Source organism: Sciurus vulgaris (genome assembly GCF_902686455.1).
Source record: "Sciurus vulgaris genome assembly, chromosome: 17".
In the NCBI taxonomy this organism is placed as follows: Eukaryota; Metazoa; Chordata; class Mammalia; order Rodentia; family Sciuridae; genus Sciurus; species Sciurus vulgaris.
The window spans coordinates 1,044,359-1,167,418 of record NC_136478.1 but is presented as its reverse complement, the minus strand read 5'-3'; the positions used below and the strand labels follow the sequence as shown (position 1 = coordinate 1,167,418).

The window sequence follows — 123,060 nt, the reverse complement described above, 5'->3', positions numbered from 1 at the left end:
CCACACACAGGCAGCCTGGGGAGAGTGGCCTTTCCTCCTGGGCCAACACTCTGTGAGTGTGCCCCATACCTCCCAAAAGCTCATTTTGGTGGGACAGAGGCTGTCTGGAATTCCGGATTCCCCCGTGGTTGTGGGATGTGTGTAGAAGGGGCAAATCCTGTGTTCTGCAATGCCAGCAGCCTGGCCTGGACCCGCTTTTCCTCCTCCTTCCTTTACTGTGTGTGGAAGGAAGAGTAGGGTGCAGTCCGTCTACTGTAGGCCCCTGTCACCCCGATGTTTCAGGACTTTGGGGGCCTGGTGGGGCAGTGTCTGGGTGGGTGGGCACCTGCACAGTTAAGGCATGCCCTGTGTGCCTCCTGGCCATGTTTTTGTACCCCCCACCCACAGATCCTGGACTAGAGATGGAGCATGCATGCTGGGCGAGTGCTCTACCGCAGAGCGACATCCCCAGCCCTTTTAAAATCTTTATTTTGAGACGAAGTTGCCCAGGCTGGCCTGGAACTTGCTGTCCTCCTGCTTCAGCTTTGGCGATACTTTTACCCACCGGCTGGGAAAGGCGGAGTGAACCTGCGGAAGGCTGCGGGTGTGGGGAAGGGCGAGTGACCGAGTGCCCAGGTTCCTGCGGCTGTGGGCAGGAGCAGCTGCCACAGTGCCACCCCTGCGTTGCCAGAGAGGAAGCCAAGGCTCTTCACGGTCAGGGCGTAGTGGATCTGGGACCCAGCCCGACCTGCAGCCTTTGGGAGTGACTGCGCGTTCCTCTGCGGCTTGATTAGGAAGCACGGTGGCACAGGTGGCACCCTGAGGGGAGGTGCGCTTGTCTGGCAGCAGAGCCGGGTGCCTTGCTGCTGATGTGGTGGCAGAGGACACGCGCCTGCCTGCCACTCATCCACCTGCTCCTTGGCCTAGTGAGGTTTCTATTTGTAGCCTTTCTTACTTCTCCCCGCCCCCCGCCAGACCCAGATGATGCCTGCAGAGGGCTGAGCCAGCCCGCGACCCACACCCTTCCTCACCCACCCACCCGCTGGGTGCATGGCCACAGGCCAAGCCCTTGGCCTGGCAAGTTTCTCTCCTGACCCCAGCCTGAAGCTCACATTGTAAAGGCTGCTTTGGCATGCCTGTGGGGAGCTGCCAGCCTCGCCTGGGAGTGCCCCAGAGAGACAGAGGGCCGACTCCACCTTTGGGGTGGGATCAGTGGTTCCCTAGGGCAGCCACAGCACATTACCCCAAAGGAAGTCTGAGGTCCCGTGATTGTCAGTAGTGCCTCCTCATGGCTATGCAGGCTCATTCTTCAGCTGTGACTCATGGCTGTGTCCAGGCTGGCCCCGCAGAGCTCATGGAGGAAGACCTCAGTGCTGGCCCTGTCCCCACATGTGCGGCTCCAGGCAGGGATGTGACTGTCTTCATCTGCTCAGCCCTTCTGTCCTAAGGGGTTAAACCTGCATGCCCGCATGGGAAACCCCTTCCTCAACCTGAGAAGGCCCTGCAGGTGCCTGAGGTACTGGCTTTCTTCCCTGGAAGTCTGGGTCCTTGGGATGCTGGCCTGCTGTGGGCTGACCACTACCCTCCACCACCCTCCCTCAGACGCTCAGAGCGTGGTTTTCAAGTGGAGTGCACAGCCTGGAGCTACAGGTCAGGGGGCAGTCAGGGAGCAGTCCTGTCCTGGTGGGAAGCTGTGGTCCCTGCATCTGTGTGCAGCCGCTGGCGAGTGTTGGCGTGTGCCCCAGCCCGCTGCATGCTCATCTTCTTGCTGGCAGGTCTCGTGGCCCACACACTGTTAGCGGCAGCCCTGGTGATGGGAACAGCCTTGTTAGGTGCAGTTTGCCCGTGGCCAGGTCCGTGGTGGGGGCCACTAATGCTTGTTGAGCTGGACGGACAGGAATCGGGGCCCCCAGACAACCTGGCCTTTCTGGAGCGCCTGCCTGTGCCCTGGGGTCCTGTGTGGAGGTACACGGGGAGGTGCAAGGCCCCAGCCTGAGCTGGGCAGCTGGGGGCTCTGCTGTCCTGAGACTGGGGCAATGTGTCCATGAGTGGGGAGTGCTCGAGGGTGGGCAGGTGTGGTAGGACACGATCATGCTCTGACTTGGGGCAGCCCCACCAGCGTCCAGAGTCCTGGGCTGAACTCCTGGTGTCCTGCGTGTGCTTGGTCACGCTCAGTGAAAGGGACTCACTACTGTTCACAGGTGCCCACACCACTGGGGCCTGTAGAGGGCAGTGTTCCTGTGATGTGGGGGCACAAGCCATCCTGGGGTCTGAGGAGGGCTGGGGAGGGCAGAGGGGCTGCCACTGAACGGGGGACGCTCTGTGTGCCTGTGTAGGCCCACGTGTGTGCAGGGGTGTGTCCGGGTGTGCTTGCGTGGAGTTTCAGGAGCAGGATCAGATGTGGTGTGGAGGCAGTGAGCCCGGCTTTAGAGGGAGAGCTCCGTGAGGTCCTGGCGGGGACGGGGCCCCCAGCTTCGACGCCCACCTGGCTTCTGTCCTGCAGCCGTGGAGTTGAGCCTGTTCCCTGCAGGTTGTTGGGGAGGTGGCCGTGTTTCCAGGCCGTCTTTGTCACGGGGAGGGATGTCTCCAGGGCACTCCAGGTGTCCTTGGCTCACTCGCTCAGTGTCTGGTGCTTCTCTAGTCCAGCCACAAGGGGGACAAAGGCCAGCAAGTCCAGCCTGCCCTGCGGAGGGTGGAGGGAGACCTGTATCAGGGGCTCACAGCTCACTGCAGCTGGGCTCAGGTGCTGAGACCCTCGGGCCTGAACAGGCCAGGACCCAGGGCAGGCCAGCCCTCCTCCACTGGCCTGCACAGCAAGCCCTCTGCCACATCCAGCAGGCAGCCTCTGTTCCTGGGCCAGTCAGGGCTCCTGGCCAGGGGAGTGGCCAGACCTGCAGGTCTCAGAGACACTCTGCCAGGTGGCACCCCCATGCCCTCCAGCAAGGGTAGGCCTCAAGGCAGCCAGGGCACTGTACTCGCAAGGATGGAAGCCAGCACGGCTCTAAAGAACCTCCTGCCCGACATGCCCGAGAGAGGAGGCGTCCTGGCTTGTCCACATCTTGGCCTGTCCACACTGAAGAGAGGACGGTCATGGGTTGAACTACCCAGAATGCTGAAGTCCTCCCCCATTCCCATGCACAAGACCTTATTCAGAGGCAGGGTCTTTGCAGATGTGCCCAGGTCAGGATGAAGCTGTCAGGGCGGGCTCCAGTCCAATGACGCATTCTCATAAAAGGGGGACATGAACACTGATAGACCCCCTGGAGGGAGGACCATGAGGGCCCAGGCCTCACAAGCCAGAGGCCTGAGCTGCCAGCAGCTTTTAAGGCCTGGGCTGTCCTCCCACAGGCCCTGCCCACTTTTGTGGTAGACCTCTGACCTCCAGAACTTTGAGAGACTAGATTTCCGGTGTTTCCTGCCTCAACTCATGGCACCTTGCTCCAGCGCCCCAGGAAGCTCATAGAGCATCCTGGATGGACAGAGCTGCAGGCCGGGGCTTGCCCCTGACTGGGAGGCCCAGTAGGAACGTAGCAGCAGATCTGCCCGAAGCTTGTGGGAAGCACCATCCCGATTCCTGGTGGTCCCCTCCTAATACATGTGTGCACCTGCCTCCCCTCCCCAGGTGTTCCTGGGGCTTAGTATGTAGACTCTGCGCAAGAGGCACAGGTCTGCAAACAGCCTCACCAGCCTCGGCTCTTTTTCCTGCTTCTCAGATGGAGAACAAGTCCAAACCCAGGGTCTCAGGACCCAGTCCCATTGCCCTTGCCTGAGGCTCTGCCTGGGAGGCCACCCTAGGTCTTTCTGCACAAACTAGTCCACTTCCCAGCCTGCACTTACAGATGTTCCTCGGGCTGTTTTCTGTTTCTGTTTTGCTGAACTAAGGATTGAACCCAGGAGTGCTCTGCCACTGAGCTATGTTCGAGCCCATTCCATTTATTTTTTTGAGGCTGGCCTTGAATTCCTGTTTCTCCTGCCTCAGTCTCCTGAATAACCGGAGTTACAGGCATGTGCCACTGTGCCCAACTAATTTTATTTTTTTATTTTGAGATATGGTCTCACTAAATTGTTCAGGCTGGCCTTGCCTTGAACTAGTGGTCCTCCTGCCTTGGCCTTCCAGTCACTGAAATTACAGGGATGTACCATTGTGCCCAGCTTTGGGCTTGTTTATTGAGGTGTCCTTGGACTTTATCAGTCCTTGACACCTTGCTGTGAGTGAATTTAAGCCTCTTTCCCCAAAAATGTGTTTAGTGAGCAGACAGAGGGAGAGCCTAGTTTCTGAGGGAGTGTCATGGAAGGAAGGGCGTCGATGGCAACTCAGCCCATGGCAGGTTTTGTGTCCAAGGGAGGCAGCCTGGGCCTGAGTGTGGCATGTCAGCTCCCTTCTGCTCTCAGGTCTGGGGGCCAAGGGTCCTGGGAATGCCAGGCCTCCTGGGTGCCAGGCCCCACCAGCTTGCCTCTCCTCAGCGGGGGTTCCACTGGCTCCCCAGGCCTCCTCACTCATGAAACAGAAGCAGCAACTTCTAGTTCTCTGGGGCCTCCTGAGCCCCATGCGAGGTCTTCCTGCATTAGAGGACGGTGGGCACCACCCAGACGTGGCTGAGGGGTCATGGGGCACAGGGCTGCTGCACAGGTGAGTGGGCATGAGGCGCAGCTGGGAGGCCCGTGCACACTTGTGGTTCTAGAACACAGACTGGGTCTTGCAAACCTGTTGTGTCCACCTGCTGCTGCTGAGGGCACAGAGCTCAGGTGACCTGGAGGCAGGACTCTGGGGCAGCTTCTCAGGAGTCCTGAGTCTGGTAAATGGAGCCGGGTCTGAGTCCAGGGGCCCTCTGTCCTCTGAGCATCTGCTCTGGGCTGGCTGCCCGACCCCTTCTTAACAGAGAGGCTCCAGATACTGGGTGGCCTGGGGGCACTTTCTAGGAAGTGGGGTGCAAGCTCCCACACCGTTGCATAATCTGAAACTACCAGCGTGTCACTGCTGGCCTGGCTTCTGATGCCCTGGACCCCGCAGGGAGCAGGGCTCCTGCTGGCTCAGCTGGCTTCCTCCTGAGCTGTGTATGCTTAATGGCTCAGGGTAGAGGGAGACGCCCGCCTAAAGGTTGGGCCCACTTCAAGCCCCCCACAGCCCTGTAACCCAAGTCGAAGGGCCACCTGACAAGCATCTGGCTGATTTGCCTGATGCCTGGGGAGACCGTGCTGTCCCCGATGGCTCCCTCTGACAACCAGGGTGAGGGATTGAGTCAGCAAACTGTGTGGTGATACCCGTGGGGGTACAACGTCCACTGGATGCTGTCCTGCGGCCCGTTGAGGGGTCTGGAGGGGTGACTGGCCCCAGATGCTCCAGAAACAAGACGTGGGGAAGGGCAGGGTCCTGCGGGCCTCCTGGGTGTAACACCTGATCCCAGGGCCTCACAGCGACCATCTGGGGGCCTGGACAGGGAGGGGCAGGTTGGACTCCAATGTCTGGGGAAGATGGGCGAGTTGGGAGCCAGGAGCTGCACGACCCAGCTGCTCCTCCTCCTCGTGGACCTGGCCTTCAGGGGTGTCTGCTCTGCCTGTGGCAGGCTTGTGGTCATTGTTCAACCAGGGGGCCCATCTAGCTGGGCCCGTGAGAAGGGCTCCCCTCCAGCCCTGCCCGTCTGCGAGCATCCTGGCCCCACCTGGGGTACTTTTGCCTTATGCCCCTCCCCAGGCCTCTGCCTTCCTGGTGCTCGGGTCCCCTACTGGGCCACATTTGGTCTCCTCCCAGGCCCTGCAGCACAGGCCACGGGGAGCCAGCAGGGCCCTCCCTTCCTTCCCTGGGCAGTGCAGACCTCGATGACTTGGCAGGTGCTGAGGCCTCTGCGAGTGAGACAGAGAAACTTGGGTAGCGTCTCCCTGAGGGTGGGCAGAGGGGTGTCGCTGAGGTCAGTCCCTGCTGAGACAGGGTTCGCCTCTGGGCTTCCTGGGCACAGGGGTCATGCCCCACGATGACTCCCTCTGTTAGTCAGTGGCGTGCAGGCCTGGGCCTGCAAGAGCAGCACCCTTGGCTCCCACTGGACAGCAGGTGGCTGCCCCAAGTGGTAGGCTGGGCACTGTCCGGGGTGAGCACAACCAGCCCTGCTCTGAGGGCTTTTAGCCTGAGTCCAGGGTGCCATATCTCTGGCCTCATCCTGGAAGGCAGTGGGGAGGACAGCCTGGTTGAACTTCTGCCCACAATTCAGAGAAGGCCTCCCAGGCACAGAAGCCACTCAGCAGATGGCAGAAGAGCTGGAACTCTGGTGTCCTCACAAAAGCACCTGGAGGCCACTTTGCTCTTAAAGGTGTACACATTAGCCCAGTGACCATGCCCCTCAAGTCATAGCCTGTGGGTTTCGGGCTTGCTGGATCCATGTCATGCTCTAAAGCTCTGCAGAACACCCTCCCTGAGACCAAACTGTCCAGAAGAGAGTTCTGCCTCGCCGCCACCTGGGAAGAGGCAGTGAGGCAGGAAATCGCAACCCACCCATGACGACAGCCCCCAAGAGACGTGATTCTGGTTGACTTTTAGAGGCCCTGGGTGACCTGCCTGTGGCACCTCAGAGGGCTCTGAGCAGCTGGCCCAAGGCCTGAGATCCAGGCACCCAACCCCAGACCAGTGAGAAACAGGAGTCTGGGTGGACGCTTCAGAGGGAGGAGTCCTGGCCAGTGTCTCATCTCAGTGGCTCTGTGACTTCCCCAGAGGCCAGGAAAGCTGGGGAAAAGGGCACCTGGGGGGCACAGCCATGGTGAAGCAGCAGCTGCAGACTAAGACTCAGAGGAAGGCGGCTGCTCCCAGCATCCTCCATTGGACACCCAGGAAGAGAACCAACACGGGGCCTCTGCAGTGCTTGGAAAAGTTTAATTTTTTTCTTGGAAAAGACAGCACTAGTTTATGCCATGGACACAACGGGAGTGCCACTGCCCAGCAGGCCACTGCCTGGCCCCCACGCTCTGCCACTGTTGGGGGCAGTCCCTGCCTGGGCAGGAAGGTAACCCTGGGCTGAGGCCAGGAGCAGGCAGAGGAAGACCCTGCACCGCACGGGCTGCCCTGCATCTGCAGGCGTAGCACGGCAAGCAGTCACAGAGCCGTGCTTTCTCCTGGTTGTCGCCGGAGAAACCACAGCCAGAGCCCGTGCTAGTGGCCGTCTGGGGATGCCACCTCTGCTCCCTCACAGAGAACTCCAGCTGCTTCTGGGCCCAGGGCACCCACTGCTCCTGCCCTCCACGCACGGACCCCTCACACGGTTTGTTTTTTTTAGCTTTTTTTTTTTAAAAATATAATTTTGTAAATGTTCCATAAAAATACTATTCTTCCTAGTCAAACACAGATATTGCAATATGAAGAGTAACTGCTTCGTCTTTGTTCTATAAAACGTGAAAAGATTATCACACAGGATAAGATAGAAAAAACGCCAGGTTTCTAAGTATCACAAAAGCCAGTACCAAGTGCGCGTGTGGAAGCGAGCCAGATGCCAGACGGGCGACCGGGCTCCGCCTCCCCAGCTCCTGCGGCTCACAGCTCAGGGCACCCCATGCTTCCCAGCAAGGAGGACATCGTGGCTTGGAAGAGACAGCCGACCACTCTAAATCCCAACTGGCAGCACCCGCCCCTCAAAGCACCGAATGCCCGGCGTGGCTGGCCAGGACCCAGGCAGCCCGTTGACAGCAAGGGCTCAGCCAGTCACGTCCAGTCCTAGAGGCTCTTGGATGGGCCCTCCCTGTGCAGGAGATCCCACCTGGCCCAGCAAGGTGCACTCCTGGGCAGGTGTCGGGGCAGGAGGGCAACAGCCCTGTCCCTTGAGGCAGGAGGGCGTCCTGGACTCCAGGCTAGGGGCAGGTGGCTGAGCTGCACCTTCAGTTCTCAGAGAGAGACAGAGCCAGGGCGGCCTGGAAGGCGGCTTCTTCATCGATGCTGTAGTCCTAGAAACAGCAAATGGAAATGGGCCAGATGAGCCCTGCGGAGCTAGGCCACCTCCTCCATCTGCTGCCCCATACAGACTCGCTCCATGGCTTCAGGTCTCCCTGTCTCCCTGCACACAGTCCATACCACATGACACCTGTCTGCCTTCCCTGGCTCTGGACTCAAGCTGGTCCTGAGGGTAGCCTGGTCACTGCACAGCCCAGCAGTCTGCAGACACTGTGTACCCTGACCGTGCTCCAGGGGTGGGTGCATGGGCTGGAGAGCTGTTCTTCCCTCTGGACTGCAAGAACTGGGGTTTTTGAGATGACAGGCAAGCCGGAAGGCTCCAAGACTTCCAGTGGCAGGGCCGGAGCAGGCAAGAAGTCTTGGCAGCTGGAGGCTAGCGAGACAGGGCGGTGAAGGAATAAACAGGGCTGGAGAGGAGGGGCTGCCCTAAGGAAAGAGCCTGGTGGAGGGTCCGCAGGCCTGAGGTGGGGCTCCCTTCCAGACCTACTTCAGAGGGAGACAGAACAGAGTCCTCTACCTCCTTTCTGGAAGCATCTGGGGAAGCCTAGAGATGGGCGTCTAGGGACTGGGGCGCACTGTGGCTGATCTGTGCCTGGCGCCCTCTAGTGGCCCCTGCGCCTGCCCTGCTCCTGTAGGGGCCCCTCAGCTTTTGTTCTGGCCTCCCTGGACACTTGGGTTCTAAGGCTGGCTGGGTCCAGCAGGAAGCTGGAGGGCTGTGGGCAGGGCACCTACCACGAAGGTGTCATAGGAAAACTTGTGCCGGTGCAGCAGGTGCTGGAGGAAGTTGGCGCTCTTGTAGCTGGGGTCACCCCAGGGCATTGCGGAGCAGATGGGGCACACCTGGAACAGAGGGGTCAGTGTGTAGCCAGGGTTTCCCAGCGCCCACCTGGCTGCCGAAGGTGCAGGTGACCTCCACTGCCCCAGGCACACCGTGGAGACTTGTGGGAGTTGACTGTGGCATTCACTGTACCCCAAGACTGACATGCCACCAACCCCCGGGGTCCTGGGCAGCTGGGCACCACAGGTTTGTTGGGAGTGGGCTCCCCAGTCAGTGCCCGCCCCACAGCCTCCTAGGGGTGCTCACCACACGGTGGGGGTCGCTGCGGTGGCTCTCCACGCAGTGCTTCACCAACTCCTGCTGGTCCAGGTTGCGGGTGCCGCAGTAGGGGCAGGCGAAGGTGGACCTGTTTGGGATGTTGCTGGTGGAGCAGGAGGAAGTGAACAGTGGTGGGGTCAGGGGGCAAAGGGCACCGCCACACTGCTTCCCTCCCCTCTGTGGCCTCCAGACAGGAGCCAGCTACCTCATGGCTGCAGGAGCGTTGTGATTGGCAGGCAGGCAGGAAGGAGGCAGCTGGAGCCCTGAAGACCACTGGCCCACACCTGCCCACACCTCTGCAGCCTTGAGTCTGACTGCTCAGGAGAGAACCGCCCAGAGAACCACCTCCCTCTCCTCGCCAGGCCCAATGGGGGCTTGCGGGCTGTGGCCAACAGGGGACACTGTGCTGCCCACCCTGGGAGGCGCTGTCTCTCATCCCATACCCCTGCCTGGCCTGGGCCTCCATCTTGGCTCCCACACCTAAGTTGTCCCCATCTATGAATGGCATGGCTTCCCCCTGAGCATCCCCCACCTGCTCAGAGACAGAAAGGAGGGGAGTCAGGGGCTCCCTCCTCCCCTAGCAGAGGCCGCCCACCTGGGGATGGGCTGGGACGTGGGTACCACGGGGATGAACTTGGGGCAGTTGGCCATCTGCTCCTGGACCTTCAGGCAGGAAGAAATGTGCACTCTCATCTTCGCCAGGGTGACCTAGGAGCAAAGCAGGGAGATGAGGCTGTCCCAGAGAATCTGCAGGCGTGGCCACGCCTTCTCTGCTCCTGAAACACTGGGCCCAGCAGCTGCGTTCCAGCGAGGGAAAGGAGCACTCAGGGGAGAACACACCTGCTGAGGACCCAGCTGAAAACACTGTCAGGACACCTTTCCTGGTGCGGGCACTGCAACAGGATGCACCGCCCAGCCCCAATGCCAGTCGCCACAGCACTGCTGTGTGAGGCAGAAACCTGGCCGGAGGCTGGCAGGGAAGGGCAGCCCATGCTCACACCCAGGGAGGGGGTTAAGTGGTAACCAGAAGGGGTGAGCGTGGTGAGCCTTCTCTTGGGGGTGGATGCCACAAGGTGCTGGCACTTGCTCCATGCCAAGAGGCCAGGGAAAGTATCTCCCAGAGTGGAGGGGGTGGTGAGGCAGGTGAGCGCAGCTGCCTGGTGAGTGCAGGGCACCGTCCCCAGCACACAGTCCAATCCAGTGTCCAGAGTAACCGCCCAGGAAGAGCAGGTGCCCACAAAGGTCCTCCTGGGATCACCATCAGACTTCCTTGTGACCACTGGCTGGGCTGGTGGGCACAGTGACCTGCCCATCCAGGCAGGGAGACACGTGCTTGGGAAGACCAGCTCAGATGGCTGCGATACTAGGGCAAGGCGCAGGGCCACTTCAAATGTGGGACCAGGAGGACTGCAGCAGGAAGTGGTAGGGTAGAGCCCAGAGGCACCACGCACCAAGGAGGCCTCGCAGCCAGCTCAGCCTGACCAGCCAGACTCAGGGCAGCCTGGGTGCCTGTGCCTTCATCTTGCGACATGCTTCCTACCGTGAGAAGGGAGAACTCTAACCTGAGACAGCAACATCTGAAACGCAAGTCAAAATGTGTTCCTCGTGCCTCCTTCCCCTGGGAGCTGTGGGAACAGGATGTGTTCCGGCCCTCCCGCACTGAGGCCAGCAGAGTGGGTGCTGGGGAGCGCGGGCAGGTGGAGAAGGGGCCACCAAGCCCTGGCACGGATTCTGGGGCCTCATGTGCTCTGACCAGGCGGCAGCGCCCACTTGCCTGGCTCTGAACAGCACTGGCAGTGGTGAGGTGCTGAGCACTTGAGCACCCTTCCTGCCTCAGCCCCGCCTCCACGCCCCAGAGCTGCCCCATGCTCCTCGTCACTGCCTCAGGGCCCAGCTCACACCTGCTCTGCACTAACCGCAACACACACAGGTCCAGGGCAGAGGCTCAGTGGCCCAGGGCTGGCCCGCTGTGGCTCTCCCCAGCTCCCCTGGGAGAAAAAGAGGGAAGGAGGGAGGGACTGGGTACCTGGACAGAGCCACAGACTCTGCAGGCCTGAAGCTGCCCCCTCCCACGCCCCGGGAGGCGGAGCAGTGTACCTTTTTGTTGCAGCCCCGGCAGGGTGCCTTGTAGGATGAGAGCTGCTTCTCCACATGTGCAGCCTTGTCCACTTTCTTGGGGTCAAAGGGCAGGCGGCAGAGCGGGCACAGGGGGGATGGCACCTGCAGGCACGGCTGGAGGCACTCCCCACAGAACCTGCAGGGGACATAGGCCTGAGGGCTAGTGGCCAGCATGGGCCTCACAGAGGCCACTTCTCATGAGCTAAAATGCAGGACCACCTGCTGCTGATGTTTCTGGAGATGGCCATGCCTATGCCCAAGCCCACTAGATGGATGGGCACTGTCTGGCTAAAAGGTGAACCAGGTCCCTCCCAGCAGTGGCCCGCTGTGTTCCAGATGCTGCGCTTGCAGGGGTGGGAAGCTCTGCCCCACAGTACTCCTTGTCCTGGGACGACAGAACCTCAGAGGGCGTGGGGCAGCCTAGGAGCCAGAGAATAAGATCACTAACAATCGTGGGAAGGGAAACAGCAGGCCCTGGGCCCCAGACTCGGTGGACAGTACAGGGCTAAAGCTGGTTTGTCAATTGGGGACAGCTTCCCAGGCAGGAGGGGCTCAGTGACAGAAGAGGGTGTACTTGGGCTGGCTCAGGTTCTGGACACACACTCAGGGCAGAGGGAAGCCATGGCCCCTGAGCTCTAGCCAACATCACCTGGACAGACTGTCCAGAGCCCGTTTGCTGGCAGCAGGGGCCTGGTCTTGCCTGCCCACACCCCCATCCTGCCTCCTGCCAGTTGGGAGAGAGCTGCACAGGATGACCTCAGCACAACTTCACCAGAGGTACTGAGGGGATGGCCAGGCTCAGCAAAGCACCTGGGACACAAGGACACAGTGGAACTCCAGCCCCGAAGACAAAGCTCACTTGGAGACGGCAGAGCTGGCTCAGGCCCAACAGAAAGAGGGGGACTGCAGGAAATCTCAGGAAGTTCTCTGTATGCAGGCTGGCCATGGAGTGGGGACAAGAAGCCAGGCTGGACAGAGGGGACATGAGAATGGTCCTGAATTTAGAGATGACTCAGCTGAGGTTAGGGCCAGAGTTCCTCACATGATCTCGTCCCCTCTCAAGAGAAGGTCCTTCTTGTGGTGAGAAGGCCCAGAGCCTGAGGAGTCTTCGTCCCCCTTCTTGACCTCTGGGGGAGTTGCCACCTGGCTAGCCAGGTTAACCTGCACCTGAGAGGCAAGACTCATCCTAAGAGTCCTACCAGAGGCCTACCAGAATGCAAGTTTCCTACGAGCCTTTTCTGCAGAGTAGAGGGCCCCAGTCATTTCCTCCGAGTGGGTGGGGGATTCACCAGCACCATACACCACCCCAGTGCCGTCCCTGGCCCCGGGGTTTGATGAGCCTGAGGAAGGTGCTGGTGAGGCCAGTTACGCACGTTCATGGTCGCGGACAGAGGTAGCATCCAGCGGTCTACAGGGTGTGGACGGGACACACATGGAGGAAACATGAGAGAGCAAAGCACTGACACATATGCCTGCATGAGCCTCGCCTGTGGAAGGGAGGAGACCAGCCAGACACCACAGCCACGTGCTGTGAAGGGTGCTGCCCTATTAAGTGCCAGCAGATGCACCCAGAGACAGAGGCAGACCTGTGGTGGCCAGGAGCTGGGGGGCCAAGGGGCACTGTGTTCCCGTATGGGGGTGGAACGTTCTACACTATGGGGAGGGTCGTTCGACTATGTGGACTCACTAGACGCCACTGGAGGCCCTGACTTCTATCTCAATGGAGCCTTACTACCCACAACAGCAGGGCCACACGAAAAGACTGGGGCTGAGTCCTGACCACTCCCTTCAGAAGGAAAGGTACCCATGCAGGGCTGGGACCAGAGTCTCTGGAGAAAGACGTAGAAGGAAGCATGCTCTATACTTTAATGCAGGACGCAAGAAAGCTTAGGAGGAACCTGGTTCACCTGCAAGGTGACTCCTGAGTCACAGCCCCGGAGGAGCAGAAGACAGAACAGAACACAGGGTAGGGCACAGTCCTTGGCCTGATGTTCGGTGACCACCGCCCTGGCACACTGTGGGTCAGTTGCTGCAAGCAGCAGCTTCCCCCACAGAAAGTCCACCTGCATCAGCCCAGAGCCTTCTATAGCTCAGCGAAGCAGCTGAGGGCAGTGGGAGTGGGGCTGACTTCCCGGGCACTGGGACGGCCGAGGATGCTCTGCAGGCCAAATGGCACCAACCAAGATCACTGCCCTGGGCTCCCGCACATACCAAGGAGCTAGGACAGGTCAGTTCCAGAGATCCATGAGGCTAGCAGGCCTGCCTCCTCAGGCAAGCCCTACAGCTGACTAAGGAAGGTTGCCTTGCAAAGGCTTCCTGGGTAGTCTGTGGCTGTGCATGTCCTGGCCACTTGCTTCTGGATCTGGATGTGGGTCACCCTGTGCTGTCCCTCAGGCAGCAGACAATAGCTCCTTTGGGGCTCCAAGGCAATTTCTGTGAGCTGCTCCATTGAGGTTCCTCCTGCCCAAAGCTCATGTTTGAAGGCTCACCCTACCATCACGTCCTTTGTCTGGGTGTTGCAGCTGTAGTACCTGACCCCAGCCAGGACTCCTCTCACCACAAGGAAACCAGACTTCAGAAGGGAAATGGCTCTGGAGCTCATGGCAAGGAAAGAATCAGACCATCAGTGAACTTTGAAAAGGTGAGTGGGCATGCCCTTAAACCTTCTGTGCTCGTCTGCAAGTGACAGACACGGCGTCAGAGGCAGACGACAGCCAGGAAAATGAAGTCAGCAAAGTGGGAGAAAATCTTTTCAAGGCAGAGGCTGCACAAAGGGCTCTTAAGGACCATTAATGAGAAGAGCTGACAAGAAAGATGCTTCTCAGGTCCATGGAATCTCCATCCCATCATGCAGATCTCATTTTAAGAAAAGACCAATTTGGGAAAAGAAAAAGGGAAAATACTGATTTGTGCAGACTGGGAGATCAAAAGGCTGTGGCCTATGTCATGGTGAAGGTGCTAGTACCAGGGAGACAATGCTCCAAGCCCATAAAGGGTTTACAAAATGCAGACAAGCCTCACAGCTCTCTCAACAACGAACTGGAAGATGCAGAAGACAACACACCCACTAACGTGTGCTCACAAGTAACAAGTTCCTATCAGTCTGTCCTGCCAAAATGTCACAGCTAAGCAACTGAGTAGGAGCAGGGCATCGCTCTTTGGTATAAGCGGGTGTCTGTGCGCCTGACACCAGGGGGCAGGAAAGTGAGGCAGCTTTGGATCCTGACACCATCCTGGTCCTTGGATGACGAGCAGGCACACACGCCCACCCAGCATTTCCAGTTCCCTCATAGCTCTGGATCCTGACCTGGTCCTTGGATGACCAGTATGCACACGCGCCTGCCCAGTGATTCCAGACCCCTCTCATAGCTCTGGATCCTGACACTGTCCTCGCCCTTGGATGATGAGCAGGCACACGCACTTGCCTGGGGGTTCCAGTCCCCTCTGCATCAGGGGCCTCCAAAGACAGCTGCCGTTGTTTGCAAAATGTTCTAGGGTTTCCTGCCAGGCTGAGCGCATCTTGCCCACCCCCGCTCCCTGAAGCCTGCACCCACTTCCTCAGCAGCATGGTCACTGCTGGGAAGCCCTCCAGCCCTCTCTCCTTATCCGCAGAATCTCACTCCAGAGCTGTATCATGCAGCACTCAGGGGAGGTCGGGAGCAGACATTCATGTTGGCTCTCTCCCAACCAGGCTGGAGCTCCAGAGGACTTGGGCTTGAGCACAGCTCTGGGCCAGCGGAGAGCCACATGCTCAAGTTTCTGTTTTGAAACGCCCCGGCTCAGCTGACACCCCTGCAGGGTGCCTGGGGTCTGGTTCCCTCCGCGACAGCCTACATTCGGCGTGACCCAAGTCCTTCAAAACAAAACAGCACCAGGCTCCAAAAGAGCGCCTCCCCTCGCTGGAAGGAACTCCTTTCCTGTCGTCAGACCGGGCGGACAGCGGGTGGAGAAACAGTTGACAGCACACGCCACAAGTCATTTATTTACGTTGCCCGCCCGATGGCACACCTCGGAGCCCCGCGCGGCGGCGCACCCGGGGCCCGGACCCTCGCGGGAGGTTCCCGCGCCCCGGCAGCGGTGGCGCGGCCCGGTCGCCCGCAGGCCGCCGCCGCGCCCGGCCGTCCCCCTCCCGCGGCTCCCGGCGCGCGCTCACGTGTGGCCGCAGCCGCCGATGGCCACGGGCCGGTGGTAGACCTCCAGGCAGATGGGGCAGGTGAACTGCGCCTCCAGGCCGCTGTCGCCGCCCGCGGGCCCGGCCGGCGGCTGCCGCTGCTGCGCCGAGGCCACCAGGCTGCGGAACATCGCCATACCGGGCCAGGCCGCCGCCGCCGCCCCCCGTCCTGGCCGGCCCGGCCCGCGTCACCGTCGCGCCGGCGCCGCGCTGACGCCACGGCCGCGTCAGCGCCGCGGGCGTCACGGAGCGCGCCCGTCTCGGCCGCGGGAGACGTCATCGGGGCGCGCTCGCCACAGGCCCCGGAGACGTCATCGGGGCGCGACTATCCTCGGCCACCAGCGTTCGGGAGGCCAGCCATGTGCCAGGCGGGCGAGGACTACGCGGAGCCGGCTCCTCGGGAGCCCCCGCCGGCGCCCAGGCCGGGGTGAGAACCGCGGGCGGCTCGGACGAGCCCTCGCGTTCCCTGCGGGAGGAACGGGAGGCCCCCGGGCCGGGGCTGGCCTCGGTGGCAGCCGTGGCCGGGACCAGACGCAGGCGCCGGAGTGCGCCCCCGGGCCCGGCCCCGCCCGGGCGGCGAGCGTGCCACCGTGCCACCGTGCCCTTGTTCTCCTCTCTCTCTGGTTTTCCAAAGCCGGGCGCAGAAGTGCGTGAAGTGCAAGGAAGGCCTGCCGGTGGTCGTGATCCGAGCGGGCGACGCCTTCTGCAGGTGAGCCCGGGAGCGCGCGGCCTTCAGGGCTTCACGTCTTAGGTGCTGGGGACTGAACCCAGGCAAGCACGCTACCAGCTGAGCTATGTTCCCCAACCCCGTTTCTTCCTTAAAAGGCGCTCTTAACCTTGTACCTGCTTCTCGAGTTGCTCCTGGAGGCCCTTTGTTGAAGTGGAGGTGTCACTGCCAGGGGGACTGGGCGGTGTCTGACCGAGCTTATGGGGAGAGTTGAAAGTGGGGCGGCCTCCAGATAGGGGTGAGGCGTAGCAGGGAGGGGCTTTGGGGCAGCTGGGGTGCACCAGGGGCAGGTAGTCTAGGTGGCAGTCGTTTATCCCAGGAAATGCCTGTTGTGATGTGGTCAGAGGGCTGGAAGGAGAGCTACAGCCTTCCCCAGATCGTTCATGTTTTAGCCCTTTAATTCCTGTGGTGTTGTGTTCTACTATGTATGTTTATTGGGGGAGAAAAACCTCACATTTTTAAGTTGGTCTCAAGAAATCTTGGACTTTGCTTTTTTAAAAATACATGACAATAGGGCTGAAGTTGTGGCTCAGTGAGAGCGCTTGCCTAGCATGGGTGAGGCACTGGGTTCGAGTCTCAGCACCACATATAAATAAAATCAAAAGGTTCATTGACAACTAAAAAAAATTTTAAAAATACGTGACAATTAATATGAATGTTATACTAGATATACTATTTTGAAATATAAATATGTAAGCAGAGTAGTAGATATAATTTTATTTTTTATTAATTTATTTTCACTTTTATTGTTTTTTTCTGGGGCCTTTTAAATTTAATACCAGGGCTTGAACCCAGGGGCTTTTTTTTTTTTAATTTTTAGTTGTAGATGAACACAATACCTTTATTTTATATATTCATTTTATGTGGTACTGAAGATCGAACCCAGTGCCTCACACTTGAGAGGCAAGCACTCTACCACTGAGCCACCATCCCATCCCTGAACCCAGAGACTTTTAACCACTGAGCCACATCCTCAGACTTTATTTATTTATTTGTTTGTTTCAGACAGGGTCTTGCTAAGTTGCTTAGGGCTTCCCCAAATTGCTGAGACTGGCTTTGAACTTGGGATCCTCCTGCCTCAGCTTCCTGAATCACTGGGATTACAGGTGTGTGCCACCACACCTGGCTACTGGGAACTTGCTTTTTCAACGTTCCAAAAAGACAGTGGGGGAGGAAGATATTAAGGAAATTGTTTTACAAAAACTTCCTCTTTCCTGACTGTCCTTTGGGAGTCCTCCTATACATGTGGTCTGTTGGGGAGGCCAACTCACCAGGTACAGGTTTTGAGAACCTAGGTTTTGAGTGAGGCACTCTTGATGATTCAGATCAGGCGTGTGTAGGAAGCTCTGGCCTTTCTTTGCCAGGAGAGAGTGGTTTTGTGAGTGTGAAGCCCGTGTTCACAGGAACCCACCACGCTGGAGTCCCAGCTCTCAGAACAGGGAATGGCAGGGTTCTCCCCACCCACAGCCAGCACCCTTGCCTCCTCATGGTCAGACTGTCTGCACTGAGCTGCACCCTGGGAAATCACTGTCCAGGCATTGTCACTTGCTAGATCCTGGAGTCCTTGAAACATGGAGCTGCTAGAGTTAGGGGTGTTGGCCCCTGTATGTAGCGCTCATTCAGTGTTGGCAGGTGTTGTCCTGGACGCAGGGTATGACTGACAGGAAGGAAGCAGACCTGGGGCAGAGGCAGCCTCTCATGGAAGCCTTGCTCCCCTTCGACTCAGGCTTTGCTCTACCCTGGCTACATGCCAGGGCTGCTGGGATTTTGTTGTGTTTTGTTTGTTTTTTGGGTTTTTTTGGTGTGCTGCTGAGGATCAAACCCAGGGTCTTGTGCATGATAGGCAAACTGAGCTACAAACCCTGAAGAACTTTTAAAATGGAAACTGCTCGGCCTGGACCTAGGAATCTGACTCAAGTCAGGGCTGGGGACTCGTGGCCCAGTGATCCAAGAGCCAGATGGAATGTTTATTGAAGGCAGAGCCTCCTCAGCCCTGCTGGAAGTTCTGACTCTTAAGTTCTGGGGACCCCGGGCCTCTGTATTTGCTTATGCTTCAGGGCCATTCATGCTGTGAAGGCCTGGCGTGCTGGACTTGGGTGGGTGGGTCGGGAGACCCCAATGTTGCACACTCTCCGAAGTCTATACAGCGCTCCCTTCGCCCCGGCCTTGCCCCAGAGATTGTGCTGTTGCCTGAGGGGCCTCAAAACCAGGTCATCAGTGTGTTTCCCTCTCGAGTTGCTCCTGGGGACCTGTCGTTGAAGTGGAGGCGCCACTGCTGGGGGCTGGAAGGTCTCTGAGGGAGCTTATGGGGAGAGTGGAGGACAGGACTCAGGCCACGCCCATCTCTTCTCCAGCTGGGCCCTTTCTGAGCACCTGCGGGCATTGGACGTGGCCCCATGCCCTGTGTTGCTCACACCTGGTGGGTCTGGGTAGAACTCCAAGAACCTCAGTGCCCCCTGGGGAAGCCCCTCCACCCAGCCCCTTTGCCAGGTGCTGGCAGAGCCTCCACGTGTAGATGCTGCCCCTGAAAGAATGAGTAACCCAGTGGGACCTCAGGCTGCCACGGCCCTGAGTCTATGTATCACAGGGACTGCTTCAAGGCCCTCTACGTGCACAAGTTCAGAGCCATGCTTGGGAAGAATCGGCTCATCTTTCCTGGTGAAAAGGTAGATCTGCACCCCGTTCTCAGGCCCTGGTCCTCTTCTGCAGGCAGCCTGTCCCCACCAGCCCACTTGCTGTCCCTGGTTTTGAGGGTGACCTTGGTGCCTGGGGCTGTCCGCAGGTGGAGGCACACTTGAGTTGAAGGCATGTGCCCTTGCTAATATTTCTTCTCCCCCAGGTGCTCCTGGCATGGTCTGGGGGTCCTTCGTCCAGCTCCATGGTGTGGCAGGTACTTGAGGTGTGTCTGCACTGCCCTCCAAACCCAGGCTACTGGGCCCAGCTGGGGTGGGGAGCCTTCCTCCTCAGCCAGCATCAAAGAGCAGCTGGTTGGCACTAGAGAGCATCCCAGTCCCCAACTGGGGTGCTCAGGGTTCTCTGAAGTGTGTACAGCAGGTACACAAACCAGAGGATGTGTGCAGTTTGCCCAGCTGTGCCTTCTTCAGCTCTGTCCACTTACCCAGCCTTCCCAGAAGCACTTACTAGGACACGGTGTCATAACTCAGCTGAGTGTGACTTGCGGGGACACCACGGGGGGTGTTGACAGGTGTGTGGGCAAAGAGGGCCACACATGCAGAAGGGACAGAGGGAGTGGGCAGGACTCAAGTTGCCAACCTGGGACTGCAGGGGTACCTGGGGCCTCCACAGAGGGGAGGGCATACACTTCCTCCATGATTCCTGAGGCACATAGCTGGCGAGGAGACAGTAGCCACTGGGCAGGGTGGGGGTGTCAGCCTAGGTGAGGGTGCTGGCCCCAGGATAGACCCCCTGCATGGTCCCTTGAACCTGCCTGCGGGGTGCTGAGATAAGCCCCTTCCTGAGGCCGTTTTCTAGCACCTGGCACTGCTCCCCCCGTGCTTGGCAGTGCCCCCCTCTGGTGCCTTGTTGATCCTGTTCTTACTATAAGAATGCTTTCTGAGTGGTCCAAGGTGCCCAGGCAGTGGCACAGTGGCCCCTGTGGAGCTGGCTGTTTGTCTCAGCAGTTCCTGGGACATCAGGGAGACTGTTGAGAGCAGGTGCTGAGGTTTCTGCAGACAGAAGTATTTTTCATTGGGAAAGAGAACCCGTGGTTCCCTCTTCAGCAAGGGTAGAGCCTCACCCACAGGATGTGCCTGGTCCAGGTCCAAGTGGCTTTGTTTACTGAGAGGGGGGCTGCTTCTTCCTTTGAGGTGGGCTTTAAATCCAGAGTAGTATTCTTTGCCAGAAAATGCCCATTCTGGCCAGGGTCTGAGTTCCCGATCCTGACTTCTCCCTCCAGGGCCTGAGTCAGGATTCTGCCAAAAGACTACGCTTCGTGCCAGGGGTTGTCTATGTTGATGGTATGTGGGCCGCCCCTCTTCCCAGGCCCTGGCCAGTTGAGCAGGCCTGTTGGCCCTCCCTTGGGTGGGGTTTGGTGTCGTCCCCACACTCAGGCCCTGAGTGGGACCTTTCCCTGATGGAGACCTATGTGTTTGACAGCACCCTTGTCCTGGGGTCTCACACTCTGTTGGAGAGTTGGTGGGAGTGTGGGGACAGGAGCACCTGCCTGACCCTATCATGGGTCCAGTGGCTGAGAAGGGCAAGTTTGATGCTGGTGCCAAGGGGCGGGAGGTGCCGGACTGGCACAGCACCAACCACAGGGGAGCTGCTGCCTGAAGATGGCCCCGGGGAGCAGTGGCAGCTGCCATCCCCACAGAGACCACTGCCCGCAGAGCGCGGCCCTGCCTGCTCAGCCCGTGCTTTTCCTCTGCAAGCCCTGACCTCTTCTTGCCTGGGTTTTGCAGAGGGAGCGGCCTGTGGCCGGAGCCCAGAGGACAGAGCAAAGACCCTAGCTGAAGTGAAGGCAGTCCTACAGAATGTTGGCTTCCCCTGGCACGCGGTGGCCTTGGAGGAGGTGAAGCGCCCTTGAGGTGACAGTTGGGGTGCCAACAGGCCCATGTGCCTGCTTGCTGGGGCAGCCCTGGGCCTTGGTTCCCCCGCTGGTGTTGGAGGGCATGTGGGTGCCTTGCCTCACCGCCCTCCCATGTGTTCTGGAAGGTGTTTGGCCTGCCACCGTCCGTGCTGCAGTGCTCTGCCCAGGAGCCGGCGGGGACTGAGGGGGCCTACAAGTCTGCTGTGGACAGCTTCCTCCAGCAGCAGCATGTTCTAGGCAGGGAGCAGCCACACCAGTCCCAGACCCAGGCCTCCCTGGGGCCCTGCAGCCTGGCTGGGTCCCCCACAGCCACGCAGACCGCAGCCCTCTGCAGATTGTTCGACTCTGTGAGGACGCTGACAGCCAAGGAGGAGCTTCTTCAGACCCTGCGGTGAGCCACCCCCAGGGGCCCTGCCCTTTGAGGTCCTCCCTCCAGTGTCTGTGACCCTTTGCCTCTGTCATAGGACTCACCTCATCCTGCATGTGGCCCGAGCCCACGGCTACTCCAAGGTGATGACTGGCGATAGCTGCACTCGCTTGGCCATTAAGCTCATGACCAACCTGGCCCTGGGGAGAGGGGCCTTCCTGGCCTGGGACACGGTATGCAGGACCTGGACACGGGGTGCCCTTCCCACACTCACTCCTTTGACCTCCTGCACTTGCAAGTAGCATGTGTGGGTCCCCCACAGAAGAGTCCAAGGACCTGCCTGTGGGCGGGGTCAGCCTGAGCGCGCCCACCCCTAGGGCTTCTCGGACGAGCGGCATGGGGACGTGGTGGTGGTGCGCCCTATGCGGGATCACACGCTGAAGGAGGTTGCCTTCTACAATCACCTGTTTGCTGTCCCCTCCGTCTTCACACCGGCCATTGACACCAAGGTGGGCCCACCAGGATAAGCTACAGGGGTGGAAGTGACCTCCCCTGGGCTGGCCCTGGGTTCCCAGTGACCCCTCGGGCTTTAGTACTTGCCACCTACCTCTGGTAGTACCAGCAGTAGGGTCCTCTGGGCACACCCTGCTCCTTGGAGGGGTAACTGGTACCCTGTGTTGTCTGAGGGGGATAAAGGGGTGGTAGGATGTCCACTGCCAGGCTTGCTTGGGACGTGGGTTCTGTGCTGCTCTCCCCACCAAGAGTGGACCCAGGGGCTGGCTGTGTGAAACCCACAGCCCTTCCTCCAGGGGCCCTTGGTCTCAGCACTGAGCCCTCCCATAGTTCCCTTCCAATGTTCCTAGGCCCCCGAAAAGGCCAGCATCCACCGGCTGATGGAGGCCTTCATCCTCAGGCTGCAGAGCCAGTTCCCCTCCACCATCAGTACTGTCTACAGGTAGGGTGTGGAGGGCACTGTGCTCCCTCCCAGGCCTGAGCATGGGCAGAGTCCCCTGGTGAGGGCCCACATTCATTACTCCTGCAGGACAAGTGAGAAGCTGGTGAAGGCCCCCCGGGAGGACTGTGCTGCCAGCCCCTCCGGCCCCCGCTGCCTCCTCTGCTTGTGCACGCTGGACGTCGACACTGCTGGTCTGCACCTGGTCTTTTCAGGGTGCTGGAGTGGGAGGGGGCAAGCTGGGGAGTGGGTGTGGGGTTCAGGAGCCCCGGGTCCCCTCAGCCCACCTCTGCTTGCAGACAGTGCCACGGCTTTTGGGGCTCAGACCTCACGTCTCTCCCAGACACTGCTGTCCACCCCGCCTGCTGAGGCTGGGACACCCACAGGGCCTGGTTGCATGGCAGGGGAGGGCCAGGCCTGCTGCAAGACAGCCTGCAGAAGGTGAGTCCCTGCTGTCTCTACCCTGTGCCCAGCTGGGGGTGTGGGGGACCATGGCCTGGGGCAGTGGCAAGATCAGGCACACAGCTCCAGCTGTGTCCACAGGGAGGATGTCCAGGCCCAGGTCTTGGAGCAGCTGTGCTACGGTTGCCGGGTGAACATGAAGGACCTGGTGAGTCAGGCTGCCCTGCACCACTAGAGCCTTGCTCCCAGGTGGCAGATGGGCTGCAGTACAGCTGCTCACCTACACGGCTTTTGTCGCAGCCCTCTCTGGACCCCCTGCCCCCCTACATCCTGGTCGAGGCCCAGCTCCGCAGCCAGAGGTACTGGTGCCCCCTTGGGAGACTCCTTGTGGGTGGGAGCCCCTCAGGGTGGGTTCCCATTGCACTTTCCCTAGGGCCTGGGCCATGCAGGAGATCCAGGAGTATCTGATCGAGGACAGTGACCCTGAAGCAGAGGAGGCCCTGGCTTAGTCCACAGCAGGGCTGACCACTCGGGAGCAGGGAGGCAAGAATGCAGGAACTGGCCTGTGACTGTCCATGTGTATAAATAAAAGGTTTTTAATTAGAAAACTCTACAGTACGTATGGGGAAGGGAGGGCCAGGCCCCCAGGCTCGGTGTGGCCAGCTTGGGCCCACAAGGGCAACAGGTGGGGACATAGCGTCCTTCTGACAGCAGCATCAGGGCTCAGGTGGGCCAGGGAAGACATGTCACAGCTGGTGGCCTTGACCGGGGCAGCTGTGCCCCTGGCCCAGGAGCACCACCAGCCCTGGTGGCACTGCTGCCCGTGGGTGGTGCCTTCATTCCGGTGCCAGGAGCCAGGCTCCTACTCCTTCTCTCGTGTCCACTTGATCATGGTCTCTGGCGAGCGGTAGAGGAAGATGAGCTTGGCGTACAGCTCCTCCTCCAGCTCTAGCTCGCGAGTCTCCCGCACCAGGAAGATGTCCTGGCACAGCTTGAGGATGCGGTCCACGTACGGCAGCTCCTCAAACATGATGGAGTGGGAGATGTCACTGAAGAAGTCTCTCACAAACTTGCCAATGACCAGCACGATGGACACGTACAGCCCCATGATCCTGCAGAGCGGGCAGATGAGGCCCAGGACGCTGCCCAGGGTCCCCCAGCATCTTGTGATGCCCCTAGGCCCCACACTCACCCGTAGCCGGCCAGGAAGCCGAGGCTGGGTGGGCTGACCTTGTCACTGAAGATCACCATGGGCAGCAGGTTGCAGTCCACACGGCAGTCCTGCAGCTCAATGACCCACCACTCCAGGAAGCCAGCAGCCCCTGCCCCGACCTGCTCCCTCCGCAGCTGGATGCGCACACTGAGGTAGTCAGCTTCCTCATCTGGGCCAGAGCAGGGGACGGTTGGAACCGGGAGCCACCACCACCCGAGCCCAGGCGGTCCTGGCCCCAGTGGCCCAAACTTACTGGGCTGCAGCTGCTTCACGGGGTTGGCTTCAGGCCCATTGGGGGCACGGATGTACTTAGGGAAGAGGTGGGGGATGACCCTGTGGGGAGAGCACACGGGTCAGGTCAGGCCCACACCCCACAGCTCCCGCCACCCAGCCTGCCACAGCCCCACTCACACGGACTGCTCCGAAGTGCCCTCCAGCAGGCGGGCCAGCTGCTGCCGCGCCGTACTGTTGGGAGCCAGCTCCAGAGTGTGCTTCTCATTGGTGTACTCCACTCTTCCGCCCTTGGCCAGGTCCCTGGGGGTGGACAGAGTGTGACCCACTGTGGGGAGCACCCACCAGGTTCCCCGGGCGCAGCACCCACCTCTGGAAGTTCCAAGTGAAGCGCAGGGTGATGTCGGCAGTGCCGTTGTACAGCTCTCGCTTCATCTGGGCCCGGCTTGGGGGGCTGATGCGCCACAGGGCCCCGGAGCTGCCTTCAATCTGAGCCGTGACAATGTCCTCGGGACTGTACTGGCTGATGAACTGCATGGCCAGCTGTGGCAGGGCGTGCCTCAGTGGGGGTGGCCGCCACCATACCCGCCAGGCCACCTCCTCCCACCACGTGGACAGAGCCCGGGGGCCACTCACCGCGTGGTGGTCAAACTGCTGGCACAGTTCCTCATAGGCTTCAGGTGTGAAGGGCACAATGGATGGCTGCTGGGCACTCATGGTGAACAGGGGCTGGCGGAGAACGGGCAGCGCGTGGGCAACGCGGTGGGCATCGGGGGGCCCTGTGGCTCTGGGGAGCCCGGCATGGGCCACGCCTGCCTTCCCGGCAGCTCACCTCATAGCCTCCCAGCTTGAGCGTGACGGTGACGTCAATGGGCTGGTTGACCACGCCGACCACGGAGCGCACCAGGGACATGAAGAGCAGCGGGAACCAGATGATGGCAATGAGGAAGACGATGATGAGGCCGCCCATGCCGTACTTGACGATCTTCTTCTTCCGCTGGCCCTTGGGCTGCGGGTATTTCTGGGGCAAGACAGGTCACCCAGCCCTCAGGGCCATGGCCAGTAGCCTCCAGCTGGGGTCACAAACCCGGTGTGGGCAGACGCAGTGGACCGAGACGGGCCAGGCGTCCAAGGGGAGCCTCCAACAAACACGGGCTCCACACACCTGCAGACAGCTGCCCCCCCCCCCCCCCCCCCCCGCGGCTCCACTCCACACACACCTGCAGACAGCTGCCACCCCTCGTGGCTCCACACACACCTGCAGACAGCTCCCCCCCCCCCCGTGGCTCCACACACACCTGCAGACAGCTCCCCCCCCCCCCGTGGCTCCACACACACCTGCAGACAGCCCCCCCCCCCCCCCGCGGCTCCACACACACCTGCAGACAGCTTCCCGCCCCCATGGTTCCACACACACCTGCAGACAGCTACCACCCTCGTGGTTCCACACACCTGCGCCCCCTCGTGGCTCCACACACACCTGCAGACAGCTCTCCCCCCCCCCCCCCCCCGCGGCTCCACACACACCTGCAGACAGCTCCCCCTCCACCCGTGGCTCCACACACACCTGCAGACAGCTGCCCCCCCTCCGCAGCTCCACACACACCTGCAGACAGCTCTCCCCCCCCCCCCCCCCGTGGCTTCACACACCTGCAGACAGCTCCCCCTCTACCCGTGGCTCCACACACACCTGCAGATAGCCCCCCCCTTGTGGCTCCACACACACCTGCAGACAGCCCCTGCGCCTGCAGATGGGAACAGCAGCAGCAGGTCACAACACAATATGAGCTCAAGACATACACCTTGATAGCCTTGGTTTTGGTCAGGACTCAGGTTTAACAAAACACATGAACCACGAAGGGAAGAAAGTAAATGGAGCTTCAGAAGCAAATTGTGCTTCAAGAGGCACCGTCAAGAAAGTTGAGAGGTAGCCTCTAGCCAGAGAGCATGTCTCCCCAAACCAGCTGTCTGGTAAGGATCCCAGTACAGAGGGAGACACAGCTCACAACCACAACAGGCTCCACTTTGCCTCTGAGCACATTCCCAGTCCTTTTTAGTTTTTTCAGACAGTTCTTGCTACAGCCTCAAACTTGGGATCCTCCTGCCTCAGCCTCCTCAGTTGCTGGGATTACAGGTGTGTGCCCCCACACATGGCTGCCGCTTCTTACCTGCCAGGATGGCTATCATCTTTAAAAGGCAGACAACAGGGTGTCAAGGATGTGGAGGAAACAAGCCCTTACACTGCTGGTAAGAATGTAAATCCTAGCCAGAGCAAGCCCAAGGTCCAGACACCTCTCTTGGATGGGTGAGATGAAGGAGAGACAGTGATGTTGGCAGCAACACTACTCTCAACAGCCAGAAGGCAGGGAAGGTAGATCACTGGAGGCGCAGGCAAGCGAGCAGGGTCTCTGCGCACAGGAGTGTTATTCAGCCACAAAGAGGAAGGAGTGCTGACTTGCCCCCTAGGTGGGAGAGCTTTAGGATGGTGCTGAGCAGGTGCTGTGTGGGCCTGTTTTATGGAAGGCCTGTGGCAGGCAAAACCACAGCAGGAAGTGGACGGGAGACCGCCAGGGCTGGGAGGGGAGTGGGCGTGACTGCTAACGGGGACAGGCTTCTTTGTGGAGTGATGGGGATGTCCCGAAACCCACCATAGTGGCCGTGTGACGCCCGTGCACGGCACACCACTGACAGGCGAGTCACACTCAGGAACACGCCCGCTGTGTGGCCTGTCCTCCCCTCCTCCCCAGCAGGCCTCCCAGCGGCTGCCCTGCTGAGCACCACCTCTAGAAGACCAAGGCCACTGCCCGTTCCTGCCCTGCTGCCTGGAGGAGCCCCATATATCTTTGGGTACTGGGGACTGAGCCCAAGGGCACTCTACCACTTTTTATTTTTTGACACAGGGTCTCTGAGTTGCCCAGGCTGGTCTTAAACTTTCTATCCTCCTGCCTCAGCCTCCTGAGTTGCTTGGATTACAGGCACATGCCACTGTGCCTGGTCTCCAGAGGGTTTGAGAGAGTCCTTCCTTTGACCTGTGGTTGGTTTCTGGCCTCCAGTCCACACAGGCTGAGCCCCTGGGCCTGGTCCTACCTTCTCTGTCTCTCGGCTACACTTGATGATGAAGATGTTGGCGTAGATGTCCTCCACACACATCCAGTTGGACAGGGACAGGGTGGTGTCTGTCCACACCCAGTCCATGACTGCCCTCAGCTCCACCAGGAACGGCACCAGCCGGAACCTGCCAAGGCCAGGGTCCCATTAGGAGGGGTCTCCAACTCCAGCTGTGACAGCCCAGCTGTACCTGGCTTTTGGCGACCCCCAGGCTGACCACTGACCCCTGGAAAAGGAAGAGGTTCAGGTGGTTGTACTTCTTGGTGAGGAAGTTGCCCAGGATGCGGGTGGGATAGCCGCAGCGGATCTGGTAGGCAGACAGGGCAAAGTAGATGCACTTCACGAAGTACCACAGCTGAGCCACAGAGTTCTGGCTGAACATCCTGGGACAAGATGGCAGGACCGTCAGAGGCAGAGGCTGGGGTCCCAAGATGGCCATGCCAGCCAGGCTCCACCATGCTCTCATCCCAGGATGAAGACCCCTCAGCCCACCTCTCGGTGACAGCCGGCAGGATGAAGAACATCCAGAGGTGTATGGCGAGCACCAGGACCACTTGGAAGGCCAGCTTGCCCAGCACAGTCTTACGCAGGTAGAGGGCACGGTCCACGACCATGGTGCTGAACTGGATCAGCAGCATGACCAGGAAGGCCTCAGGCACCTGGTCATCTGACAGGGAGGACGTGATGTCTGTGGCTGCCGAGTGCTTCTGCAGTCAGAGAGCAGACGGGGGTGCTGGAGCTGGGCTCCTGGTGGCTGCGGGGCTGCACCCACCAGGGCAGCCAGCCCCACTCACCCCAAAAGCCCAGAAGCCAAAGATGATGATGATGAAGTCGACAACGTCGGCCAGGAACATGAGGGCATAGACATCAGTGGCCGCACGGTACTTGGTGTGCAGGATGTCGTAGAAGAAGCGTTGGAGCGGCCGGTATATGCTCTGTGCCCTGTGGGAGGGGGCTCAGCTGGGTGCCTGGCCACGGGGACCCCCTCCCTGCCACGTGGAAGGAAGGGCCTGGCCACTCACAGGGTCAAGCAGAGGTGCTGCAGCCAGCGCCCGGCTGCCCTCATCCGCTCTTGGGAGCGCCCTGGCCCTGTCTTCCCCGTGGCCTCTTTCTCCTCTTCCCCGTCCACGGCTTCTGTGGGAGAGAAGTGCTGGGGCTGCGCCCACGGGGCACGGCCTAGCTCCTGGTCACCCTGCATGGGTGGTGCCACCCTGCTTCACAGACAGCAGGCAGCACAAGGCCTGCTGCAGGGGGGTGGCGGGGGGCCAGCCCAAGCCCATGGGACTCACCCTGTGCTGCGGGCACAGGCTCTGCAGCTGGCACTGCAGGCAGCAATGCGCCTCTGTCCCCCTGAAAGCCAGAAGCCACAGCCAAGTGCTGGCCCCTGCTAGGCCTGGCACCTCTGAGGGATGGGCTGTCCTGGCCCCCCTACCTCCCCAGGAGCAGCCAAGAGCCAGTAGTGCCTGTGAGAACCAGGGGCTGAGTCGGTGGGTCAGAGCTATCTCACCAGTGGCTGCTGCTCCCTTGGGTCCTGGCCTCTCCTTCTTCCTCCTGAAACGCAGGCTGATACGTCTTGTGTCCTGGGGCTTGCAGTCCATTTGGGGCTCTGGAGCCCCATCCTCGGAAGCCCTGGCTTCCGCCTGGATGTGGTCCTTGGCTGTGGCCACAGCCACCCCCAGCTCCTCCTGGTACTCTGTGCCTGCCTCTGTCTGGGGCCCCAGCTGGGTCTCTGGCCCCTCCTCAGCCCCCTGATGCTTCCCACTGCTCCTGCTCTGCTCCTGGGAGAACTGGTCCTCTTCATGGTCCCAGAGGCCATAGCACTGTGGGAGGGCAGGGAGGGACGTGAGGACACCAGCAAGGCCATGCTTGGACCAGGCAAGATGAACAGGCCCACCCTGGGCCGCTCGACGCCCAGCTTCGCTCCAGGCCCGAGAGCCCAGGGGTGCCGAGGGGCGCCCAGCGTGGAGCTGGCAGGAGGCGCTCACCAGCAGCTGGGAACGGTGGAAGAAGAGGGCCATGAGCTGCAGCAGGTCGTACTTGATGTAGTCCTCGGTCTTCTCCAGACCCAGGATGCGCGGTGGGAAGTAGGGCTTGTTCTCATAGCGCCTCAGCACCGTGTGGCTGTTCCAGGGGAAGAAGCCAAACTGGAACAGGTACTTGGTGACCACCACGACCTGCAGGAGAGGGGGTCAGCACCGCACCAGGCAGCCCCGCCCTGGCCCAACTGACTGCAGCCCACCTCCGTGAAGACGATGGCCGTCATCCAGAAACGCTTGCTGGGCCTGGGGATGGACAGCATGGCCCACAGGAAGCTGAGCACGGGCAGCACCAGGGAGGTGGCCGAAGCTGTGACCATGTGGTTGAGGACGATGATGAAGTAGCACAGCAGCTCCGAGTGCGCAGCCACGCACTGGTACAGGGCGTGCAGCAGCCGCAGCGTCCGGCCCTGCCTCGCCGCAAAGCGCTCGGCCTCTTCCAGCTCCGGGATGTGCAGGCGCCTGTGGAGGGACCTCCGAGCTGGGCCTGGGCCAGGCCCACCCTTGCCTGCAGGCCCTCCTCGCCCGGCCCCTCCCTCAGGGGTCCCCGAGGACACACAGGCCCCACCCTGCTGCACCTGTCCAGGAGCAGCTCGCTGGCCGTGCGCATCCGCAGGGGGGCACCGGCCAGAGCCTCCTGGGAGCCACGCAGGGAAGCCCCTGGCTCCGGGTCCCAGGAATCGGCGACCACCTCCTCGCTGCCACTGTGGGTGCTGCGGCCGCTGCTCAGGGGGCTGCTGGTGCCGCCTGTCAGGCTGCTCAGGGGCTCCTCCGTCCCCAGCCCACTGTGGAAGGGGGCCAGGTCAGAGGATCGGGATGGCTTTGGGGCTGGGAGCAGGGCAGGAGGCTGCCCTGGGTCGGCGCCAGCCCCCGGGGCCACCTTCTACCTCGACACTGTGCTAGGTCGGTCACGGGCCTCCGGGGGGCCTGGCTGTGTGGTCTCCGCTGCACTCATGTACAGCTGGTCCAGCACGCTCCGGTGCACCTCTCCACCCTACGGGGCACGGGGTCTCAGGACAGTGCAGTGGCATGCGCAGAGGCAGGGGTCTGCGGTGGGCGTGGCCACTCACTCACCCGCAGGAGCTCCTGTGTGAGCAGGTAGCGCTCTGCACGCAGCACGTCGCTCATGGTGTGGTGGTGCCTCGTGAAAGCACACAGCCAGCGCGTCAGCCCGTCCACTGTAGCCTGGCCAAGCACCCACAGGAACTGCACGGTGCCCAGCAGGCGCTGCATGACATGGCTTCGGCCTGCAGGGAGGAGGAATGCTGTAACAGGGGCCAGCTGGGAGGGTCCCCAGCCTGCCCCTTGGGCCCACGCACCTGCCACCTCGTCGTCGAGGGCTTGCGCAGGCTCTCCCTGACTCAGGTCACCTCCTGATACAGGGGACTGGTCAGTGTCTCTCCGCTCTGCAGGTCCCCACCACAGCCCTGCCACACTCACCGGCAGGCAGCTGTCCGTCCTGGTGCGCCCTCTCCTGCTGCACCTGCTCCCGCCGCTGCCTCAGCACTGTCTGGGCATTGGTCACCCAGGCCTGGTACGCCATCTGCCAGCCCAGTGGTGGGTTAGGACCCTGGCCCCAAGTTCCCCTCCCGAGGAAGAGGGGCAGGAACTGGGGTTGGCAGGGCCTAGCCCAGCCCTGGCTGTCTTACCCAGCTGAGGACCTATGCTATCCTGCACTTCTGCGGGAAATGCGACCCCAGGGCCACAGTGGGAGGGCACCTGACATGTCCTCACTACTTGGCACCAGGGCCCCACACTGAGAACCAGAACCCCAAGGACAAGAGGGCCCTTCTGGCCCCAGGACACAAACGTGTCCAGCAACTGCACTAGCTTCACAGACAGCACTGGCAGCAACAGCCCAGCATGGTCAGAGCCAGGACCTTGGGAAGCAAGTGGCAGAGGGGCCAGTGGCTGCTGGTGATCACGCCCATGCCTACAGCCTGGTCTCCCAGCCTCCTGGGGAGGCTGAGGGTGTGCGGGAGTTGCAGGCCTAGACCCTGTGGCCGCCATCCTACCCAGGCTGCTTGCCAAGGCCAAGAGCTCCATGGACGGGCCACTACCTCACCTGGAAGGCACTCTGTGCTGATGGCCTGGGGTCCTCGGGCAGGGCTTCCTCTTCCTCCTCGCTGTCCGACTCAAACAGGAAGTAGTCCCCAGAGTGGGTGACTGTGGGCAGAGAGGGCTTGAGAGCCGGGCCCCAACAGGGCTTCCCCTCCCCGCGAGACCCTGACAGGCCCTGCGGTTCCTCGACTGGGGATCAGCCAGTAGCAGACGTGGCTGCACTGCCCAGCACGTCCCCCTTTCCCACCACCCACATGGGCCTGCTCAGGCTGCCACCCTCACGGGGCACCAGCAGGCGGGGGGATGGCGGAGCATGCACAGACGCAGGCCAGACAGCAGGACGCGACCAGACCAGACAAGGAGGCACCAGTGAGGAGCAGGGTGTCCAGAGGGAATGGTCAGGGCAGGGGTACCTGTGGCATGGTCCAGCCAGGGCCGCCACCACTGCCTCCGTGGCTGGGAGGAGCCCCCTGGACTGTCGGGCCCTGTGGAGGGGCAGGGTGAAAAGTGAGGCAGCAGCAAGGGGCCAGAGGCTGTGGGAGCAGCCCGTCCCGGGACAGGGCCACGCTGCAGACAGACGGCCACAGGGTGGCCACACAGATCGCTGGGACAAGTGACCACACCACACGGTACAGGACAGATGGGCAGGGAGCTCTCTGGGGACGTTGCATGACACAGAGGCAGGCAGGCTCCAGTGGGCATGGACGTGGAGAGCCTTCTGAGGTCCTGAGCTCCATCCATGCTCACCTGGCTCCCGATCAGGGTCCTCGCGGTCCAGGGTCTGGGGGTGGCCACGGCCTGCCTGGCCCTGCCTGTACTTTTCCTGCTTGGCCCGGATACGCTTCATCCTGTGGGAGGGAGTGGGCTCTGAGTGCCAGGCTGGCCAGAAGAACCCAGGCGTCCTTGCCCCAGGAGGCACCCACTGTCTCTTCAGCTGGGCCAGGGACTTCTCCTCTGCCTTGCGGTGGGCATCGATGCTCTTGAGGCTGGCTGCGTTGTAGAGGGCGAAGCCCCTGTGGGGAGAGGTGCGAGGCCCAGGATCTAGCGCGGCTTGCCCCTGCCTCTGAGCCGCATCTGGCCCAAGACCCTGTTCCCACGGAGGGTCCCTCAGCACGTGCTGGGGAGGTCTGCCACCCAGCCCAGCACCGTTCCTTCAAGCTCGGGGGCAGGCACGGGGGATGCCCATCCCTGGGCCCTGGGGTCCTCAGGAAGGCCAGTGAGGTTGGCTCCAAGCCAGAGTGCTCTGCCCAGGAGTCACAGCACTGCCGCGGCCGGGGCTGATGCACCAGGGCCCATGGCACCCAGCCTCCACTCCTGGCCGGGCCAGCGAGGGCATGGGCCATCCTGCTTCCTGGGCTTCCCGCCTAGTGACACAGAAGCCGCAGGGCGCAGGTGCCCACAGTGCCCTCTGCCAGCCCCAGGACGCAACGCCGGCTGGGGCGGAGCTGACCTGGAGGCCTGCAGGGCGGTGGCCCTCAGGTCGACGCTGACGTGCAGGAAATAGTAGCTGAGGAAAACGCGGCGCTGCAGCAGCAGGAAGAAGAAGCAGACGCCGTCCCAGATGACGCCGGCCTCCTCCACGGGCAGCAGGCAGTCCTGGTCCCTGCCCACCATCTCCTTGGCTGTGGGACGGGTGCCGGCACGGCCGGGGTCAGGGCCGGAAGCCGGGGGTGCCCCTTCCCCCGCCCCGGCCTGGCCACTCACGGTCGTAATAGCCTTTGACGGTGCACACGAGGCTGAAGAGCTGGACGACCCAGCAGAAGCTGCTCTGCATCTGCTCCACAAAGACGCAGGACAGGAGCTGCGGGCAGCGGGAGGGCCAGGGGAGCGTCAGGGAGGGGCGGCGGGTGGGCGGGCGGGTGGCAGGCGGCGGGCGGCTCACCGAGAGCACGTTCTTGGAGATGATCACAGTGACGTTGTAGAGGATGAGGCAGTCCCACAGCACGAGGCGCGGCCGCGTGCCCTTCTGCAGCAGGGCCGTGCCGAAGAGCAGCAGGTAGAAGCAGGCCAGCAGGTAGCCCAGCCCAAAGACGCTGATGCGCGTGGCCCCCGCGACGAACACCACCACCAGCACCAGCCAGAAGAGGTAGCGGAAGACGGCCACCTTCAGCATGTCCAGGTAGGACCTGTGGGCGGGCGTCACTGGCCGCGGGCCGTCCTGGCCGCCCCCACCCAGCAGGGCGCTCCGCGGCGGGTGGTGCCCCACCTGCAGTGGATGAAGTTGGGCACGGGGTTGGGCTCCCCCCGCAGCGGCTCCAGGCGGTCCGTGTTGGTGCCAGCCACGCGCTGCCACTCCTCGGTGCGCTCGGCCGCGAACACCTGCCACTGCTGGGAGGCGCAGAGCAGCAGCAGGAAGTCGCCTGCGGGCACAGGGGCGCCACGTTGTCCTGTGCGCACCACCACACGTGGGCAGCGTGCGAGGACGTGGCAGGCAGCGCCTACACAGCGGGACCCCTCTGCACCCGGGTGTCAGCCTGCACCACAAGGCGTCCTCGGACACGTGAGTTGGGCCCTGCAGCCCCATCTGCACAGCCTGTAGGCGGGCAGGCCCACTCAGGGAGGGGCCCAGCTCCAGGCACAGGACGGGCCCACTGGCACCCGGCCAGCCCCTCCCCCCGGCCCTGCACATGCGGCCTCCGGCCTGCAGGAGGCTAGAAGGTGCCCCTGCCCCATGGTGGCAGGCGCGGGATGCAGGCCCGCTCCACGGCACTCACTGATGAGGTTGGTGGAGTTGGGGGCCCTGAAGAAATCAGGCAGGTACAGCCACTTGATGAGAGCGGAGTTCATCGGAATGGCCTGGCTCCAGCGCCACGGGTAGTCTGTGGGCACAGGGCGCGTCAGGAGAGAGGCCTGCTGGGGTCCGCAGCATCCCTGTCTACTGGCCAGCAGCCTCAGAGGCCTGCGATTCTGGCGCCGACAATCCAGTGTCCACCGAGAATCATCCCCACATCCTCACAGTCACACGCAGAGTCCAGAGGACTTACAGACCAGAGGGGACAGTGCATTCCTGTGATGACTGATTCCTAAGCAAAAATATTGCACCAGGCTGAGGGTGGGAGGGAGGCACAGCAGAGGAACCCAGTGACAGGCCAGGAGTAAGGCAGAAGGGATGCCTCCCGGGCAGGCGACCCTGGGTGAGTGGCTCACAGGACACCATGATGTGGTGACCACACACTGGAACAGCTGGGTGCGGGGGCCACACCTGTGATCCCAGGGACTCAGGTAGGCAAGCTCACAGCCAGCCCAGGCAACTTAGCGAGGCCCAGCCTCCATGCAGGAGAGTGCTGGGAGGCGTCTCTAGGTTCAGTCCCCACGCGGGGAGGAGCCGTGGGACACGGAGCGTGTGGGTCAGGCTGCCGCCGCTTCTGTCCTGGGGACTGAAACAAGGGCCTTGCCACTACGCCACACCCCTGGTTCCATTTTATTTTGAGACAGGGTCTCACTAAGTTGCTTTGCTAAGTTGCCGAGGCTGGCCTTGAACTGTGATCCTCCTGCCTCAGGAGGACACAGCTCTCCAAGTCTTCTGTGGCCTGGGAGTCAAACAATGCCACACAATTGTCAAAACACGCTGAACGGTACACCCAAAGGGAGATGGCCCTGTGTGAACCGGGTTTTGCTGGGCCCAGCTCTCAGGGCCCCTGTGGCAGATGTGAGTGGCCACTGGGTCACCCCCAGCATCAGGTCTGTAGCACAGAAGCACAGGCAGGGACCCCTGAGCTGGCCAAAGGGGGGCACGTGAAGCCCAGTGGTGGCCACACCTGCACCGAGAGCCCAAGGTCAGCACCCGGGCCTACCCTGACACAGCCAGGCCTCAGGGTGTTCAGCAAGACCTTCGGGGGGCCGGCCCGTGGCTCAGTGTCAAGAGCTCGCCTGGCAGAGTGCACAGCCCTGGGTTCATCCCCAGCACAAGGAAGAAACCAGCCTGGCTCTCCCAGGATAAACGGCTGGGACATTCAGACAGGAGATGGAGGAAGCAATGCACACACCAGGCTGAGCGGCCACAGGACATCGCTGGGGACGGGGCTGTTGGCAGTGGCCCGGTGCGGGAGACCACCACTCTTGGAGTGCTGGCCCACCCAAGCGCTCCCGCGGCAGCCTCACAGCATCGAGGGCCAGTGTTTCAGGTGGGAGCGTTGGGCGAGCAACAGAAAGGAGGAGGCCTGCCGCAGGAGACCCCAGGCAGTCGCACCCCAGAGACGCTGTGGCCACCGCAGCACAGGCCGTGGGGACGGTGGGTGTGCACAGGCTGGGCTGGGGGCTGGGCTGGGAGGACCCAGGCTCAGCCTGGGGAGCGGAGGGAAGAGTGCCACGGTTTCAATACTGTGGCATCAGGGCGGCTCACCGATGCACAGGGCGGGGGGCATGCCCAGGCACAGCAGGTACTGGTACAGCAGGAAGAGCGCCAGGAAGAGGCAGTAGCTGGGCCAGAGGCGGGCGATGGCTTCGCGACGCCGGCGAGTGAGGATGGTCACCAGCCAGCAGCCGTGCAGGATGACCATGAAGTTCATGCGCTGCCCGATCACGTTCACGGCCATCAGGAAGCAGATCTGGGAGGGGCAGTGGGGGACACAGGGCGGTGGACTGAGCTTGTGGACACTGGGGACACAGGGTGGACTGAGCTTGGGGGATGGGCATCTTTGGCCAGTCCCAGGCCCACCCTGGTGGCACAAGGGACAGGCAGGTCAGCAGCCACTGCCTTGAGGCCATGGGGCAGCAAATACGTGCTGGGGGCCAGCAGTCCAGTCTCCCAGTGCAGACCCTGCCTCACCCAGGGAGGGCTGCAGGAGTGGGCCACATCTCCATCACGCTCTGGAAACCTGAGGCTGGGGGAGGCAGTTCTGTAGCAGGGTAAGACTCTCGCCTCAGACCCCGGCCAGCCCTGGCCTCCCCCTGCCTTCCTGGGCACTGTGGTGGCCCTTGCTGGTCCCTGGAGGGGCTGAGCCCTGCCTGCGGGAGCCGGCACTGCCTGGCTCACCTCCAGCCCGAACTTGTAGAAGAAGAAGTTGACGAAGTATTTGAGACAGCTGAGCAGGTCCCGGTCCAGCTGCTGGTGGGTGCCCCCGGCACACAGGGCCTGGGCGGGCAGAGGGGCACACGGGTGCTGCCTGCGGTAGTGCTCCTGGCGGCGGTAGACCATGGCCTCGAACACCAGCAGCAGCAGGATCTGCAGGTGGTTCTGCAGAGTGGGGCAGGGTAAGGGGAGTGGGGGCATCCAGAACTGCCCACCCGGCTCCCCGACCCCCCACTCACCTGGATGTAGCCCAGGTTGGGGAAGCCCTTCCGCACCCCAAACCAGTTGGCAGGGTCGATGGGGCCGCGGTACAGCAGGGACTGGCTGATCTCCACCCGCTGCAGGTTGGTGCTGTTAGGGAAGGGCTGGGGGGCAGGGTCAGAGGTCAGCCCCTGGGCAGAGGCTCCCAGCACTACCTCCAGCCACGTCCAGGACATGACAGCTGCCCAGCAGGGGCTCCTGGGGGGTCACCTCAGAGCCACCCCTATGGGAAGGGTCTAAGTGTCTGCGAAGTGGGAGGCCACAGGCCAGGGCTGGGGAGGGGGCGACGTGCAAGGAGAAGCCGGACAGCGGAGAGAGCTCCAGGGACTTGCCCTGCGTCCCTCCCCTCTGCATGGCAGAGCCTCTGGCCTGTGCCCCCCACACCATCCCGTGAGGGACTGAGAGGGTCCTTGGCCATCCAGGTGGAAGACACCTCCTCCAGGAAGTGCCCCAGTACCTCGGAGCAGTTGCTGGAGTACTCCTGGGGGTTGACCACCTTCAGCTGGTACAGCATCTTGCACACGATGATGATGCAGCTCCACACAGTGGACAGGCAGGAGGCCATGGGCCGGAAGCGCGGGTAGGGCAGGGCGAAGGCCCACAGCACCACCAGGAGCAGGTTCATCACTGACACCTGCAGGGGACCCGGGTGTCAGGGAGGCTGGGCTGGGAGCGGCCCCACCCTGGGTGGGAGGCCGAGGCCGAGAGAGGAGCAGGGCCTGCAGTCTCACCTCCTTCAGGGCCACCCAGACGGTATACAGGGCCACCAGCTTGAAGATGTGCAGCTCCAGCAGCCGCCTCACGAACACCTGCACGCGGGACAGGACCTCCGAGAAGCCGGAGGCCAGGTCCAGCAGCCGCTCGGCCACCAGGCTCCACTTGCCAGCTGAGCCTGTGACGAGGGGGTCACTGAGGCTCCTGGGCCCAGAGGAGACTGTCAGCGCCCCAGGGCTGGGCCCAGAGGGGACTCTCAGCGCCCCAGGGCTGGGTCCAGAGGGACTCTGTCAGCGCCGCAGGGCTGGGTCCAGCGGGGACTCTGTCAGCGCCCCAGGGGCCCAGAGGGGACTCTCAGCGCCCCAGGGCTGGGTCCAGAGGAACTCTGTCAGCACCCCAGGGCTGGGTCCAGCGGGGACTGTCAGCGCCCCAGGGCTGGGCCCAGAGGGGACTCTCAGCGCCCCACGGCTGGGCGTGGCAGAGTGGACTCTGACCTGTCCACTGCTACACTTACCTTCAGGGGCCTGTGTGGCCTGGCAGGGGCCCTCCGTGCTGATCCCCCCGTCCCTGGGGGCCTCCTCCTCCTCCTCCTGTAGCAGAGGGGCCTCGCTCGCCACGTCCTCCCTAGAGAATCCAAGTCACTTCCCGCATGTGCTCCTGCCTGTCCTCCCTGGAGCTGGAAAGTGCCCCCACTAACACCCCGTCCCTTTACTACAGTCACCAGGCCTGGCCCTCAGAGGTGTGGATCCTGGCCAGGCTGACGGTGGTCAGCTGACACCCCCCACAACCTCGACGTGCCCGCACCCCAGGGTGTGGGAGAACACCCAGTGCCCAGGGCCTTGGATCTGAAGGCACAGCAAGGTCCTGGCTCCCCATGTCCCTGGGAGCCCACAGCGCTGAGGTGGGGAGGCCTGGAGTGGGCGCTGCACCTGCAGGCCATGCGCGGGCGGCGGGGGCCGGGTGGGGGCACGTGCTCCAGGTCGGTGAGCTGCATGAAGGGCCGGTGGAAGTAGTGCAGCTGGAGGATGCAGGCAAGCAGGAAGAAGCCGGGGATGAGGATGCTGGAGAAGAGCTCGGACACGCTGAACTGCTCCAGGCCCAGGTCCCCCAGCCTGCGGAGAGAGGCGTCGGCAGCCAGTCCCGCCCGGTCGGGCAGCGCGCCGTGGCCTGGGGGCCCGCAGGCACGGAGGTTTCTGCCGCCCTCGGGCCAACTCACTGCTCGTCCGTGAAGCCGGTCAGGTTGCGCCAGTAGGCGGGGAAGGCTTGGAACTGGAAGGTGTAGACGGCGGCGAGCACCAGCATGGTGTAGGCGACCACGAGCCACCAGAACACCGCGAGCAGCCTGCGCCACAGGCTGTAGTAGACCTGCGGGCACAGAGGGCAGTGAGCAGGGCCCTGCGTGGCCCGGCCCCAGGGCCATCCTCGCCCCCAGGCACCTGGAAGAGCGTGAGGCAGAGCAGGAAGAGGAACATGTACACAATCTTGTAGACCACCAGGCGGCCGGCGAAGCTGACCACCACGAACATGCCCGCGCACACGTAGATCCAGTACTTGGCATATACGCCCGTGACCAGCTCCCCCAGGCTCCGGAGCAGCGTCTGCGTCTGCGTGGGCTCTGTGGGCCAAGCTGGTTGGTGCGGCCGTGGCCTTGGGCCGGCGGGACGGGAACTGCCCACCCCACCGTCCCCTCACCTGGGTCGGCCACAGTGACCTCCAGCAGCGCGGCAGGCGCCTTGGCCCTCTTCAGCAGCTTCTCCTTCACAAACTGGCGCAGCAGCAGCCAGAAGGTCAGGGTGTAGAGCAGCTGCAAGGGCGGGCGGGGTGTCACGGGTGGGGGGCCCTCGGGGCACAAGCCCACCCTGCACGCAGGCAGACATGGCCTGCGCGTGGGCGCACCACATGGGTCACGGATGTGGGTCCGTAGGCTCGCAGTTCTGTACTCAGGCTCTGCCAGGCAGCTAGGCCCCCCATACACGTGTTCACATGTGCGCACCGACGCTCATGTGTCCACCCTGGTGCACACACAGGCTCACGTGTAAGCTCAGGGACACACTGAAACCCACAGGCCCTCAGATGCCCGCCCGCATGCACCTGTCTCAGGGACGGGGCAACCTGAACATGCTGACCACCCGGGGCAGCAGAGCACACATTGACACCTGGGGTCAGGGGCGCAGGACAATCCACACAGCACGCCGTCGCTGTCACTTTAGCACACACCGAGCGACTGCTCTGAGCAGGGCTCCGTGGCGACCGTCAGATGAGCTCACGCTGCTGGGTTCTCCCCAGCTGGGCGGGCAGACAGGGAACGGCACAGTGGGCGTCAGAGGCCACAGCCAGCACCAGCTCCCAGGTTGGCGGGCAACACTCACCATGGCGCCAAGGTCCAGGCAGGGGTAGCGGGTGTGCTGCAGCCCCAGTTGGCGTAGGCTGACAGGGCCCAGGGTGGTGGGCAGCTCAGGGTGCAGGTCCATGGCCCACACGTAGTGCAGACAGCACAGTGCCAGCCCGTACAGCAGGATGCAGGGGGAGCAGAGCATGGCCAGCTGGTGGCGGCTGCGCACTGTCCAGATGAGGCAGGCCCAGAGCAGCAGCACGAAGGTCAACCAGCTGTGGTAGGTGATGCTCCACACCTGGGCAGCCATGGCCAGTGGGCAGGGCTGCTCAGGGCACCGAGCCCCTCCCCAGCCCACCCGGGTGTGGCCATGGCCTCCCAGTACACAGGGGGACACCACCAAGGGCTCCAGGCACTGCTCCTTACCATCATGGCAATGAGAGCACACACGTAGCTCTGGGCCATGACGAGGTGGCCCAGGCCATGCAGCGGAGAGGCCTCTCTCAGCTCTGCCAGCCGGGGACGCGCTGGGGGCAGAGCAGAGGTCAGCCCTCAGGCGGGGACACTGAGGGTCCCTTCCCCACACCCACTGTGGCCCTGAAACATGCACGAGAGCAGGGTCTGGCAGGCCGGAGGGCAGGCCTGGAAGACGACCACTGTGGGCTCTGGGCAGTCCTGGCAGCCACGTCCACCCGGCTCCTGATGGGCCACAGACCCTGGCCAACCCCTCTTGGCCCCGAGTTCCAAAACACCGAGAAGACTGGATGCGTGAGGCCACCCAGCCCGTTGCAGCTGTGTCGCAGGAACTCCACCTGTTTCACTCAGGGGCAGATCAAAGGGCGAGACCCAGGCCCAGGTAGGGGAAGCAGCTCCCGGAAGGGAGCCCTCGGCGCTGCTGCCCCACCCAGCACCGTCCCTGCCCAGGACAGCAGCAGCTCCCGGGACCCTGGGAACTGCAGCCTCTCCAGCCCAAGGCCAAGAGGTCGAGTCCGATGGACAGGAGAGGGAGGCTAGCAGAGCCCCCTGGGGTCTCAGCCTGGGCAGCAAGAGAAGCAGCAGGCTGGACACAGGACCTGGTGGCCACCAGGGGGAGCCCTGGCCTCACCCCTCGGGCTGAGAGGCGCTGGGAATGTTCAGGTGGCCTGCGTGTGCCACAGGAAGGTGACTCACGGGGACGCTGCTGGACAGGGCTGCGGCTCCTCAGGTCATGCACAGTACAGTTGTCAGTCTCAGCGCCAGGGCTGGGGGACGAGGGCGCCACGCCCTGTGGAGAACATGTGGGTAAGCCACCTGAGCGGGAGGCTGCCCGACCCTGCTTGGCCACCGCTCACGGGGGTGGTTTCCCTGTCGCACTGCAGCCCCTACCTGGGCCTGCGGCCCCTGTTCCAGCTGGTCCAGTTCCAGCTCCTGCTCCTCGTCCTCGCCCAGTTCCTTCCTCTGCAGACGACAGGGCCACAAAGTCAGTCCCACGCCCACCCACGGGCCAGGAGGCAGCAGGCAAGGGCGCAGTACCTGGTCCGAGGAGTGACGCCTGTGGAGCTTCGGGAGAGAAGTGACCGTGTAGTGCAGCAGCAACAGGATGCCAGGGCTCACGTAGACTGGCCAGTCGTGGCTGGTGTTGAGCACCAGGGCGTTGGGGCAGGAGCAGTTGGTGGGGCCCACAAAATCCTTAAGACCAAACACCCTGCCCAGAAAGGACGTCACTGACCACCAGCCCTGGGGCAGCAGGGTCAAGGACCCAGCCAGGAGAGGACCAGAGCCTGTGTGGGAGTCCTCACCTGGCCCAGATGCTGGCTGGTGGGAGCATGGCCTGGACAAAAGGTGTCTGGTAGCAGTAGAGGCAGATGAGATGGCCGGCACCAAAGCAGCTCACCATGACGCAGAGTGTGCTGAAGCCCAGGGGGCTCATGGGAAAATGGCAGGCCCACCAAGTGCAGATGCCCAGGAAGACCAGCAAGTAGACGCTGGAGAAGGCTGAGGGGTGAGCGATGCCTGCAGGCAGAGCAGAGGTGCGCTGGGTCTCACAGGCCGTGCAGACCCTCACCGGGGAGCTCTGAGCCCCCCCTCCTGATGGCTGAGTCACAGCCCAGCCCACCCAGGATACCTGCCAGCGCAAGCAGCACGATGGCCAGGGTCCGCCCAGCGGCCACCAGCAGCCAGTGGGCTGTGACCCGGAACCGGGAAGCTAGCCATGACCTGTGCCTGGGGGCCGGGGCGCCCCGTGGTCCTGCTGGGAGGCCAGTGTCCACATCCTCATCGTCACCACCATCCTGCATGGCCCGAGAGGGGAGGGAGGTCAGGCACAGGCACGGCAGCCTGTGCTCCAGCCCTGCCTGCCTGTGCCCAAGGCCCTGGCCCGAGGCTGGCCCACGCCCTCCCTCCACTGGAAGCCTGCCTGGCTGGCCTTCCTGGAGGCCGCTTCCCAGACAGTCCTGCCAAACCCTGGAAGGGTTCCTCTGAGGGTGCTGGGCTGACCACAGATGGTTCCGGAACACCTCGGTGCCTCCTCTTTATCTCCCCATCCAGGCTCAAGGCCCCAGATGGCAGGTCGGCCCCTCTGCAGTGCGCATGAGCCCGGGAGGGAAGGAGCCTGCCCAGCATGCGGTCTGCAGGCACCTTAGACCCACCACCCTGGTCCCTCGGGGACAGAAACAGGCCCAGAGAGGAGGGTGACGGGCTGGAATCACAGCCGGGGAGCACTGGGGCCTGGGTGCACCCTGTGGGGTCTGTGCAGACCAAGGGGGCCGCGGGGTACTCCCATGCCCCAGCAGGGTCTCCCGGGGGCTCCCCATGGCTGCCCCAGGCACGGCAGCTGACCACATCTGGGGGCACCACTGCCCTCCCACGCCTGCGCTGACTACCCTACAGGCCTATTTCCCTGGCCCTGATGGAGGCTTCCCATCACAGAGCTGTTTCCAGGCGTGAGGGAAGGTGGGTGTGGTGGAAAGAACATGGGCTGTCCTCAGACACCCTGGCCCTGGCCAGCTGCTCACCCTCGTTCCCAGCTGTGCCTGTGAACACCAAGGTGGCACACGGCAGCACACCACGTGCCCAGGCTGAGAGCACCGGCCTGGAGCCAGAAGGCCTGGTCCACCCCCAGTCCCACCCTGCAGCCTGCAGGCAGCCTGAACTGAGTCTGTTCCCGGTCTGCAGAACAGGATGAAGACTGCACCAGAGACAGACCGGACAGGCTCTGCCCTTCCTGGCCTCAGGCCCCGGGAGGTGCAGTGGACCTGAGCCTGGCAGCAGGGGACAGGAGGCCCGCAGAGCAGGAAGGCCAGGCAGCCGGAGGTTCTCCCTCAGACTCTGCAGCCTCTTCCCTGGCCACCCTGCTGGCCACAGGATGGGAGCAGGCCTCACTCACCCACCCACGGTCTGGCACCAGCTGTGGGAACGGGGAGAGAATGGGCAGCTGGGAACAGAGGGGCAGGTGCTCTGAGGCCACCCATGGCAGCAGGCTGGCTGGGCCCTCTCAGCCCTGACTTGCTGTGTAGCCTAGGAAGCCCCGTGCCCTCTCTGGGCTTCTTTGGATGTCAAGGCCCATAAGTCCATTGAGTGTCAGTTGCTGACAAGTGGATGCCAGGGCCTGGGCCAGGATGCCTGGACAGTCATAAGTCCTGGCTGAACCTGGGACCTGGCCCCACTAGCCAGGGGCCATGGCCAGGGTGGGGCAGGAGTCTGGTCCACAGCCCTGAGCAGGGCAGAAGGGCCCAGAGGCCCCACGTCCTTGCTGGCCATGGGTCAGAGCCAAGGCTGATGACCTAGGCCCCACAGCAACTGAGGATGATCCTGCCTCACCCTGGAGTGTGCAGCCTGCTCAGGCCGGTTCCCAGGACGGAGGCCTCTTCCTCCCCAGAGTGCATGGGTCTTCACATGCCATGGTTCCCAGGACCCACAGCTGTGCTGGCCATACTGACCCTCCTTCAGCTTTGCTGCTTCCTCCCATGTGGCCCTGAAGGACCATGACAGACCCTGTGAGCCCAGACCCATCTTGGGCCTGCAACCACTTCTGACCAGAGCTGGAGCCCCAGGAGCAGGTCACTGTGGGTGGTACCTGGCATGGGCCTGAGCCCTCTCTCCGACCACATCCCTCTCCTGTCTGCACATGAATACCCTTAGCAGAACTAAAAAGCCCTCTCGTTAAAAAAAAAAAGGACTCTGGCCTATAATCCTAGCGACTTGGGAGGCTGAGGCAGGAGGATCACAGGTTCAAGACCAACCTCAGCAACTTAGTGAGCCCCCGAGCAATTTAGCCAAAACCTGTCTCTAAATAAAAGGGCTGGGGATGTAGCCCAGTGGTGAGCACCCAGGGTTCATCCCCAGAACGCCCCCTCCCCTGCCACACACACAATCAAACAGTCCTCAGGATGGCTGGGACCACCGCTCCAGAATGCCCCCACCAACTGCCCACACCCCTCACCGACTCCTGGGCACACTGGCTCTGCTGGGCTCTCTGTGTGAGGCGCCTGCAAAGGCTGAGGCAGATGGAAGAGACCACCAGGACACCCAGGTCAGGGGCCACCATCCGGATGGTGTTGGGAATGTCCTTTAGGTCCAGCCTAGGAAGGGCCAGGCAAGGCCACGGTCAGCACAGGAGGCAGGGCTGGGAAGGGCCTGGAGGGCCCAGAGCCTGGGGCTGGAGGCCGTCTTGGGAAGGTCGGCTCCAGGTTCTGCCTCGGATGGGAGCCCCGGAGGCTGGCTGGGGTTCTTACCTCGTGACCCCTATGTGTCGAGAGACCGTCTCCCAGGGGCTGCCTGCAGAGGGAGCACAGGGGCCCCAGGTCAGGCAGGGTGCCCGCGACTGTGCCCAGGGTGCCTGAAAACCCTGCCTTTACAGACGGGGAAACTGAGACCTGACCAGGGACACCGGGGCTACCTGGCCACACCGTGAGCCCTGGGTAAAAGAAGGCACTCTGCCCGGCTGGGACCAGGCGTGGGTACTGGCTCCACCCTCACTGCTGGGGAGGAGCGGGGAGCCCGGTCGCAGGCTGGCCCTCCCGAGCCCAGTCCTCCTCCTCTCCCAGCCTCAGGCTCTGTCCCCAGGATTAGGGTCAGCAACACCCATGCTCCTGCCTGGCAGTAGGGCACCGGGTGGCGGGGACTCAGAGGCCTGGCCTCCCCTGAAAGCGGGTGCTGCTGTTCGTCCCTGAGCTGGAGACGCTGCCCACAGGGTGTTGAGTGCCCCTGGCACCACCGGCCATGTGGCCGAGCCCCAGAGGGCACCAGAGGAAGAGGCGGACAGGGCACCTCGAGAACAGGGCTGCTCCTGGGCCTGATGGCAACTTCAGCCCTGGCTCTGCTGGCCCAGCCCCACTGCTGAGCCACTACCGCTAGCACCTGACCTGGGCAGGACATAAACTGGCCAGGCACCTGCGGCTGGCCAGTATCAGGTAAGCCTAGGTGAGGCAGGGCAGCCTGATGAGCTGGGCCAGCCCCTCAGGGAGACGCAAGGTCCCTGAGGGGCTGTGGTGGCCCCTTCTCCCCTCCACTCCAACACTGCCCACCCCCAGGCTCCCCTGCCCTGCAGTAACTCACAGTTTGGCCCCAGAAGCTGGTCCAGGTGTGGCAAGGTGTGCAGACATATCTGGAAGACGAGGTGGGCCACCAGGAAGAGGAGGCTGAGAGACAGCAGGGCACGGAGGAGGCGACCCGTGGGACCTGGGGATGTGCAGACCGGCTGAGGCCCCCTGCCTGGGCCACAGCCCACCACGAAGCCAGAGACACATACCCAGCAGGGACGTGGGGTCTGGGCAGGCTGGCCCTACGGCACAGGGAAGTGCCCCCCAGCAGGCACCGAGACACCCAGCACCCAGAGCGACCCAGCAGCTAGGGCCTGCTGTGTGCCAGGCGCAGCCAGGAGCCACGTGCACATACAGAATCTGCTTCATCCAGGGCTATTCTGGACTCTCTGTCCTGTCTCAGCTGAGGCCCTCAGCCACAGGGACAGGGCTGCAGCCTATAATCAGGGGTACTGGGGGCCCTGGCCTCGCCTCTGCTCTGAGTAGGTGGGCATCGCCAACTCACAGAGCAGGAGATGGCACAAAGTGGAGGAGCAGCCGGCCCACGGCTAGGGTGAGGGGCCAGCAATGCCTGCCTACCGGGGCTCACGTGGCCTGCTGCTGCAGGGTCACATTGCCTCCAGAGTGCTGCAGAGGGGACAGGCAGCATGGAAAGGAAAGGGGCGGGACTGAGCTCTTGCATTTATCCAGCAAGTGTCCACGGGGCCCTGCAAACAGCGAGGAGGACCAGGAGGGAAGAGCCAGCACACTGCGCGCTCAGGATGGCTGTCTGTCCTGCATGCAGGCTGGAAACAAGGGCACGGGCAGGGGCACGGCCCAGAGCAGTGGCATGGGCAGTGGGTACCGCCGCCGGGTGAGACGCTCTCAGCACCTGCAGGTGCACGGAGCCGCGGGAAACACGGCAGCCCCTCGGCTAGGGCCTGCTGTGTGCCAGGCGCAGCCAGGAGCCACGTGCATCTCCACTCGGACCTCCGGGGGAAAGGCTGGCGGGATGCGTGGTCACAACTCGGCCACCCATGCCTTGCTCTGCAGTTCCCAGCCATCGCTCTGCACCAGCCCACTCAGCTGGGAGGCCCTCAGCCACAGGGACAGGAGAGTCGGGGGCCCTGGCCTCACCTCTGCTCTGAGTAGCTGGGTAGCTGGATGGGAGCTGGGACCAGCTTCCAGGTCCTTGCTTCTGCTGTGGGCCGACCTACTGCCCCAACCCAGTCCAACCCAGAGACAGCCAGTAGCCAGCACTGCTGATTTTCAAGGTAGCACAGCCCTTCCCACAGAGACAGGGTCATCATGGAACCCAGCCCTCTCCCCAGAGGTGAGCACGCTCAGAGCCAATGTCGTTTGGTTCACTAGTTTAGGGCACAGTGGGAACAGATGCAGAACTGGCCTCAGGGCCTGTCTGCCAGGGCTTGCCCAGCAGACCAGGCCCACCCACTGCTCTGCAGGGGCAGGTCCACCCCAGAGGCCCCTCATGAACTCTCGGCCCCATGCTCTGTCCCTCTGGCTGCCCACCTGAGCTGAGCCGAGCCGAGCCAAGGGGAAAGCAGCACCCCACCGTGGCCTGAGTGTTCCCTGATGCCCGATGCTGGGGCAGGGTTTCACAGGATGGATGGGGGACAGCCTGGCCACAGGATAGGATCGGCACGAGTGCACCTCTGGTGCCAAGGCCTGGAGAGTCAGGCAGGCGCAAGACTCGGCGCCTCCAAGGGAGATGAGCGTGGGGCGTGCCCTCTAGAGGAGCTGAGCCAGCCCTGCAGACCCGGCGGTCAGGCCCTGAGTGTGGCAGAACAGGCACCACTGGCAGAGGCAGAGCAGGAGGAGGGCTGGGGCTAGATGACCACTGGCTGATGACCAGTGCGGGCAGGCCCTGCAGAGCAGACCCCAGCATGGAGGCAGCTGGGTATGATGCCCGGAAGAGCCCCTCCCCCGACGGCTAGCTGGAGGCAGGGGTCCTGCTCGGCCCTTAGGCTGCCCCGTGTACCCTGGAACCGGCCCTTCCACCCTACAGCAAACCCATGAATGGCTGCAGCCAACCTCCCATCTTTCAGATGAGGAAACTGAGAGAAAGCAGACAAGTACTCCCACTGCCCAGGCCGCCCTGGCTCCCTCCTGTCAGCCCTGAGGCCCAGGCTGAGCTCCGAAAGGACCCGCAGGAGCCAGGCCTGGCTCTCGGTCCTGGGGAACGGAGCACAGCCCTGGCTCAAGGCCGCCCAGTAGCCTTTCTTCCCAACTGCTGTCTGGGCCTCGGCCCAGCTGCCTGCCGAGTGGAGTGGAAGGGACTGTCCTGGACCGGCCAGGGCAGGCGAACCCCCCACTCCCTCCTCACAGGGGAGGGGCTTAGCACGTCCCCCCAGAGCCCCCCCAGTAGAAGGGGTGGGGCTCGCCGCGGTGCTGGCAGGGCTCCCTGAGGAAACAGGAAGCAGCTGGAGGCGGGGCCTTCCCGCGGCTGGGAGGGTGCTGGGTGGGTGCCTGACCCCCAGCCCCAGATCACAGGCGCAGGGGTCTCCCGCCCTCCTCCCTGCTGTATTTCACCCAGGTTCCGCCTTCCACCCCTGTCCTGCCCCCACCCTCTGAGCCCGCCTCCCTGTCCATCAGGGCTGCCCTGCAGGCCTCCAGCTGGGCGAGGGTCACCTCCTGACCGGCTGGGCAAGGGCCAGACTTGGGTCATGAGTCTGCTTGTGACCAGAGAGGGGCCCTGGGTGCCACCTGCTGAGGAAGGGGTGCGCCTCACACACCTGAAGCCCACACAGGAGATCCAGGGCTGGGTGGACAGGGGAGAGGTCAGGGGCCAAATCAAAGGTCTGAGCCCAGCCACAGGGGAAGAGGCTGGGTAGCATGGTCCCTCTGGTCCATTCAGGGCCAAGTCCCAGATAAACCCAGGGGCCCAAGAGCATGCCCATGGCTGGTGTCCCTGGGCAGCAGGTGCTGGTGCAGGCCTCCGTCCTGTGCGGCGGCCAGGTATGCTGGGGCTGGCCTCCATCACAGACATGCCTGCCAAGCTGGTGGGCATTCCCACCCTGCTCTGGGACTCCCAGACCCTCGGAGTTCACAAGAGCTCAGCCAGAGCCCTCCTGGCATACACGGCTGGGGGGCTTTTGAAGCAGAGGACTGAGTCTACACAGGGCCAGGGAGAGGGTCCAGTGAGGCTGCAGGGAGAAGGACCCCTGCAGTGCAGGTGAGGGTCTCAAAGAGCAGAGGAGCCTGGGCAGGCTTTACTCCAAGGCAGGGGTGGCACGTCCCAAGCCCTAAATGGCAGCAGGTGTGGGAGCAGACCCCAAGAGCTGCCCGCGGCCCACAGAGGCCCCTTCCCTGCATAGCTAAAGCCCAGGCCCCACTCCCGAGGGCCTGGCTGACGCCTACGTGGGGATCAGGGACGGGCAGTGTCAGACCTTCCGCAGGGCCAGGCCAAAGCCAGTGGCTGCACAAGCCGTCAACCTGAGCAGACACTCACCAGGCTCACATTTTCCTCTCTCCCGCCCGGAAAAACTGGGCAGTGTCTGTCCCTGAAGGGCCTCTGAGGCTGGACAGATGGAGGGTCAGACGGGGAAGTCTCCTAGCTCTGCCTTCCAAGCCCTCGGCCACGAGCCCTCCCTGCCTGGCAGGAGACTGCCTCCCACTACTGGCTCCAGGACCAGACCTCTGCCCAGCGCCAGGCTGTGCACGCTGGTGGGCCAGGCCCACGCCCCAGCAGCTGGTAGCACTCCAGTTGTGCTGGGGACCCCAAATCCTACCCATGCTCCAAGATCAGGGCCCACCCCAAAACACCCGCGCTGGGCAGGACCCTGAGAGGCAGGCAGGCCAGAGAGGAGGCGATCCTCACCTACGGCAGGCAGAGCAGCGGACCCCAAGCTGTCTCTGTCCTGATCTTTGGCCCCTGTGGCACATGACCTCACACAGCAACAGGAGTGAAGGCAGCAGCTGACCTCCACCACCCGGGCAGGGCCTCACGAGGTCTCCAGAGGGGAAGAGTAGGCAGGCAGCAGGACATGAGAGTCTGCTGACCAGCTCTGGTTTTGAAGGAAGAAGGCACCAGGAAATGGCGCCTCCAGCAGCCAGGAGAGTCAGGGAAGCCACTGCCCCAGGCCCCCCAGCTGCCACAGCCCCGAGCTCAGTTCCAGAGCCAGGTCGGTGGTTTGCAGCCCGCTGGTCATGGTGACTTGGAAGCCCACTCATACCTGGAGGTCCCTCAGCAGCCAGTCTGCTGTGTCCAGCACCTCCAGAAGGGTGGTTCCCAGGGACAAGAGCAGCTACACAGCCTAAGCCCCCAGCCCTGCCCGGGGTCAGGCCTCTTGCTCTGGCGCCTGCCTTCCCAGGGCCCTCTGTGCCTGGTGCCTCTTCACCCGCAAGCTGACAGGCCAGCTGAGGGCCCTCCCCACCTCGGGCAGCCTCGGGGATGCGCCTGGGAACATCCTGCTATTGGAAGGCTCCCACTGACACGGGGCGGCTACGAGGCAGGCAGAGGGCCCTGTGGAGGTCCCCTCGGGGGCCCAGCCCTCCTGCTGTGAGCCTCTGCTCCCAAGTTTGCTGGGACCAGCGCACTCCAGCCTCCGCGCCAGCCCTGGCTGCCGGCCTTCCCACCACCCGGTGAGCTGCATCCCTACCCAGCTAGACCCTGGATGAGTCACAGTCACCAAAGTCCCTGCACAGGAGGTGGGGAGGGACACCAAGGCCGCAGGATGCCAGGGGAACAGACAGAACCTGGCCGGGCAGGGTTGCAGGAGAGCAGATGGGGCAGCAGCCTGCCGGGTTGACTGGAGACGGGGAGACCGGGAGACGGGGAGAGCGGTCCTGGCAGGCGACAGGGCAGCCAGCCTGTGGGTCTGGGCTTCTGAGGGATGGGATACCCAGGGGCCCCTCACTCTGGGACGTCCAGTAACAAGGGGGAATCTGCCCCACTACCCTTCCCATCACCTTCCACGTGGCCCTGTCCCAAGTGATCAGCAGAAAAACATCTAGAGGTCTACAGTGGAAAACGGAACCCTCAGAACAGCAGGCAGAACGCTGGCTGGGACGCAGCCCCTGGGAAGCTGGGCTCCGTCCTGGGCCTTACCTGGGGTGCTGTGCCTCGAGGGGCCTGGCAGCCAGGGTAGCAGCAGCAGGACCAGCAGGTAGACCAGAGACAGGGCGCTGATGCGCAGCAAGGCGGCTGGAGGGAGACAGGCAGTTAGCACGGCAGCCGGGAGGGTGCCCCGCCCACCCCATGTCCCGGACGGTGACCACATCGGTGACCTGCACATGCTGCGGCCCGGGCAGTGCCCTCAGAGGGGTGCCAGCTGTGACTGGTTTTCTAACCTGCTCCTCCTCCTCCTTAAAGCTGAAGCCTTGAAGCCAGTCCTGGTGCTACTGACTTTGGGGGTCTGGTTCCAGGAGCCCTACTGCGCGGGGGCCATGGGGACACACAATGCCTCGGTCCCACCTGCCTGCCCAGCGCCTACTGACCCGTCTTCTGCCATCACTTCCCAGGGGCTGCGTCCCAGCCAGTGCCCCTACCTGCCTGCTGATCTGAGGGTTCTGTCTTCCATCTGCCAGGCCACTGACTGGCCCCCCACCACTCTGCCCACAGGTGCTTGTGCTGGTGCCCACGGCAGTGACCAGATCCCGGTCCCCGTGCTATCCCCACACCGTCCTGACAACAACTGCCCGGCTGGCAGTGTACTGGAAGCCAGAGGGCAGGAGGCCTGCCTGCCACTTACGAGCTGAGCCAGTCTCTGCCCAGGAACGAGGCGGTGGGACTGGGCACTAGGGGAGCGGGGGCACCCAGCCTTCCCTGGGGTGCAATGGGCAGGCCAGGCCTGGAGTGGCCTCTGTGTCCCACCACATAGCGCCAGTACACACCCCAGGACCAGAGCCACTTCCCTGCCCCCAGGAGCCAGCCATGCTGACCTCAGCTGACCCACCCCACACCAGAATGTCACCACACAGACAGCCCAAACTTCTGTGCCCAGTGGAGGTGACGTCAACCCTCACCATCCCACCAAGAGGGACACGATCAAAGCCTGAACCCAGAGTGGTCTCCTCAGGGGGCCACCCACTCTCAGTCCCCACAGGCCCCCAGTGTGAGGACCAGGAGCCCATGGTGGCCGAGTCGGGGCCAATGGCAGCAACTCTGGATAGCCAGGGTCAAAACAAGCTGGTCTGATCTCAGAGATCAGCTGGCAGCAAAGCTGGTTCCCACCGGGAGGGAGGTGATAGTGGGGGACATCCTAAAACAAGCCAGGTGCCCGCTGCTCTGGGACTGCCTTGGGCCCGTGGAGCCCTGGTCAGGACTCCATCCCGCCCCTCGCTGCCCAAGAACGGGGTCCCACCCAGAGAGTCCCTTCCCCAGGGCCTCTGGAGAACGCACGTCCAACCCTGGGAGACCTGGCAGCAGAGTCCCGGCGGGCGGCGCCCTCCTGCCTCTCCCCTCGGCATCCTGCGCCCGGCCTCCTGGAGCCGGGCGCCTCCTCCTCCTGCACATGCTCCAGCAATGGCTACGGCTCACCTCCCTGAACTTGAAGTTTTCAACAATCAGACACTTTCATCAAGAAAAAATCAATCTGATCCGGCCCAAGAGGCAGGAGGGAAATGCACTTCAGCAGAGCCTCCCTCAGTCCGTTTTCCAGCCGCGTGCTTAGCCCCGCGTCTGGCCCTCAGCACCAGGGTCAGTCCAGCTTTGTCCCCGCAGCCGGCAGACGTCCACCCTTGTATCGGCCAGGGGCGGGGGGCTTCTCCAGGCGTCCACCATCTATCTATTCACCCATCTGTCCATCCACCAAACTACCCAACCAGTCGTCCACTCAAGTGACCTTCTCCTGTGGCAGATGCTGCCTCTGAGGAGCCCATGTGCCCCAGTAATGGTGGTCCAAGCCTGCCACAGGGTCCAGCATGGTGTGGGTGCCAGGGAGCATCCTGCAGGCAGAACAGGCCTGGGGAGCAGGGCCGGGGTGTCTCCCTCGCTGGCCAGCCCAGCCCACCCACTAGCAGCCCCTGAAGCTGTGGGGAGGGAGGGGGTTGAGGCTGAAGGGTGCCGAGTTCCATGCAGGAAGACAAGAGCTCTGGAGCTGGACGGTGGTGGTGGCCACACCGCAGTGTCGCCCCTGAACTGGGCACTTGCGGTGGGTGAAGGGGAATTTTTATGAACATACGTTTTACCAAGATAAACAGCCTCTGAACTCCGTAAAGGATTTCAGGAACTGGGGCCCGAGTTGTGGTGGGCAGGGGCTGGTCCCGGGGCTCTGCTGCCAAGGACAGAAGAGCAAGACGTGGGAGGACGAGGTCGGGCTGGGGCCCCGCACCCACTCCCAACCCACGGGCGGAGGGGGGAAGAACCGCCCACAAGCTCCATCTACCAAGAGCAAGAAACTGGAGCCGACAGTGGGGGCACGGAAGGCAGGGGGCACGCCCCACCCTGGGGCCCTTCCCTCCCCCCCCCACAGGCAGCCCTGTGGCAGGCAGTTGGGTCACACCCAGACTGAGTGTCCTCCCCAACACAGAGGAGGAAACTGAGGCTGAGGGCCCAGCCAAGGCTCCGGCTTCAGGGGCCCTGAGGGGTCTCGAGACACAGCCCACCTGGCCCTCCAGCACAAGCCGGCCTGCCCAGGCATGGGCCTGGCTGGCCTCCCTGACTCCATCTTCTGCCATTATCCCTGCCGGGAAGCTGGCATCGGGCAGGTGGTGGCTCCTGGACAGCTTTAGACCCCCGCTTGGGGAGACCGGAGTGGGGAAGGCCAAGCCGCTGGCTCCAGCCCTAGTGGAGACCAGAGAAGTGGCTCTGGGGTGTCATCTCCAGCCTGTTTGCCCTCGGTTCTATGGCCTCAGGGTCCAGTACAGCAGGGTGGCCTCAGGCAGGAGAACCAAGGCCTCCCCACCTGCCCCCACTGATTGGACGAGGGAACGGGTTTGGGAGAGTGCGGGGCGCACACTCCTGGCTCCAGACCCAGGCTTTTCGGCAGAGTCCCTGGGGCTGCGGCTGGGCTCTAAGTGCATGATGTGCCTCTGCCTTGCGTCTGCCCTTGGTGCTGGCTGAACGCAGGACTCAGGTTTCCACCAGGGCAGATGGGGTCTGAGCCCGCATGGCCCCGCCTTCCTACTGGAACCACGACTTCGGCCTGTGACACCTCAGAAAACAGGCCTTTCCTGAACCAGCACAGGTGGGCTGGGAATGGCGGACGGGCTCTCGCCCACCAGCACGTGCCAGCCCCCCAGGGACCTTCATCCCACACTTCGGAGGCCAAAGACCCAAGTCAGCCTCTACTCACAGAACCCCCAGGCCAGAAGTGCAGGCCACTCAGCTGGGGCGGGGTCAGGGAGGAGGGAAGAGCTGAGCTGGAATCACGAGAGCCCTGTGGTGATGAAGGACCACATGCCACTCCAGAGCGTCCTACCCACTCCCGTCCCCATAAAAGGCAGGGCCTGCAGAGGGGACCTCAGACGCCCAGACCCTGGCCAGCTCCCGAGACCCATCCCCCTGGGGCTGGCACTGTCCCAGGCTCCAGGTGGACAAGAGAATCCACAGGGACCATCCTGGCTCGTCAGTCCCCACGGGACTTGAGCAAGAAGCCCACCCTGAGCCTCGGGCAGTCCACGCGGGACAGGCTGGAGTAAGACGCGTGCAGCACTGCCACCGTGTGCTGCGGGAGCCTCTGGAAAACAGGAAGGCTGCCCCACCAGGCGCCCGTGGCCTGCGCAGGACGGTGGCAGAAGTGCAGAGGCCGCAGGGGCACGGGCGGCTCCCAGGGGGCTGGCGGCAGTGGCCGAGGAGAACGAAGGTCCAGCGAGCCTCTCGCCCAAGGAGAGGTGGCGTGGACTCCTGGCAGGCTGCAGCAGAGGTGGGCACGCCCACGGCCTTCGCACCACTGCCCAGCGCCGGCAGAGGGCTGGGTGGCCCATCCTGTGCAGTCCCAGGTGCTGATAAGGCTCACCGCTGTCACCTCTACTGTGAAGACAGGGAACAGGTCTTGGGGAGGCTTATGCACCCAGTCTACCTCTGGCAGGGGCAGCTGGAGATGGCCCAAGCTCCCTGGCACCACGAGAGGGGGCCACCCCAGGCCAGGAGGCAGCCGCGGCTGAGTCGCCCCATGGAGAGATTGGATGAGCAGGGGACCAGACTGCAGTAGGCCAGGCCAAGGGGTGTGATCCTCCAGTCCCTAGAGCAGGGCAGAGCCGCTGCCAGGCACGGGGGGGAAACCACCCAGGCGGCCAGAGACTTCGCACATGGGAACTGGAGTCGGGATGGGCATGGAGGTCAGGGGGTGGGCAGGGCCTGGAGCCCACGGATGCATAGCCATGGGTCACTGCCTCCTCCTCCCCATCTGGCTGGAGAGGCAGGTCCTGAGGCTGGGCTGGCAGGGCAGAGGCCGTCCAACCCTCAGGCCCAGGAGGGTGGGGTAGGGGTCTTTGCCAGGGAAGATGGCATCACACAGGGAGAGCCCCCACTACCTGAAGTAGGTCACAGCCACTGGACAGTCAGCCTGCATCCTCAGACCTCCAGCTCTCCTGTGAGTGGGGCAGCCATGGTTCATGTCCCAAGGCACCAGCCACCAGCGGGACGTACGAGACGCCCACACACCTTGAGTCTAGCCGCATGGTCTTGAGGACAGAGGTGTCTGCCACACCAGTTCCCCGGAAGTAGGCCCGTGCCAGGTGTTTGAAGCCATGGGTTTGATCCCTGGCGCCAAAGAGGGGGGTGGCCGTGGTGGAGGTCTGGGAGTTCCACTCAGTTCTGGGGCGTGGCCTGGGGAGGGACTGGCAGAGCTGCGGCCACGCTGCCCACTCCCCGGAGCATCTCGCTCCCCGTATGCCATTGCACAGGCAGGCAAACCAACCCAGGCTGCCCGTTAGGTGATCTGTCTCAAGGCAGAGTAGGGCCCACCCCAGCAGACACCCCGGCCACAGGAAGGGTCTGGGCCAGGAGACGCCAGCGCCAGGGAATCCAGCAGACCCCAGAAGATGCCTCGGAAAGGCCTGGCCAGGCACCCTGGCCACCTCCTGCCTCTGCTCCCCTAGTCGGCAGGAAGGGGCAAGGCTGGACCCCTTGGCCACAGGGGGTGAAGTCCCAGGCTCCTTCACTCCTCAGCCGCACATCCATACACACTGGCCAGCACTGCCTTTCTCCTGCAAAGGGATGGCCAGCAAGGGACAGTGACCCCTCAGCTCCCAGAGGAGATCCAGGCTCCAACTTCTGGCTTGGTTCCAAGGCCCTACTCAGTGGCCAGTCTTGTCTGCCCAATCCATGGCCTTCTGCTCTCCTGCAAGCCAGTGTCCTGTTGTTCCAAGCCTGGGCAGTGCCTGGCCTGGGACCACCCTGGCCTCTCTGAAACTCTGCTTCCGCAGCTGTTTTCTCAGCCAAGTAAGGGGCTCCTGCTCCTCCAATGCCCACAGCAGCTCCTGTGACCCCTTCCCCTCCAGCCTGTGAAAATGCACAAGCCACACTGCCCACTGAGGGTCCTCTGGAAACTGGGCCATGCAGCAATGGGACGCAGTGGGCAGGTCTAGCATTCCAAACCACAGTCCCACGTCCACCAACAGTGAGGCTGGGGGCAGTGCCTCGCACAGTGGGACTCCGCGTGTGCTGGGACCTGGCCACTGGCTCACAGTCGGTCCCTCCTGACTCTTCACCAGGGACAAACCCGACATCTGTGTTTGCTTGGCCACTGACAATCACGAATGTCCCCTTCACAGGCCTGGCCCAGTGCCCAACACACCTGGGCGGCTAACAGGCGGCCATCTCCAGGGTGCCAGGGAGCGGTGCAAACTGCAGAGCAAAATGCCCACTGTGATTCCTGCCAAGGCACCTCACCTCCAGCATGCACGCAAGGAGCCGGGGAGGCCCGGGTCCCACAGGAGGCCCCGCCACGCTCTGGGGAGGCCCGGGTCCCACAGGAATACTTCATGCATCACCAGATTTCAAGCGAGTGCACTGTCAGAGGGGAGAGCCCTGGTGAAGGCGGTCGGGTGGGGACAATCCTCAGGGAGACACCTGCGTCCTGTGGCACACAGCAGGACTAGATCCCAGGCCTCAGTTGGCACCTTGCTGGATCCAACCTTCTGCTGACAGTGGATGGGGCCCAGGGACAGGGGCAACCAGAGTCCCCAAATGATAGCTGCCAGCCAGAGCAGCCAGGCCCCGGCTGCATCCCCCCAGCCTGCTCCAACTCCCAAGGAGCACTGGCCCCACTTGGCCTGGGCCAGAGCCCCATAAACACCAGTGCGCGGCTTCTGCCAGCAGGCGGGGCCGAGCAGAGCAGAGTAGAGGAAGAGGGAGGACGTGGCACCGGAGCTCCCTCTTCCTGGCTCCTTGCTGGAGCTGAGGTCAGGCTGGTGGCCCCACCTGGGACCTGCCCGCACCACAGAAGGCAGAGACAAAAGCTAAACCCCGGCAGAGGGGGCTTGAGGGCTTGGGCCAGGCCCACCCTGCTCTGCAGAGGGCACGAGGGAAGCCAGCCTGCCCTGGGCATGCCCCAGCCCTGAGGACAAGGCCTGGTCAGGGCACTACGGCCTTGGAGAGCAGGCAGAGGTGCAGCCACAGGGAAGGGGACTGGGGATCCCGGGACTTCTGCGGAAAGGGAAGGTTTTGGAGTGAGCACTTCACATTTCTCAAAACGGAACACCTGAGAACTTTCATTGCAGAGCAGAGAAAACCAGGGCTGTGGGGAGAGGGGTCCGCGGAAGTCAAGGGTGGGGCAGTGGCCGAAGGGGACCCGTGTCCCGTGGCTGCCAGGACACATGGGGGCTGGCCGAGCCTCGGTGGTCAGGGCAGGGGAGAGAGGCAAGGGACATTCTGTTACCTACCTGGAGCCCAGCCAAGCCACCCAGGGCTCCACAGCATTTTCAGAGCTTTTAATTAGCAAAACGTCTGGGGTTTAACTAACACAGGGTCCAGGAAACGTGTTTCACGCCTCATCGTACCTCACGAGGTGGGTCACCAACAGCCTGACTTGCTCCCCACACCACGGGCATCAAGAAGCCAGGAGTGGCCAAGGTTGAGTGGCCTGAGGGCCACTGTGGGTTGGGCAGAGGGAACCCCAAGAGCGAGGGACCCATGGACATCTACCATGGTCCTTCTACCTGAACCTGCTGTTTGGACATGGTCCTTCCCCACTACACTCAGCCCATGGTGACTCCCCAAAGGGGTGCAGGACAGTAGGGGGCCAGCTGCAGATAAGGTGGGCTTGCAGAGAACAAAGGGACAGAAGTCCTCAACTCATGGCCCAATAGATGGGGGCAAGAGGGCTGGTCACTGGCCTGGGAGCAGGTATGGTCGGCGGGGCCAGAGGGCGGGAGCCAAAGATGATTCCACCATGCCCATGTCACATACCAGCCCTCAAGGCAGCAGGAGGCAGCCCCCACACTGTGACACAGGTTGGCAGGGGACCTGGGGGCCTGAACACCTGTCCCCAGCTCTCAACCAGGAGGGGCCAGGCAGCCCAGCATCGTGGAAAGACGCTCTTGCCTCTCCCTGGGCGTGAGGGAGGGCTGTTCACAGGCCTCGACCAGCAGCTCCCAGGTGCAGCAGGCGTCCCGCTGGCCAGGCAGACCCAGGTGGGCAGGGACACACATTGGGTGCTTAGAACTTGAGGGTGAGACAAGACAACCTGAACCCCAATCGTCAACTCCCCTCCCATGGGCAACCAGGCTGGTCCGCGGTCAGCTGAGCCCTCCCACTGCCCTGTCGCCCTTGCCCTGAAGGGGATCCACGGCACGTGGAGGCCTCAGTGTCTGCTCTGGACCATCAGGACTCAGGGCCACCCTGACCCGCAGGAGACACCCCTCAAGATGGAGGAGGAGAGGTGGATTCCAGGGCAGGGGAGGGTGGCATTCCATGCCAGACGCCTGATCCCATCCAGTCCGGCCCCACTCAGCCGCCCCCAGCCTTGCAGGAAGGAGGCAGCAGGCTTATCTGAGTGGCCATCGAGGGCAGTGCAGGTAAACAGGCAGGGCGGGGCCCCGAAGCCTGTGGCCGGCACCGCACCCCAGCACTGGAAAGGGAACTGGGCCAGCAGAGCCACAGGGGGCCCGGCAGGGGTGGGCAGGAGGGACCGCTGGCCCTGCTCACAGTGGCCACTGAAGAGCCAGCCTCAGACCAGCCTCTGCCTCCCACCATCGTACAGTCCCTGGGGCCTGTGAGGGGCACAGGGAGCACCCCCAGCCTCAGACAGGAGGCCATGTCCTCTGTCCTCATCTGACCCACAGGTCATGGCCCTCCACATCCTGCCCAGCTAGGACCCTCAGGGACCCCTTCAGCCTGAAGGAAAGGGTGCATCTGGGAGGCTCTCAGCTGAGCTCAGCAGACCCTTGAGCAGGTCACGGTAGAGTGACGCACGCCCAGTCACACAGGGCAGCAGAAGCACACGCGAGCACCCAGCAAGCCCTCCCGGGTGGAGACTTCCAGCGCATCATCTGCCAGCTGGGGAAACGGAGGCACAAGGGCATAGCAGGGTGCTGGTGTGGACGCCGGGGCCACCCCAGCCTTGCCTGCTGTCCTGGACAAGCCCTGCCGAGGCCTGGATGGGGAGGGCTGCCAGCCTCAGCCCACCTACCACATGCAGACGGGTCCCACGGGCTCCCTCCTGGGAACAAGCTGACCCAGGCACACACATGCCCACCTGAACCCTGGGCTCCTGACAAGAGGCTGCCTAAGGTCCAGAACCCCCGGGGCAGTGGACAGAGAAGCCCTTAACATAGCTGGCCCTTGGGCACATGCCAAGCTAGTCTGGGGTGCAGGGCCAGATGACAGTTCCTGGCTAAGTCAGTCCTGCCCAGTGCCCAGCTAGTGAGCTGGTGGCTAAGGAGGAAGCCACCACGGGAGCAGCCACCTCCGGCAGGCAGTGGCTCCTGACTGCTCAGTCACAGCACTGCCTGGGCCTCTGGTCCCTTTGGGAGACTCCGTTGGCTGCCCTAGCACAAGGGGCTCCTCAGTGGATGAGGTGGTCAAAGGCAGGGCAAAGCCAGCTTCAGGCCAGGCGACAAGCTCCTGCTACTCCTCTGTGAACTTTTGTCTCTTCATCTAAAAAGCAAGGGCGTGGGCATGAGGGGAGAGTGTGCTGGGCACCCACCTCGTCACCAGGAACACTCGACCAGGCCCAATATTGGCATGTACAAAGCGAGTCACAGTGACGTCTCCCAGAGTGGACAGCACATTCCAGAGGCCTCCTGGACCACACTGATTAGCAAGAAGGATTGTCACCAAGCTGTGTAAACAAAGCTGCTCAGTGACCTGGAGCCACCACCCCCAGCATTCCTGGCTGATTGAGATGGCAGGACCTGACAGGGACAGACCCGTCCCATGTACCTGGGAAGGTGGGCACAGCCCAGTCCAGACACCTCGTCCCGAGGCTGCTGAGTCTGGTCCACTTGGCCTCTCACAGGCAGAAGAAACCCACCCAGCCTGGGGCCTGGCAGGGGGCCCCTCTACACCTTGACAGCAGGACCCTGGTGCTCAGGCCCCGAAGCTCACTCCCAGGGAGGTCAGCTCCCACCTCTCACTCTGCCTCAGGAACGCCTGGCCGTGGGGCCACGGGAGAGACCACCCCAGGCAGGGGCAGACCGCAGTGAGGAGCTGGCCCCACAGCAGATGAGCACGGGGCTTCCGTCAGAGTGGGGCCCAGACCTGCCATGGGACCCCAGACAACAAATACACTTGCCCTCGATGTCTGGGGACTGGTCCCCGGACCCCACGGACACCGAGACTCGCGGGGCTCGGGAGCCTTCTAGAAGACCACACACACCCTCCTGGTGCTGAAGTCGCCTCTGGGGATTCACAGCCCTGACGCAAGGTCAACCCTGTGCAAACAGCTGTCTCCACGTACTGTTTAGGGAATGCCCATGTTCAGCACGGACACCGCCGCGCCAGCCAGACGCAGGGCTAGAGGCTGGAGCCTGGCTGCGCGCTGTCCACTCCCCGCAGGCAGCATGGTGCTCTGCACGTGGCTGATTCAAGGCTTTTTGTTTTAGGGGAGGGTACTGGGATTGAACTCGGGCGCTCGACCACTGAGCCCCACCCCAGCCCTATTTCGTATTTCATTTAGAGTCAGGGTCTCACTGAGGCACTTAGCGCCTTGCTCTTTGCTGAGCCTGGCTTTGCCTCGGCCTCCCGAGCTGGGATCACAGGCGTGGCCACCGCACCCAGCTCAAGTTTTGTTTCTCGGAACTTCCCAGAATCTTCCCACGTTTTTGGTCTGTGGTTGGCTGGACCCTCGGGCAGAACCTGGGGATGAGAGCCGGCTGTGCATGCAGGGTGCCGCTCACCGTGGCCGGCTGTGGGGCTGGAGTGGTGATGGAGGGGAGAGCCCAGTTCTGCTGCAGCTGCCGGTGGAGGAGAGACCTGGGGGGGCTCCTAGGGGTGTCAGTGCCAGAGCCCTAGAGGAACCCGCGTGGAGGCAGGCCTGCCCTGGGCCTCGGTCTGTCACAGACCTGTCCTTGATGGGTATGGTGTGTCCCCCTGCCCCACAGAGCTGTGGTCCTCACAGTGGGCATCCCAGACCACAATATCTCAGGCTCACCCCCACCTGGTGCAGATGTGCCCCCACTCCATGGAGACAAGGGCTCTGAGCCCCCTTAGGATAAGCAGGTGGCAGGCCACACAACCAGCCATCCAAATCTACCTGTGTGACCTGCTGGACGCAGACGTCACCCGAGCACCGTGGGGTGCTGCCCTAACGTGACAGCTCGTGGCAGGCATGTGGAGGCCAGCTGCCGCCCTCGGGTTTCTGGCTGTGGCCTCTGCTCAGCCTGCCTTTCCCAGGGGACAGACAGTGGTGTCCATGGAGGATGACCGCTGCCCCTGTCCAGGGGGTGGCGGGCACTGCAGGCACCCTGCTGCCAGCCCTGGGGCCAGGATCCCTCGGCAGTGCTGGAGGGAGCTGGGTGCTGACTCAGGGCCCCTCCCCGGGACTCACAGCCTGCAGCACCTGTGCCTCTCAGCCCATCCAGCAGGACATGGGCCAGCTGCCCAGGACCTGGTCACAAGCTGGTCCTGCTCTCCAGGAGGAATGCCACCTGACTGTCTCCCGCTGGTGGGCAGCACAGGTGGTCACCCAGGAGGAAGTTCAGCTGGGCTGGGTTCAGGCACTTTTCTGGTCAGGCGCCCCTTCAGACCCTGACCCCAGGATGAGGGTGCTGGGCAGGCCCAGTCGAGCCCCACTCATCTCTGCACGGTCTAGCAGGTACGGCATCTGGTCTCCTGGCTTGATTTCCCTGTTAGTAAAATGCGGGTGATGCTGGAGGGTCTCAGCTCAGGGACTGTCCTGTGCCCCAGGGGACAATGCTCAAGAAGGTGCTCCCTTGCATGTGTCAGAGCTGGTGCAAGGATGGGGCCCCTGGGGCTGGGGAGCCTGCACACTGCCTCTAACTGGGACAAGGGAGTGGGGTGTGCATGCCTAGAGGTCGGCCAAACCCCATCTTAGGGGTGCTGAGACGTATTTGGGCGGGATGAGCATTTCAGTCAGCAGGCTGTGGGAAGCCAAGCTCTGGGCCCCGGGGGGAGGCCCAGAGGGGTTCCCACAGCTGCCCCGAAGGACAGCACTGCTGGCTGCTGCCCACGGAACTGAGCAGCAGCAGCATCTCCCAAAGCGTCCAGCCTGCTGGCTACCCTGCCACTTACCCGGCCAGCTTTGGTCACGTGAGCCCATTTCTTAGAGTAAACACCTATTCCTCTGGAGACAGGTAGGTAGAGCTGGAAGGGCAGCCTACCATGGCCACCCAGCACCAACAGGAAGCCCTGAGAGCCAGGCCAGATCCAGGCTGCTCTGAAGAGCTGCGTGGCCACGGGACAGGGAGCGCTGGGCAGGCAGAGGCCCCACAGGTACTGTGGAGACAACACACTCAGGAAGTGACCAAGGGAAAAATCAACACCACCGGCTCCTAACAACCAGCCTGGCCTGGCTGCCCCGGAACAGAGCAGCACGAGGGCCGAGCCCCAGCAGGGCCTCAGTTTCCTTTTGTGGAAGGCCTCTGGCCAGCTCTGTCCTTCTCCACTCTGCACAGAAGGCCGCTGCAGGCACCCAGGGAGACCTCGGGCAGCAGTCAGAGGTGGGGCGCCCGTCCTGCCAGGCTGTTTACCAAACAAAACTCCACGGCTGAGCCTCAGCCAGGAGCCGCGGCTCGTCCCCCACAATTCCTCTTCCCTTCCCAGAAAAGGGAAGGGGACATCCTTCCAGGAAAGAGCCATTTCTGAGCTCTGGAATTTCACCCGGGGTCATCTCCAAGGGCATGCCAGGCCCTGGCGTCTGGGGCTGGGATGAGGCCGCTGGGCCAAGCCCCCGCCTCCTGCAGAGAGGCAGCTCCAGACCCGGCGGCCAGCGCCCAACAGTCCACACCCCCAGACAGAAGCCAGGCTGCTGCCCTGCAGAGCGCCTCCTGCCCCTCCCCTCTCAAAGCCCCTCAGCGAAAGGCGGCCCTGCTTAGGCAGGAGAGCGCTGCCACCTGCCACCTAAGGAGCAGCACCTGCTGTCCCAGGTGCGGCAGAGGAACTGTGCCTGGACCAAGTCCCCACAGGTCACAGGCCAGGGCCACACAGCCAGGAGCCACAGCCACCCCACTGAACCAGCCTTGGTACTGGGGCCTGCCCAGCCTGCCTCACTGCTCCCTCACGGTTCCGAGCAACAGGAACACGGGGGTCTTGCCCCACCCAGCCCCCACCAGCCCCTCTTTGCAGGCCCTCAACACACCGGAGCCTTCCCAATGTGCCCAAACCCTGCCGGCTGGGCCCTTCCCAGGCGGCCAGGACTGACCCTCCCACACCCTAGCCCCACACGAGTCCCTCCTGTGCAGGACTGCACAGGCTCTGTGCCTAAGTCTGCACACAGAGCCCCTGGGGCAGAAGCCTGCAGAGACCCCAAACCTCGGGACCCCTCGGGCGTCCTGGGAGGTGCCGTGCCCTGCAGTCCGGGCAGGGGCTGGGCTCTGGCGCTGCCTGCCCACCCCCCGCGCCCAGCTCAGTCCTTGGACCATGGCAAAGGTCCCCACAGAGGCTCCCTGGCTCCTGGCGATGCTATAAGCAGAACAAGATCAAGTAACCACTTAAGAGCAGAGAGCCTCGTTCCCTGCACGGGGAGGCAGGGTGGACACAGCAACGGTCCTGCCAAGGGCTATATGTCCAGTTCCTGGAAAAAGAGGAGTGAGAAAAATGACAGACAGCTGCCCTCTTCCCCACCACATCCTGTTTTTATGGAAAACTAATCTAATTCCTAACAGCGAAGCAAGCGACAGGCATCCGCAGGGTCCCCAGGGGCCACAGGGGCGAGGGCTGCCCCGGTTCAGTGTGGCAGAGCAGTGCCTTCCCCAGCCCGGTCCCCTGAGACCAAGAGCCTCCATCTCAGCCTCGTCCCTCCTCCCCAGGGAGCGGCCAGGGATCGATGGGTCCCTTCCTGGAAGCCAGGAGTGAACTGGTTCTCATCTACCACCCTCCCCAGCCCAGCCAGACCCCGCCCTGCACGGCACGGAGGCAGCTGTCGTCACCCAGGGGGCTGCTGCCCACAAGGGGCAGCTCACCAACGGCCACAGTCGTCAGCTCCAGGAGCTGGTTCTGGCACGGCAGCACCTTGGCTGTAGCACCTGGCTCTGGGTCAGAACAGCTGAGCGGGGCCTGGCCCCACCTGCACAGCCGCATGGCCTCTCTGGGCCTCAGTTTCCTCATCTGTAAAGTGGGAACACTGCCCCTGTTATTTCAAAGGTTACCAAGTGAGATGCCCCAGGAATGAAGCTACTGTGCACAAGCGGCTCCTGCACCTGTTCTTTTGTGTGTGAAGGTGGTACTGGGGACTGAGCCCAGGGTGCTCCACCTCTGAGCAGCATCCCCAGCCCTTTTTATTTTGAGCCAGGTTCTCACAAAGTTGCTGAGGCTGGCCTCGAACTTGTGGTCCTCCAGCCTCAGCCTCCCCAGATGATGACGGGCGTGCGCCACAACACATGGCCAGTGTTACTTTCTTGGCAGTGTGAAAATAGGACTTGTGAGCATCCACCTGGCCAGCCCTGTGCCTGAGTCCCTGGGCAGCAGCAGAGATACTGGGCCCAGGAGTTCTGGGACTGACCTGATACTTTCCCCACACCACAGAAGAAAATGATGGACAGTCACCCTGTGCCCTCACATGGGTCAGAGCCAAGCTTGGGCCCTGCAGGCTCTGGCCACAGGGAGGAAAGAGGCCTAATGGGCATGGGAACCAAGCCCCATCCCTGGGCCAGGCTGCCCTGCACCAGAACAGGCTGCTGGGCTTGGCACAGGAAGGTCACCTTGGCCCCTGTGGAAGAAAACTAAGTCCAGGTGAGGCCGAGGGGCTGGGGATGGGACAGGTCTCTCTTCTCCTGCACTGGTGGCCCGTGCGGAGTCAGGGTGGGGCGACTGCTGTTGCACACTGCTTCCTTGGGCAGCAGAGGCCACAGGCGGCTCCTGAGACCCATTTCAGCTTTCGGGATGGGTCACTGTGCCAAACCCAGTCAGTCTCTCAGTGAGGGGACCCAGGCCGCCCAGTGTCCTTCCCCTCTGGCTGGGCCAGCCACCTCTCTCCCAGCCAAAGGCCAACACTCAGCTCTCCTACAGCCTGACACACGCAGAGCCAGCAAGGCCCAGAGCCAGCTGTGGGTGCAGGCAGCCATAGGGTGGTTAGCATGCACTCCCGCCAGCTGCCTGGGGCCTCTGAGGCCAGCACCAGCTGCACCCCAGTCCCTGTGACCAGGCCATTCTGCCCAGGGCCAGCCCCTGGCAGCGACACTTTCTAGTTGTAGACGTGGGAACTCTCTGGGCTCTCGCCTGCATCTGTGGCTGGCTGACGGCAGCAGATGCTACCCTGAGGTCCTGAGGACAGCAGGGGAAAAGTCCAGAGCAGGGGCTCCAGATGGCTCCGGGCCTTGAAGGGGACATGGCTGCAAAGGGCACCAGGCCTGGCTCCTTCTACCAGCGATTCCCACCTCCTGTCCTGCCCCACAAGCGTAGTCTGCCTGGAAGCACCCGAGCTGAGGCTGGTGGCCAGCGTCCTCCCTGGGAGGCTCCCGAGTGCTGCTCAGTGTGGCCCTTAGAGGCTGAGGGTCTCCAACACAATCGAGGGTGGGAGAGGCTGATGCTACTGCAGCGGGCAGGAGTGCTGGCAGCCTGGACCCCCTCGCTCAGCAGCCTGAGGGACACCTGGCACCTTGTACCTGCAACTGGGCCAGTCAGCTGCAGCCCGTGCAGTCCCATGCCACCCTCGGCAAGGGCCACGGCTCCTGCCTGGGTGGCAAAGCGACAGACTGGACCTGAGGCAGACGTCACCAAGTCTCCAGTGCGCACCACGCCCAGGCTCTGCCATGGCACCCTCGCCTGGAGGCGCTGAAGCACCCTGAGGCAAAACTCCCAGCAGCCACCCTGTTCCTGACGTGGCTACCCCTCATGGCTCCCCTTGCTGCCCTGAGACAGGGGACGGTGTGACTGGCTGCCACGCTGGCCCAAGATGAGTGGGTGAGATCAGGGTGGAACAGCGGCCCAGCTTCCACCATGCTGAATTCCACAAGGGGGCTCCACCCGTGTCACCCAGAGGGCTGTCCCTCAGAGTCACGGGGCCAAGCGGGCAGCTGTCGATCTCACAATCAGAGATAAGGGGGAGACAAACCTGGGACAGGAACATCCCCACCAGCTGAGCAGTCATGGTGCTGGAGTCCTGTCCACTGCCCCAGGAGGGCCACTGGCCGGTAGTGTCCCACTCTAAAGATGAGGTTCAAGGCTCAGAGAGGTCATGCAAGTCACCCAAAGCACCCAGCAGCAGAGCCACGCACGTCTGAAAGTAGGAGGCTGGGAAGGTCCCCGTCCTGTTGCCCACACCGCAGGCCCTGCTGCCCCGGCAGACAGACGGAGGGCAGCTTTCTAACACGGTTCTTGAGTTCCCCACACCCTGAGATGCCACTGGACGCTACTGCCTGATTTTCAGGATGGCCCAGGCCCAGCAAAGGCTGCCTCTCAGAACACAGTCCAATGAAGAAATGCTCCTGGGTCACAAATAGCCAATGGCAAGCACTGGGCCCCAGTGTCCTGTGGTCGGGTGGCCTCTGCCCATGCTCACACCACAAGGCCTGATCCCAGGCACCAGAGGTACTGGAGACACCCCAGGGTGGCACCTTCAGAGCCAAGTCACCAGGGCCTCAGCCTTCTGCCCAACAAGCAGTTCTGACGCCCCCCTCCCTCACAGGGCCCACCAGCCCCTGCCCCACGCCCTGTCAATGGGGCAAAGGCAGCAGCTCCTGAGGCAGACAGGTGCACCTGCTCCTTGGGTCACTGGCCAAACGGCCACCCCATCTCCACTGCCCAGGCCCCAGCAGGGTCTAGGCTGGAATGTGACATGGCCAGTCAGCCCAGAAGCCCCTGGGGACTCAGAGTGGAGCATGTGTCCCCAGCAGCAGCACACAGGCTGAGGCCCCTCCTGGCCTGGGCCTCAGTCCCTGCAGAGCCAACCCGTGCCTGGCCAGCAACTCCCCACAGCAGGGAGCCCGTGGAGGGGTCGGTGAGGAGGACAATGCTGGGGTGGAGAGCTGCGGAGGAGCCCAGAACGGGGACGGCAGAACCTCGAGGGGCAAGGTGGGAGGCGTGGAGCTCAGGATGGGGTCCAGGTCCAGCAGTAAGCAGATGCTGGACACTGGAGTGGATCTCCTGCTGGGGTCCTGACAAGCCTGGCCTCGCTCTGGAGGGCTGGGGCAGCTGGAGTCCCCCCACAAGTCACAGCCGCTGACAGCCCCCAGACTCGGAAGGCCAGAGCTGAGTGGGCAGGGGCTGCTGGGTAGACCAGAGCAGTGGAGTGTGGGCTGGGAGGAGAGGGCCTGCCTCCCAACCAGGGTGCCTTGGACATGGGGGTCCAGAGCAGCCCACTGACGCCCAACCTCACTCGCCAGGTGTCCCGCAGCATCCAGAGCCTTGGGGGCCGCCTCTGAGGGGTCCACACGCTCGCTGGGCTCGTTCTCGGGAAAGTGCTATAAGGAAGACATCATTTGACAGATAAGGAAACCGAGGGAGGAGGCCCCTTGTGGAGGCCACGGAGCAAGAGCCCAGGGGACACGTGCTGCTCTGGAGGGCTGCCCCTCACGAGGGTCCATGTCTGGCCCTGTGGAGCGTCCCTCAGATGCCACCACCCCCTGGTCACCAACAGCTCCCTGCAGGGTCCCCAAGCCCCTGCAGCACTGCCGGCCTCCTCCGCACACTCCTGACCTCTGGAGATTGGGGCCCAGCCAGTGGCCCTCTCCCCGCCGGGAAGGTCTGTGCCTGCTGATAAAGGATGCAACCCCGGCCCACGGCAGCACAGGAGCCCGTCACCAGGCAGGGCTGGGCAGGCCAGAGCCTGAGGCCTGGGCTGCACCTGCTCGTCACCTCCTCCTGGCCTCGGCTGGCATTCCTGTCCACCCACAGACAGATGGAAGAAGACAGCCACAGCCATGGGCCACAGTACAGAAGCAGCAGGCAGGGCAGCCCCAGGCTTGCTCCCCACCACCTGAGCGTCCAGCACACAGGCCTGCAGCCCCCAAGTGTGAGGGGCAGGAGAGATGGGGATGGGCTCTGCGAGACCAGCGGGAGGCCTGCACCGGCCCCAGGAGACGCCACTCCCCCAGCTCGGGGCCTGGCCGCCCCATGAGGACAGGAGGGGCTCATCTGCACACCGCAGAGACTGGAAGCCGAGGCCTCTTGGACCACAGGGGCTCCCTGGAGTCCCACAAAGCAAAGCATCCCCAGTGCCCGGCTGCAGGGACGCAAACTCAAGGATGCAGCAGGGGACAGACAGCCAGGAGAAACAGCAGTGAACGAGGATGGCCACCCTGAGGCCTGGGGCCAGGACAGCGGAGGGTTGGGGAGCCTGTGGTCACTCTGCCTCTTCCAATAGGCTATGGAGGCCCTGGACAGCCCAGGGGGGCCACACTAAAGAGGTGCAAACCCCGTTATGCCATGACACCCAGCAGAGAGGGCGGGGGATGGGGGGCCCTGGGGGAGTGATGTCTAACTGTGGGCCTGAAGGCAGAGCGGCAGCAGGCTGGTGTACGGGGTGAAGGCTGAGCAGAAGGGGGCTCTGCGGGGCAGTGGACGTCCGGGCAGTAGCCAAGTGAGTTAGCCAGACATCATCTGAGCTAAAAGTGCCTGCTCCTTAAATGAGGCCATTAAGACCAGACGGTCAGAGGCCACACCTGTCACGCCAGCGGAGGCAGAAGGACCACAAGCTCAAAGCCAGGGTGGACCACTTAGAGAAGCCCCATTTCAAAATAAAAAATAAAAAGAGCTGGGATGAAGCTGTGGTAGAGCACTCCTGGGTTCAACCCCTGGTGCCCAAAAAGAAAAAAGGGTCAGCAGGGAAGCCACGCAGGCAGGCAGAACAACCACAGCTGACGAAGCCAAAATCTAGGATCCATATGGAACCCAATGAGTCAAAAATGAAGACGAATGACCCAATTTTAAAAATCAGCTGGAAGACCCAAGAGGTAAACACAGTCAGGTCAGAAAGGGAGACACACCAGGCCATGGCCCAGACCCTGGCCAGGCTGCCTCACCACCGACCTGATGGAGGGCTTGAGCTCCCAGGTGGGGGCAGACCTCGTGGCACAGCCTGGAGGCTGTGGCTGCCGGGGTCACACACACCCCGACCTGGCAATCCACTGAGGGGCACCTGTGTCCGCCGGTCTCAGGATGCTGACGAGGCTGGGGAGCGAAGGCCCCAGGACACGGGTCAGTGGCCCATCTGCACATGGAGCAGCCGCCTGGCATGGGGAGAGCACAGGATCCCGCATCTGCCCAGGCCACAGGGCACAGCAGGCCCTGGAAAGGGGCCGGGTGACCACACTGAGCCAAAAGAAACACTGCACGTCTGCACCCAAGTGACCAGCCCAGAAAGGGCAGCCAGACAACAGCAGAGGTGATGAGAAGAAGTCCAGTCCACAGGCCAGCTCCACCTGTGTGGACAGGCGAGATGGAGCTGGAGAGCTGTAGTCCACAGGCTGTGACGTCCACGCAGCTCAAGACCCTGCACCTGAGCTCACGCTGAGGCTGCCCAGGCTGCAGTGCACCCACCTGCCCGCAGGGCAGGCCCAGACAACCAGACAACCTGGCCTGCTTTTTATACACAGAACAAGAACATGCCCTCCCCCAGGGGCACGAAGCCTGGCACACGGTGCTCAGGGCCCTCGTGCCATGGTGGCCATCACTGTGACTGGCCCCCAACAGCTGGAAAGGAGATTGGAATAGAGCTGTTGAGCTTAGAAAGGTGGGGAGTTCACTCCCCTTCAGAACGCCCTTGTTACGGTGATGGGCTGTGTTAGGTGGTGTTCTAACCATAGACAGAAATCAGGTGGCGGGGGGACTCCTGCTTGCTGATGCTGGGGCCTGGGGTGCAGGCCCTGAGCTCCCCAGAGGTGAGAGAGGGCGGCCCTCAAGGCTGTTCCTCAGAAAGTCTGCCTGCCCAGGACCCATGCCTGGTCCTCTGCTCCGCCTGCAGGTCCCCAACAACTTCAGCCTCCGGTGCCCTGTCACTGACTCATTGCAGTTTCATCCTCCCCTGAGGATTCCCAGGAAGGGTGACCCAGGCAGGTGGCTTCCAGATGCACAGGAGAGGAGATGCGTGGGAAAGTGGGTCTACTACCCTGGAACCCGCACTGTCCCTCTCGGTCTCAGTGGGGCTGGAGAGCTCCTCTCAATTGCAAGACCCAAAGGCCTGGACAGAGGCCTGGCCCAGCCCCTCCATCTCAGTCTGTAGACGCCCCAAGCCCATTTTAGCTGCCCGTTCAATGGCAAAGGAAACCACAGGAGGCTGAGGCGGTCACTGTCCTCTGTAGCCTGAACGCAGGGAAGGAGAAGTGGCCCCAGCTATATATACTCATGGAGAAAAACAGTTTGCAGATCCAAGCCTGGTAAACAGCCACGCTGAACCCCAGCCGGCCCGTTATAGGGAACCTAAAAATACCCCCTATAATTATGTTATTAAAACACACCAGAAAAATCGACCCGCCCCACTCAGCAGAGGCTCCCGAGTAGCTGCAGGAGCTGGAATTTGGGTGCCTCGGCCGAGGGGCCAGTGTCACCAGGGGAGGCTGATCTGGCCGGACAGCTGCCTGGGGCCCACGTACCGGGAACTGGCACCATACGGCAGGCGCTCACTGCCCCGGGGTGGCCAGGTTCCCCAAGGGCCCAGTGTAAAGTGACCACCTGGGCACAGCCTCAGATCCTCACGTACAAATGCGACAGTCACCATGGAGCCAGCATCCACCCCAGAGAAACACAGCTCCTGAGCAAAACAGGAGCAGCCCAGACCCACAGGCTGGGGCGAGCGGGCCCAACAATGGCGGATGCTCGACCTCGAAAGAAAGGGTGGCGAAGGCAGAGAAAGCCTGCAGTCAGCCACGGTCCAACAGACTAAGTGGAAAATTCCAGAATAAACACCTCACAGGCTGAAGTTACAGCGGCTGATCTCTGCTGCGTTCCTGGCTGACCCTTACCACGGGAACACACGCGTGGAAGCAGACATGTGGGGTCTCCGGCATCACCAGGGGTCTTCAAAACCGGGAGGCTGCGGTCCAGCCTCAGGAAGGCTGCTCTGCAGGAGAGAACAGGCTGGGAGGGCACCTGCTGCCCCGCTGGCCTCCCACTTCCTCCTGGCCACCACAGGAGACTGGACCCTGAGAGCACCTTCAGAAATGCCCATTTCCAACAGCAGCACATCCCATTCCCCAGGCCATCAGCTCAGGTCCTTCCAGAAGCAGAAGGGCCCTGGAGCCTTCCTCCTCTAGCCCAGCAGCCCACTCCCTCTCTCCAGTCAGACTGGACCCCCTGACCCTGTGTCCACCTCTCCCCAGATTCACAGCCCCCTCCAGGGTCTCCTCTGCACACCCAAGCTAGCCTGGCCTTCAGAGGTACAGTACAGGGGCAACAGCCCAGTCCTGTCTTCCTTGACCACGTGCAGCACCTCACCTGCACGTTCCAGGTGCACGCAGAGGGCCAGATCCCATCCTGTATGGCTGGGGAGACTCTGTTTTAGACTGCATGATCAGGGGGCCCAGTGTTGGATGGCATCACTGGGCACCCTCTTTTAGATGGCATAACTGTTTGGGGTGGCATTATTTGGGGCCCATTTTGCAGAGTGCTGTTTGCTGCCGTCTGTGGACACCCAGCTGGCACACTTGCAGAACACTTAGACCAGGTTGGAGGAGGAGGAGCTCCAACTCCGCCCCGCACCACCACGGCCTCAAACCTGACTGGGCTCCTGGCACCACCCAGAGCTCCTCCCACAGACATGAACAGGAAGACACATAAGTGGGTCTGCAGGACTCAGGAGGAGGCCAGGGTAAGCCACGGGGATCTGCATGGGTGCTATTTGTGGGTGGCTGAGCTGCAGCCCCCCTTCCCAGAACCGCCCCGTGAGCACTCGAGGAACCCCGTGGCGGGTGGCCCCTTCCACTGTGCTCCCTGGAGACCTGACCTTGCTGCTGACCGCCAACACCCGGCCCTGCTGGCAGCACATCTGGAGAAGTACTCAGCCCAACACCCCGCCCCCAGGAGCCAGTCTTGGCCTTTTCCTTCTCCCAGGAGAGCCCCCTACCCCCACACGCCATTGCCTGGGCGTGAGATCCACAGCCTGAGACCAGAGATCAGAGACCTATAAGCACCCTAAAGATTTTATAGTCTGGTTTACAGGGGGAAACTTGAGGCCTAGTAAGAGGGCGAGGGCTGGCAAGTTCAGAGCAAGGCCAGGAGGCCCAGGAACCCCGGGGTCAGGCTGGTGGGTCCTCCACCCAGAAGTACCTCCCTTCCAGCCTCCTCCCTGTCCTACCAGCAACATTCCACCCAGGTGTGTCTGCAAGCAGGAGGTGCGGACTCTCCGCCCAGGGAGGAAAAGCTTCACCCCCTGGGGTGTCACTTCCCTCTTGGGATCTTGGGCTAGAGAATTAACTTCCTGCTGTCCAGATCCCTGATCCAGAAGAGGCCAGATAGTTGCTCTGAGGTTGACAGTTCAAAGGGTGGGAGAGGGCAAGTGTGGAGGATGAGCGGCCCCCGCCCAAAACGCAGGCTGCAGGACAGGCCGGGGCTTGGACAGATGGACGGACTGACGGATGGGCTGCAACTCCGACAGCGACCCTCCCCAGGGCCCCGCTGCCTGGTCATGACTGCTTGCCTCAAGGAAAACGAGACAGGCAGAGTCCACCACACCAGAGGGGCGTGTGGCCTCTGCTGCCGCAAACTGCTCAGACTGAAGCTTGGATTCTTTATCACACGAAGGGTTTCTATTTCTTAGTAAGAAGGAAAGCACGTATAAAAAACCTGAATGCCTAATTACACATTTCTACAACAGATGAGACATGTAGGAAGGAGATAAGCAAAGACCAAGCGGTCAGGGTCTGCAGGAGGGACCTGGAGGGAGGGGCCCACCCTCCATCTCTAGCAAACTAGTGCTCTCAGTGCAGGAGAGGCCCGCCCAGGAAGCTGCCTGGGGCCAGGATCAGGAAGGAGCCAGCACCTCCACCCACCCCCAGCAAAGATGCCTCCTCTGCGGGACCTTCCCGCTGGACCTGACTCCCCAAGCACTGAGCGCCAGTGACCACCTGCTGGCACACCACGGTGGTCCCACCTCAGCCCAGACACACTTAAACGCAGCCCTCCCTTGGCTCCCTTGGCCCAGCCTGGAGGCTATGGCCCTGCCCTCTGCCACACAGGAAGCTGACATTCAGCAGGAAGCCCCCAGGGCTGCAGGGGAAGTGGGAACTCGCCCCACTGCAGAGGCCAAGTTCTGGCACTGAGACCTGGCTCCAGCCAGCGGCAGAGGCTGTGCTCCCCCGAGGTCCTCCCCAGGCCCTCTCGCCCACCCAGGAGCAGCACAGCCAAGCTGAAGCTGCCAAGTGAGTGCTGACAAGTCTCTGCTGCTCCGGAGGCTGCAGGGCAGGGACCCCTTCCTGCCCGCCTCACGGGAGAACATCGACAGCCAAGAAGAACACGTGCCCACGAAATGGCAGCTTCGCAGTGCAATCAGGCCTGCCCCGTGCCGCCCCCCGTGGGCTGGGCGTGCCCACCAGCTGTGGCGCAGGCAACCCGAAAGCAGAAGCCATGTTGCCCAAACACACAGCTGAAGTTACACCACCCTGCGTGCTGCTGACCGCCATGCACCCGGCGCAGGGTCAGGCCAAGAGTCGGGAGGTGCGGTCCTCTCCCCTCCGCTCCTGTTCTTCCCCCAGCTCTGCGTCATCACGCAGGGCTCTGGCACAGCAGGTGAGGCTGCCTGAGGTGATTCCAGTTCCCAGGGGAGCAGGAACAGCTCTCCACCTGGCTGTTCAGGTAGTGATCCTGCAGGGGAGAGGCTTGGAGGCCGATGACCAAGATGACTCAAGCCCTCCCCCAGCACAAGGTGACTAATCCCTCCGAAGGCCTCATTTCCAAAATACCACAGAACCGACACTCCTCAGAGCAAGAAGCCCTCAGAAGAGAACGGCCAGCGTCCCACTTCCAGCCAGGCCAGCTGGACCCTGACATCAGCTGGACAGCGGGTCCCTCAGGAGCTGCCCATGCCCAGGGCCAGAGGCAGAGTCTCAGGTGTCACCAGGCAGGGCTCTTGGCTGCTCTGTGTCACCTCCCCCAGCTGCAGGCCGAGCCCCACACCCAGCACAGAATCGGGTGTGGTGTGGCCTGGGCTTCAGTACTTATTTCATGAACAGACTCTGTTTGGGGGCAATTTTAGGTTTAGGGAAAGTACAGAGAGTTAGTCATCAATTTTTTAAAGCTCCCCAGGTGACTAACAGGCAGCTGGGGTGGGAACCCCCGAGCGAGCAAAACCTCCATGTCCTACCCAGAGTCGACGCTCCGTGCATGGTTCACACAGAGTGACAAGGAGCCAGGAGGCCACAGGCCCCTGCTGCCACTCAGGGCTAAAGACCTGCCACCCACCTGACCTGGCCTTGCTGCCTTCTCTGGTGCTGTCCACAAGCTAAGGATGAACTTTACACTCTAGTGACTGGAAAAGTATCAGAAGAATATTTCATCATGTAAAATATTGACCATCTGGCCAGTGAAAGAAAGCTCTACCAACAGCCCAAGGATAGTCCATCCTCTGAGACTTTCCCCTTCAGGAAGAAGCCCTCCCTCCAACTTAGAGGAAGAAGGGAAACCCCACCTAATCCCAACTCAGGTGCTTCCAAACCAAAGTGCTGAAGTCCGAGGGGCTGCCCGGCCTCGGGACAGTCTCAGGTGAGCCGGGCATGCCCCTTTAGAATGCTCCTGCAGCCCACTCCTAAGCTGCTTCCAAACTCTGACCCTGTGCCTGCCAGGCCACTCGATCTGGTCATGACTGCCCCAGGCACAGGGGATAAGAGGCCAGCATGGTGGGCCCCTGACCCAGCACCCTCCTAAGCAGAGTCCAGGTTGCACGGCCCACAAAGGGCTGGCCACTTTGAGGACAGCTTCCAGAACCCTCCTTTCCAACCTCAATGGCTTCCATTGATTCCTGCTTTGAAAATTTCCCCCATATCTGGCCACCTTTTGCTGCTGCAAATCAAAGTGCTGTCTGTCTGGGCCACACTGGGTCCCCAGCACTGGGGAGCGGACTCCTATCTGTCTGGGCCACGCCATGTCCCCAGCTTTCGGGAAGCCAACTCCTACCTGGCCACCTAGAGCAGAGTGGACAGTGAATTCCCTGGAGGGGTGGGAAAGGCTCTGGAAGAGCATGCAGATAAAACCGCCCTGACTGTGGACCCATGATTTCCACTACAGACCGGCTTTCCCAACAAGCAAGCCGCTCTGTTGCTCTGTGGGTAAGCTCAGGCTGTGCAGATGGTCACATGTGGAGCGGAGCTGACCAGAGGGATCCTGAAGGGGTGAGTTCTTGGGCACTGCGCCCTGGGCAAGGCCCAGGCAGGGAGGGCTGCAGAAGCACCGCTGCAGAACACTAAGAAGGCGGGCTGTGCTTTCTGGCAAGCAGAGGACACAGTACCAGGGTTCCACACCCCAGCTCTGACGCCAGGCCAGAGCCTCCAGGGGTGGCCCTGCCCCACAGCAGGGCACAGGCCTGTCCCAGGTCTCTGGAACTGCACCAAAAAGGGCATGAGGAACAGAAGGAACCCTAAGTACTTTTCCAAAGCAAGGGACAGCCTCAAACCGGGGCAAGGGGCAGGGCCAGGGGCCGTGCCCAGGGCTGGACGTTACTTCTGCTAGGAAAACTCCAAATTAAACAGCTCCAGGCAGGAAGCCGCCTTCTCCCAGATTGGTCAGGAAGTCGTGATGCAAGTTTGCACTTTTTTTTTTTTTTTTTTTTTTAAACACAAAAGAGAGAAAAAGAGATTCCTGCTGCCCCCCACCTCCCATGCGGCCCCCCTTCCAGGGCCCGGGCAGAGACCAAGGCGCGCGGTCCTGGGCGCCCGCGGTGCACCTCGCCGCCGCCCTTCCACCCCGTGCCGGGCCGCCGTGGCCGCCCGCGCTCTCATGCTTCTGGAATGCGGGCGCCCAAGGCCGCGCGTCCCGGGGAATCTCCGCGCCCTCCTGTCGGCGCGCAGCCCTCGCCCCGCCGGCCTCGCTCGGCGGCCTGGCCGGGACGTAGAGAGACCAGACACAGCTCCGTCCGCAGCCCAGCCGCCCCCTACTCACCGGCCAGGAGCGTGCAGGGCAGCAGCAGCCAGTACAGCACGGCGCCCAGCACGTGCGGCTCCATGGGGACAGCACAGGGTCGAGTCGCGGCGGCGCTAAGGGAAGGAGCGGGGGCCGGGGGGTCGGCGCACCATGGCGCACAGGGCGGGTCTCCGCACGTGCCGCGCGGCGCGGCCAGGACCCCCGGCTGGCCCGCCGGGACCCGCGCGCCGCCTCTTCTTCCGCCCGGCCCGCCGCGCCCTCCGGTACCGACGGTCGGGGCCCGAGCGCTCGGGAGTCAGCCTGCCCGCGGCGGAGCGCAGCGCGGCTCGCAGAGGCCGAGTTGGGTCGGACGACGGCTCTGAGGCTCCCGCCCTCCGCCCGCCCGCGGGCCTTTATAAGCTCGGCCCCCGCCCTCCCCGGCGTGCCCGCCTCCGCGCTTCCCCCGACGGCCGGGCGCGCCCAGACATCCCCTCGGCAGTCCCACGCGCCCGCGCGCACGCCAGCCCTCCCGGCCCCGGCTGCGGCGCAGGTCCAGGACACCTCGGTCCAGAGCACGTCCCAAGAAGACCCCCCACCCTCCCAGGGTGCTCAGCTGCTCAGCCTGTGAGGGTGGGGGGCGCCTCTCTCTGGGTGGCCCAAGGCCCAGGTGTTACAGAAAGGTTCCCTGGGGCCTGGCTTCCCTGGACAGCACCCACGCGCAACTGCGCCCCGCGTGGCCGGAGCGACTTTCGCTTTGCTCCCAGGTCCGCTAGGACACAGCGCCCCCTGGGGACTGTGGGTAGCTCGGAGCTCCCGCCGGCTGGACGGGCCGCCACGGTAGCCAGGCCTGGTAGCTGGGGTGGACGACACAGAATGCCGGCCTGCCGCGTCCCAATGCGGTCTGAACTGGGGCTTGGGGACTTATTCCAGCCACACCTGCCACCACCATGCGGCTTGGCTTTAATCCCTTTGCCATGGATGGTAGTAACTACAGCCAAAGCACCTGCTGTCCTCCTGAATAGTGGGGCAGCTCCTGGAATCCAGGGTGTGCTGGGTACCTCACCTGGGCCTTCTCAGTTTGGCCTCCATCTGCCCTTGAGGTGGGCAGGAAAGGAGAAAGGGGAAGGGTATATGGCCCTGTAGTTGGACTCAGACCATGGGTCCCAAGTCCAGCTGCATTAGAAAACGGGGCAGCAGTGAAGACCCAAGAGACCACTATTGAGCTTCAGGGCACCAGTCAGCTGATGTGAGCTGATTACAAGCCCAGACCCTTCAACTTTTCCCAAGAAGCCAGAAATGCAGACCCTTCCTGGGAAGTCTAGTGTTCAAATCTTGACTAGTTTTCTGAGACTGACCCTCTGGTTTGGTGGCAAAATACTTGCTGCAAAGAGAAGGGGAGCCTCAGAATCCTGCTGCAATATTCTTACAAATGTGTTCAAGAATTGTTAAAGTAGCGAAAGGTCAAAGACTGTCCATTCACAGAAGCTGGTCAGAAAAAGTGTATCTTTCAGAGCAGAACTATGTAGCAGTTCAAGGGAATCAAGTCACCCTCCAGGCCCAACAATAAGGAAACAGTCTCTAAGGTGCAGTATCACCACTGCACGAGGCCCCAGGCCCTCACCTGTCTGGGCAGGTGCCCTCCCTCTGGAGGGTGGGTCTTCCTGGAGTCACCTTCTGGAGGTACCTTCATGGTTGGTTGTACACTTACTTCCCTATTCACAGGATGAACCCAGCCGAATGGGGGTGGACCCTCAGAGACCGTACTTGGCTGCTTGCGGTCAGGCAGGGAGAGGCAGGGCCAGCAGGGGCAAGGGGAGCCGGCTGGCCCAGTCCCTGGCAAGCCTGCTCTGCCTCCGGCATGCCCACCCGCTAATGATGGGCAGACTGTGGTCCATTTAACAAAGGATTGCTATTTGTCCAGTTAAAACCCCTAGGACCAGAAGGAAGCACCTGAGCATCCAGGTCCAGGGAGCGTGGCGGGACCCTGAGCCTCTGCTCTTCCCCTGGCAGTCGCCGGTGGTGTGATCACCCACAGGGGCTGAGGCGGCCACGCCCTCCTCAGCATCTCACTGTGCCCCACACCAGGGGCCCCTGAGCTGGCATCCCTGGTGCATCACCCTGGGCACACCTCCACTTGGGATGCCACCGCTGCAAGTCCTCCTCGTTCTCTTTGGACACCTCAGAAGTTCCCTCCCCACAGGGCACAGTGGCGCACGCCTGTAAGCCCAGTGGCTCGGGAGGCTGAGTCAGGAGGATCACATGTTCAAAGTCAGCCTCAGCAATGGTGAGACCCTCAGCAACTCAGTGAGACTCTGTCTCTAAATAAAATAGAAAACAGGGCTGGGGTGTGGATCAGTGGTTGAGTGCCCCTGAGTTCAACCCCTGGTACCAAAAAGAGAAAGAAAGAGAGAGAGAGAGAGAGAGAAAGAGAGAGAGAGAGAGAGAGAGAGAGAGAGAAAGAGAGAGAGAGAGAGAGAGAGAGAGAGAGAGAGAGAGAGAGAGAGAGAAAGAGAGAGAAAGAAAGAAAGAAAGAAAGAAAGAAAGAAAGAAAGAAAGAAAGAAAGAAAGAAAGAAAGAAAGAAATTCCCTCCCCAAAGAGCCCTTTCTAATTGCCCAGGTCACCATGCTTGGGCATCTCTACGATGTCCACAGCTTCCTGTGCTGGGATCATCTGTGGCCATGGGCCTGGAGGCTATGGGGGGCTTCTGGGGCTCTGTCTCAGGTCACTGCACCCCGTGAACCAGCATGTCACTTTCACATAGAAGGGCCCCAAAGAAGTCAGGGCCTTTATTAGATGGCATTGCATGGCACTGACCACTGACCACGGCCTCAAGCCATGGTTCAGTGTCTTGACAACGATGTCATCCCAGCTACCTCTACTCCTCCCACAGCACCACCGGCCCTGCGCCTGCCCAGAGTTAGTCTGATGGTGAGGCATGAGACCCACCCCACATCCACTGTGCCCACCTCGGAAGCGCAGGAGACTGACTTCCAATCCCTGAGAGCCAGTGGGTAAGTCCTGGCACTGAGCAGTCAGTTGCACATGGGGACAAAGGACCATCCCACCTGGCTCTCCTCCCTGTCACGCTGCTCCTGTGTGGCCCACCCAGCAGAACCTGGCAGAAGAGAGTGCCCCAGCGGGGCCTGGCTGTGGCTCAGTGGTGCAGCACTTGCCTGGCTTGTGCATGGCCCCAGGTTTGATCCCCAGTACTGCCAAAGCCAAAACCCAAACTGTCCCCCATCAAGGACACTGAGGCTGAGGCGGCTGGCCTGAGGACAGGACAGACACACAGCCAGTGCACCCTCATCTGCTAGGGCAGTAATCCCTGCGCACACCCGGCCCAGCGGGTCTCCCGCACACTCACTAGGAGCCTCCTCTCCCCTTCCTTTGGCCTCCTGTCATGGGACTGGTCTTCAATGACAGCACCTGTCTTATCAGGCGAAGCACCTGGTGCTAGAGCTGCGACTGTCGACAGGCAGAAGTCTCCCAGCAGCACCTCAGTGCCAGGGTCCCGGGCAGCCATGCTCAGAGCATTGACCTGGGAGGCTTCCACCCAACTGAGGACGGAAAGTGCCCAGCCCTGCGCAGAGCGCCCATTGCCCCACCCGCTAGCCTTCTCGAGAGGCATGGCCAGGGCCTGGGTCTTGTCACCCAGAGCTGAGGCCCCACAGGCCTCCTCCCTCCTCCCTCCCTGGGTGCACTGCACCCCCAACGACTCAGCCCTCCCTCCAGCCACCCAGTCCAGCACCAGGCTGTGCAGGAATGCAAAGAATCCCACACTGGATTCCAGGTGGGGCTGGGCAGGGCGGGAGCTGGGGACGACCAAGGACCAGACAAGCAAAGCCCCACACTGGGTGTGATGGGCCGACAGACCTGGCTCCATGAGGATGTTACAGGCCAGACTCTAAGGGAAATGACTAAATAGACTCCATTTTGCTCTGAGACTCCATGTTATGTAGGAAATAAGCTTCTCCCATGGGAACACCCTGCCTCTGTGCCCATTCTCAGTTACTTGGTGTGACATGTTTAATATACAATGGCAACTCCTATGTAGTGAAGAATCGCTCTCTTTTGATTCCTATCGCTCCCAAACAATGTACTATGTGAACAGTGACTGTGTGGATGTTAGCAACCATTCTTTAGTGTACCTAGGTAAGGGTCATTCTGACCCACTTCCCCCTCTGTTGATGATCTCGTGATTTTAGTTTGTAATTTTGAATCATAGCAACAGACACTTATGACTGATGTGATTTTTGGTATAAGAACCCCTATAACCCTGTGGTTGGGGCTGTTCTCCCAGTAGCCATTTTTGGGGCAGTGTGTGAGACAGTCAGCCGGCCGGCTTAATAAAGACCCTCAGATTTGGACTTCTCAGTGGTGATTTGTCTGTTCTTAAGTTGCGTCCATAACACTGGGCTGCTCCCCAGCTGCAGCGCCTGTGGACCAGGCAGGGACCTGCTCTCCCAGGGACCACCTCCTGGGCAGCACTCCCTGGGGGCTCTGGGTGGCTGGTCGCTGTGTCCTGTGGTCCACAGCCTACTGCAGGCCTCCCTGAGCTCCTCTGCACAAGGGGTCACAGGCACCATGGGTCTGGTGGCCACTTCCCTCCCCACCAGCCTCAGGAGGAAGTTCAGACTCCTTAGTGGCCCTACTGCCAGTGCCACTGTGGCTACGGGTGTTGAGGAACCTGGGCCGATTGCATTCTGCCTCTGCAGATGCTGCTTTCTCACCTCCAAGGACAGAGGTCCAGCTGCGCCTGGCTTCCAGACTCAGATGCCCTGGCCTGCCTCTCTCTGGAAGCTTCTCTCTCCCTTACCTCCCGGGTCTGGACCGTTCTCGCCTGGCACTGAGGCTTGTGGAACCTGCCGCCACTCCTAACCATTGGTTAGCTCCTGTTCCTCCAGCTGCCCCCAAGGCATGCGGCCTTCAGGCATGCCCATCACCCCTCAAGGCCTTGGGGGTCGTGCTCTCCCCACCCGGGTACTGGGGCCTTGAGCCCAGGGCACTTGATGACTGAGCTACACCCCAGTACTTTTTTTTTTTTAAATTTTGAGACAGGGTCTTTCTAAGTTGATGAGGGTCTTGTTCAGCTGCCCAGGCTGGCCTGGACCTTGCAATCTTCCTGCCTCAGCCTCCCCAGTTGCTGGGATCACAGGGGTGGCCACCGTGCAGGCTCTGTGCCAGGTCTCTGAGTGGCGCGGGGCCACACACAGCCCCTGTAGCAGCCAGCACCTGACCTCGTCTTGAGCATCCTCCACTGAAGTTAAAGGCTGTGGGCTTTGTGCAGGTAACTTCGCCAGCTGCCTCGGCTCTTCCACCCACTCGGGCTCCATTCCCAGCCTCGGCGAGGCTCGCTTCTCTTGAGTGTCAGGACTGCGTCCTTGGGAGACCAAATTGCTCCCGGAGGCCGGAAGAGACCTCATGGATCCCTCCCTGCAGCCCCACTCACTGGAGCCCCGGGCTCCCCAGGTCCTCACACTGCCCACTCCTGGCCTTGACGGCCAACTCCATGCACCTTCTGGTCCTGGGGCATTTAGGTCACACTGCTTGAGAGGCATCATTAGCAGCGTGGTCCTGGCCCATTTCAGGTGTCCCCCTCCAGCAGTCGCTCCCCACCACCCTGGGGCTCCCGGCATAATGAGTGATTGTCACAGTCTGTGCTCTGAGGCCCAAAGCCGCCCTGTCTGCCAGGCTGTGAGCTTCTGCCCTTGCAGGGTTGTCACTTCGCCATGGGTTTTTAGCAGGGTCTCCAGGTCTAGGGCCCCCTGCCATCGCCTGGTGTGCCCGTTGGAGGGTGAGGTAGGGCTCCTCAGTTCAGTTGCTTCTGTGCCTGGACTTCCTCCCAGAATGAGCGCCTGGTTTTGGGGAGTACGCAGGGGGCACCCCGGTGCACTGCTTCTTAAGTCACTCACACTTTGAAGGCATTCTCCTCTGAGTTGTTATAAATCATTCAATGACCCTCTTGCCTCTGGGGGCCAAGGGTGGGCCCTTGTCAGGGCTGCAGGAGCCAGACAAGAGGAGCCAGCTGGTAGTCCCAAAGCTGGGGACCCAGCCAAAAGCCCTGGGACTAACTGGTGCTCCCAGAAAGCCCACAGTTGCATGACCCTCTGGTGAGGTGACACTGAGGGAGCATGTGGGGACACCAGTGCTGGGGCTGGTCCTGTTTGCTCCCTGCATGGGCAATGGGGACTCTGTAGTCCAAGGAACCTTTCAGACTCCCTGTGTGGCCCCAGGGAGCTGCTGTCCCACCACACCCAGATGAGAGCCTGGCAGGGGCAGGACACCAGGACTGACACACCTAGCCCTGGGGGCTGACCTTGGAGCGGAAGATGTCACCTGAACCACATGGGTTTCTGCTGCCCAGCCTGCCCCACCACCTCGTGGGGCCATCCCCACTGGGAGGGACAGGGCCCTGCCCATGCATGTGTTTGTGTGCGCGCGCGCGTGCGCGCGCGCACACACACACACACACACACTCTTCCACCTGCACTGCTCCCGGCTCTGTGGCTCTGTTCTGCAGAACCATCCATCATGAGGTGGTGCATGTAGATAGAGCCTCCCTGTGGATACTGAGCAACCCAGTGGAGCAGTGAGATGGGAACTGGACTTGAACACTTACTTAATTAATTTCAAACACTCTATTTGGATATTGGAAATGTTTTGATATGCTAAGAACAAATTGGCTATGTGAACTCACTTTTTCAAATGTAAATTTTATGAAATTTAAAATAAGGATCAAGGTTTTCCATGTAATTATAGCATCCTTTGAATTTAGGTGTGTTCTAAGTATAAACTACACACTAGAGTTTGAAAACTGTTATGTTCAGTGTTTGTGATTATGATGATGGTAGTGATGGTGCTGATGATGGTGGTGATGGTGGTGATGGTGGTGGTGATGATGGTGATGGTGGTGATGGTGGTGATGGTGGTGATGATGGTGATGGTGGTGATGGTGGTGGTGATGGTGGTGATGATGGTGATGGTGGTGGTGATGGTGGTGGTGGTGATGATGGTGATGAAGGTGATGATGGTGATGGTGGTGATGGTGGTGATGATGGTGGTGATGACGGTGATGGTGGTGATGATGGTGGTGATGATGGTGATGGTGGTGATGATGGTGATGAAGGTGATGATGGTGATGGTGATGATGGTGGTGATGATGGTGATGATGGTGGTGATGATGGTGGTGATGATGGTGGTGGTGATGGTGATGGTGGTGATGATGGTGATGATGGTGGCAATGGTAATGATGATGGTGATGATGGTGATGATGGTGATGGCGATGGTGATGATGGTGATGATAAAAAATGAAATATCTCACTAACAAATTTTATACTGACTGTGTTGAAAGACAACTTTATGAATATAAAAGGTACAATTTAAAGTGTTATTAAAGTTAGTTTACCTGATTCTTTGCTTTTTAAAATAACTACTAGAATGTTTAGCACTGCATATCTATTGGTCATAGCAGGGCTACGTGCCCACAATGGGAATCGAGACAAAGTCAAACTTCTCTTCACATAACACTCTCTGAATCGAGTAATGAGAGTCACCACTGACCCTTTTCCCAGGACTCTCACAGTAGCCCTCCTCTGCAGGTCTCACGGCACAGACAAGGCCCTGAGGCTGGGAGAAGCGCCTTCCCAGGTCATCCGAACGTGGACAGCAGCAGCTTCCCATCCTCCCGCTTTCCCACCAGGGATGTCTGGCAGACAGGGAGCCAAGCACAGACTGATTCTGGCTAAGACCCACATGCCTTCGTTGAAGGCAAAAGCTGCCTCCAGACTCGGCCACAGAGCTTGTGATAAGCCAAGACCATGAAGAGCTCCTGGTGGCCGCAGGTGACCGACAGGCTCTGCAGGACCCGAGGGGGTGCCACAAGCCTGCACCCACCATTAGTCATCGTCTCCTGCCTGGGCCCTTGCACAGAGCAGCTGACTGCAGGTAGAAGCGGGGGTGCAAACTTCCTCCCTGGATGATGACACGTAATGGGGTGTGTGAGGGGGGCAAGAATGGAGGAAGGAGGGGCGTATAGAGGGAAAAGAGGGGTGGAGGGAGGAAAAATAACAATGAATCAAACCTCATTACCCTATGTGAATGTATGATTGCACAACTGGTGTGCCTCTACTTCATGTACAAACAGAGAAACAAGGTGTACCCCATTTGTTTACAATAAAAATAAATAAATAAATTACTTTCCTTACCCCCCCCCAAAAAAAAAAAAAAAAAAAAAAAAAAAAAAAAAAACTTCCTCCCTGGCTCACCAGCTCTGCCTCCTTGAGTCCTGACTCCTTTGCCCACACTTGGGCACAGCCATTCATTCTATGGACATGTGGAAGCAGTGAACTGCAGGGCGCAGGTCTCCGGGGACTGGGGGGAGTCCTAGGGAAGACAGGCAGGTCAGTGCATTGCTGCGGTCCAAACTCGGGACCTGCGGCGACCCTACCCATCTGCTTAATTGTGATGAGAATGATGACGGTGGTGATGATGCTGAGGGGATGCTGGCAGCAGTGATGGGTGATGAGGGGTGACAGTGGGGATGATGGCGATGTGACAATGGGGACAGTGATGGTGGTGGTGATGGCGATGGTGAGGTGTGGTGATGATGGACGGCTGTTCCATTCTCAAACCGGGCACATGGCGGCCTGGCCCATGTGGGCACTCATCAATACTGATCCATCTCTGGGTTTCCACAGGGTGAATACCCACCGACACGGTCCTACCTGCTTTGCCATCTGGTTTCTTCCCCCGAGAGCTCTGGAGCCAGGCTGTCCTCACAGCATCCCATATCCATAAGTCGACAGGATCCTTTCGGTGGAACCTGGATACCACTGAGCAGAAAGGGGCTTCACCTCTCCTGTTCTAGACTGTGCTTTTGTTAATGCTGTTTCATATGATTCAATTAAAATAAATAAAAGACTTTGTAATTAAGACTCCACGGGCAGGAAGAAAGAGAAACCATCGGAGACACTTGAGAGGCAAATGTATGAGAAGGAATCAGCTACTTAATAAAAACACGGGGCACCCTGAAAGACCGTGGGGCCTCACAAGAGACCCGTGGGGGCCTGTTTAAAGCCACCTAAGTTGGCCGTCTGGCTACCTCCCCTGGCCGTGCTCACTGGCTTGCTCTTTGCACCAAGGGAGGTAGCTGTTCCTCGAGGGAGGGGCAATTCTGACTCTAGAGTCCCCTGTCCCTGGAGGTCATCTGACTGGCTCAGTGGTGGCCGCGAGGCTGGCCCCTGGACTCCATCACTGTGGCAGGAGGCAGTTTTCTGAGGCCGCGTGCGGTCACCCCTGAAAGCCTACTCTCTAGGGGCAACATTGCAAATGTCTGAGAGCTGGCATGGCTGCCCCGAGCCCCCGATGGACTCTGGCCTCATCACCGAGGGAGGGTCCTGAGGCCCTTGCTGCACAGGATCTCCCCTTCCCACTTGCTGCTCGTGAGGTGAGAACACCAGCCAGACCCCAAGTCTCCAAAGTCCCAGCACTTCTGAATCCCCAGCTGCCCCCTGAGGGCCGGACCTTCCTGGTCTCCTTCTGGGCTCTAAAGGCCCCTGTAAACTCCCTTCTTGGGTGCAGCCCAGCCTCAGAGCAGTAGCACCCAGGCCCTGTGCTAGGCTCGTATCCCAGGGGTCCTGGGAGCAGGGATGGACAGCGACTGGCCCTGCTACGTAAAGTCACATGCCAGGTGGCAGCCAGGTGGCGGGGAGGTGCCTGGATTCCTCATCTCTTGGGCTCGTCTCCGATTCCCCAATACAGCACTGGGCATCCAGCACGGCACTCTAGCCTGGATTGGTGGCAAAAGAAATGACAAGCTGGAGGAGCCTGCTGAGTTCTGGAGGCCTGGAGAGGCCTCTGGCAGCCTCCCGTCCATGGGCTTACCTCTACAGGGCAGGGACCAGGCCAACTACCACACCCACAGCCGGATACTGAACGTTGCTCGTGTTAGGTCCAGCTGCCTCTGCCTCCCTGAGACCAGGTGTTTCTTTTACTTTCTTTGAGGCACTGGGGTTTGAACCCAGGGATGTTCTACCACTGAGTTACACCCCCAGCCCATTTTAAAGTTTTTTTTGAGACAGGGTCTTGCTAAGTTGTCCAGGCTAGCCTCAAACTTGTAATCTTCCAGCTTCAGCCTCCTGAATAGCTAGAATTACAAGTGTGGCTGGCCACTGGGCCCAGCTTGGAGTTTCATTATTTCACAAATGTGAAGCAGAGAGCAAGGAACCACTAAGCTATTTAGAGAAATGGTAGCTCCCTCTCTCAGATGACAGCTAGGAGTCAAAAGGCTTACAACATTCCCTACGGAGAGACTGTGCCTGTTATTTATGCTCCCATTACAGTCCTGGAGTCCTATACACTTCAATCTTTAAGGCTTGTATTTGGAGTGTGTTCTACTCTGATCTCAAGATCATTTTCTACCACCTTTGAGAAAAGCCGGATTTCCAATCTGAATTGGAATAGAACAGAATATTCACATTACAGCTGAAAAGACCCAAAAGTGAGTGTTGCCACACAGTTGTGCAAGCTAAGGCCTGCAAGTAGGAGCCCAGCCAAGGGGGCAGAAGGGTTGAGCTCCACCTGGCTCTGCTTATGCACTGGTAACTAGCAGTGACCTTTTCCTTTTTTTTTGGTATCAAGGGTTGAACCCAGGCATGCCTACCCACTGAGTCACATCCTCAGCCCTTTTTTTTTTTGGTACTAGCAACTGAACTCAGGGGCACTTGACCACAGAGCCACATCCCTAGCCCTATTTTGTATTTTATTTAGAGACAGGGTCTCACAGGGTCTTGCCATTACTGAGGCTGGCTTTGAAATTGAGATCCCCAGTCGCTGGGATTACAGATGTGTGGCACCATGCCCGGCTCCTCAGCCCTTTTTGAGACAAGGTCTCACTAAGTTGCTGAGACTGGCTTTGAACTTGCGATCCTCCTGCCTCAGTTTCCTGAGGCACTGGGATTATTGGCATACACCACCATGCCCAGCACCTTTCCTGTTTTTTACAAAGGTGCCTTCTGGGTGTCCTGTGCCCTGCTGGAGTTTGTCTGGATCCAGGGTTTTTCACATTTTCTTGTCTACAACCCACAATGAGAAATATTGTTTGAAACACACTGAGGTGAGAAAATTTCATATTAAACACTCATGTACCTGCCACTTGGACATCTACATTAATGTTTTATCATTGTTGCTATCATCTATTTGCTTATTCACCTGTCAGTCTTATTTGACACTTTCCAAAGTCAAACATGTCACTTCTAAACATTTTTGATTCATGCCTTTGACCAGAGCTCCATTTTCGTATTTTTATTTTTGCACAAATTTATGTACCCGTGAAATGCATATCTTAACATACTCTCGAGTCCTGATGCATTCATACATCTGGGTCACCCACACCTGCCATGATATAGACCACAGGGGACCGAACTCCAGGGGCACTCGACCATTGAGTCACATCCCCAGCCTATTTTGTATTTTATTTAGAGACAGGGTCTGACTGAGTTAAGCGCCTCGCTGTTGCCGAGGCTGGCTTCGAACTTGCGATCCTCCTGCCTCAGCCTCCCGAGCCGCTGGGACTACAGGCCAGCGACACCGTGCGGTCCCCGCTTTCGTTTAAGAAATAAATTTTACCTGGTGGCACAGAGCACCACATCAAAACAAAATTACTGGCAGAATACAACCTTAAAAGTGCTGGCTCAACCTCTACCCTGGTTTCTTGTCCGCTTCCCGAGCTGGGGACGCACCAGGGCCGGGAGCGCAGCCGCCCGGACTCCGCGGCGCGCGCCCCCGCGCTCAGCGCCTTCCTCGCCTGGGGTCGTCCTGCAAGCACTAGCCGCAGGGCGTTCCTGTTCCTTTCTGTTTTAACGGGCACGAATCGTGCGCTTTAGAAATCGTGGAAAAGAGGGGAGGCCGAAGGCCCGCCAGCGCTCAGCTCCTCCCGCGAGCCCCGTCCCCCAGGCCTGCGCTCTGCGGGCGCCCGCAGCCTCTCGGTGAGAGCCCGGCCGCCTGCTTCTCAGCTAAGGGAAGCTCTCCTTCGTGCCTCCTTACAGGCGGGCTTGGTCCCGGGACTCTACGCCGGTACAGCCCCGACCACGCGCCCCGGGCCGACGGTACAGCGGCGCGCACGCGCCGCCCGCCTTCCTTTGCCCCTCGAGCTCTGCCCGATGGTACGGTCTGGGCGGGGCTAAATATGCGCGTGCGCAGCTGGCCTCAGGCCGCCGCCGCAGCAGGAGCAGCAGCGCGCACGCGCCAGTCGCATCCGTTTCCCCCGCGCGCTCCAGAGGATGGTACGGCCCGGGCGGGGCCTTGCGAAAACCGCGCGAAAGCCGCACGGAGACGGCGCGCACGCTGCTTCCCCGCCATGGCCCAGCGCCGCGTTACCGACTTTTTCGCGCGCCGCCGCCCGGGTCCCACAGCACGGCGGGCCAAGTCGGCCTGCCGCACCCCGAGCCCCGCCGTGGCCCTCGCGCTTACTACCCCAGGCAGCAGCCGCAAGCGCGCCCGCCCTTCCGCCGCACCCGGGAGCAGCCGGCCCGAGCCGCCCGCGCGCAGGAGGCTGCGGCTGCAGGACTCGGTGAGGGGACGGGGACTGGTCGGTGGGGGGGATGGGGACAGTGGGTGTGGCTTGGGAAGGGGGCGGGGACAGGGTGGGGGCCTGATCCCGCAGAGCGCGCAGGCGGGAGGGGAGCCCACCCGCAGGGGTCGCCGTGGGGCCGGATCCCGGGTAGGCTGGAGCAGCCAGGGTCCTGCGCTTCCGGTGGTCCTGCAAGGACTGGGGCGCTGGGGGTTCTGAGCCAGGTGATGCCCAGCTCACCTGCAGTGCTGGGTGAGGGGTCAGCCTGGAAGCTGAATGGGCAGAATAGGCAGGTGTATGACTGTGTCCCTCCTGCGGCGTCAGCACTGACCCTGACTAGTAGGGATGCCCAGGAGCTCTGCTCCGCCGTTTCGGATTCGACTCTGCCAGTTCTCTTGGTGCACCCCGGCACCTGTCTTGTGCTCACCTGTGGCTTCCTTTATGGCAGGATTCCTGTCCCAGTTCTGCACCTGACCCTACCTCTCTAGCCTGCTCTTCCCTGGGCAGGAAGATCGAGAACACTGCCACCTCGACGGGTCAGCCACCCCACCTGGCAGCCTCCAAGGACAAGGTGAGGAGGCTTCGGGCCTGGACCAGGCAGCGTGTGAGGGGCTGGGGTGACTGGCTGGCTAACCCACCCTGTGTCCGCAGGCCCTCTCCAAGAACACCACCTCTGAGCTCCAGTCATGTCTGCAGCGGGCACGGGTCCTGGGGGCACGGGCCCAGGCACTGAGGGCCAGTGCTCAGAAGGCTGCTGAGGAACCTAGCACAGCGGAGGTTGAGGGATCTGCAGAGCAGCCATGGTGAGTGTGGTCAAGCCTGGAGAAGACAGGCCAGCAGCAGGGGGAGGGCCCAGGGCTGCTCCTCCTCGGGGTTAGTTATGTGGTAGAGAGGGCATGGAGCCAACGGCCCAGACCAGACCGCCCTGCTCACCAGCTGTATGTAGTGGCCCTGGGTGCTGGTCATTCTTTCCCTGCTGGGCTCTGAAAACCATGATTCATTCAGTGATGTCTCAGTGTCCCTATGGTGACCTGCCTTTGGAGCCAAGGAAGCTGGACTGGGGCCTGGGGCAGGTGTGGCAGAGCTGGCGTGTGCAGCAGGCTTGTTGGCGCACCTCCCTGAGGCTGCTCCTCAGGCGGGCAGCAGGCTTGCAAGGGCTGTGTGGGTGCATGCCCCGGGCCTGTTGCTGGGCACTGAAGGGGTATGATCTGGGGCTTCTCCTGATCCTGGCTCTCCCTGGCAGTGGCGAAAAGGCACCTGCCTACCAGCGCTTCCATGCCCTGGCCCAGCCTGGACCCCCGGGCCTTGTGCTGCCCTACAAGTACCAAGTGCTGGCCGAGATGTTCCGCAGCATGGACACCATCGTGGGCATGCTCCACAACCGTTCTGAGACTGTGACCTTTGCCAAGGTCAAGCAGGGTGTCCAGGACATGATACGCAGGTGAGCAGGCTGAGCAGCGGGCCTGGCCCACCCTCAGCCTGTAGCCTGGTTCCTTCTGACCCAGCTCCTTTTGCTGCAGGCGCTTTGAGGAGCGCAATGTGGGCCAGATCAAAACTGTGTACCCTGAGTCCTACTGCTTCCGCCAGGAGCGTGGCATCCCCACCTTCAGAGATGGTGTGAGGAGATCCGATTACCAGCTCACCATCGAGCCCTTGCTGGACCTGGGTGAGTCCCATGGCCCCGTCTGCTGTCTGGCCTCGGGTCCCCTGGAGCCCTACACGCTGAGGGCTGGCATGAGGCATCCCCGTGGGGCTGGGCCAGCCTGGCGCTCAGGCCTGGACTGTCCCCACAGAGGCTGGCGGTGCCCCTCAGCTCACGGCCTCACACCTCCTGCAGCGGCGGCAAGTCTTCAGCCGGAATCTGGTGGAGCGTGTCAAGGAGCACCACAGGGTGAGCAGCCGCCCCTGGACTGAGCCTCCTGTGCAGCCATCAGCCGCTTGGTCTGGCTGCCCGGCTGCCTACGGGAGCGCGGAGTTCTGGAGTTTCCTCTGACCCTTGCCGGCTGTCCCAAGTGGGGAGGGCCTCCCTGCACTTGATGCTGCAGTGGGCCAGAGCTGCTCGGGGCTGACCAGAGGCCCCAGGAGGATCTCAGTGGGCCTTGTGCAAGGCTGCACCTGTCTCTTGCCTGACTGAGTACCTGAGCACAGAGAGGTCAGGGGACTTACTTCCCAAGGCTGCCCAGCTGGGAGTGAGTCAGTCAGCCCAACACCCAGCCCTTCTCCCACAGGCCTTCCTGAGCTCTTTGAGCCCCCCAATGGCTGTGCCCGAGGACCAGCTGACACGCTGGCACCCACGCTTCAATGTGGACGGTGTGCCTGACATTGAGCCGGCTGAGCTGCCCCAGCCACCCACCACAGAGAAGCTCACCACTGCCCAGGAGGTGCTGGCCCAGGCCCGTAGCCTGATGTCACCCAGGGTGAGACTGCTAAGCTCTGACCTGCCCCTTCCTCCTGGGGGGAGTGAGGCAGTCTAATCCTGAGGCTTCATCTGACTCATCCCTGCTGAGGGGCAGAGGAATGGCAAGATGTGCCCTTGCTCACCGGCTGCGGTCTGTGCCCGCTCCGAGTGGGCCATGCGTGTGCGGCATTAAGTCTAGCTTAGAGCGACATGGGGAGCCTTGGGTTGGGGCTTCCGTGTTTCCTGTGACCTCTCCTCTTCTGACCCCTGCCCACCCTGCAGATGAAGAAGGCCTTGAGTGACATGGCCCTGCGCTCTGCCCAGCCCAGCAGCCCCGGGCCCCCCAGCCCTGTGTTGCCGGCCACCCCACCAGCCACCCCTCCCAGTGCCCTGAGGGGCGTTCCCCAGGCCCTTTTGGAGCGGGTGAGTCTGTGGCGGTGGGCAGGGGTAGGTGGTGGTGACCTGTTTTGCTGATCCACCTCCTTCACTGGCCACAGGTCCGGGCCAAGGAGGCTCAGAAGCAGTTGGCGCAGATGACACGACGCCCCGAGCAGGAACTGCGCCTGCAGCGGCTGGAGCGGCTGCCTGAGCTGGCCCGAGTGCTGCGTGGCGTCTTTGTGTCCGAGCGTAAGCTGGCACTCACCATGGGGGTGGCCTGCGCCAGGATGGTTGGCAGCTGCCGCGCTGCCCTGAGCCCAGGTAGGTGCAGGCCGAGGTGGGCGAGGGTGGGCACGGGCTGCCGTCTACCACACACTTGCTCTGCTGGCTGAGATGTTTGCTGGGCATCCGAGTGCGGGCATTCACTCCCCTGGTCACCTGAGCCCACCTGGCTCCCGCAGCCCTTTACTTTTTGGGTCCTGGGGACAGCCCATGGCCTTAGGCACACGGGGCAAGCGCTCCCTGCTGCACTGCACCCCAGTCCTGCAGCCACTGAGGCAGCTTCCTCTTGGCCTCACCCTCACAAACCCTCCGGGGCCCTCTGAGCATCCACTCTCCCCCAGGCCTCTGGTCAGCAGTCCTGGAGCACAGCTGCTGGTGCTCCTGCTGCAGGGTGCTGCCTGCCTCAGGATCTTCACAGATTGGGGTGGATCCCCAGGCATTTGGGCCTTGGCTGGAGGGTCCCCAGCTTGCGGCTCTTTTCTCCATTTCCTGAGGGCCCAACCCAGGGCCCCCAGGTGTGGTTTCTGCTTGGAACCAATGCACACTGTCAAGGTGTTGGGGACCTTCCTGAAGTAGTTCAGCTCTGTAGGAGGGCTGTGGCTCCCTGCCGGCTGGGTGATAGGGTCTGGCTCTCACACGCCCACTCTGCAGGGGAGATGGAGCAGCACCTGCTGCTGCTTGCTGAGCTGCTGCCGGACTGGCTCAGCCTGCACCACATCCGCGCAGACACCTACATCAAGCTGGACAAAGCCGCTGATCTGACTAGCATCACAGCACGGCTGACCCATCAGGCTCGTGCGGAGGGGCTGTGAGCCTGAAGCTGCCCTGGACATCCAAGCCCCCATGCCTGTTTGCTTCACCAATGGGATGTACTTTGGATCTTCCTCCCAGGTCCCCCCCCAACACACACACACAGAGTAGAAGGCTGGATGTGGGTTGCATGGCATGAGGCCTCTGGCCACGTGGAGTGCGTCCACTCCAGGGATTTCACAGTGGGCTGTCTTTGCTGCTGGGGTGGGGAAGCCACATCTACCCAGGGCATGTCAGGGAAATGGACTGGGTCAGCTGGCCTTTGCTGCCACCCAGAGTGTGACTGTGGCTGATGGTGTAGGTTCCCCTGGATGTCCACGTCCTAGCCTGTTGGGCTGTGGTCTCATGCAGCAGAGGGGACACTGGCCACAGACACTTGCTGGCTGTCCCTCCACAAGCTGCTTCAGAGTGCTCAAGGTTCTCCTTAAAGCCAGGATCAAGGCCCATGTGTTCCAGAGGCCAGCATGGAGCTGTGTCCCCTGGGGGCACTTCCTACCTTGCTTGAAGGAGCCTCTTCCACAAAAGAAATCTAAGACCGGGCAGAGAATTTGGACTTCTGGTCGAATGTACAAAGATGAGGTTCTGAGAATGTGAAATCAGACTTCTCTTTGAAGAATGAAATTAACTTTGATTTTCTGGATTTTGAGCTAAAATAACTATAAAACTAAGCTTATTTAGGTTTTTTGAAAAAGTATCTCGGCAGGATGATCTTGTTTGCTTACTTTGAAGTTTACTGCTGCACACCTAAGGCTTTGGAGTTTCGGGTCTTGTTGGCATTTTGAGTCATGTAAGATTTAAATAAAAGTTTGCTGAGTGGCTCTGTTTGTCAAATGACAGTGCCCCCAGGGGAGCAGCAGATTTCTCCTGAGGGTGGCCCAAGGCAGTTCAGACTGCCACATATTATCTGGGTTATGATGATCTAACAAAAAAAGTGAGGTGGGGAAGCTGGCCCTGGACTATCTAGGTGCCCCAATGTCACCATAGGCCCCTAGAAGAATCAGATCTGAAGATGTCACCTGCAAGGGTGTGGAGGTCCTGGACCCCGTCAAGCAATGCTGAGACCACCAACCCAAGTCTCACCACAGCAGCAGTTTAGACCAGGGCAGGTGGCAGCCACCTCTGGGGGCTGACTTCAGTGGACAGCTCTCCCACCTGCCAAAGCTTCATCTGAAGTAAGACCCAGAGTGCTGAGCGCTGCCCCCCAGGGGCACTGTTCCAGGCTTCCCCCAGTCCAGGTGACAACACAGGACGGCTGGCAAAGCTGTTTACTGGTGTGATCTTGCTGCATTGGTAACGACTTGGGGGCCTGGGTGGCTTTGCTCCAGGTTTTGGCACTTCCAGAACCTGCAGGAAGGGCCCCAGGTGGAGACCTGTGGGCACCAGAGGTCACTCAACCAAGGAACAGATAAAACGTTCTAGAAGAGCAGCCACTGGCCCCTGGTGGCCTGTGGAGGTCACTTAAGGCACCCAGGGCAGAATCACTGTCTTGTCCAGCTAAAGATGCCAGGCAGGGGGGCAGCCATCCTTGTCACTGTGTCACTCGTACTGCAGGAGGGAGAAGAAGGGGACGGCGCCCAGCTTCTCCCTGCCCTTCAGTGAGGTCAATTCCACCAGGCTCACGCACTCCAGCACCTCGGCCCGCAGCTGGCCCAGCAGCTCACAGGCGGCACGCATGGTTCCTGGGGATGGATGGGTGTGGGGTGAGGCCTCCAGCTGTGAGCTGGGCCAGTCCCAGGGGACACGGCACCAAGTCCCCCGGACCCTGCGAGCTGTAAAGGGCTGAGGCACCACAGCTCCATGCATTTGGTGTGTAGGCACTCCCAACCCACCTGCACCCAGGCGCTCTTACCACCAGTGGCCAGCAGGTCGTCCACAACGACCACCTTCTGCCCTGGCTCCAGGGCATCCTTCTGAATTTCCAGCTCAGCCTGTGGATGAGAAGCAGGAAGTGACTGTCCAGAGCTGGGAGCCAGCTAGTGGCCACCTGCCTGTGCTTGGCTCCACCACTCCTGATGTTATCTGGCTGTGTGAGCCTGGGAGCTCTGGGACCCGCCCTGCTCCTCCTCTGGCTACCCCCAGCCTGCCCACCTTCCCATATTCCAGCGCATAGGAGGCAGACACTGTGGGACCTGGCAGCTTTCCACGCTTTCGGATGAGCACACAGCCCAGGCCCAGCTCCTGGGCCAGAGAGGGACCGAACAGGAAGCCTCTGGAGTCTAGGCCTGTCAGGTGAGAAGGTTGTCAGGCAGCAGCCGTGTGGCACGGCAGCACGGGGTCCCTCTAGGCCAGGGCTGGAGGGGGCAAGCAGCAGTGACAAGGGGCACCTGGTCTGGTCGGCTGTGCCTAAAGGGCCAATGACACCCATCCCAGGGTCTAGCTGACCCTATAGGCCAAGAACTGTGTTGCCTGCGGAGGTCACCTGGCCTCTGCACAGCTCACAGACTGCCTATCACTCCCCAGGGGCAGTGCCTGCAGTGTAGCTTCTTGTTGACAAGAGCAGAGAGTGGCCAGGCTGGCACTTCTCAGGTGGACTGAGCTGTGATGGGGATGTCCCTCAGGGCAGTGAGCTAGATGGATGGGACAAGAACCACCAGGAGCACCCTGTTTTCACCCCCCCCCCCCATTGGGGCTCTTCTGGTAACCCCCGGTGGGCACTGAGCTATCCAGGGTCTGGAATACAGTAGGCACTCAACACAAGCTTGTGCAGGGGCAACAAGAGACAGAGGGTAGCTCAGCCAATCAGGTCCTGGGAGACAATGTGGCCGTCCACATGGCAAGGTTCTAGGGGAGGAAGTACCGCCCCCAACCCAGAGTGGGGCACCACCAGTGGGAGGCCTCCAAGTGGAGCCGCCCAGCCCAGGAGCAGCCGGCGCCGAGGGCTGGGCAGCCCCATTTCGGGGCTACCAGGTAGGGCTTCCGGTGGCCGGAAGCAGGCCTGGGCTCGAACCCTTGGTGGTGATCCCAAGCCAGTTCCCTCCTCCTGGTGGTTCTTTAAAGAATCCCCAAAGCCCTCCTCCAAGCTCACGCCATACAGTCCTGCCCCCGGGGTGCCTGGCCAACCTCGGGCCACCCCCAGCAGGCAGTGCCAGTGGGGTCAGGGGCAGAGGTCCCACGCAGGCAGACACTGCAGGCGGCAGGAGGAACGGGAAGTCACACCGCCCAGCCCCATTCTCCCATTAAGCGGGGGAGAGGGGACAGAAAGGGTAGAGGGATAGAAGGGGGACAGGAGGGTTGGGACAAGGGGATGGGGGCATGGAGGACCGGAAGATGAGGTGAAGCGGCAGAGGGAGAGGGAACGGGAACATGGGCGCGGCACCGGAGGACGGTCGTGGATGGGGGACTGGAACAGGGGCACTGGGTGGGGACCGGCAGGGCAGAGGAGGGCCGCGCCCGGCCACTCGCCTGCGATGTAGTCTATCTTGCCGCCGTGCGTGGTCTTCAGGTGACCGGCCAGGAGGCGGATGGAGGCGCGGAAGGAGTCGGGGTCCTTCAGCAGCGGCGAGATGTCCCTGGGCACAAGAAGAGGCTGGTGACTCGGGCGGGCGGGGCGTGCGGCCTGCGGGACCCCCGAGCCGCCCACGCACCCGCGCCGGGCACCGAGGGCGGCGCCACCGCTCTGGCTGTGCCTCGCCGCCCGGTCCGCGGCCGCACCTGAACAGCACGCCCGGGATGGGGAAGTCGGGGAAGCTGCGGATGCGCCGAGCCACCAGCTGCAGGTCGTGCTCCGCCATGGCCGCGTGCGTGCGCCCGGGGGCTAGGGCTCCGCGGGGACCGAGCGGGAGGGCGGGGCCGGGGGCGGGGCCTGGAGCGGGGGCCGAGCGGGGCGGGGCGGGGCCTGGAGCGGGGGCCGAGCGGGGCGGGGCGGGGCGGGGCCGGGCGCCGGGGTGGAGCCTCCTGCAGGAAGTACCGTTTTCTCGTCGGAACCTAGGCGACCAGTTTCCTGACGCGTCCTCTTTTCTTGCACCACCGCACAGATGCTTCCTGCCTCAAGCAGGAGACCCCGAGGCCCGTCGACGGGGCGGGGGTCTCCGAGCTGTGGGAGACGGTGCGCTGGGAGCCCCGGGCCCGCCTCGGCTTGTCGCAAGGACGCGGCGTACAGCGGGTGTGGAATGCTTGGCCGGCCTTGCAGAGGCCTTGGGCTGGGACCAGCGAATCGCCCTAGCCAGGGCCGGAGGAGCGGGTCACCGCCTCAGCGCCTTCCCAGGCCAGATGCCTGAGGCACAGCCTCCCCCAAACGTGGTCTCCTGTAAACCCCAAGTCGACAGTTAAAACACGGTTTGCTCCTTTATTATAAGCCTGCTTTCTTTGAAACTCCGCGACTCACACAGTTCGTTTTGGTATGACAGCCAGTGTACAGATGTGAAAGCCCACTCGTGGAAGTGACTCCCGGGGCCTTGAGAGCACGTGCAGTGTCTAGCAGGGCAGGCGGCACCCACGCAGATGGGTTCACGGGTGCTGGGTCAGAGTCAAGGACACTGCCACCCTCCACAGAGGCAGTGGTGCGGGCACCCCATCTTGGGGTGGAGTGTCTGCCTCCTTCCCGTCGTCCCACTCCTGCCCACAGCCTTGTGGGGTGGTGCAGGGAGAGCACCCCAACAGTACTGAAGGGCTCCGCATGGAGTCACACCACGCCAGCAGTCCTTCAACACCAAGATGGAAACAGACGCAGGAACAGCCAGGAGGCAGCAATGGGCCTATGGCCTCCTTCACAGCCAGCTGGGGTGATGGGCTGCAGGGCCAGGTGGTGAGGAGCAGCGAGGAGTGAACTTTGGAACCAGGTATCTGGCAGGTGTCTTGCAGGCCCTGCTGCTGGTTGCAGGTGCTGTCTGGCAGTGAGCAGCTGGCAGTTGGCACTCTTTACTGGGGAGTCCTGAGGTCAGAGACTTCCTGCCCTTGGGCACTTGCAGGGCCTGTGGAGATTCTGGGCCTGGCTGGGATCCAAGCAGGTGCTAATGGGGCCAGGAGCACTTCTCTGGGACAGACTCTGGAGGCCTCAGACACTTCCCTAACTTTTCACAGCCTGGAGGCGCCCAGTTCTATGAAATGAAAATTCAAGAAAACATGGAGTTACTTTTGGTCTTGGCTACAGCAAACAGGTTTCAGACACTTGCGCACCCAGGTCGGGTCTCCCAACCCATCCACTGGGCTGCAGTCCCCACTGCAGCTCCTACAGCTCCACCTGGTTCAAGCTAGGAGCTTGCTGGGCATCATGGGAACGTGCAGCCTCACTCTGAGGGAGGAGCAGTGACGGGCAGGGCTGGTGAACAGCAAGCCAAGTGATGGTGGCCAGGGCGAGGCTGGCTATGGGCAGGGGACATGAGACATCTATCTACCCATGTCCTGGGCAGTGCTTCCAGGTAGAGGAAGCTGGTGCAGGGAAGAAGGCCTCTCTGGGAGGGAGCTGGGGTGCGACAGGAGTGCCCTGAGGCGCCCCAAGAGGAGCCTTCTTGGAGGAAGCTAAGGCGCCTGGTCTGCTGTCCTGCCCAGGCTTCAGAATCTGGGTGTCACCGAATCACAGCCTGTGACACTACTCCCTCGTGGCATGGGGCACTCAGTGTTCAAGTCCCTGACCCTGTGGTTCCTCAGGCCCCACGCTGGGGGCAGGGTAGGAGTGGACAGGGGGCTGTTCCAGCCTCTGAAGGACAGTGGCAGGTATGAGTCTGGACTCAGGGCCAAAGAGGGTCAGGGCTTTGCTTCTCAAGGCTGCTGCGGTGTGTCCTGTGGGCCGTGGGACAGGCCCCTGTTCAGTGGCTGTGACAGGCAGCATTGGGACTGTTCTCACAGAAACAGGAAATGTCCCTGAGCCCCTCACACAGCTGGCCTGGGATTCAGGGAGCAGGGCCGTGTGGGTAAGCGCCGGAGAAGGCAGGGGCAGAGCACCAGCTCCCCTGGCAGCACACACCGTGGAAGTGGGGCACCCCGCAAGTCTTGCCTGCGGGGGTCCTGGACCCCAGCACCCCTTCTGTACTAAGGAGCCTGGATGCAACTAGCTGCAGCCGTTTCCCCCAGCGCCCAGGAGATGGCAGCAGCAGTCACAGACTGGATGGAAGCAGCATTGCCCCACTGGAGGGCACTGGGGCTCCTGGGGCCCAAAACACGGTGGTCCTCAGACAGGGCCTTGCGCTCTGCTGCTGACAGAGGCCAGAATTCCAGGAGCACAGATGCTCCTTCCAAGAAAGGGCCCCAAACCTCCCCACGGTGAGGAACCTGTGCCCAGCTCCGTCACCAATGAGCCCTCAGAGGGCGGCAGGCCCCCTGGCCCTGGACAAGGCCATTCACCAAGGAGGGTGCTCCTCTGCACTGCCTTGCCCCTGCCCAAAACAACTTCGGGTGCCGAGTCCATCTGGCCAGGCCGAGCCCTGGCACATGGCCTTCAGGGGAGTGGAGGTATCCCTGAAACCCCCAAGCTGGTGCCTGCTGGCTCAAGGGGCTGTGCTTTTGGATCTGGAAGGGTCCTAAATCAGGCCCTTCTCCCGCCAGGAGGAAGGAGGTCTGACAACCTCGGCCTTCTCCGGAGCAGCCCTGGGGCTAAGCTGGCATGGTCAGCAGGCAGGGGAGCCTGGTATGGCCAGGCAAGCAGAGGGCTGGCTCCGGAGCTTCCAGGAGAGGTCCCTCAGCTTGTCATGCAGGGCGTGGCCACTGGAACTCCAGTCTGAGGGGGGCTACGGGGGTCCCCCATGGGGTCAAGGCCCCACCTTCTTGGTAACCTTGTGCTGGGAGGTGGGCACTCCTGGGGCTGTTCACACCCTGCCCCCTGGGGCCTTCAGCCCAGCCCAGGGCTGTTGCCTGCCACAGGTACAGGTCCTGTGCTTAGGCCTCACTTCCACTGTCCTTAATCCCTTCCTGTGACAACGTCCAGGCCCCTCACAGCCTGGCCTGAGTGGATCCACTTCCTTTGGCGATCTCTGTGGGACCTCCATCCTGGGGAAAGCCCCCTAATGTGACTCATGGGCTACGGCGCCTGACCCCTCCTGTGCTTCAGTGGGCACAGGGCCAGGGGCTGGGACAGCTGGGGCGGGCAGAAGCTGTGGCCCTGCCATGCTTTGCTCAGCAGGAGAAAGGCATGGTGGACTCTGGGGCCTTCTGCCTCCCTGGTCAGTGTCCTTGGGTCCTCTGAGGGTTCAAGCTCATCCTCCACCTACAGAGCCTGTGAGAAACAGCAGGAGGGCAGTTTCCAACTGCAGCCCTGTTGCCTCCAGTGGAGTGGCCACTCTGCTCCCTTGGCCTGAATGGCCCCTTGTACACCTGTGGCCCTTAGGCACTGGGTTCCAGAAGATGCTGCAGCCCAAGATGACTGTGTCCAGGATGCTGATGTGCTAGTGCAGGCCATGGCTGGCCCTGGGTTCTGCCCAGGCACAGTGATGGGTCCGGCAGGGACAAATTACTTACCATGACTGCCTGGTTGCACACATTGAGCTGGGGCTGTCCAGGGATCAGGGCCTCCTGGTGCTGCTGGACAACTGGAATGATCCTACCAAGGACATCCTGGTACTCCGCACTGCCGAAGCTGGAGATGAGAAAGCCCAGGGTCACTGAGATGTTTTTATTGGCAGCTTCCGGGGCTGGTCAGTTCCTGGGCTCCTGGCTGGCACTCAGGAAGGCCCACAGCTATTCTATGAGGGAGAGAGCCAGGAGGGGCTGGGGCTAGGAAGCCTAAGTTTCTGAGCTGGTCAAAAGAGGTGGGCAGGCCAAGGACAACAGCCAGTGGTCAGTGTGGGCTATGGCCCTGGATTGCCAACCTGGCCTCTCTGGAGAGGTGGTGGAAAGGCTCTCTGGGGACCTGAAGCTCTCTGTGCCAGGACATCTGCAATACAATGCACACTTGTGGCCAGGAGCAGAGGCAGTGGACTAGAGGCTGGGAGAGCAGAGGTGGAGAGAGGCCAGGGAGGGAAGGTGGCCCCACCTAGGAGGGATCGAGGGGTCTCTAGAGGGGCTGCACTCCTGGATGCTCCGGTGGCCTTCTGCAATGGAAGGGCAGAGTGCTGGCCCTTGCCTTGGGTCGGATATGGTGAACATTTTCTAGGCAGCCTGGGGCCCCTGGTCCTGACTCACCTGAGCGGGTACCTCTCTCCAGGGTCTCGTCCCAGGTGGAAAATCAAGGGCAGCTTCGTGTGTTCTTCCTGGGTGTGGGTGGTGACTCCTGAGACGTTCTGCCCGGGACAGAAGTCGATGCCCTTTGAGGAGGCAGGAGGGAGCATGGGTGCTTCAGGAAGCCCTGCCCGCCCTGCCCTCCCTGCCCTGTTTCTGGCTCTCTCCAAGACTCAGGGTCCATGTTCCAGGAGGCTCCGGCAGGTGGGCAAAGGCCAAGTGTGTCATCTGAGGCCTCGGGCCGGAGCTGCCTGGCAGCCTGTCTCGTGTGCCTCTCCAAGGTGTTCCTGTACTCTGTGGGTATGAGTCTTGAGATGTGGGCCAACCTTTCTTTTTAAAACACTGGGGATTGAGCCCGGGTGCTCTGCCCCTGAGCTGCATCCCCAGCCCTCTTCCTTATTTTATTTTGAGGCCGGGTCTTGCTAAATTGCTGAGGCTGGCTTTGAATGTGTGATCCTGCTGCCTCAGCCTCCTGCGTTGCTGGGACCACAGGCGTGTGCCTCTGCACCCGAGACCTTGTCTCCCGTCTCGACTGCTGCCACTGTTATGGAGAAGTGCTCCTTCTGACACCCCTGTGCGTCCAGGAGGAGAGGCGGCCTCTGGTAGATTAAAGTTAGGATGAAGAGTCACTGGACTGCTGAGGAGGAAGGACTGTGCCCAGAAGCCGAGAGACCACAGGCACAGGGGAAGAAGGTGAAGCCGAGGGGCTTTGTGACCACACAGGTGAATGCTGGGGAAAGAGCCCGGAGGCCACACAGGTGGACCTGGGGCCTGGGGCCTGGAGCCCACCAGGTGGACCTGGGGTTGACTGCCTCCACTTCTATGACCTGGGGCAGACTTCCCACTGAGCATCCTCAGACACTCTTTGCGTGAGGCTCACTGGCCTGCTCCAGGGGCTGTGGGGTCAGTGGTGGAGCTGGGGGGATGACCTGCTGAAGTGTAGCTCACGGCCACTGGTGCCCGCTCAAGTACACCCACGAACAACCAGCTCCCAGCCGCTGGGCCTGCCCCTGGGGACTGCCAGGCAGGGACCCTGACAGCCGGCCACTGACTTGAGATGTGAACTCGGTGTGTTCCTGCTCCGGCAGAGGAAGCAAGGCAAGCCAACAAAGGCTCCCCCCAGGGGCTTGTCCTGAGCCACTGAATGGACGGGTGTGGGTTGAGCAGCGAAGCCCTGCCAGGGCCTCTCCCAGGTGCAAACAGCTTCAATCCACCCGACCACGTGGCGTGGGCTCTGCCTTCCTGGATGGAGCCCCATCCTGACATACCTCCACATCTTTATTCATATTTCTCACTAAGTGGCTTGTGATCCTCCTGCCTCAGCCTCCCAGTTGCTGAGATTACAGGTATGGGTCACCCGGCTGCCCCATCCCCTCTGTACATCAGCCTGGCAGAAGCCCAGCTGGGACTTGGGACCCAGCACAGGGAGGCCAAGGGACAGATCAGCCACTGTGTTCCCAGGCTACAGGGCAGGGGCCCAGGGAGGGATCCTGCAAGCCTGAGGGACTTCCTTTCTCCTGCGTCTGGACCACCCAGACTATTGAGCCAACAACAGGGATCCCAGAGAGGGCTGGGAGAGCACAAGGGTCCTCTGTGAAAGGCGGAGGGAGACCCCATCTCTGGGGGTCCTGCTCCCTCCATCAAGGGCTCTTCTGTGGCATCTCTTAGCCACTTGACCAGGTGCAGCTCCAGGGGTCCAAGGGAAACTGGGCAGGTGTCTTTGGCATGGCCAGTGTTCAGGACAGCCCTCAGGGATGTCCCTGACATGCAACCTGAAGGAAGGAGGCGGGGCAGGGCAGCGTGGGGTGGGGCCAGCAGGACCAGCAAGGGCCTAGGACACTGTCCTGGGTGCCCACGTGTGCACAGGCGGCACTCATGTCCTGGGGTTGGCAGCAGTCCCATGAGCAGCTCCCAGTGCACCTCTGCGCCACCTACCTGCCTGCGCCCACCCACCAGCCTGCACCACCCACCTGCCTGCGCCCACCCACCTGCCTGCACCACCCACCTGCCTGCGCCCACCCACCTGCGCCACCCACCTGCCTGCGCCCACCCACCGGCCTGTGCCAGGAGCTTGCGATGTGCACCCCAGTTGGCTCACAGTGTTCTAGTACTCAGACTGCTCACTGACTTGACTTGATTTCCTTCCCAGTTAAGGCAAATGAGCGAGGCTGCCAAGTCTCTAAAGACCTCAAGGGGCCCGGGGCTGGAGGAGGCAGGACCAGCCAGCCGCCAGAGGGAAGGCCCTGGGAGACCCCAGCGGGATGGAGGGGTAGAGTCCAGAGCCTGAACGTATGGCATTTCCCCCTGACTCCGGCTGGCACCCTGATGCAGACCCCACAGCCCTATTCCCTGGTCTGGGGCAGGGGGAGGCTCAGATGCTGGCAGGATGCCTGGGCCTGGGCTGTGCCTGGGCCGTGCTTGCTCTGAAGGCCTCCTGTGAAGGACAGGACACCTTGTGGTTGTGGCGAGGCCTGAGGGTCTCTGCAGAACACCACCTGCAGCCCCTAGTGCTTCTGGGCATCCTATAAACATGCATGCCCAGTACCCAATCCTCAATAGCCACCCAGGTCTGAGCGGGTGTCCTCCTGAGGCTGCTTCCCACCTCAGCAGCCTTGAAGGTGGCTCAGAGATGGGTAGAGGTTTTCCAACTGTGGCCCGCTTGCTGGGCCCTGCACCCTGAGCCCCATACCTGTTTAAACTCCTCCCAGGAGTTAGTCCAAGTCCAGAAGTGGGCCTTGTATAGGCCGAGAGTGAGTGCCATCAGCGTGTTGCCACGGTAATAGAATATTGGCCTGTGGGGTGGGAGGGTAAGGATCACCACCAGGTCCCCACGTGGGCTCCTCATGCCTCCAAGTCAGGCCCAGCTGACAGTCTAGAGATGACAGTGCTGAGATCAGACTGCACATGGAAGAAGGGTGGGCTGGGTGCTGCTGGGCAGAGGCGTGGTGTACAGGAGGCCTTGGGTCCAGCCCCAGCTCCCCAGGAGAACACAGACAGGCCATGAGGCTCTGGGCCTCGCCCCCAGGGCAAGTCCCTCCCATTCTGGGCCCTTGTGGGGCAAAGGGAATCCAGCCCACACCATGAGGTAGCAGCGAATGGCCCATCCTGGGGCCAGAGGACCTGGGGAAGACAGCGGCCCAGGGTGTGGAGCTGGGGTGTCTGGCACTCTCTCCTGGGCATGAGCAAGCTCCTGGGTTGGGTTTCAAGAGGGAAAAAAATAAGAACTTTTGAAAAAACAAAAGAGCAAGCCCCTCCCAGGCCTCCCCAAACCAGACGCTGCACAGCAAGCTCTTGGTGGTTCCAGGCCTGCTGGGCGTTGGGCTTCCTGGAGCTCACACCCCTTCAGAGTGCCCAGGGAGTGCTGCTCAGTGGCTGGGCTCAGGTGCAATGAGGTGAACTTTGGCACACAGGCTCGAGTTTGGGGGGCTGGCGACTGGGCTGAGGTGCTCTCCTCCCCACAAGAGGCACTGTGGTGGCTGTCACAGTGACCGGCCTGCAGGCGGGGACAAGGCTTCTGAGACCTGGGCCTCCCTGTGCCGAGTCCTGGGGGCCCTGCCCCACACGCAGCCCCTGGGTCCCTGCTCAGGAGCTCCCCGCCTCCCCGTGCTTCTAGGCTGACAGTGCACTGGATGAGGAAGCTCTGCAGGGTTAGGCTGTGTGTCCAGCACCAACCTGTCCACCAGCTGGCCCTGTAGGATGGCGGGCAGGAGGTTGAGGCCGTCAACAGTTCTGTCATGGGGCACCTTCAGGCCTGCAAGGGACAGGCTGGTGGAGAACAGGTCCATGATGCTGCCCAGCTGATGGCTCACCTGAAGTGAACATGGTGGTCACTTGGAACCTCTGCCCTGGCCAGGAGGCAGCAGAGTCTAGAGATGTGCTTGGGTGCTCACAGCCCCCATGGGGTTGGGCTGAGCCCAGTCATGGAGCCTGTGGGTGGCCGATGGGACACAGACCTGGAGCCAGACGGGAGAACTGCCTGAGCTCCTCCAGGGAATGATGGCCAGGGGTTCACCTGGGGCCCAGCTGTCCTGAGACAAATGGTGGCACTTCACACGTGACACCTGCAGCTGTGGTGAGTTCTACAATCTAGGTGGGCTGTAGGTGGGAATGGCCCCTGGAGACACTGCAGAAGACAGTGAGGGACCAGAACTGGCCTCTGGCATGCCAGTGAGCAGACAGCTGCAGGAGGGGCAGTGCCCACTGGGCTCCCCTGAGGCGCCTCTGTAGATAAGCTGGACCCTGTGGGCAGCATGCTGACTGGTCCCTGGCTATACCCTGACACACCAAGGGCCCGATCACCAACAAACAGCAGTGACCAGCAGTGAGCCTCAGGGCTCTGCCTCACTGGGCCTGCTCGTGTCCTTCACTGGCTGCCCAATCCTCAGTAACCCTGTGCATGTGCTGGGGACAGGCTGCAATCTCATCTCTGATCCTAACCTCTGTGACCTGGGGTGCAGGGCAGGTCAGTGGGAAAAATGGTGGGGGTGAGCACCACCCCTGGACAGCACACCATGGAGTCAGCTAAGCAGGACTTAGCACCACTGCTGGCCAGGGCTTAGCCAGGTCCGCCTAGTCAGTGCAGCCCTCGCCTGGCCCTGTTCAGCAGAGCCAGATGGAGACAAGGCCCTAGCCGTGGCAGGGACACCCTCGATGGGAGAAGCCCGTGGCCGTGCTGTCTGGGGTCTGCCCTGCACAGGGCAGGGGGGAACGGCAAGGCCACGTTTGGTCCAGAAGCCCTCTGGAGTGCTGCAGGGGAGCTACAGCCTCCTGCTGGGTGTCCTCCCAGCCCCTTACCTCTGGGTTTTCATATTTTTCAAGGATAGGAAAAAAAGGAAGGAAGAGGGATAAAAAGACATCTTCATCTTCACCATCTTGGAATAACGGGTGTTCGCTGCCTGGCTAGGGGGCAGGAAGAGAGTGGTCTGGGGTCCTCCATCAGCATGAGCAGCGCTGTGCAAAGACCGAGGTCGAGGGAAGGTCGAGGGAAGGCCAAGGAGGCTGGCCAGCAGGACAGGCCTGGAGGCTGTGCTGAGCCCCTGGGCTCCATCTGGATCAAAGGCTGCAGCAGCGGCAACGGGAAGCTGGGCAGGTGCTGCTGGACCAACGTTGGGGGTCCGGACAGACAGACCTCTGCCAGCACAGCACACAGGTCTGTCCCTGTCAAACTCAGCTCCAGCTTATGCCCCGTGGGAAATGGGAGAGAGGAGGTGGGTACTGGCTCTGCAAGGTGCCCTTCTCTCTGCAGGGCTCAAGGTGGATTCCAGATACCAAACCTGGGCTCTTTCTACTGGGTAGGAAGGGCCGTGGGAGTGGATGCCCTGAGTCCACTGGACAGCAGCAGGTGGGCAGGGTCGGGGCACAAGGGCAGCCCGCCTTGCCTTCCCAGGTGTGCCTCAGCAAGGTTGGGCTGGATGTGTGTGGGGACCCAGGTTCCTTATTAGCGCAGGGCTGCGGTAGCCTGTCTCGGCCTCTTGCCTCTCCCACTCCCCCAGAAGGCATGACTGCTGGCCAAGTGCTCACCCTGACCACACAAGGCCCAGAAGTGTTGCAGTCAGGGGTGCAGCCCAGCACCTCTTGCATGGCAGGATGCTGTGACCTGCTGGCCACACGTATCCCACCCAGCAATGCAGTCAGTGCAGCGGCCACATCTGCCCTTTAGAGAGAGCTGGTCAGTTGACAGGGAGCATACAGCTGCCGCTTCAGTGAGCCTGGGGGTCCTTCAGTGTGTGGGGCCTGGTGACCTGGAGGTCCTGGTCAGAGGGTTCTGAGGACCAGAGCCCAGCTGGGCTTAGAGACCATGCACTTGAGGCAGGTGCCACCCCAGCCCCACCTGCTGCTGGGGACACACGGGGACTGTCCTAGGCATGATGGGTAGGACGCCTGGAGGCTACTCCCAGCTCTGAGAGGCTAGAATGTGACTTGCTTTCTTGGGTCTTTGCCTCTTTATGTGTGTGTGTGTTGAGGGGCAGGCACAGTGGGTGGGCAAGAGGGTGGCCCCAGGGACACCATGTCCCAGTCCCTGCCACCTGTGCACCTGGCCTCACACACCCTGGGATGGGAACATCACACATCAGCTGACCTGGACAGAGAGATGGCCCTGGGCTGTCTGCACAGGCCCAGTGAGGCCAGAGTGCTGCAGTGGGGCAGCGGGGGCCTCCAGAGCAGCTGGCCTGCAAACTGAACTCAGCCAGAGTGGGACCCAACCCTAAACCAAGGGTTAGGGGTGCCGCCCAGGCCTGAGGGCCTGGGAGCTGTCCGCAGCGTGGGAGACTCACGCCTCCCAGGCCACCGTCCCTAAAGCGGGTCCTCAACCGATGAGTCACCTAGGGCTCAGGGGTGGACGTTCTTCAGGCCAGGCTGGGATGTAGCAGGATGCACCCCTTGTTCTGTGCCCCACAGACAGACATCAGGTGCCACCGCAGGCTGCCGCCGCCCTGCGGGCGTGTCTACAGAACACGGGCCTTGGGGCGACGTGGCTTAACGGGTCTCACAAACCTAGCTCCACGTGCCCACTCCAGAGGTTCCCGGCACCTCCCGCACAGCAGGACACCTGCCACACAGGACTGCCACAGGGCTGCCCAGAAGGGTCCTCCCCACCACGGGCACCGGCAGTCCAAAGTCCTGGGGGAGACACTGACTTACCTGGCCTGCAGGGACCTGCCCAGGCCACCACGCGATTGCAGGCACCCTCATCCCACCTTCAAATGTGGTCTGCTTCCCACACAAAAAGGGGCCATTACTGCCACCTGGGGAGAAAGCCATCACCCTTCAGGCCCCTGGAACCCAAGCCCAGCACTCAGCTTCTCTGCCTGTGCTGCCTCCTGCCCTGAGGTGGAGTCCTGGAAACCCATCGTGGAGACAGGACCAGGCAAGGAGGTCGGCTCTAAGCACAGGATCGCACCCACCAGGCAATGCCTACGACGCCCCAGTGACAGGTGTCCGTAGAGAGGAGTCCCTGCCCCGATGAGGAGCCACTGCTCAGCAGGGGAGGTGCCAGTGCTCAGCCCGCGGTCAGCAACTCTGACTCTTCAGGCAGAGCCGGAAACACTTCCCAGGGCAGAGGTCACTGGGCTCAGAGGCCTCTGCGCAGCCTCAGGTGCTAAGTTCGCAGGCTCCCCGTGGGTCTGGGACAGCCCCGCTCTCCTGATGGTGGGCAGGTAGGTGCGGGGGTATTCCCACTGGCCCCAGACGGAGCTGAGGCAGGAGCCTGCTCCGTGACCAGGGGCGCTGCTGGACTCCTGCTTCAGCCGCTCCCGGGGCCCTCAGGCTGAGTGGGGTCTGCACTCAGGGACAAGAGCTGCCTCTGCCACCACGGCCACCACGGCTTGCACTGGAGTGGCCAGCGGCCAACATCCCACTTCCCTCTGTCTGGGTGTCCCTTCCTGGAGCTGGACCTCGGCCCTCCATGTGGCTATGTGTAGCAGCTGTCCCTGGACCCTGCTGGCAGGAACAAGGCCCCACTCCTCTCCCTGCACAGGGAGGGCTTGCCTGAGAGCCAAGCTCACACAGCCACGGGCCAGCCCTGAGGCGTCGCTGCTCTGCCCCACTGTGGCTCTCCCTAGGCTTACGCTGGCCGTGCTGGGTTCCTGCTACTTGAAACCAGGGCCTAGCGGGGAAGGTGAGCATTCCAAGAAAGCACAGCCTAAATGGCCCGAGGGCAGAGAGGAGGCTGGGTGCTGAAGACCCTGGTGTTGGCAGAGCCCCTTCTTGATGGGGCAGCTCCTGTCTCAGGGTCTGGCCAGGCCCCGCACCTGGGCCCGTGTTCCTCAGCACCCTGACACTTGGCTGTGCCCACCTGCAAACCTGCTGCTGCCTGGGTTGCTGGGAGGGGCCTCTTCTGGGAGGCATGCAACCTTTCCTGAGACAGACCGTCCTCCCCCTGTGATATTCTGCCTCCGCCTCCTCAGCAAGACCAAATTCACCAACACCTCCGACTAGCCCTGGGCAGGAAAGGCCACCACCACCTGCCTGGAGGCTCCCTGACCGGGGAAGCCCCTTCTGCTCTGCCGGAGGCTAAATGGTGGACTCTGACGTGTGAGTCGTTTGGGCCCATCCACTGGGCAGCCAGGAGGACAAGGACCAGCACCCGCCTTGTTCCGGAGCAGAAATGAGGGCAGCGCCGTTATCCGACGTGAAGAAGACGAAGGTGTTCTCCGCGAGGCTCAGGTCCCGCAGCAGCCTCAGGATTCTTCCTACGCTGTCATCGACCTCGCGGACAGCATCCCCATAGCTGTGGAGTAGAGGCAGCTTGTCAGGCAGCCAGGGTGTAGGAACGACTTAGCACCTAACAGTGCAGTTTCAGAGGAACCCATGGAGCAGAAGGCCCAAGTTCAGGTGGCGTATCACGGACAGAGCCAGCTGCCTCTGCAGACTCCTTCCCCCAGTCAGGACTTTCTGAGCACAGGTCCCTGAGGTAATTCAGCTCGGCCAACGTCCCCTGGGGTCTATGTTTCCCTGATAGGGACTCACCGCCCTCGCTGGCTGGTACCCAAGAAAGGCCTGGAGGCATAGACAGGCGCGTGGGTGGCATCAATGGCCCAGTAGAGGAAGAATGGGTGCTGCCTAGCCTGCTGTCTCCTGATGAAATCCAGGGCTTCCTGTGGGGAGACTGTATATTCTCCTCTGTCCACTGCCCCTGTGGCCTGTCCGGCCCAACCCAGCTCCTCACCTGTAAGTAGATCTGGGTGAGGTTGGCTTCTCCAGTCTTCAGGTTAATTGGAAATTCTTCATAAAATCTGAAAACAGTGCAGCCACAGATAGAAATCAGGGTTTGGCCCAGAACACTTGCTTCTCTCTGAGGTCAGCTGTGGTCATAGCCTTGTTTAGAAGGTGGGAATGTTCCAATTGTGGAACAAATCCAGCTGGAAGCTCGCACTGCCCAGGACAGTTCTTCTGGCCCAGGATGGAGCAGGGCAGAGCTGAAGCCAGGGGCTGGGTGGGAGAGCCCCAGGTGGGGCATGTTTATAGGGGGAAGATGGTGGTCGCCCAGCTCTGGACACCTGCACGCTGCACACCGCAGGGCTGGTGAATGCTGTGGCTTGAGAGTCATAGCCCAATAAAGCTGCCACTTTTAAACAGGCCATGGGTGCCCCAGCTCTTTGGTCCATGATCCATAAGAAAGAAACAAAATTCAAGAAAGATAAGGGCCCTGATCCAGGCACTGCGGGTGGAGCTGCCCCGGGGCTCCTCTCCGTGACTTCCACTCCCACCTTTCCCTGTGGCTTACAAATGAGGGCTCAAACAGCATTTCCCTGCATGCCCAGCGTCTAGACTGCAGCGATGGGTCAGGCTGCATCAGGGGCTGCCTGAGGTCCTGCCCTGCTGGGGCAGGCATTTGATTCACAGTGGCCCAAAGGGATTGAGGACCTTGGAAAGGCTAGATGTGCCCCAAGTGTGAGTCTCACGAGACCCTGGGTGCACAGGATGCAGCACTGGCCAGCAGGTGGGTCAGCTGCAGAGGCCAAGGGAGGAGTGCTGGGCACCTTGACAGCAGGGAAGGGCTGGGAGTGAGGAGGGACCCCTTACCTGCCGACCATCTCCCAGTCCCTGTACACGGGGATGTTGGGCTTGGCCCTGTTGTCAAATGGTCCAAAGTGACAGTTGGGGGATCCAAACCACTCATCAAATCCGTGCTTCAGTGGGTGGAACTGGGGCCTGTGGCCCAGATGCCTAGGAACAGGAACCGACACCTCATGGGCCACCTGGCACGCTCCCCAGCTCTGCACAGCAGCCCCCAGACAGCACCCAGGGGGTGCAGAGCACGGGTCATGCACAGAGCATGTGGGCACAGCTGAGGGGGCTGCACGGGAGGCTCAGTGGAGGCTGGGTGTCCGCGTGCTGCTCTGAAGGAGAGCTCCCCAGCTGCCTGCAGCCTCGGGACCCAGTGCCCTCCCAGGTCTCCAGCCCCCTTGGCGCTCTCGTCCTGAGCCCTGAGGAATGCTCCCAGAGCCGGGTCCCGAGGGCCAGGTCCCTCCTCAAGGCTTCCAGTCCACAGGGCCTGGCGAGTCTCTGAACAGCAAGGGTCTCTTCTCCCAGCTAAGGGAAGCCTGCAGGCTGCCTCACATGCCTGGCACCCAGGGTGTGAACTGATGCCAGAGGGGTTACGGGAAAAAGCCACTACGACCAGGCTCCCCTCTGAGGGGAGGAGGCTGGTACGCTGGCACCCCGGCCCCATACACCCTCTTCACTTCTGGGGGCACCTAATCTCGTTCCCTCTTACCAGCAGCTGATGGAAGGCTGCCGAGAGGTGTGGGCACCCGGCTCCAGCTCCCAGTCAGTGGGCCAGTGGCCTCAAATGGTGCTTGAGCAAGGCTGTTGGCCCTGCAAGGAACCCAGCTTCCACCTGGTCTTCAAAACCGGTGTCAGAGCAGCGACTCCCAGGGCTGCTCTGAACCATGGCCAGGTCCAGCCAGGGCAGCCTGATGGCAGGAGAGTCCTCTCCCAAGAGTCCTGGGACAGTCCCTGGTGGAGGCCGCTCCTCACCACCATCGGGGACCCTGCACTCCAGTTGTGCAGTGCTTACTGGGTCACTCCATGGGCAGGGTTGCAGGGGCAGTGGGCTGGAGGACCAGGGGCAGCAGGCTGGCTGCTTTCCCAGGATGGTGGCCTGGCTCTGGCTGCTGCCCCTTCTCTCCTTCCTGGCAGGCACATCTGTGCTGCTCTGACCTCACAGACCCTGAGCTGCGGCCTGTGCTGTGTCCCGTGTGTCTCATGTGCTTGTGGGCCCTCCCGTGACAACCTGTTCTTCCTGAGCATTGCTGGGCAGGTGGCTGCCCACATCCACATCTGTCAGCACGAAGGCCTTTGTTTGGGGGGTCAAGCCACAGTCCTGCTTGGATGCAGCTGCAATGGTGACGGTCAGCTGTGGACCAGCAGGAGAGCCGGAACAGGGTGCTGCAGCTAACGGGGCATGTGCCCCAGCCCCACTTGCTTTGTATGGCTATGAGCAGATCATGCAGTCTCTCTGCAGGAGTCCAGGCCTAGTCAGCCCTGAGGACTTGGTCAGGCAGACACTATTCAGATCCTTGGCACTGAGGTCCAAATGAAGGACTTCAGGATGGTCCTGGCCATGGCCCAAAATAACCCTCAAGCTGGCAGTGGGGCCTGCTGGGATCGGGACCCCCTCACTGAGGAATAGCTGCAGGACCTGCCCCAGGTCTCCTAGACCTTGTGCTGCCCCCACCCCACTGGCATGTTGCCCACTGTGCCCATGTCCCAAGTCAGAGCACAGCTGCTTCTCTGGCCCTGCCTGGCACCTCTGCTCCCAGACACCTCTCGGTCAGCCCCATGGAGATTCTCCTGTTCTGCTCCGGCTGCCCCAAGTGTGCCAGTGAATGGAAGGCTTTGCATCAGGGCAGAGCCACCAGGCTAGGCACAGAGTGTTGCTCACCACTGGGCTTGTCACCAGGGCCATGGGATCCTCCTTGGCCCTCAAGGCCTGGGCTCTGCCATGACTCCCCCGGGCCTTCCTTGTACCTGCTCAGGGACAGCAGGCAATGAGGGGCCCTGCCCTGCCAGTGAGAGGACCTGGGTCTGAGTGCCCACTCAGCTCTGCTCCTCCACCACGCCTGGCCCGTCTTCAGAGTGACAGCGCTCCTCAGACAGCCTTTGAGTGCCTGGATTTTCCAACCATTATATTCTGGTCTCAGCAGATTCCACATTCCTATGACCAACATCCTCAGAGAAGAGTCCCCAGGGGAGCCCACAAGAAGGGCCCCAGGCAGCAGAGAAGTCACAGAGGCAGACAACTGGGGGCGCCTCCTGAAGAACAGGGGCCTGTGGCTACAGCATGGGAAGGGCTACTACAGGCCAAGGCCCACAGGACCTCCGACTTTACACTTGAGAGTCTCCAGGGAGCAAAGGAGATAAATGTTTCCTGTGCTTGAAACAGGACATGGTGTAGCAATGAGAGTTTCATTACATCGTTATCTTTCCCTGCTGCTGACTTGCTGGTGCCTGCCTCACCCACAACCCTGTGTGTGCAATCATGTGGCTCCTTTACTGGCAGGAGACCCCACAGGAGCAGAGGTGAAGGCATGGTGTGAGGTGGCAGGGGCTGAGACTGTGTCCTGGGGTGATGTGCCCACTCGCCCACAGAGTCCGACCCCATGAGGTGGCTCTGTAAGGCTGTGTCCTAGCCTCCGGCCTGAACTGAGATCCTACCAGCACACCAGGGAAACAACCCTGGGGCCATGCCCAGCTTTTAGAAGCACCTGGTGGAACTCTAAGTGAACTGAGGACTCAGGGTTCCCAGATGCCCCTTGTTTGTAAGGGTCTGAGCGGGGGCCGTGCAATGTGGGCTTGGCGGGGTGCCTGGGACTCACCACTTGACTCACCACTTGCCCACGATCTTGCTGGTGTAGCCGGCTTCCCTCAGGAGCTCAGGCAGGAGGAACTCAGAGTCGGGGATGCCGCCCACGACCTCCTGGGGTGTGTAGGCTGGAGGGGCAGCGATGTGTGTGAGCAGGGAGTTCAGGGGTCTCACCCACCCCTATGGACCTGCACAGTGGCCTGTCGGGATCGACAGCGGAGGCGTGGCCAGGTGCTTTCCAGGATTCCCCCAGGCACACCCAAGCACCATGGCCAGGGTGGGATGGTGGCAACTGCCCACAGTGTCCTCCCAGGCATGCTGCCCCCCACTGCTCTGCTCTCCCAGCTGGGACCCCACCCTCCACAGGCTGCACCCTATCCTTCCTATGCTCTCTTCAGGGCCCTCTGAAATCCCATCTCATCTGTGAGGCCGTCCCAGAGAACCCATCCAAGCTCTCAAGTACTTTCCAGAATATTCCCTGCCCTAACCTGAGACCCCCGGCCTCCTCAGGTCTCTGTGGGTGCAAGGTTTGCTGCCAAAGTGGAGCAGGAGCTCCTGAAGGAGGGGTATACAGTCAGGTAGCGTCCCAGGAGCAGGATGGGTGGCAGGAGGGGCACTGGGCAGGGTATGGGGTGCCCTGCTCAGCTCCAGCCTGGTGAGGTCTGCACAGGGGAGGAGGCCTGGCTCTGCCGGGCCTGTGCAAGGTCCTGCGCTGCGAGTGCTGCCCCGCCTAGCCACTGCTTTTGGTGGAAGTGCTGGAATCTGGCTTCAAGTGACTTCAGAACCAAACGAGGCATCTGGCCCTGGGTAGTTTGTGCCCCTCTGCAGAACTAAGGCCACAGGTGGCAGGGCCAACCAACATCCTGCCTGGATCTTATTCTGGCCCTCAGCATCCCTGCCTGAGGCCCAAACACAGCCCCCTCTCTGGGCAGGGCACCCCTGGAGGGGCGGGCATACCGTTCCGGGCGTGCGCATTGGTGGTGTAGAAGCCGTTGCGAATGGGCAGCCGTCCTGTGAGCAGGGCTGCCCTGGCTGCAGGGAGGTGATGAGAACAGGTGGTGAGAACAGCCTGCAGGATCCTGGGCCAGCTCTACAGTGCCTCCTGCTGTGCAGCTCCTGCCAATACACCTGGCACACTGTCGGACAATCTGTCCAGCTTCTGCATCTCCCGGGTGTGGGCGCAACGCCCTGCTGACAGGCAGAGGCAGGACCTTGGGCCTGCAGCTGAGCTCTGTCCCCACGACCCTCCAGGACGGTCACTGGGCCGCCTCCGCACCAGGCCCACCCCCAGGTGCTAACCCTTTGCCCCCATATTGCACTCCATAGGTCCGAACCCTGCACCCGCCTATCCAGCAGGAATCTCCACAGGGAGAAGGGCACAGTCATACTGCCTCCCACCTGCACCTTATACCCCGTGAGCAGGAAGCACCCAGATAGGTCTTGTGGCCCTTCCCTGGCAGGGGCCACCTTGACTCTGGGAGATAGAGGACAGCAGCAGCTTCCAGGGCTGGACATTGACTTTGAAGGTCCTGGACAGTCCCCAAGCCCACGGGCAGCCTCTGAAGGCTCAGTGCCCCATGCTCCTAGCACTGTGCAGAGCTAGGGCTGGAAGGAGGTGGGATATGCTGGGCCCTGTGGCACCCCATTCCTGGGCCGGGAGCCCAGGCAGACTTACATGGTGAGCACAGAGGGTTGGCAGAATAGAAGTTTGGGAAAAGCATCCCTTCGGCAGCCATCCGGTCCAAATTTGGAGTCTCTCTGGAAGGTTCTCCGTACACCCCCAGGTCGCCCCACCCCATCTGCATGGAAGAACACAGACGGGGAATGAACCTCTTCTGCTAGTGCCATTTCTGTCATGGGGGAGTGAGTGTCGAGGGCCTCCCTCACCTCCAGCAAAGCCCATGTCAAACACCAGCAGCCCGGGCAGGGTCTAGCTGGGCCTTGCTGGCTATCGCCTCCATTTCTGTTTGACCTTCACTTGGGGAAGGTGTGTACATGTCTGTTTCCTGGGACTGACGTGGACTTCTGTATGCCATCAGGGAGTAGTGGCCATCAGAAGGTCCTGAGGGACTCGGTCCGGGTCCACGGAGGCACCCTTTCCCTGGCAGGTACCAAGGTTCTGGACGCTCAGGAAACTGGAATCTAGAGACGCACGTCTACTGTTATCACAGATCCATCACACAAATTTAGGTTTCAAAACCCAGTGGCAAGGTTTCCCCAAAAGCTAAGCTAGCACTACCATGTGACCTAGCAGCCCCAGTCTTAAGTACATAGCACGAGGCCTGGAAACCTGCATCCACACAAAGGCTGTTCGTGAACATCCACGCAGTGCATTCAAACAGCCAAAGCTGAACCAACCATGTGTCCATCAAATGACCAATGGAAAAGCAGGCCTGGAGAAAGGAGCAGGGACAGGATGGCAGGCAGGGCAGGAAGGGGGCAATGGCTGAGGGCAGAGGGGACAAGCTGCTCAGTGACATGAGTGACCAGTGAATGCAGGCCCTGCATCAAGTCTGTCTGTCCAGGGACTGAGCAAATGTGCTCAGGTGGCCAGAGTGTCCTCAGGAGGTAACAAGTGCATAGGCCAACATGGCCCTTGAGCTCCAGGTCCTTCCTGCCCCCTGAGGCTGGTGGCTATACCTGGGGGCAGAGGGTGCACATTCCGGGTGGAAGGAGCAGAGAGTCAGAGTGCAAGGTGCACAGAGACTCCATCCATACTGTAGTGCAGGCCCTGTGCCATGTGGCTACCGGGTGCAAGGGAGGCTGGGAAGGTGAGCACTTTGTGTTGGCACAATGCACCCACTAGGGATAACCCAGAGCTCCCTGGGAGGGTGAGCCCAGGACTGCCAATTACAGCGTCTGCCCGGACGCCCAGGGAGCATCCAGGTCCCCCCTGCTCTCTGCCTCTCAGCGGGCTGGGGTGGGAGCACAGGCACTCTCCTCTCCTCCTGCTGGCTGTTGCCTGAGGACCCAAAGCAGGCAGAGGCAGCATAAGTCGGAGAAATCTCACCAGGGAGCCTCTGCAGCAGCACACTACTCCCAGGGCGTTCCCCCATGAAAAGGGCCTGCAGTGACACCAGCAGGCAGGCCGGGTGGCCAGGGCAGCTTCCAGAGCCCTCCCTCCTGTGGGCACACTCCCCACCTTGAGGTGACAATGCAAGGGAGTAGTGGCCATCAGAAGGTCCTGAGGGACTCGGTCCGGGTCCATGGAGGCACCCTTTCCCTGGCAGGTACCAAGGTTCTGGGCGCCCAGGAGGGAGGTGGATCTTCCACACAAATGAGGGTATCTTACACACAGCTCAGGCTCAGGAAGCCGTTCTTACCAGGGGACAGTGGGAATGCCTCAAATTCCAGTTCCTAGATGCCAGCCCAGGGCAACCTCTGTGCCAGGGGCCTTCCTGAGGACGGGGGCCCCAAGGCAGTCAACCTCTCTGCTCAGCACCTGTTCCTCATCCAGTATCAGCTTTCTTAGCTATGAACATGAGGTGTCCCAGCAGTGTCCTCCCGCCTGCCATGAATTCAAAGGACCCGACGACTGTCCGCGTCTCTTAGGAGTGGAAGCTGGCCACGACACAGGTGATAGCCTCTCTTGCCTGGGGTCACTTTTCCCAGCGGGACCATTAGGCTTTAGGAAGTGTGGCTGCACATCTTCCTGGCTGCCATGGCCACGGTGAAGGCAAGCAGGCATGTGCTTCCCTCGCTAAATGTGCGTGGAAGGGCCTGAGTGTGCAGGAGGGCTCTGCAGGATCTGGGTCAGGGCGGCTGTTCCAGGAGAATTCTGTGGTGAAGGCACTTGCCTCTGATTCTAGCTTCTGCCGCAGCTGCGGGCTTTTCTTGATCCTACCTTGCAAACCCAACGGGGACAAGAGCTTTCTGACTCTTGGGAGGCAGGCGAGGTCTGTGGGCGGACGGGGAGGCGCGGGGAGGCGCGTCTTTGCTCCTTGCAGCACTCTGGGCCCTGCCCAGACTGAGAATGCGTCAGGCCTAAGTTCCCTGAGCTCACTCATCAAGCCCGCCCTCATGTACCGGAGTCTGAGGACACCGAGGGGGGACCAAACAGTTGCCACCCAGACCAGGCAGGGCAGGGTGCCTCCAGAAGGGTTGTAGGCTGTACCCCATCCTGGCCCAACCCCTGCAGGGAGTGTGTGGTCCTTTGGCAGGCCAGCATGATTAGCAGGGGAGTGGACCTTGCAGTACCCAGCTGTGGGCCCCCCTTTTCTGGAACACTGTCCTCACAGATGGAAGGGGTAGTCCTAGCATCACACTCCCTCAGCCACAGATGACTGGGCCAGGGAGAAATGGAGTCACAGGCAGCCAGCCCTTGGTGATGGTCCCTTCACCAGAGACAAGCTCACCCTCCGATGGTGCCAGGCCTGGGGCTGGGAGGTCAGCCAGGTCATCCTGCAGTGAGCCAGACTCTCGCTACCGCCAGTTACAGGTTCAGACACAAACCTGACAGGCAGCTGGTCTGCAGAGGGAGGAGGGTGTGTGGAGAAGCGAAAGGGGAGGCTGGGGCTTCAGAGGAGAGAGCAGCAAACCCCTGTGCTGCCCGAGGCTGTACCTTTCAGCTGTCATGTCGGGGCCTGCTGTTTTCACTTGCCAGTACCCCTGCCCCTTCTGGCTGCTGCCCTGTGGTGTTATCTGGTTAGGTAGACCAGATGAAATCAGCCGGCCTCCCCTTCCAGGATTACTCTGGGCCCCAGCTGGACAGGTCAGCATAGGCCCCTCCTGCAGTGTGCTTAGCTCAGGTTTTGACCCATGTCAGGATGACAGGACTCCTGGGTACGGAGTCTCAAGAGATCTTTGACTGAGGGTGGGGAGACCTGGCGTGGCCTGGGCTCTTGTGGGGCCATCCCAGGGCCACTCTGGGGCCAGCGCAGAGACAACAGAGGTATGTGAGGGTGGAGACTGGATCCCACCTGCCTGAAGTCAGGGTAGCCTGGTCTGTCTAGTTAGGAGAGTCAGGGACTTCCCATTTTCTGCTTAAATCGCTTTGTTTCCTGTCATTTTGCATGAAAAAGTTCTTGCATTTCAGTCTTTTTGATGCATCTCAATTAGGTAGGACAGAAAGATAGACATCCTTCAGACCTATTTGAATTTGCACTGCCAAAGAATCCAAACCACAAGAAGAGCCTATAGGAAAGGGCCTCCGGGCACAGCAGGGGCCCTCCTGCCCCCGCCCTAGAGAGCCCAGACAGGGAGAAGTGGACAGTGCCCAGTACGACTCTCTTAGGTGCTGGCCACACTCCACCACCTCAAACTTCCCTGCTCTAAAACAGTGCTGCCCCATAGCAATCACACTGTGAGTCCATGTGTGGTTTTATATTTTCTAGACACAGCAGAACAGCATACAGGTGAAACAAAGGCTAGCACCACATTTCACGTAACCCAGCAGAGCTAAATGCCAACATTTCAACAAGTCATCAGTATGAAAAGTTATCAATGAACTCCCAGGAGGCCATGTGACTTCTCACACCCTGTCATCCTGGAAAGGAAAGGCAGACAGCAGAAAGACCGAGCCCTCCCCCACCTCCCCAGAGTTAGCTCCTCCAAAAGAGACCATGCAGCTAACCTTGAGAGGACTCAGACTTTGGAAAGACTGAACAACAGAGCGGAAATTGCTTCTCAGATTGTGGTGCTGCGCATGACTAAGCAAAGCCTGCTGAAGCCACCAGGGGCTCCAAAGAAGGGGGCTCAGTGCCACACCCGTGGAGACCTCTGGGTAGGAGGATTATAGGTGTATCTTATCTTTTCAGGCATATATGAGGGTCATTAACTTTTTGTAGTAGATAACTAGTAATTTAATAATTATCGAGTGTGATATTTTATGCCAAGTCTCTGAAATCCAAGTATACCTCACACACAAGCCACTCCTCAGTTCCCACCAGCCACAACTGCCCAACACCAGGGTGTGGCCGGGGATCACTGTGCCCATCAACACAGGACAGGTGGGAAAGCTCTGTCGAAGCTCTCTGCTGGCCTGCAACCCTTGGGAACTGACAGGTGCCCAGACACGCCCAACTGTCCTGGACTGAATGAGACCTCGGTCATCACATCCAGTGGGTGCCATCCCAGGACAACCAGGCCCACCCCAAGGGGAGCAGGCTGAAACCCAAGCCTAGGCGAGTGGGAGTTAAGCTCCCCCTCGACCCGTGTCTCCAGGTCACTCCGCGACTCCGGGTTCCTCGGATAAGTGCCCCAAAGGACCGAGGTGCCCAGGGCTGGGCGGCCAGCGCGGGGGACCGGGGCCGTGGCAGCCGCCGGGGGCGACCCTCCTCCCTCCCAGCTCTCCTCGCCGGACCCTGGCCAGATGCTGGAGGCCGCGGCGCGCGTCAAGATGAGATGGGCGGCTGCGCAGGGCCACGCGCCGCGACTTGAGGACGGGGTCCGGGAACGAGCCCGCCCGGCAGCCCGCCGCCCGCCGCCCCGCGCTCGCACTCACGTCGTCCATGAGCAGCAGTAGGATGTTGGGGGGCTGCCGAGCGCCGGCGGCCGCGACCCCCGCAGTGCTCAACACCAGTAGCAGCCGCCACCCCCTCGTCGCCGCGGCAACCGCCGCCATGACAACCACCGGGGCGCCGCGGGAACCCAGCCGGCGGGGAGAACCTAGGAGAGGCCCGCGCCCCTTTCGGCCCAGCGACTGGGCCCGCTGAGTGACGGGACGGGGGCGGGGCCCGCGCGGCCGCGTGACGGGGTGGGCGGGGCCGGCCGAGTCCGCAGCAGCGCGAGGGGCGGGGGTCTGCTGAGTGACGGGCCGAAGGGCGGGCCGGCGGCGGTCACGTGACGCGCGCGGCCTCCCAAGATGGCGGTGTGCATCGCGGTGATCGCTAAGGAGGTGCGTGCGGCGGAGGGCGGAGTGCGGCCTCCAGCCCCGGCCCGCGCCCCCCGCCCGACCTTGCCCCAGCCCGGTGCCCGCCGAGGCCCGCGGGCCGCGCCGCCGGGAGTTCTGCGGTTTTCCTCCCGCAGCCTCCGCTCGCCCCCACTTTCCGGTCCTGCTGCGTCTCCCCAGTGCTGTTTAGGAACGGCTGGGGTTGTGTTGTGCCTGCGCCGAAAAGCTGTTCCCGGGCTCCCGGCGGCTTAGTGTGGCGTCTCCTTCCCATGCCACCAGCACCTTCTCTCCCGCCAAGCCTGCCCGCGGCCCCAGGCGGGCCCTGCGCGCTCACCCTGCCCGCGGCTCTTGCAGCCCCGCTCCCCGGCTCCCACCCTCTGGCGCTGGCCGCGCGTTTCCTCCCGAAAGCTCTTTCCGAAGGCTTAGGAAGGAGCTCAGGGCTACTTACATGCTCCTGCTTACAGGGAACCTGTTTCCCGGCCATTCTTCCTGATACTGGCTTCCGAGGCGGCAAGGATGTGGCCTGTCCAGGCTCTTGGCGGGCTTCCCTCTGAGCTCACGCCACAGCTTAGCACTTGCTTAGTAGGTGCTCCTACTTAGGGTGGGCTTGTGTCACACAGCAAAGTACATTTAGTGGCTCGAAAAACTCATGATGAAGTTCAGTCTTGTGGAATCATTATGTGTCAGGGACTATTTGCAGATCTGTTGATCAGGTATCAGTAGGTGTGAGCATACTTAGTGTTCACTAGATCTCTGCATTTCCCTGTGCTGGGCAGGTGTCTGTGGGAGTCCAGGAAAGGTGCTGTGGCTCTGAGGTCAGGACAAGCAGCAGTGCAGAGGTGAGGAGGCTGAGCCAAGCCTCCAAGGGCTTAGTGAGACAGTCCCTGTCCTTGCATGGTGTGTTAGAAACAGCTGGCATTCATGGTGCCATGCTGGGATGGCTCCACAGAGGGAAAGGTGGCCAGGGTGCAGTGGACCCCAGGAAGGTGAGTGACCCACCCAGGCGATAGGGCCAGTCTTCAGGCTGCACTTAAACCCCTTTTCATGGGTCCTTTCTGCCCACCCTTGTATTGCCCCTCTGCATAAACCTGCTTGGATTAGGTTAGGCTGTTGAAGGCCACACCCACAGCAGCATGGAGAATTAAGCTGTAGGCTTTAGAGTGAGGACACGTCCCCTGGGGTTGGGGTGGGCCACAGGACCACTCTTAGAGGGCTCTCGAGCACTAGTCAGAACTGGCATGGGCTGGGTGGATTCCTGTCCTTTCAGCTGTCTCTGTCCTTTCTTGCAGAATTACCCTCTGTACATCCGCAGCACCCCCATGGAGAGCGAGCTGAAGTTCCACTACATGGTGCACACCTCCCTGGATGTGGTGGACGAGAAGATCTCCACCATGGGGAAGGCCCTGGTGGACCAGAGGGAGCTCTACCTGGGCCTTCTCTACCCAACAGAGGACTACAAGGTGTATCTTTTAGGATACTGCATCACCCCTGTAATCTCAGGGTGTGCTTTGGGAAACACTCCAAAAATAAAAAAGGGAGAGTTTCAGCTGGCCAGGGAACTGAGGGGCCTGAAGCTAACAAAGGCCTCAGTTTTCATCTCCCTTTAATTGAAGATGCATTTGGGAAATGCAAGACTCGCGTGCTCCCGGGAGCATGGGGGCCTCCCTTGCGCTATACCTGCAAGTGTGTCTTCTGTGCTTTGCAGGGACTGCCACCTTTGTCTAGCAGTGATGTCATTGTTGGGTCCTGCCTCATGCACCACTGGAAGCTGTTTTCCTTGGGATAAATCAGTTGAGACCACGGAGATCAGAGACATCCCCTCAGGCAGTAATGTAACTTGTGCACAGCAACATTGACCTGGGAGCCGTGTGTTACGCTATGATATGACCTCTGGGGCGGGTGGCAGGGGCTGGGGGTTCACCTTATCTATGAAATGTTGGTTTTGCAGTTAGCTTTCTGGGCCCAGTATTGATTTAGAAAGAAGGTGAGCATCCCTGGTACACAGAAGGACGTGGGATCTGTGAATTGGCACCCCAGGCGTCTGGTCTCACACCTGCATGGTTGCTGCAGGCCCGGCTTGGCTGGGGCCTTTCCTGTGACTCAGGGTGTCTAGCTCCTCCAAACGAGGGCACACAGAGGTCCCTTGGCTCACAGGCTCTTGATGTGGGGCTGTGTCAGTTGCTGTCATACGTCCCATGTTAGAGCATGTTCCCTGACTTGCTATGAAGATATGGCTACGTGACCAACTCCAAGGTGAAGTTTGTTATGGTGGTGGATTCCTCCAACACAGCCCTTCGAGACAACGAAATTCGCAGTGTAGGTGCAGGGGTCTGAGGCCACGTGTGGGGGTTGTGTATTCTCTTTCTCACTGTGTTGAAATACTGAAAAGCCAAAGGTCTGGCAATAGCCATGTGTATATTTTTATTTAAACCATTGTTGGATCTTGTTTCAGATGTTCCGGAAGCTGCATAACTCATACACAGACGTGATGTGCAACCCCTTCTATAACCCTGGGGACCGAATCCAGTCCAGGTGGGCCCACGCTTTCTGGTTTGCTCTCTGTATAAGGCCTGCCTTGCTGAATTGGAAAGGTGGGGAGCCATGAGCCCTGTTCCTCCAGGTGTCAGTTTCAAAGCAGTGAAACCTTGATCCTCTGATCCAGCTCTGATGCAAACCTCCAGGTACAGAGCAGATAGGAGGGGCAGAACTTGCCCATTTGGTTTCCTGGGTGAACCCCAGGAATACCTAAGTCCACTCAGGAAGCTTGGCAAAGGCCCAAGCTTATGGACACCAGTTCAGGCAGGAGATCTGCTGTGTCATTGCCTGAGCTGCTTTTCACGTTGAACTGGGATGGTTAGGAACTTGGATTGCAGGCATTTTCCAGGTTGTCTTCAAGGTTGACTTGGTGGGGTGGGTAGCACAGTGGTAGATTGCTTGCCTAGCATGCACGGGGCCCTGGATTCGATCCTAGCCCCACAGACAAGTAGAGCAACAAGTGAGACCACTCGAGGCCCGAGTGCACCTACAAAGGCATTCCCTGAGGAGCCGGGCTGCGTGGCTCCACTCCAGACCTGCCTCCCAGAATCCCTTGTTCAGGACAGTCCCCGGAGGCCCTTCCCTCAGCCTGGACCCTGAGTGTCCAGTCACCCTGGGCCCCAGGTGAGAGCAGCAGGTGTTGCCAGGCTCCACAGGGCAGGGCCAGCACTGTTCTCACAGCTGCCTGCCCACCTCCCTCCCTGACCGCTGTGACCTGCAGGCCCCGACCCTGGGAGGACCTGCCAGGGAAAGCTGTGGGGAGCACGTGTGACTGCAGAGGTGAGGGCGATCTTGTTCCTGGTGTGCAGTGAACCCGGCCTCATTGGAGTTCCCTTACCTGGAAACTGAGCAGCCCTGAGCATCCTGGGGATGGGGCAGTAACTTGGTGCCCAGCAGAGGGACCCCGGCTGGGAGGCCACCTGCCTCTGAATGGGCCCGTTTCCCTGTGTAGGGCCTTCGACAGCATGGTGACGTCTATGATGATCCAGGTGTGCTGAGCAGGACTGCTCTGAAGAGACGCAGCTTGTGCAGAACTGTGCCTAGAGACCTGTGCTTTCGTCACTTTTGTCCTGAGTGTTGCCACGTGCAGGGGCTGGGTGGGGCTTTGCATGGCACCTCTCCACTAAAGAACTTTGGAGGTGAGATCCGCTTTGTTTTTCTCTGACAGCAGAGGCTCTGCTGAGGGACCGTGCAGAGGGTCCCCAGTGGTGTGAAGGGGAGGCTGTGGCCACAGCAGGAGGGACAGGGGCAGGACATCGGCCTCTGCCTCTCAGCTCTTGCTGGGGCCTTGATAGGCTGGACAGTCCAGAACCAGCCTTGAGGGTGGAGGCATGGGGTAGCTGCCCACCTTCCAGGAGCAGGAGGGCTCTCATTGTGGGACCTGTCTTCCCTTGTAGACATGGGCTAAAATCTCCGCCTAGTGGGCACGATTCCTGACTTGCCTCTGCATTCCAAATGGCAGAGGCGTCCCTCCTGTTTGAGTCCAAAGTGGTTAGGAGAGGCGTCCAGACCGATGCTCCCAGCCAGGGCTTCCCAGATAGCAGTCCGAACTGACCAGGACGGAGGCAGCTCCTCAGGGTCAGGTGGCCGGGGCTGTCTT

The 123,060-nt window shown here is 61.5% G+C and overlaps 7 protein-coding genes across 15 annotated transcripts; 3 read left to right on the top strand and 4 right to left on the bottom strand.

Annotated features, from left to right (window-relative positions):
- Positions 1-7,165: 7,165 nt before the first annotated feature.
- On the bottom strand, positions 7,166-15,513 carry RNF166 (ring finger protein 166). Of its 2 annotated transcripts, XM_079119214.1 has the most exons (6): positions 15,274-15,513; positions 11,100-11,256; positions 9,598-9,710; positions 8,991-9,105; positions 8,639-8,746; positions 7,166-7,899 (listed from the first exon to the last, which is right to left on the bottom strand). In XM_079119214.1, the coding sequence occupies exons 1-6, from the start codon at positions 15,426-15,428 to the stop codon at positions 7,834-7,836; spliced, it is 714 nt and encodes a 237-aa protein (XP_078975340.1). In that variant the 5' UTR covers positions 15,429-15,513; the 3' UTR covers positions 7,166-7,833. The 2 variants fall into 2 exon arrangements, with proteins under 2 accessions (XP_078975340.1, XP_078975341.1); XM_079119215.1 differs by lacking the exon at positions 11,100-11,256 and having other exon boundaries at positions 15,274-15,406.
- A 52-nt stretch (positions 15,514-15,565) lies between these two features.
- CTU2 (cytosolic thiouridylase subunit 2) lies at positions 15,566-22,896 on the top strand. 4 transcript variants are annotated; one of them, XM_079119210.1, is made up of 15 exons: positions 15,566-15,718; positions 15,926-16,000; positions 18,606-18,684; positions 18,858-18,917; positions 19,935-19,995; positions 20,440-20,549; positions 20,693-20,958; positions 21,032-21,167; positions 21,312-21,443; positions 21,798-21,889; positions 21,977-22,080; positions 22,186-22,327; positions 22,430-22,496; positions 22,589-22,647; positions 22,738-22,896. In XM_079119210.1, exons 1-15 carry the CDS (start codon positions 15,651-15,653, stop codon positions 22,754-22,756), a joined length of 1,470 nt encoding a protein of 489 aa, XP_078975336.1. In that variant the 5' UTR covers positions 15,566-15,650; the 3' UTR covers positions 22,757-22,896. The 4 variants fall into 4 exon arrangements, with proteins under 4 accessions (XP_078975336.1, XP_078975335.1, XP_078975337.1 ...); XM_079119209.1 differs by having other exon boundaries at positions 22,722-22,896; XM_079119211.1 differs by lacking the exon at positions 22,186-22,327 and having other exon boundaries at positions 22,360-22,496; positions 22,722-22,896.
- PIEZO1 (piezo type mechanosensitive ion channel component 1 (Er blood group)) lies at positions 22,867-75,655 on the bottom strand. The gene is made up of 51 exons (XM_079119223.1): positions 75,301-75,655; positions 49,822-49,917; positions 44,791-44,913; positions 43,968-44,010; positions 43,676-43,814; positions 41,360-41,525; positions 41,034-41,247; positions 40,768-40,939; positions 40,621-40,692; positions 40,426-40,519; positions 39,682-39,782; positions 39,293-39,553; positions 38,616-38,727; positions 38,360-38,538; positions 38,140-38,288; positions 37,853-38,035; positions 37,438-37,547; positions 36,941-37,101; positions 36,667-36,843; positions 36,188-36,313; positions 35,913-36,113; positions 35,280-35,484; positions 33,652-33,756; positions 33,144-33,297; positions 32,820-33,063; positions 32,642-32,738; positions 32,388-32,559; positions 31,861-31,950; positions 31,685-31,785; positions 31,351-31,422; positions 30,942-31,042; positions 30,317-30,419; positions 30,196-30,249; positions 29,951-30,123; positions 29,764-29,870; positions 29,455-29,661; positions 29,080-29,338; positions 28,826-29,014; positions 28,348-28,660; positions 27,863-27,974; positions 27,635-27,782; positions 27,333-27,547; positions 27,065-27,223; positions 26,820-26,967; positions 24,565-24,753; positions 24,369-24,461; positions 24,103-24,275; positions 23,913-24,035; positions 23,755-23,834; positions 23,481-23,670; positions 22,867-23,400 (listed from the first exon to the last, which is right to left on the bottom strand). The coding sequence occupies exons 1-51, from the start codon at positions 75,362-75,364 to the stop codon at positions 23,151-23,153; spliced, it is 7,569 nt and encodes a 2,522-aa protein (XP_078975349.1). The 5' UTR covers positions 75,365-75,655; the 3' UTR covers positions 22,867-23,150.
- Positions 75,656-87,390: 11,735 nt separating this feature from the next.
- On the top strand, positions 87,391-92,504 carry CDT1 (chromatin licensing and DNA replication factor 1). Of its 2 annotated transcripts, none has more exons than XM_079119884.1 (10): positions 87,391-87,830; positions 88,279-88,401; positions 88,482-88,633; positions 89,074-89,271; positions 89,351-89,496; positions 89,624-89,721; positions 90,059-90,247; positions 90,511-90,651; positions 90,726-90,927; positions 91,540-92,504. In XM_079119884.1, exons 1-10 carry the CDS (start codon positions 87,447-87,449, stop codon positions 91,698-91,700), a joined length of 1,794 nt encoding a protein of 597 aa, XP_078976010.1. In that variant the 5' UTR covers positions 87,391-87,446; the 3' UTR covers positions 91,701-92,504. The 2 variants fall into 2 exon arrangements, with proteins under 2 accessions (XP_078976010.1, XP_078976009.1); XM_079119883.1 differs by having other exon boundaries at positions 88,276-88,401.
- A 444-nt stretch (positions 92,505-92,948) lies between these two features.
- On the bottom strand, positions 92,949-95,496 carry APRT (adenine phosphoribosyltransferase). The gene is made up of 5 exons (XM_079119218.1): positions 95,350-95,496; positions 95,101-95,207; positions 93,787-93,920; positions 93,548-93,626; positions 92,949-93,377 (listed from the first exon to the last, which is right to left on the bottom strand). The coding sequence occupies exons 1-5, from the start codon at positions 95,427-95,429 to the stop codon at positions 93,235-93,237; spliced, it is 543 nt and encodes a 180-aa protein (XP_078975344.1). The 5' UTR covers positions 95,430-95,496; the 3' UTR covers positions 92,949-93,234.
- A 499-nt stretch (positions 95,497-95,995) lies between these two features.
- Positions 95,996-118,757, bottom strand: GALNS (galactosamine (N-acetyl)-6-sulfatase). Its single transcript, XM_079119225.1, has 14 exons — positions 118,539-118,757; positions 113,772-113,895; positions 113,054-113,128; positions 112,122-112,224; positions 109,312-109,455; positions 108,455-108,521; positions 108,256-108,383; positions 107,877-108,016; positions 106,429-106,532; positions 103,459-103,595; positions 102,476-102,578; positions 99,751-99,872; positions 99,088-99,205; positions 95,996-96,734 (listed from the first exon to the last, which is right to left on the bottom strand). Exons 1-14 carry the CDS (start codon positions 118,656-118,658, stop codon positions 96,648-96,650), a joined length of 1,572 nt encoding a protein of 523 aa, XP_078975351.1. The 5' UTR covers positions 118,659-118,757; the 3' UTR covers positions 95,996-96,647.
- Positions 118,758-118,845: 88 nt separating this feature from the next.
- Positions 118,846-122,603, top strand: TRAPPC2L (trafficking protein particle complex subunit 2L). Of its 4 annotated transcripts, XM_079119219.1 has the most exons (6): positions 118,846-118,931; positions 120,215-120,387; positions 121,154-121,241; positions 121,378-121,457; positions 122,182-122,240; positions 122,413-122,603. In XM_079119219.1, exons 1-6 carry the CDS (start codon positions 118,899-118,901, stop codon positions 122,430-122,432), a joined length of 453 nt encoding a protein of 150 aa, XP_078975345.1. In that variant the 5' UTR covers positions 118,846-118,898; the 3' UTR covers positions 122,433-122,603. The 4 variants fall into 4 exon arrangements, with proteins under 4 accessions (XP_078975345.1, XP_078975347.1, XP_078975346.1 ...); XM_079119221.1 differs by lacking the exon at positions 121,154-121,241 and having other exon boundaries at positions 120,215-120,385; XM_079119220.1 differs by lacking the exon at positions 122,182-122,240.
- Positions 122,604-123,060: the final 457 nt, after the last annotated feature.

Excerpts from the sequence above, each read along its gene's own strand:
- CDT1 (XM_079119883.1), top strand. The coding sequence starts at position 87,447 with ATGCGCGTGCGCAGCTGGCCTCAGGCCGCCGCCGCAGCAGGAGCAGCA. Across the intron at positions 88,402-88,481 it reads TGGCAGCCTCCAAGGACAAG|GCCCTCTCCAAGAACACCAC; the intron begins GTGAGGAGGCTT and ends CTGTGTCCGCAG. Across the intron at positions 90,928-91,539 it reads CCGCGCTGCCCTGAGCCCAG|GGGAGATGGAGCAGCACCTG; the intron begins GTAGGTGCAGGC and ends CCCACTCTGCAG.
- RNF166 (XM_079119214.1), bottom strand. The coding sequence starts at position 15,428 with ATGGCGATGTTCCGCAGCCTGGTGGCCTCGGCGCAGCAGCGGCAGCCG. Across the intron at positions 11,257-15,273 it reads ATCGGCGGCTGCGGCCACAC|GTTCTGTGGGGAGTGCCTCC; the intron begins GTGAGCGCGCGC and ends TGTCCCCTGCAG. Across the intron at positions 7,900-8,638 it reads TTTCCTATGACACCTTCGTG|GACTACAGCATCGATGAAGA; the intron begins GTAGGTGCCCTG and ends TGCTGTTTCTAG.
- TRAPPC2L (XM_079119219.1), top strand. The coding sequence starts at position 118,899 with ATGGCGGTGTGCATCGCGGTGATCGCTAAGGAG. Across the intron at positions 121,242-121,377 it reads GAGACAACGAAATTCGCAGT|ATGTTCCGGAAGCTGCATAA; the intron begins GTAGGTGCAGGG and ends ATCTTGTTTCAG. Across the intron at positions 122,241-122,412 it reads GAGCACGTGTGACTGCAGAG|GGCCTTCGACAGCATGGTGA; the intron begins GTGAGGGCGATC and ends TTCCCTGTGTAG.
- APRT (XM_079119218.1), bottom strand. The coding sequence starts at position 95,429 with ATGGCGGAGCACGACCTGCAGCTGGTGGCTCGGCGCATCCGCAGCTTC. Across the intron at positions 95,208-95,349 it reads ATCCCGGGCGTGCTGTTCAG|GGACATCTCGCCGCTGCTGA; the intron begins GTGCGGCCGCGG and ends TCTTGTGCCCAG. Across the intron at positions 93,378-93,547 it reads CGACCTGCTGGCCACTGGTG|GAACCATGCGTGCCGCCTGT; the intron begins GTAAGAGCGCCT and ends ATCCATCCCCAG.
- PIEZO1 (XM_079119223.1), bottom strand. The coding sequence starts at position 75,364 with ATGGAGCCGCACGTGCTGGGCGCCGTGCTGTACTGGCTGCTGCTGCCC. Across the intron at positions 36,844-36,940 it reads TCTGGGTGGCCCTGAAGGAG|GTGTCAGTGATGAACCTGCT; the intron begins GTGAGACTGCAG and ends GGTCCCCTGCAG. Across the intron at positions 29,015-29,079 it reads CGGCCATCGTCTTCACGGAG|GTCGTGGTGGTCACCAAGTA; the intron begins GTGGGCTGCAGT and ends CCTCTCCTGCAG.
- GALNS (XM_079119225.1), bottom strand. The coding sequence starts at position 118,658 with ATGGCGGCGGTTGCCGCGGCGACGAGGGGGTGGCGGCTGCTACTGGTG. Across the intron at positions 112,225-113,053 it reads CAATGCGCACGCCCGGAACG|CCTACACACCCCAGGAGGTC; the intron begins GTATGCCCGCCC and ends CTGCCCCTCCAG. Across the intron at positions 108,017-108,255 it reads GGTACCAGCCAGCGAGGGCG|CTATGGGGATGCTGTCCGCG; the intron begins GTGAGTCCCTAT and ends TCTACTCCACAG.
- CTU2 (XM_079119209.1), top strand. The coding sequence starts at position 15,651 with ATGTGCCAGGCGGGCGAGGACTACGCGGAGCCGGCTCCTCGGGAGCCC. Across the intron at positions 22,081-22,185 it reads GCTGGACGTCGACACTGCTG|ACAGTGCCACGGCTTTTGGG; the intron begins GTCTGCACCTGG and ends CTCTGCTTGCAG. Across the intron at positions 22,328-22,429 it reads TGCAAGACAGCCTGCAGAAG|GGAGGATGTCCAGGCCCAGG; the intron begins GTGAGTCCCTGC and ends CTGTGTCCACAG.